The sequence below is a fragment of the Strongylocentrotus purpuratus genome, unplaced genomic scaffold (genome assembly GCF_000002235.5).
Source record: "Strongylocentrotus purpuratus isolate Spur 01 unplaced genomic scaffold, Spur_5.0 spur5_scaffold_11, whole genome shotgun sequence".
NCBI classification, from domain to species: domain Eukaryota; kingdom Metazoa; phylum Echinodermata; class Echinoidea; order Camarodonta; family Strongylocentrotidae; genus Strongylocentrotus; species Strongylocentrotus purpuratus.
The window spans coordinates 20,254,648-20,398,826 of NW_022145596.1; the positions used below are offsets into that span (position 1 = coordinate 20,254,648).

At 37.9% G+C, this 144,179-nt stretch overlaps 3 protein-coding genes and 1 non-coding gene across 5 annotated transcripts; 3 read left to right on the forward strand and 1 right to left on the reverse strand.

The window, feature by feature from the left end:
- Positions 1-1,006: 1,006 nt before the first annotated feature.
- Positions 1,007-10,707, forward strand: LOC115922106 (glutamate receptor 1-like). Its single transcript, XM_030980177.1, has 4 exons — positions 1,007-1,518; positions 4,585-4,752; positions 9,965-10,215; positions 10,660-10,707. Exons 1-4 carry the CDS (start codon positions 1,428-1,430, stop codon positions 10,705-10,707), a joined length of 558 nt encoding a protein of 185 aa, XP_030836037.1. The 5' UTR covers positions 1,007-1,427.
- Positions 10,708-10,871: 164 nt separating this feature from the next.
- LOC115918475 (glutamate receptor 1-like) lies at positions 10,872-28,561 on the forward strand. Its single transcript, XM_030980178.1, has 15 exons — positions 10,872-11,043; positions 12,037-12,090; positions 13,337-13,501; positions 15,480-15,668; positions 16,811-16,915; positions 19,627-19,743; positions 20,398-20,592; positions 21,141-21,356; positions 21,992-22,179; positions 23,223-23,433; positions 24,539-24,789; positions 25,803-25,914; positions 26,518-26,706; positions 27,418-27,549; positions 28,405-28,561. Exons 2-15 carry the CDS (start codon positions 12,052-12,054, stop codon positions 28,492-28,494), a joined length of 2,199 nt encoding a protein of 732 aa, XP_030836038.1. The 5' UTR covers positions 10,872-11,043; positions 12,037-12,051; the 3' UTR covers positions 28,495-28,561.
- A 6,597-nt stretch (positions 28,562-35,158) lies between these two features.
- LOC578555 (gamma-aminobutyric acid receptor subunit beta-2-like) lies at positions 35,159-100,283 on the reverse strand. 2 transcript variants are annotated; one of them, XM_030980873.1, is made up of 9 exons: positions 99,970-100,283; positions 99,579-99,688; positions 84,765-84,832; positions 64,059-64,279; positions 60,163-60,245; positions 54,438-54,575; positions 43,932-44,084; positions 36,305-36,549; positions 35,159-35,784 (listed from the first exon to the last, which is right to left on the reverse strand). In XM_030980873.1, exons 1-9 carry the CDS (start codon positions 100,047-100,049, stop codon positions 35,374-35,376), a joined length of 1,509 nt encoding a protein of 502 aa, XP_030836733.1. In that variant the 5' UTR covers positions 100,050-100,283; the 3' UTR covers positions 35,159-35,373. The 2 variants fall into 2 exon arrangements, with proteins under 2 accessions (XP_030836733.1, XP_011665722.1); XM_011667420.2 differs by having other exon boundaries at positions 36,290-36,549.
- Positions 50,555-50,626, forward strand: TRNAQ-CUG. Its single transcript has one exon. It is a non-coding gene; the product is annotated as a tRNA-Gln (tRNA).
- Positions 100,284-144,179: the final 43,896 nt, after the last annotated feature.

The window sequence follows — 144,179 nt, forward strand, 5'->3', positions numbered from 1 at the left end:
GAAGAGCGTGATTTGCCGGAGAATATTCCCCGGGTGAGACGCGGCGGGCGAGAGATATCGAGGCTCGGTAAAGCGCAGCTCATCATTCACGGTTCGTTTCACATCGCCTCTATCACCATCAACGTGAGAGAGCGAGAGAGAGAGAGGAATAGAGAGGGAGAGAGAAAGAGAGAGAGAGAGGAAGAGAAGATGAGGAGGTGATGAAGATCGAATATGAGAGTAAGTGACTGGAATAATTCACTTGCAAGGCATGAGGATCGAAGAAAGGGAAACGAAACATTTCCATCGCGCCTGCTTAGATCTGATTATCACCATACGATGTAACTCGTGGATCTGCTGATAACATATTTCAATCCTTTTTTGCCAGGTCTGAAAGAAATGCGTGCTTGATCGCATTTCATGAGGACATTTTCGAATTATTTTCGATCGGTGCTTGGATTCAATTTTTTACGCATTCGTATTCAATCTCTCCTCAATACTTCATTACGCGGTTAATGATCCAATCGTTAATTATTTGAAGCCATACAAGTCATCTGCTCGTAAGATAATGCTCGTTTATTTGTTTCATGACACCCATAGATTTTTGTTGTTGATTTTTGTTGTTGTTGTTGTTTCTAATAAAGCAATATTTTGAGGAGCTGCACTAATGTGACACAGTGTATCGTCTCGACAATTATGTATAGCACATCAGAGCGCTCGACCCAACGACGAGGTTTACCTCCTGCATTTGATCCCTTTTCTCACCTTTTACAAAATCAATGCATCATTTCTGAATTTCGCTTTGCGGTTTCCGAATAAGTGCGCTACATACCTCCCCCCTCTTTTAACAGTATACTAAACTTGGCGAGGAAGATTTTAACAGCTGTTTGTGGAGAGTATCTGTGGGAAATGTATAGTCATCCTCTCGCTGACGTTCTGAAAACAAGATAAAAGGTTTGAAGCGATCACAACGCAAATCATCTAATCCACCTGATAGATAATTACTTGGCGTGTTTTGATTTCTATCGATCCAATCAATGCTCTGTTGTTGCATATGATGATCCTTTGAACACTCGCCATTTATATGAAAGCAATAGGAGGTATCATCCGAAAGTGTCGTCTCTTCTTCCATAAGATTCAATCGTGGAACTAAACTGACATTTTCGAACTCTTTACACGAATACAGTATACATCTACAAAACCCGATAAACTTCTCATAACAAATGTTCGTCGGACTGGGGTGATCGGTGGCAGGAAACACTTGTCGTGAGGCCTCGTTCTGGTTTTGTATTTCATGAAACGCCATCATCTGCTGTGCAGTTCCGTGGAACGACAATCCACTGCATCTACTGGTTACGAAAACTCGGACAATTTCTTTTCTGCAACGGAAACACGACTTGAAATCGGTTAATTTTAAGACACATTTTTAAGTTACGACCTTGGAAAGTATGGCTATTCAACACGGAAAGCTTCACCTTACGATCTGTATCCTCTCGAGTGTTCTTTACGTTGCATCTGCCGGCTACCAAATCACGATATGTAAGTTTTGTTACAAATATTGTATTACCCTTTTAATTAAGTTTTTACTCCTCAAATGGAGTGCAAACTATGAATATATACAAAGTCCCATTCGTAGTTCTGATGATTGCAACGACCGCTTGAAAATAATCTACAAAACATGACAAAGTTTATCTAAAAATCCGTTAATGGTGCTTAAAAACATTCAGCCCGTTTCCAGAATAATAAACATACCTGACAAATAAAACTTTCGTCATCCCTTTTTGGGGTATTTTTCTTTATCAAAAAGGGTATTGCAAGTAACCTATAAATTGCTTGAATGTTATATTAACAAAAAATCATGTGAAAATGCTTCATTTTCAAGTCCTTTGGTCTTTGTCCTAATTGCATCTTACTAATCTTCTTTAGATATGAAGTTTGCATTTCTAGTCCTATCCGGCCAATGCAGTAATGTCGTTTTCATTATTATTTTAAATCTTGCATTGAATTAAATATATTGAACTAAAGGTCGTGAGGTGCCTTCGGAAATTCAGGTACTAGTAGACTCTTGCCGTAATATGTGTACGTTTATCACATTCAAGCACTTGAATATAATGTTTGGAGATGTGAAATTTTAGGATTAGGATTTATTATCGTAGAACAAAAATACATGTTTTAATTATTATTATAGGGAAGGGGTGGCTGAATGGCGTTAAATAACGGGAAATTGTATCCCTCCCTTGTACCACATTTGAACTTTCTATACTTGCTTTGATTTATCTGAAACAGGGTTGATAGAAAATCAACATACTGAAAAATAATGCTCAAAGTGACATACAGAGAGCTAGAGGAGGATGGGGGGGGGGGTAAGATATTGTAAGTCAGAGAGACAGAGAAAGAGAGAGAGGGAGACAGAGCGAGCGAGAAGGAGGGAGAGCGAGAGAGAGAGAGACAGCGAAAGAGGAGTAAGCGAGAACGAGGGGAGTGTAGACTAATATGATTTATAATCATGATAATACCCAACCAAGTAGATCAAATCTCCAGTTAAGTCACGTCCCGACAGTGGGAATAAACCCATGATTAGTTCATGAATAGTTGATGATCCATGGGGAAATCAATAAATCTTTGCCAATGCCTCCCGAATATCAATTTAGCCGATCGTATAATAACAGACAATAATGATACACCCGATGAAAGGATGAGCTCACAGCTACGGAATATTATTAGAATGATGGAAAATTGAACTCATTATAATCATGATAATGCGAGATTTCGAATAAAATACGAAGTGGAACGTATACTTGATAGCACTCGCTAGCTTCAACGATGTTACGATACGATAGAGTCGTGCTTTACTGCCAGAACGGACTTCTATCTTAAGTAGACTAGGCGGAACATTTTTTAATGGGTAGACTGACATCTGGAAAGTCAAATTTTGTGTCTGTATGTGTGTGTGTGGAAGGGGGGGGGGTCTTCTTATTTAAGAATCGGAACAAAAAAGCTTTATGTGGAGTAGCGTACATAAATTATATAACTCAAAGCAAGGTAGCCCTTTTAGTAGGATATATCGTTTTATGGCCTCGTAAATTTAATGTACCCTTAGCATTATTCTCAAGTAAATCTTAAACTTATTTAATGGATATTACCCCCTTTAATTCAGGCCCCTTGACCCCATATAACATTGTACAGTGCGTCCCAGAAAAAATGAAACCGATAATTGTCGATGTTTTATTATAACTTAATCACAATTATAAATGATAAATTGATAGTAGACGAAAGACTTCATGCATGGCTGGTTTTCAACGAAACGGAGTTAAGTTTTTTTTACAATTCTGATTGTTGCTACTGCAGGCAGCCAGTGAAAACGAATTAGTTTAATAAAGTTATGGAAATGCAAGCACTACTTTAAACAAACAGAACTTTGTTATTCCTTGCTCATTTTTCCTGATTGAGATGTCATATGAAAGGGCAGAAACTCAAATTTTTAAGAATGTAATTTTCACTTTGAAATTCAGATACCGTCCGCCAAATGAATTTTTTGGTTTCCTCTCTTCAAATTAATTTTAATCACTCATGCGTGAAATATGTATCATATGAGTTGCATCAAATGAAAGAGGAGGATATAAGCTTTACAAATATGAGTCATTTATTAATTATAATTGTGATTAAGTTATGATAAAACATCGATAATTCTCGGTTTCGTTGTTTCTGGGACGCACTGTATATGATTAAAACATTAAAAAAAAACGGTCATAGTGTTACGCTTTCAAAAAATTGCAGTTGACGAACAAAGATTATGTGATGAACCTTTCGATAAGAAGTATAGTTTGTTTTGGTTATCAGTCCAGAAAAATGTAATTGGACTACTTTAATGGGACTACCATCTCGACCAGTGCCCTAATGAACTATTCCCGCCATGCCTGTAGTGTAAACAACTAGGTTATCCCTTGGAATCGCTTTCCAATATTGAAAGTTGTTCAGGGATATATTCCGTTGATCAGGTGATCTTTTCCTCGATACGCTTATTAATTTTCAGTATGGCAGATCTTCATGTAGTCTATAAACTATGGAAATATATGTGTATGAATATGTATATTCATATATATATTTATACAAATAATTAAAACAATTGAAATGAAAATGCATGAGAGTTCTCTGCTTCACTATGACCTTTTGTTTGTTAGTAAAGAAGAAAACTCTCAAGGATTTTTATTACGAATGTTTATTTGTATATTGCCGTGACGGAGGATTGTCAAAATCAAATTATTTGGTCTATTATATATATATATAGGCCTTTATATCGGCCTCCTACATACATTTGCTCCGTAAATAAGTATCAAAAGTATGGGGTTAGGGTTACGGCTGCAATTAGGTTTGTGGTTTGTTTAAGAATTTTAATGCTATAGTTTTCGGTCCAGGGCTTAAGTTAGGAATTCGGTTATAACATGGGTCGCACAACCACAATGAACACAGTTGTGTTTAGAAGTTTGCTTTATTAAATATGTCTTCTGTGATATTCAGTGCATAAAACCGGTGCTTATTTGAGGAAGAAGAAAAAGGTTAAACTTTAATCAATTATTGATTTTTTAAATTTATTTATTCAAACAGTCGGTATCTTTGACCAGGATGTGACAACGGACGATCCGAAGAGTGTCGGCTTCCGTCGAGGCATGATCAAGTACAACGTCCAAAGCAACAGCACTGGAAGTCCTTTCCAATTGATGGGCTTTGAGGTTCGCGTGCAGGTGAACAACAGCTTCATCTTGACCAACCTAAGTAAGTAAGGAGAGTGGTCTTTGTACAGTCCTAACATAACTTCATCTTGACCAACCTAAGTAAGTATGGACAGTGGTCTTTGAACAGTTCTAACATAGCTTAATCTTGACCAACCTAAGTAAGTAAGGAGAGTGGTCTTTGTACAGTCCTAACATAGCTTCATCTTGACCAACCTAAGTAAATAAGGACAGTGGCCTTTGAACAGTTCTAACATAGCTAGTGTAGTATAATAACATTAGGCAGTTTTTGCAACCGGCGACGGGTACTTCTGAAACGATAATTTCGCGGGGGATCGCACTCAGAGCGAAAATGTTCGCGTAGCGTCTAAACCTACGACGGTATTCAGCTGTATTAACGTCGAAAGTCGAGCTTTTACGGAGTGGTGAGCTCGTAGTCAGCACTTGCGTCGCCGTGCGAATATTCGCTACTAAGGATGATATTGGGGGGGGGGGGAATTGCCGTTTGGTCTACAATACATGTAAGTTCGTCTACTAACAAAATTCCCAAACGTGGCCTACACCCAGCGCGCCTATACTACCCGCATGATCCAATAATAATTTCGTCTACTTACTATTTGGTCTAATGAAGGTTTAGGCTAATAGCCGTTCGGTTTAATTACAATTTGGTCTAATCTCACTAGTCTACACCCCATTAGGTCTATTATTCATTGAGTCTATTAACCAGTCAGTCCAATTTACATTTTTTCTAATACCCCTTTCGTCTATTATCCGTAAGGTCTAATAATCATTTGATGATTATTACTATTTATGATTAAGTAGGCCTAATTATTAGCCCATATGGATAGCAGAAGTAATGGGCATTGTACATACGGGGAATTAGACCGACTGGAAATTAGACTTTCAAAGTTATTCTTAGAACAATGCTCTGAATGTTTAATTAGATTTTCAATTTTCGACAAATCAAGGCCAATGATTTCTTGTTTGTGTATCAGTAATTTTTTCAGAATACATCAATGTCATGTGCATTCTGTTAACGTTTTGCTATCCATTGGCATTAATGATTCATGACTGTAGGTTAAAAGAGGAGCATTGGAATTTCAAATTCCATCCAACAGTATTTTTCGATATCTGAATTAATCATTGATACACACCGATATTGTGGCGTTGTTTCTTTCTAATTGAATATTCCCAGCATTTTTTGAGAAGAGCATTCGAGGAAATGTTCTATACTCTACTCGAAATTAATTTGACATCCGTCCTCTTTACGATGTAAAAACCTTAGTCTGCCACAAATTACAATTCTTAGTTATGAACGATCAAAAGGTGTCAATTGTTTAAATTTATAATTTATTGAAACGTCTATCTAGCTTGTATTTTACAGTACTTCTTAAATTCGTCATCGAAATGCGAGAAAACAATTCACTGCCGAATTCATGGTGTCGAATAATTATTAGTAGTTCCGAAACTTCAGGGGCTGCCTATTTACTGAAATCATAGAACTATGGAATTATATTAACTTCAGCCCTGCATCTTTGTTTCCTCTTTTCTGCTAGGATTTTCTTCTTCCTACTAATACATATCAATCCTTCACACATTTACTTGCATTTTCATCTCACGATCGCGTCGGAATAAGCCTCTTGATTACAACGCTCAACTGTATCCCAACTCAATGCAATACGCACGTTGATGGAAACAGGAATCTGTTCGGACCCAGGGATTCATTACATACCCCTGGCACCCCATGACACCCATTCATAGTACAGATCAAATTGGGGGTACTTGTGAAAATTCATGTTTCCGAACGGCAACCATCTTGATCGCATGTGTGAAGTCATGACATCGAGAGTTGGTCTGTTAACACTTCCATAAGTTAAAATTAAAAAACATAAAGTAATATTGTTAGGGAGAAACTTTCTTGTCGACACTTGCTTAATGCCACATCTGCAAGACCAAGGGTAAACATAGACACATCATCGTCTTTCTCACCGCTTTTGAAATTGGATTTTACAATTGATATATGCCATTCTGGGTATGCAGTTCGACATAATTATGTGGAATGAGTTATTTACTTTTATTGTTGTTGCTCTTTTCACTATTTTTGGGTGGTACATTAACAATCGGAGTATCCTCTGTGTTACATCCTACAAGCATGATAAGAGGACTTGGAAAATAGGATTTCATTAAGTTTAATCAAAGGGCAGTTGCACATCGCAGTTGTTTCGAACCCGTAAGCTTCTAGGCTACGAAACTATGGAACTTTCCATTAAGCCATCACATCTATAGACGAAAATAAACGATGTGAACGGTCCCGTTTAATAAGTTTCAATGTATCCAAATTTCTCTCCAGATCTGTTAGTTAGTTAATTAATTCACCTACTATGGGTAATGCTACCTCCATGGATGGAATATAATTTGCATACATTAGTTGTTGCTATGCCCGGTAAGCTTATGACAAGCTTTTGAGTCATCAAGATCAACTACTGTTCAAATAGTATAGATGAAACAGGTTCTTGGACGAAACTTAGCAATCTACTTTGCATACAGTAGTTGTTGCTATGCCTGGTAAGCTTATGACAAGCTTTTGAGTCATCAAGAGCAAGTATTGTTCAATAGTATTCATGAAACAGGTTCTTGGACGAAACCTAGCAATCTACAGTAGTTGTTGATTTGCCTGGAAAGCAGCAAGCTTTTTGAGTAATCAAGAGCAGCTATTGTTCAATAGTATTCATGAAACAGGTTCTCGGACGAAACCTAGCAATCTACTTTGCATACAGTAGTTGTTGCTATGCCTGGTAAGCTTCTGGCAAAGCTTTTTGAGTCATCAAGAGCAACTATTGTTCAAATAGTATTCATGAAACAGGTTCTTGGACGAAACCTAGCAATCTACAGTAGTTGTTGATTTGCCTGGAAAGCAGCAAGCTTTTTGAGTAATCAAGAGCAGCTATTGTTCAATAGTATTCATGAAACAGGTTCTCGGACGAAACCTAGCAATCTACTTTGCATACAGTAGTTGTTGCTATGCCTGGTAAGCTTGTGGCAAGCTTTTTGAGTCATCAAGATACAAATAGTATGCATGAAACAGGTTCATGGATGAAACCATGAGCACGGCAACGGGAACACAGCCCTGGTTTCATGCATGCAAGGGGATCATGAAGAGGGTGATTATTCGTAGAGACAGTCCGATACACCACAAGTCTCCAGCGGATTAACACCGCTCGAAATGTCACACGTTCGGTGCTGAGACACCATTAATTATTTAGACCCTGCCCTTTGTGCCATGAAAGCCTTGATGAGGCAGACGAGCGTGGATAAAAACAAAATAAAACAGGGAGAAGAATGTTAAGTAGTAGAAGAGGAAGACGAAATGGGAATGATCTAATACGGAAGAGAAATTGCAGAGAGCTCCTTGCGACACGAAGGACCATGCAGGCTACGAACACGACATCAAATTGAAGTATACCGATTTCTGTTGGCATGATATTGGTACAAAACAGCTAATATATCTGTAATAATGTTACAGGAATAATATCACAAATATTTAAGAAAGAACTAACTAACCTATTGTTATTTTCTATTTATTTTGTATGAAGGAAAGTAGTAGAAATCCTATGACATCAGTTTATGTCATCATTTTACAGCAATAATGGTCCTAATATTACAAAAGAACTTACCGAAAAGAGAAAGAGAGCCGTAGAGAGAGAGAGGGGCGAAAGTGAGAGAGAGAGAGAGAGAGAGAGAGAGGGGGGGGGGGGAGAGAGACCAAGAACAAAATAAAAGGCCATTTTCTTCCAAGAGTCACTCAACGGTTAAGTTTATGCACTGTGCACGAACAACTTGTGTGCCACGCCCATATCATATTATGTATAAACAAGCCTCCACAACTTCAAATCACGCACCCTCATACCCTCACTGCTTTTGCATTAACATCCTTATAATCGATAATATTATACCAATAACAATACCTCACTTCTTTCATTGTATATCATAATATTTTGTTTAATATTAAAAGTGAAACATAGCTTACAAATAGCAGGTGCTCACCTAGTATTCGGAATAAGAAACAGAATGAAGGTAATGGGGCAAAAAGCCTGCCATCAACGTTAACCAAACGTACATTCAAGTTTCGCTAACAACTAAATAATTCATAAATCCGTGCATCTTCATGATGATGATTATACATAATCCGGTAACGGTATCGGGGAATGGTGAACTTGTAAATTCGCTTTTAACTCTTATCATGCCACATGGCTAATCCCCATTGTGCCAAGCCCCAAATCCCCCCGTGCCAGGTTGTTTTGGAGATAACCTGATTAACGCGATGGTTCTATGAATAGCGAGTGCAAAATACACAGCACAGTCAAATGAGCATGAACAATAACTGCTATTACGAATGCTGCATTGCACGCACATGGCACTCAAGTGGTGGCTCTCTCGCATGTACAAAGCACTATAACAATAGTGTGCGTGCAGCCTTATGGCAGGCTATGAATTAACAAATGACCTGTTCTATACTACATGTACATGGATGTTACCCCCTCCACCCGCTCTCTGTAAACTAGTTCAGTACATTTTTGTCCCCATAAATTTACCACAGTATACCCACCTTCCTGTGCTCTGCGTGTTTATTATCGGTTCTACGACACATTCTCTATCTGCAGATGCTTCAGGGCCCTGTTTCATAAAACTTGATTTCAATAACAAGTTACAAGCTACTGTTATAAGCTACTTAAATCCTAGCATCTGATTGGCTGAGAACAAATTCGTCATAGAAATTTAGCAGTTGTTATAGATAACAAGTTTTATGAAACGGGCCCCAGTATCAATTTATTTTAACTAATCACTAACTTCAACTCTAGACCACGTAAAGTGCCTCGTCATAATCACTTACAGGAACCCTTCATCTGGCATGCAACCCAATTGTAATTACCCTAACCCTAAACATTTAACTCTGGCGAAATAAAGCTTGGAACTCATGTTGCAGGAGGAACATTTTAATAAAGCCCCACTGCACTACTGTTAGCAACTTGCGCCCTCTATACAGCCAACAATGCCTAAGTGGTGCCCGTTGAGCCCCCATGATGCCCTTTTTCTTATGTTAATTGAGAGCTGATTTGATGAGATAACCACAAGCCAGTGACCCTGCAGGGAGGTCTTCCACGAGACATACTAATCCCTCCATGCCAAACTAGTGCAGAGGAAGTTTAATGTCGGATCACCTCATTTTCTTTTTTGCCACATTCCTGTTCCTTTAGTCTGCGGAGCACTGAGTCAGAACCGCATGCTGATAGCTGGTGATGCTGACGTGACCACCATCTACAATGCCGCGTCCGCCAGCAGAGAGGTGAAGATACCATACTTCATCACCAGTTTCGCCCCTCGGGACGTCTACCCGGACTTCACGGCCGAGTATCTCCTGGCCATGCAGCCGCAAGTACTGCAGCCATTGGTGGACTACATCGAATATTTCCACTGGACCAGCTTGGCATATGTTTACGAAGGACAGGCAGGTGGGCCTATATTTGCTTATACCCTAGTCATACCGCAGTCGCTCTGCACTACCGATTTCAAACCGACCCCAAATGGACCATTTCTTTTGTTTCCGGTAGGGTTTCGTAATTTTTGTTTCGGTCTGTAGTCGGTCTATAGTCGGTGTAGTTACGGTCTCGTTCGGTATTAGACCCATAAATCGACTATAGACCAGACTCAAATACCTACCGATTATTGGTCGTTTGGGATACCTTGATTGTATGTCTCACTCTCGTGGGTTGTTGGTGAGGACGTGAGGTGTCGGTTTGGTTGATGGTGTTACTGAATTATTGTTGTTTTTATCTTGGACCATATGAATAAAGAAAGAAGAATAACAAACATTAGTAAGTGCGCTATTTGGGGTTTTCAAGCATCTATCAATCAGATATGACATTTCACCTCTGGGGTTGATCCTTTGAAGTCTATATACGAGACTCAGGGCCCAGGACCCAGGAACCAACATTGGTAATTGGGTACAGAAAGACTACTAATTAACATAATGTGTTTCAGTGATCAGTTTCGTTGTTAGCATTCAGACACTAGTGGTGCTTAATGTTGATACATATTCACCAAACTTAAAACCTTGACCATTGCCTCTTGATTTTACTATTCATAACTATCCATTCTAGGGTTTCTTCGATTGCATAACTTCTTGGAGCTGATTCGTCCCTTGGGAATCGAGGTGTCACATCGACGGATCAACGTCGATACGGTGAACGAGACCCTGGTCGAGCTAAAGGACACCGGGAAACATAGGATCATCTGTGATACTGGACTAGCATTGACGAATACTGTTCTTCGAACTGTAATTATTTATCTTAGCTTTTGCTAATTATATTCATTGCGTTTTGATACGTGGGCACCGGTACTCCGTCATTTTCTCTGGCGAAAATTGCTCTGGGCTTTATTTCGTCAGAAGTTTAGGATTATAGGGCCTAAAATAAAAACTTGTTGTATTGCCCTTTGCGACCGACCCCAATATCTGAAAATCTACGGTCGGCATTTTTGTTTTTAAACCGTTTTTTAGATTTGTTTATATTTGTATATACAACAAGTTTTTATTTTAGGCCTAGTTGGGGTGCAATTGTGTTTTAGGACAGTCTATGGGTTAGGGTTAAGGCTAGGTATAGTGTCGGGCCTACGGTTGAAGTTAGGAATTCTGCGAGTGTAAGAAATTGTCGTACAACCGGATCCAGCTCATTTTCCTAATGGGTACATCATTATATCCTTAATTAAATACCCCTGAATAAATACACTCTTAGGGGAAAAAATATACAATATTATATTCATTCTTAACTTAATCAATTTAATTAAAGCAATCATATTCAACACAAACAACTTTTTGTCATTATATTGTCTAAGTTATACACCTTTTACATATAAAATCGGTGATGTTTAATGAGTTTGCATAAATCCTGAGAAAAACAGTTTTATGATATTAAAATGCGCTACACACAGTGAACGAATTAAACGTTACCCGGTGTGTCTTTGCAAACAAATACATTTACAGGCCATTGTTAAAGTCCTGCTCTAATAATGAAAAATGTAACTTATGCTACGGTCACAAAGGATCATACGAACGATAATTTTGTACGAATCTCCCTGTTTTTCCATTGTCTTTCCGAATTTCCATTGTCTGAAAATCGTTCGTACGGCGTCCGTAGCAGTTCGTAATGGCATTTGTGACAGAGGCTTTAACAATGAACGTACAATGTACCAATAGGTTATAACATGGTCATCATAATGTAATGATATAAAGATTCGCTTTTTTTTTATGTCCTTTTCTTTAATTTTACAGTCCCTGGATTTGGAGATGGTTACTGCTTCCTTTCACATGGTTTATTTAAATTTGGTAAGTCTTCTCATGTTTGTTCATGGTCATTAGGAGTGGAACCGAAAGAGAAAAATTCAAAGACAAAGAAAGAGAGATAGAGAGAGAGACAAAAAGAAAGAGAGAGAACAAAATTTATCGAACCCATAAGTACTTTTTGGTTGTTGGTAAAAAAAAAATTTAAAAAATTGTCGAACATGGGAAAGATATCACATCTCTAACAGAGAGAAAGAGAGAGAGAATAGATCGTTGGTCATATTTTCTTCTTCAATCTCTGGAACCAAATGATAAACGAATAAACAAAAAGTTGACCCCAAATGCCATCAGAAAAAACAAAAACTCTCTTTAGTTATTCAGACAAAAGTTATTATCAACAAACTTTACTTATGGATCAAAACTTCCCGAGAAAGGAATCTGTTCAGCTGCTTTCTATGTACCTTATTTCTCAAAGTGGTGTTATATTCACTGAATCACTAAGCGCACTGTTTTCTCTACAACGAAAAAATTATTACAGAAATTCTAAATATTACTAATAAGTTTAAATATAATGGAAATGACATTGATCCCAGGATCCGAGGACACTGTGGTATACATGTAATAGGAAATGAAATAGCAGACTCCCACGCAAAAGTTGATTTATCAAATAAAATATGAATTAAAATTACATTATCAAAAATAGAACTATAACATCTGAAATAAAACTAATAATTCAACAGAGTCCCAAGGTACTTTGGCAAGAAAGATACTCGGCCCTGAAAGCGCTATTCAGCCATCGGCGACATCTCCATAATAATATACATGGAATTTAGGTGGGGGAAAGGAGCTATGCTCTTTTCGTCTTCGCTTAGGGTTTATCGGATAACCAGTGTCCTTCTCAACATTCTGGAAATTAGAAGACGACATAACCACTTTTGTTTAAATCCTATCTGCACTATATAGTTTGGCCAGGATGGATTGGACCTCCCTGTAAGGTCACTGACAGGTGGTTATTTCATCAACTCAGCTCTCAATTAACATACGAAAAAAGGGGACCATGGGGGAGGCCAATGGTAACCGATTAGGCATTGTTTGCTATAATAATAATATGTTAAAGTCCACTCAAAATTGTATTAAGTTAAACCGAAAATGGAAATTATTTTTGCCCAATTGATCATGAGACCGACAGCCACTGTGCAGCGCCAGATCGACGTTGCTCTATCTAGAGGGCGCAAGTAGCATAAGTGGTGCAGTGGGGCTTTAATGTACGTCTAACTTCTTTCTTTCACAGGACTTTGACACCATCGACACCAGTAACATGTCCTTTGGAGGAATGAACCTAACCGGCTTTTCTCTGATCACGAACAAGAGTAGTGAAGCGTATCAAGATCTCTTCGGTGATTGGTCAGATAAGTTCAGAGACTCTCATCCCACACTTGCGAATTCCAATGTAGGGGTAAGTAGAGTTTTTTGTTGGTAATAAATACATTTCTTAGACTCATGGACGTATCCAGGATTCTCCCTCTCTCTAACAAGAGGGTGGGGGCATAGTTCAGACAAAACTTCAGTCAAGCAAACCAGCCAATTCAAATTCAAATTCAAATGTTATTGATTTCAATCTAAACAAATAGGATCATTCTCAATTTGTTTATACATTGGATAACAAATTTCAAAATTATAGCGTACCATAGATAATTGATTGTAAGAGTAAAGATAACACGAGCAAGGGGGAACAGGGGTGTGTGGGGGTGAGGGGGGGGGGGGTAAAAAAATAGTTTTTAGAAAACTTATGTCACATTTTCTTGCGAAGCATTATAATGTGATAGCAGGAATTTGCGTCTGATCACTGGCACGACTACTGGATGCAACCTTTGACTTGGGGTTTATAAGAATCCAATGTTGAAGTTAAGAATTCGGTTAGTGTAAGGAATGGCCGCGGAGAAATTGTCGCAAGAACAAATGCCGTACAAATTGTACGGCATTTCACGAAGTGACGGTAGTGAGGAAAATCGTAACGCAAAGTGAATGCAATTTTTGCACTACCGTCACTTCGTGAAAACAGCGACACAATGACAATATTGTTATTCAGTGCCACAGCACTAATGCCTTTTGTCAAGGTATTAATCTACATTTGCCGCACTCAACCCAGGTGACGTAAATGGGCACTCGGTAGGAAGAACATTCCATGAATTCTTGAGCGCCTTTTCCTGGTAACTCGACTAAAGCTGGGGGTAATAATATGATTGTAGGGCTCTCAGGGAGAACAGTATTAAAGGTGAAATTCAAAGAAAATCCATTATGTCAACTAATATATCACTAGAAACTGGTAAGCTAACAGATGGCCATCGTACAAGTTTTAGGTCGAACTACATATCGAGTGATTTATAAAAATACAAATACAACCACCTCCATAGCAACTGGGATATACGAGAGATTCGCCGGAAAAATAACGATGTTTTAATGACGTCACTATATGGACCAATACTGCCCAAGCAGACGACATCCCATAAAGAATGAACATAATTGCAAAGCTATTATTTGTCAAATTATAATAAGTTTAGTGTATATTAATGTGATGGCATGTCAAACCATTCAAAAGGGGATATGACCCGATTCTAATAACTAAAATCTTTTGCTTGTAAATACACAGGATAGGGGTTAATTAACAATCAAAGAAACCAGACTTTCAAATTGAAAATCCCCCGGAATGATACTAAGGACGGCATTTGTTCCCTCTTGGAACGCCGAACATACCGCGGTGTGTGCAGCTGAATATACAATGGCGTCTTATTATGTTTACAAGCGACATATTCCTTTATTTTTGTATCGCTGCATTTGTCAACAAAATAAAACCATGCGCGGGGTTAAGAGTGAGGCAATAGATTATACATTTAGCCTGACGGTAGTGAAGTAAGAGAACGAACTCAAGAGAAGATGAAAACACAGGCACTAAACATGTGTGAGAAGTCATGGGACATCGTCTGCTTGTGCAAATCATGTCCATACTGTGATCTCACACATCTCAGCAGCGTTCGGAGAGCTCTTCAGGTGCTATGCCGGGGGCTGTATTTAAGCGTTTTGTAATTTATAATAATCATTACTTCGAATGTTTTCAAGCATTGAATTTTGATAACCTTGTCGAATCAAAGTTTCAACTTTGCAAAAATGAACATAAAATTAGTTATTAAATTCAATGAATATCTACTTTAACACCGATGAGGCTACCCTAGGTAAAGAAGACATATTACTGTTATCACTACAATTATTATAATTATTATTCAATAAACCAGGATTACTGCCACCCGTGTTGAATGGGAAAAAGCAGAAACACTTTATGTATCTAGATATTCACGTTCACGGGGCGTAGGTTATCAGTAATCATATTTTCTGTTTGTTCGTTATTTTAAATCTAATTGTTTGCTTTTGTATCAAAGTACGAGGCCATCCTCGCTCACGACCTCTGCAGAGTAGCCGTATCCGCGGCGCGTTCCATCCACGAAAGCGGCAGGGAGTTACCGCTACCGAGGGTCAATACCTACCACAGGTGTTTTAAACAAGTCAAGGAAGGCACCGAGACTGTTGCTTCAACGGTCGGACCGGAGCTCTTGGACGCCATCAAAAGGGTAAAACAGAAATCTTGATTTTGTATGAACTACAGAGTACATCATTTGGTTTCGGTGACTGGTCCGTTAAGCTAATCTGGGGGTGTTTCATTAAGCTATGCGTAAAGTTACGCATACGAATGACTTTACGAATGAATTGAATATGAAGAGCCAAATGGGATGCCCACAGTTTTTCTGACATTTTAACAAAGTGTGACTGTATTTCCCATAATCTCCATTAAATTGTAGCCCAAAATACACTTTGCATTAAAATGTTTTGTTAATAATGATAAGATTAATCTACATCTGCATATTTCAACTTCAGCTTATGCAATAGGCCACTTTCGTAATGTAACCAAATGTAATGCATAAGTCTTTGTGAAATGCCTTAATACGAATTATTTCATTCACCTGATAATAATAATAATATTTCAATAGAGAGGATCCGAACTGCATACATTAATTGTTGCCAGGTAGGACAAACATTATGGCTTGACCTACCTAGCAACACTTAATATATGCAGTTTGCTCTTTGTCTATTGAAATACTATTATTATTATTGGTGAATTGAATAATTTGTATTGAGGCACTTCACAAACATTATGGCTTGATCTAACTAGCAACACTTATTATGCAGCTTGAATACTATTATTCTTATCAGGTGAATGGAATAATTTGTATTGAGGCACTTCAAAAGACTTATGCATTAAATTTTGGTTCCATTACGAAAATGACCATTAAAAGGATTTGATAATCCCATTTAGGTCTTCATATTCAATTCTTTCGTAAAGTCATGCGTAACTTTACGCACAGCTTTATGGAACACCCCTTTTTGTAAAACAAGATGAATGTTTGTTAAAGGGTAATCAATGGCGGTAAAGAGTATAACTTTTAAAGAATTATGTATGTGTCTCAGTGAGAGTAATGTTAAAATCATGTATATCATAGGTTCATTTACAAGATCGATTTCAAAGAAAATCCATAATATCGCAACCCTTGTAAAACAAAAAGCTGCCTATAAATGTGATGACAACTTGGACTGATTTGGACTCACTTTTTAATATTTCATAGGACACGTTTGTATATGGCTTGGAAAGCAAAATGTAACCGAGGATAAGTGTGATTATGACAAGCTCCGTTTCTGCTTTATTTTGATTGTTCAGACGGCAACGAATCAATTAAGTGGACGAGTTCAATTCGATGGAAACGGATCACGAACCAACTATTCCCTTCAAATAGTCGGACTTCACAATGGAGTTGTGGAGCAGGTAAGATTTGATGAGGGCCCGTTCCATAAAAAAATAAAGAGAAAGTTTGGTTTGGGGGAGAGGTAAAAAACAATTTGTGAGCGTTGTCATTGTTATTTATGCAAGTGTGGAAGAACATCAGAGCCCAAAAATGTTCCCTGGAAAGCATGGCTCTTCAAATGCCTTCATATTCTAAATATGACATGTTACAGCTTTAAAATGTGGGTCTCATGTTTATGCCACATGTTTATGTGGTCCCATATACATCTTTCTGTGTACAAAGCTTGGTACTTTTTACCAAGACTGTGCCAAATTTATTATCAATTTGATGGCTCCACAACCTTGCAGTACACTGCAAGGATCGCTGCCACATCGTTTCTTTCACAATTGTATCGCATGAGCGGGACTCAACTTTATCGTTATAAGCTACTGAAATCGATGCTTTTGATTGGCTATGAACAAGTTTAATGTGGAAATTTGACACTTGCTATTGATAAAACAAATTTGTTAAACGTTTTAACGATATTTCCAGATGCAATTCGAGAAATCTTCCCTTTTACCACTTACTCTTTTTATAACTTTATGTCCATCTGTCCCTTTTCCTGTTCCTTGCGTCGCTCTATATTGCCTTTCCCTTTTCTTCTTCTATACAGTGCGTCCCAGAAAAAACGAAACCGAGAAGTATCGATGTTCTATCATAACTTAATCACAACTATAATTAATGAATGATACATATTTGGAAAGCTTAGAGTCTCCTCTTTCATGTGATGCTACTTAGATAATATTTCACGCATGAGTGATTAAAAGCAATTTGAAGGAAGGAAACCAAAAAGACATTTGGCGGGCGGTATCTGAATTTCGAAGAAAAATTCACATTTCTAGAAAGTTGAGTTTCTGCCCTTTCATATGACACCTCAATCAGGAAAAATGAGCGAGGAATGACAAAGTTCTGTTTGTTTAAAGTAGTGCTTGCATTTCCATAATTTTATTAAACGAATTCGTTTTCACTGGCTGCCTGCCGTATCAATAAACGAAATTAACAAAAGACTTAACTCCGTTTCGTTGACAATCAGCCGTAGACGAGAGTCTTCATGCATGGCTGATTGTCAACGAAACGGAAAGTCTTTTGTCAAATCTGCTTTTTGCTACGGCAGGCACCCAGTGAAAACGAATTCGTTTGTTAAAATTATGAAAATGTAAGGGCTTCTTTAAACAAACAGAACTTTGTTATTCCTGGCTCATTTTTCTTGATTGAGGTATCATATGAAAGAGCAGAAAATGAACTTTCTAGAAATATGAATTTTCATTTGAAATTCAGATACCGCCCGTCAAATTACTTTTTGGTTTCCTTCCTTCAAATTGCTTTTAATCACTCATGCGTGACATATCGTCGCCGTTTTCACGAACCGGCACAAGCCACCGAAATCCCTTCAAAATGTAGTTTTTATTTTTCTTGCATTTTTAGCATAAGTTATCAACAATCTTTCATCTCACCAAATTTCAGCATCCAAAACGCTTTAGTTTTTGAGATATCCATGGTTACACAAATGACAAAAACGAGACACGAGCCAAAAAGCACGATTCATATTTTCACGAACCGGCACGCGCCGTTATAAGTCAATGGGCTGTGCCGGTTCGTGAAAATATCTTTGCGCTTACAAGACCTAGACGACGCGACACAGGCGGTTGTGCCGGTTCGTGAAAATAAAATACGCGCTAAGACAGCGCGAGCGCTTTTGTCTTGCGCGTAAAGTTACATAGGAAAAACGACACAGTGGCTTGTGCCGGTTCGTGAAAATATTTTTGCTACGTAAACAGCAAAATAATATTTTCACGAACCGGCACGAGAGTCCAAAGCTTCGTAATATTAATAATAATTGTCATTATACTTAACAAATGGAATGTATAGAAAATACAGAATATTTTCCTTTCATTGATATGTATTTTGTGATATAAAATTTGACATAAGGCATGTTTCTGGCGAATTCAAAACGGGCTAAACGTAAAACGCGTTTTTCTCAGAATGTACTTATTTCGTTGCGCGTTGGGCTGTGCCGGTTCGTAAAAACGGCGACGATATGCATCACGTGAGTAGCATCAACTGAAAGAGGAGACTCTACGCTTTCCAAATATGTATCATTCGTTAATTATGGTTTCGATTAAGTTGTGATAAAACATCGATACTTCTCGGTTTCGTTTTTTCTGGGACGCACTGTATAGTAACTTATGTATACTTGAAGGAATTTCCTAAACAATAGATATATGAAGAGCTTGATTCCGAAAGGAGCTAAATCCATTTTAATCAAGATTGAGTTTTGTTGATTTCAAATACTTATTTCCTACATGGCAATAAAATGCACTAAATCACTTTCTGAATTTCATCTTGAAAGAAAAAAAATCAGCTACAAAATTATGTTTAATTCCAAATGAGCTAAATCAATGAATACAAATATCTAAAAATTCAGCAAAAATAAAATATACTTGGTAGATTTGTTTAAACCATATACTTTTGGTCAAGGGTATTACCTCTAACATGTATCCAAAGTTGAAGGTGGAAATACCCAACGTGGATTTAGCTCCTTATGGAATTAAACTCTTCATATAAACATGACTTACAGGATGATAACATGATGATATATCTTTCAACACCTTTACCTTTACCTTTTCTCTTTTCTTCCGTTGCTTCCCTCTCTAAATATCTCCCCCCCCCCCCCGACAATACTCCGCTCCAGGTTGGCACATGGAGTCAGAACAACGACCCTCCAATCTACTTCTTCGATAGCGAGACACACGGCCGAAAGGGAAGCCACGACTACGACAACAGAACGTTCATTATTTCATCAGTATTGGTAAGTAGAAAGGTTTGAATACACCGTTTGAAACGTTCCTCTTAGCCTCATCAACACATAAATATTATTTTACAGATTAACTTACATTTGTAATCGTGTTATTTTATTCTATTTTCATTAATGGTCTCATAAAATACGAAATTTGTGCATTCAGAGTATAAAAAAACGAACAAATTATAAATTTGTCGAATTCTCATATTCGTTAAAATTTCCGACTTTGTAAACATTTTTGTAAGGGGGAGGGGCGGGGGGCGTTACTCACAGGCCGCTTACATATGTAACTCCTAATTTATTTTGAATAACCAGCATCATCGTGGAAATGTACACTAAATAATTGTAACAATTTTGCTGTAATTATTTTGATACCATTCATGTGATTTCATCTATTCTTATGTCTCAGCATTTTCGTTGTTGAACCTTCTAATAAATTAAGTCATATTTTGAATATTTTTCGTGTATGTGTATGACCTCAATAAGGTCATTACATATGAAACAATGGGTCAAAACAATACTTGCATATTTGCATGGTAAATATTAACACACAGAATTCAAAATCAAAAATAGATTATGATATAGCTAAAAGAATACGTGTTACTAGAGGGGCCTTTTTTTAAATAATCTCCTTTCTTTTTTTTCTTTAAAACTTTTATGAAGGATGACCCCTTTCTGATGAATGTAACCCTCCCGGATGGAACGAGTCGCTTCGAAGGATTTTGCGTGGATCTACTCAAGAAAATCGTCGAAATCTACCCGTTCAAGTACCGCATACAGCTGGTCAAAGATGGCAACTATGGAACGCTACAGAGAAATGGAAAATGGGATGGGATGATCGGGGAAGTCATGTATGGGGTAAGCCAGTAGTACAAAATGTTTGATATAAGACCGTTCCTTTTTGTTGTGCGTATTTGTTTCTATTTACGTTTCTATTTTTGTAATATTAATTTGTATTCAGTTATTTATTTATTTATTTATTTATTCATTTATTTATTTATTTATTTATTTATTCATTTATTCATTTATTCATTTATTTATTCATTTTTTTATCTATTGATTTTTGTTAATCTGTTTAATATTTTTTTATGTTTTATTATCATTATTAGTAATTTGGGGGAGGGGGATGGGGTGACGGGGGCTATATGGTTATCTCTAAGTCTAAGTTTCCCCTTTGCTTTTCATTATTTCGTGGACGATACAGGGAGTGAGAATTGAATACAGCGAGTGGGGAGGAAAGGGGATTGAATAGGAGGGAATTTAAAGGGAACGAGAGGTCAGATTATTAGAATTATAAATTATAAAGAGAGAGAGAGGGGACAGACAGAGCGACACAGATTATGCGAGTGCCCATAAGTTCGAGCTTCAATTCAACACTTCACTTTTTCATCGTGCTTCCCATGCAGACTGCTGATATATCGGTTGCTCCTCTCACAATCAATACCGACCGGGAGCGCGTGGTCGCCTTCACCAAACCCTACATGAGCTTCGGCATCAGTATCATGGTCAAGAAAAGCAAGGCTCCTCGTCCATCTGGCTTCTCCTTCTTCCAACCCTTCACCAATGAGATATGGATTTGTCTTGCCCTCGCAACGTGTGGTGTGAGCATTATTATGTTTCAGGTGAGATTTGTATTCGTTTAATAATGATTTAGACTCATTTTGTATTTGTATTTATTAACATGTATTTCCTTCTCAACAGTACAACATGAAACACAATGTATATATAAATTATATATGTAACAATTATTTCAACATAGAGTATACAGTAAATAATTCAGATATGAAAGGAGGCGAAAACCCGGAAAGCATAGCTTGAGTTGGGAACGCCTATAATAAGTTAACACAGTTACCGAGAGAACATTATAGATATTATTATGAAAATTAGATATTATTATGAAAATTACATATTATATAACAGAACGTTTGGTCGCTGCATCCCCCCCCCCCAAAAAAAAGAAAAAAAAAAGAAAAAAGACAATGAACAAACAAACTATAAGAGAGGAATGATACCTGGCATCAAAATGCAGAGTCACCTGTTTGAGCAGCCAACTGTATATAAAGACAAAGACAAGATTCATTATTTTGAATTCCTCCCTGAACAGTACTCATCAATGAAACCATGTACTGGTGGAGCCTGCACACACAGACCACTTGACACTAACTGTATCCAGTGGTATTTCCGGGCATCCCTTGAGCGACTTTATATCAAGGTTGTACTAATTCAATCAACATTTATTGTAATCTTTCTGTCCTAGATATGTCGCTTCAGTACCGCGGAGTGGCGAATCGAAACGGATAACTCATCATCTGATGACGTATCCAATGGCAACAGAGCCACAGGGGCAGGCAAGGGTGTGAAATGGACCAACGATTTCTACGTCATGAACAGTTTCTGGTTTGCCTTGGGCGCCCTCATGCAGCAAGGAAGTGACATTTTACCACGGTAAATACATGTAGTCTAGACCCTGTTTCATAAAACCTGATATCAATAACAAGTTACAAGCTATTGTTATAAGCTACTGAAATCCTTGCTTCTGATTGGTTATCAGCAGATTTGTCACTGATTTTTGTCATTTGTCATTGAAAAAAAGCTTTGTGAAATGCCCCCCCCCCCTGATCTACATGATATAGATTGTGATTAAAATTCAACATGTTCAAAACTCAGAAGCATGACCCCTATCCCTACCCCCTCCCCCCAAAAGGAAGTCAAAAATAATAATAACAGCATGCATTTTCAACAACGGAAGGAACAGACAGATCAAAATCTGATCATCCATATTTATCCTAAAATATATTTCCATTAACATTTGAATTTTCATATTATATTGCTTACTACCATTTGCCACAAAAGGGCGGTGTTGTGTTTAAAAAGGAATAAGGGTTCTTGATTAGATACTTTCGTTTATACCTTTCCGAGAAAAAAAATTTTGTCTGTCAATTTTGTTTTATCGAAGTCATGCCTACATACCTTGACATCGGCCGTATTTGTTCAGAAACCATGTATAAAACAATGCCTTGGGTTTTATTAGCATTTCCTTACTGAATACATGCCATTTTTTCTGTACTTCTGTTTAAAAAAAAAAATCATATTTGTATGCGTGGCCCAATAAAACTTTTTCAAGGCAAGCACTCCCTAGACAATTACCACCTGGACAACTTATACCTAGAACAGTTACCCTCCTGATAGCAACCACTGACCATAACAAATGCATCCACAAGATCAAGCCAACTTGTTTGTATTACCCCACTGGTGCTAGCTGTCTGAAGGTAATAGCGCTATATAAGCGGAATATTTCTATTATCATTATTGTCCGATGATATATTTGACCGAAGGTAAGTTGTTCGGAGGTAAGTTGTCCGGGGATATATCTTGGGCATTTGTCCGGGGCAACTTGTCCACAGTGTTCTGTTGTCCTATATCGTTTGCATAACTGTGTACCAATGGTTTACATCTTTTTTTGTCTCTTGAACAACAACATCATAAAGGTCCATTTCTGGTCGCATCATGGGTGGGGTGTGGTGGTTCTTCACCCTCATCATCATCTCCTCTTACACGGCCAACCTTGCTGCGTTCCTCACCACCCAGAGCATGCAGTCTCCCATCAAGTCTGCAGAAGACCTGGCAGCGCAGACCAAGATTCAGTATGGTGTCCACAAGGGTGGTTCCACAGTCGAGTTCTTTAGGGTAAGCAGGCGTGTAAGGCGGGTTGGAGAAGGAGGGGGCGTTGGTGAGGGCTAGGGCTACTGCAGGCCACGCCACTATCCATAATTTTAAAGCTTGCCTTGTGTTGAACAACAGTTGCCTTATATCTAACCTGGAGGGTGTTTCACAAAGATTAAGATCGACTTTAAGTCGGATTTTTTAACTATGGCAGGCCATTTATGCCACTGGTTGCTGTCACCATTGCTCTCTCAATTGATTTCTTAGGATAATATGTTTTCCTTCAATAAAGAATTATCAACAAATGTAAATTCTGTAGATGTGTGACCATGATTTGTACGTCCCTTAAGAAACCAACGCCAGGAATGGTTAGAGGACCTGGTGGTATGAACGATCTTAATCTTTGTGAAACACACGCACCAGCGCGCTGGTGCGTCCTTACATTTTAGCAGAGAGGACGAGGTCTCTTATATCCTATTTGACATGTTGCTGTCGAAAGTGCAGTGAGTGTTTACGAATATTTCCACTTTTTGTTTGAGGCTCTTTCGCTTCGCTTCCTCGTATATGAATAGAAAGGAACGACAAGTTCATTATTTCGACAAAAGGCATCAGCATCGTTGGCAGCTTTATGTACGTACGCCTATTATGGCGAGCTCCCCCTTCCCCACCCACTATCATTCAAGCTTTCAACGTCTTAAAAGCATCGTTTAACAATGTTAAATCTGAGATGCACGGCCTTACATGTTACCATTGTCTGTGATATGGTGTTATATTGAAGCCCTAAACAAAATGCGCTTCAAAATGATCAAGAAGTGCATCAAAAGAGTAAAAATCTTTGAGTGACCGGTTTTATCATACTCGTTTTCCCCAATAGACTGTAGTGTTATGAAAGCCGTTAGGAAAACGCAAAACTTGGTTTTGATTTTCAATCATAAATATCTTGATAATCAGACAGGTGATCGGCTTGTAAAAGTCATGAGGTTTACAATTAAATCCAGAATTTTGTTTAAGAATCTGAGACAAAGTTACCAGATCCCTTTAAATGAAATGGTAGAAAAAGTCATCACAATACCATTGCCTTTAGGACACAAACATGTTTGAATAAAATGCAAATAATTTGTCTGCTTTCCGAAATCCTTAGAAATCCAGCAGCCCGCTATACCGCAAGATGTGGTCTTTCATGGCGAACACCGAGCCGTCTCCCCTGGCGGAGAGTACCGAAGACGGGGTGAGACGCGTCCGGGAGAGCGACGGCAAGTACGCCTACCTGCTCGAGTCCAAGATGAACGAGTATCGAGAGACCCAGAAACCATGTGACACCATGGCCGTAGGGGACCCCATCGGCACGAGTAGCTACGGCATAGCAGTTTCGAAGCACCTTGTTGAATTGCAGTAAGTCAGGCTGGAACGTCAACCAAGGGGTGTGGTATTAAAGTTAACTTAATGTATATCTTACACAAATAGAAATATTAATGATTACATTTCACCTCCGATTTATAAACAAATTCCCGTTTATACATTGCAATATGATATTAAAAATATGCAGTAGTAGTTTGTTTAATGCCCCACTGCACTACTTATAGCTAATTGCGCCCTCTATACAGCCAACAATGCCATAGCGGTGACCTTTGGTCCCCCATGATCCCCTTTTTCTTATGTTAATTGAGAGCTGATTTGATGAAATAACCACTTGTCAGTGACCTTGCAGGGAGGTCTAACCCCTCCTGGCCAAACTAGTACAGATGGACTTTAATTTTTATCTTACACAAATAAAAATATTAATGATTAAATATCACCTGCGATTTAAAAAAAACATATTCCCGTCTATACATTGCAATATGACATTACAAATATGCAGGAGTAGTTTGTTTAAAAAGTCCACATTTATTACGAGGATATCAAATAATTTGTATACATGTATAAAACTCTTTTATGCTAAATTTTTAATTATTAATGAGAATACAAACAGGGCCTAATGAAAAACTACCACCATCGGTGAAAAATGTGATGTACCCTGCCTAAATGTCATAATAAATAAACGTAATAGTGGACCCCTTTCGTAAAAACGGTTTGACGCACGCCTTCCCCCACCTCCCCCGGTGAACCTCAATAAATAAACATGACTTTGTGTCATGATTATCTTGATCAGTTCGTTTATTAAAAAACGACAATGTCCTTCCAATTGTAGCATGAGTAATTCATTCTTTAAACCATAATTACCTCCCTTTCGTTTTTCCATCTGGCTGTATGGGGGTACGTTGCATTGTGCATGTCATTGTACCTCCACCACTCCCGTCATAAAAAAAAGCGATTTAACGTACCGTATTTTGCTCTTGTCATAGAGACAAAGATTGTCCTTTTACTCAAACTTTGGTCTGATCCCCTCCCCCCTCGTCTCGAAACAGGAAGGAATTGACGGTGGCTATCTTGGAGTTGAGAGAAAGAGACACCCTGCGACGGCTGGAAGAGAAATACTGGGTGAATAGATCGCAGTGCGTCAAAGACACCACAGACGCAGTAAGTGTATGCTATATTGACGCAATTGGCGTACACTTTTTAGCTCCATCCGGGAAATCATTATAGGGAAGGGGAGAACAAAATAAATTAAAAGGCAGGTATTCATGTTTAAGGAAAACGTTTTGTTTCTTTCCATATGCCTTTCAAAACTCCTGATTGGTTATTTATTTATTTATTTTTTTGTTTTATATATGTATTTTTTTGATTGTTTTGATTTTTGATTTTTGATTTTTGATTTTTTTTTTTATTGCTTATTGCTATGAAAAAAATTGGCCGATAGACAAGTGGAAAAAGAAAAAAACTGTCCTTTTCCATAATAACCCCCCCCCCCCACATAATTCTACATAGGAGCTGACTGGGGCATAGCATAGGGGGGGGGGGTGGGTGTCTGTCCTGGTTCAAATAAACAATATCCCTTCCAAACAGCAAGGTTTGTATTCGCAAATGAATTTGCAATGAATTATGCAATCACGGATTTGCAGAAGAACAGCCATCGGCTGAAGCAAGTGATCCGTGTTGACATAAAATAAAATGAAATGAAATGAAATGAAATGAAATCTTACTCCAAAAGCGTAAGAGTAATACTTTTTGTCTTCATCACAGACTGAGACACGCGCTTTGAACCTGGACAAACTTGCTGGCGTGTTCTACATCCTCTTGGCAGGCACGGCTGTCGCTCTCCTGGTGTCCATCGTCGATCTCGTCTACCGGTCCAAAGAGCAGGTGCGCAATGAACTCAGCTCGTGTGGGTTCCGAAGGATGTGGCTCAACCTCCGTGCAAGAATTGCACATGTAAGCATGAAATAATGTTCAAAGAGACTTGATATCAATCGCAACTATGTACATAAAGGATAAGAGACTGCAAACTTGCGATTGATAGGAGGACTTACGATTGATTCGGATCAATCGTAACTCTTTGTAAGACGGGGTCCAGGAGTAGAAATTGAAGGTTCATGGTTTTAGAGAAGATAAAAGGGGGCTATCTGACTTCTCTGACTGTGATGAAACCACTCGTCTCATTCATGCAGACTTCTTGAACTTCAATATACATGCAACTGTATGATCAAACTGCTCAAAAGGGAGAACGTTTTAGGGGGAAAAGGGAGATAGTTTTGACGTATCTAAATCTAAAAACACTTAGATGCCCGTTTTGGATAGTTAACTTTTTCATTTTAGAAAGCGCCGATATCGTAGATTATAAACATTGTTAATATCCCTAGTGAGGATCAGGGCCCTCTTAAAAAACAAACTGATACTCAATAACAAGTTACAATATTAGTTATAAGCTACTGAAACTCGTGGCATTTGATTGGCTGATGGCAAATCTGCCATAGAAATTTAGCATTTGTTATTGATAATAAGATTTATGAAATAGGCACCAGGTTCTATACTAACCAAAATATTCTTCTTTCTTTCTCCCCCTCTAACACCTTCCCATACCATCCTACGACTCCTAACATCCTCCGATCATTTGGCTACACCCTCCAACGAATTCGGAAACAGGAGAGATTGGTAGCATCCCTCCGTCGTCGCAGCATGCCTGCTCCCACGAAATCGCCCTCTGACGGCATATCAGAGACAGGCACTGATGAGCTGTCTACCCCCGCCACTGCACAGAAGTCAATCGTGCCCTCAGTGAGTTAAAGGACAACCCCCTTCCCCCCATTCCAGAATTCCGAAACGACATTTCTTCAAGGATGGAAATTTATAGGAAAATATCCATCCAATGTATTTCAAATATTTGTAGGCTCATATACCCACTTAATAGGCCTGTATTTTGATGACTAAAATACTCTTAACAATACATTGTGCCCGTATGCGATAATACTAAAATCCCCCAATACACTCTAACATAAATCTCTGAACAAGATAATCAGAACGACTGTGTTTTGTTGTCCACAAGGAATTTAAGAATCCTTAACAAAGGAGTACAATCCACAAAGGCAATTTCTGTTTGTTTGTTTGTTTGTTTTTGTTGTTTTTTGAGATAGAGGGGGAACTTAAGATTTTATAATTTACTCTCATGAGTAGTAAAAAAATACAAATAAATCTCTTTTCATACGTTGAGGAACAATTGAAATTGCCAAACAAAATGATAATTCGTAGTATATATAGTTTCGACAATTGTTTATCTGCAGTCGTTTGTTTCCCCCTGGATGTCTACAAAAAGTTAACAGTCTGTTAAAGCGATGAATCAGTTGTGATTTAGAAATTAATAGAATACTAATTTAATTCAAGATTATAACTTCATGAAATGAATTCCGAAATTGGTTATGGTTTAAAATAACCAACATAAATAATTACTAGTGATTGTCGACATTACTGCTGTCCAATTTATAGAGATATGAGTTGCAATATGATTCCATTTATCCTCTCAATATTAAACATTCACATTTGATTGTTATATTGATGTAATTTTTGTTTGGATAATAAATTTCAAACTTCAAAACGTTTTTTTTTTTTTTTTTTCTTTCTTTCACTGGGCTCTAGATCGCCTCCGAGGAAGGAAATATGAATAGCGCCCTCAGTAAGAAGAAGTCAGGCAGTGCAGGAAGTGCAGTAACTCATACCGATGTTTGACAATCCAATAACAAAGAAACGACCAAGAAATAAATGGAGAACATGACTGAAGTTATCTCTGACATGCAGACCAACAAAATAATGGCCATGCATGTGTATCATACTTAAATGATTCTCATAGTTCTCACTATCACATTTCTATCAATAACTGCCTAAGCAAAAACTATATATCAATGAAATTAATTTTGTCAATCTTTTTCCCGTTTTTTATAACACAATTAATTAATTATAAAAGGATAAAAAAGTGGACTCTTGATGCTTCATAAAACATTTATTTCAATCACCTAGGTGTAGCTCAATCCGCTATTACAGATCTTTGTTAAGTATACGGGACTTTGCATCTATTTAATTTGACCGTTTGTAGATAATTGTATTGTTTTGCGACGATCTTTAAAGTTATTCAACATAAATATACGTGAACTAGAATAAGAATAAGTATGGTAATTATGAAAATAACGGTGAAGTAACGATAAAGATAATGAATGATGATGATGATGATGGTAATGATGGTAATGATGATGACGGAAATGATGATGATGGAACATTACCTATAATTACACTGTACAAAGTTAAAGTACAAATAACACAGTAGAGCATATGTTCGGTTTTATAAGAAAAACAGTTTATTTCTTATAGATAAAATCACAAGCATTGTATGTAAATTTTGTACATAGTTATATAATATTGACACGATATAGTGTTAGACATGATAATATATTTATTCTAGATATTTATGAATTAAGGCTTAAAAAACCTCATTCCATGCCAAAGTATAAAACGTAAAATGAAAGGGCTAAAATGCACTATCGATATCAAGATGATCCTTAAGAGATCAATAGATATGTCTATCAAACTCTTACACTGTTGTAAATATTCGCTACCGTCTCTCACTTCTTTAAAAAAAGAATGCGTACATTATCGATTATTTGAAGACATTGACTCATAAACGTGAAGTAATATGCCAAGTTGGAAAGTTTTCGGTAGTAAACATGGTAAATTTATGTATTTAACTGGTACTGATGTCATGTACTATTGTTCAAAAAGCAAATGGTGAATAAAGCGAAAAAGGATTATACTCGTAATATATATGTGTAAGTAGTGATGGGGAAATCATAGAAATCAATGTCACGAAGAAAAAAAAATGATGATGCCATAATGGCGATTGATCCGTTTAAAACACGTTTAGCTTTTCAGATTGTATTTTTCCCAAGCGAGCATTATACTTTTCAAGCGATAAGCATTGCAGAAACGTGATACATTTCTTGTTAAAACTATTTCCCCCATATATGCAGAGTTGCCAAGGGCGTTATAAATATAACCCATAAGGGGGGGGGGGGGGGCTTCACAGAATACATCATATTGGGGCAATCCCCTTCTTCTCCCTACTCCCTGCCCGGGTATATTTCCCATATGGGGTAGTAATACTGCATGTCCCTGGTGGTAGTTGTCTTAAATGGAAGTTGCCCTTAGGGTGTATTTTTTGGTGGTAGAATCGAACAGATGATGACCAATTATGCGTTATTTTCCTGTTAACGAAACACGAACATGATGTTGAAATTATACAGACTGCGTATAATTACAAACAAATATATAGACAAGAAACATCGCGTCAGGCATTCCAATTTCCAATAAAGGTATAAATTAGCGTTCCAAAAAGGGGTTTAAAGCTTTTTTAATAGGTGTTTTAGATTACTTTTGATTACAACTGTGATATGAAACGTTTGATTGTATATACCCATTACTTCGTTTGAACTATTTTGACGAGTAATATAATGATATTATTTTGCTTTGTCCTTTATCGGAATACTTCTACTTCTTTATCATGCTGTTTTGCGGATATCAGCGAAAGACAAGATTTTGTGTACATGACTGTCCATGTTTACAGCACATATAAATGCAATCCGAGAGTTTCAAGACTGATTATAATCATGATGATGATGGTGTGGTTACTTGAAATACATGTAGCAAGGTGGATTGTTAAACTGCAATATAAATCATAATTATCACAAATGCGATCATCTTATAAAATATGGATAATCGATACCACTTCAGTCACACCAAAGAATAATTGTCATTTGTAATCATCTTATTTGTCGAGTCCCCACTTTACGAAATTCCTTTGTTCACGTAAACACTACACATGTCGTTTAATTTAAAATATACTTCATCTAGTCATATATGTTATAACATCATAATATGTGTCATATAGTACATAACCCTGATGACGTATCTGATAAAACAAATTCAAAGTGCTGTCTCTCTCCCTCTCTCCCAACATAATATTCTACAAAGCCGTGTAACAAATTGTATGTAACTATTGGTAATACCAAGTAACCATCGTGACAACATTATCATTGAAGGGTTTACATTGATGGAGTGTACACATGGGGACATACAGGTAGTATTAATCACATCTATATGCCTACATTGTAATAGAAAATTTGATGATGAGTAAAAAGGCATTAAGTTTTGCATGAGAAATAAATTTACCTCGAATGAACTGGTTTTCATACAAAAAGCAAAGCGAAGTTGGTTTCAAGCTCAAGAGTTACACATACAAATTATGTTATTATGAGCTTATGAGTGGCGCTTGTAAATAATATATTTGGTATATCAAGATAATTTGTTAAAAATGCATAAACTGCTGTGATATCAAATAAACTTCAGTCTGCAGTAGCTGTTGATCTTACACTCATACATTTGTTCACGATTGGTTCATCCCTATCTGATATATACCTTCTCTTATCCCCATGCAATGTTTTTTTTTTTTTAATATATATCTCTCTCTCTCTCTCTCTTTGTGACTTTTCTCTCACTTTCTCTCTCTCTTATTCACCCCTCCACTTATCTCTCTCTCTTTCTATCTGACTCTTCTCTTTCTATCTGACTCTTCTCTCTCTATTTCTCTCTCCCAGGCTACAACATCCATCACCCCACCACTTATCTCTCTCTCTCTCTCTCTTTCTATCTGACTCTTCTCTTTCTATCTGACTCTTCTCTCTCTATTTCTCTCTCCCAGGCTACAACATCCATCACCCCACCACTTACCTCTCTCTCTCTTTCTCTCTCTCTCTCTCTCTCTTTCTATCTGACTCTTCTCTTTCTATCTGACTCTTCTCTCTCTATTTCTCTCTCCCAGGCTACAACATCCATCACCCCACCACTTATCTCTCCCTCTCTCTCTCTCTCTCTTTCTATCTGACTCTTCTCTTTCTATCTGACTCTTCTCTCTCTATTTCTCTCTCCCAGGCTACAACATCCATCACCCCACCACTTATCTCTCTCTCTCTCTCTCTCTCTTTCTATCTGACTCTTCTCTTTCTATCTTACTCTTCTCTCTCTATTTCTCTCTCTCAGGCTACAACATCCATCACCCCACCACTTATCTCTCTCTCTCTCTCTCTTTCTTTCTATCTGACTCTTCTCTTTCTATCTGACTCTTCTCTCTCTATTTCTCTCTCCCAGGCTACAACATCCATCACCCCACCACTTCTCTCTCTCTCTCTCTCTCTCTCTCTCTCTCTCTCTCTCTTTCTATCTGACTCTTCTCTTTCTATCTGACTCTTCTCTTTCTATCTGACTCTTCTCTCTCTATTTCTCTCTCCCAGGCTACAACATCCATCACCCCACTACTTATCTCTCTCTCTCTCTCTCTTTTGAAAACCCGTCTCCCCTCCACGCCTTTCTTATTTCATTCTCTTTGATTAATGATAATAAGTCGATCACTTACATGAAGTTAGATTTGTCATTGCAATATTGTGGAACAAAATAATTTCAAAAAATAGTAATAGAGATCTAGTGGAAATTATAGAAAAGGCGTGCAAATTATGAACTAAATATGGCAGACAGAGAAAGAGATAAACAGATGGAGCGAGCGAAAGAGAACTTTTAGTGGGATAGAAATAGAAGACTAACACAAAGAAATATTATAACAATGATACAAATGTGTTTTGAAAAGACTTGATAGAAAGTTATTTGGTAAAATTTCGAACGATTAAATTAATACATCTTAGATGAAAACAAAAAAAGCGGGTATTATGACTGCAATAGTATTGCGGTTTACAAAAGAATTCTATTAGCCTACGTTGACATTATTTTGCCTGCAACGTAAAGTTTTAACGAGGAACAGCGCCTCTTACGGGGTCAGAAAAGCTCATTTCGTCTATCGTCCCTGACGTCACGTGACAAATTTCCACCAATCAGATACCACGAGCAAAATATTTCCCGTCATATTTCCAACAGCGTTTGTCGACGTAAACAAATATTATTAAGTCAATGATTCGCCGAGATTAATTTAATCCTTTGAAAAAGAATCAGCTTTCGGTCCTAACTCAGGTCCACTGAAGCTTGTTTAAAAATAAGCAGGACACAAAATTGCAAGGCGCAAAACGCACTTACGTTTATCGATTGTGTCGTATAATTTCATAGTTGGATAAAGCATGTAATACGATGGCACTTCGTAATTGGCTTGGCCGGGTTGTAATTCAATTTACCGTGTTGGATTTGTAGTTTGAAGAGTACCGCCAAGCCAGGTAGCTTTGCCTAAACCCATTGGGACGTAAAATCCTGTTAGGTTGGGGGAAGATAGGATTTTTCGTTATTTTATTTGTCTCCCCCTGGTTTCCCCGGGAGCTGCTAGAGGGTGTAAGGCCATCGTTCGCGTGAAGTGGATGGCCTCACTCAACTTTGACCAACAAAAAATATGAAAAGGTAAATTATTGGTGACTTTGAAGACTTGAGATGAAAAAAGATTTGAAAACAATCCACCCTTGAAATTATTCAATTCGAGAAAAAGTGGACCAAGTTAATTTCTGGCCTGTATGAAAGAAAATTGGGTCAAAGACTTTTAATGTTAATTCCTTGGGACGAAAGAGGGTTAGCGGGAAACCAAATAAAAGTTACTAAAGCTATGAAAAGTGCACCCCTCTCTCTCTCTCTCTCTCTCTCTCTTATTTGCCACTTTCATCTCTCTCTATCTTTTTTTGCCTCTTATATCTCTCTCCCTTTCTCTCTCTATTTGCATCTTTCATTTCACTCTCTCTCTATCTCTCTCTCTGCTTCCAATTCTCTTTACTCTTCTATCTTTCCCTTTCTGTCTTTTTCTCTTTGACATTGTTCGTCTCTGCTCTCCTTCTCTGTCTTAAGCTACCTCTCTCTCCAACTCCCTAATCTACTTCATAACCTTCTACTTCCCTCCTCCTCTTTACACATTCTCCCTGTATATTCCAGCTATTAATATTATATCTCTCTTTTCTCCCTGCCCTCATGTTAATACTTTAACTTTGCACCCATTTTATCTTTTCTCCATTCCTCATTTACCTCTCTCTATTTCACCCAATCTCTCCCTCTCTCTGGTTTACCCCCATGTTTGTTTCTCTACTTCCCTCCGTCTCCCACTTTCCTTTCATTTTGTTCTCCTCTCTATCTTCTTTCACTTTCTTTAGTTCTCTTCCACTTTCCCTTTCCCACAATCGTTGTATCTGTGTTTCTCTCCCATCTTCACCCCTTCGTTGTTTCTCTCTCTCTCTCTCTCTCTCTCTTCCACTCTCTCTCTCTCTCTCTCTCTCTCTCTCTCTATCTCTCTCTCTCAATCTTTCTCTGCTTACCCAATTTTCGCTCTCTTTTACCTGCTCTCCTATATTTCTCTCTCCCTCTTTGTTTCTGCTTCTCCTTTCTTTGTTTCTCTTTCCCCTCACTCTCTTTTAATTTCTTCTGCTTCCCAAACTCTCTTTTTCCGCTCTCCTTCTCTGCCCTATATGTTCTCCTTTGGGATATACCCACCTGCTGACATAGCATTGGCATAGCATAGTCATCCGAATGGACATGAGATGCGAGGAATATAATCTAAATGTAATTGGGAATAAATAGCTGCAAACTACCCAGTTACAAGAGCATTGGTATATTTTTAGGTTGGCACATTTTGTATGCATACATATTACCTTAAAGGTAATACAAAGTTTTGGGAACTTTTGAATATTGGGTGGATAGTGATTCTTTAAATTGTTAATATATTTGGACGCTCCTGTGGATGTATTATAAGTACTAACAAATTTAGGCCCTAAAACACTTCTGCTTCCGAGAAAAAGAAAAATTGAATATACAAATTTACCGGTGCTCCCGGTAAATTTTGATGAATTTCAAATAGCGCCTACGGCCGTACAATGGTACCATGAAAATTTCAGAATATGTTGTTGTGATATATAACTCCCAAACGGGAATAGCTAATCGGTCGATTTTAGCCAAGAAACATTGTTTTATAGCTTAATTAATACCTTGAACTTGAGAGGGAGCTACACAAAATAAAGAGTTTGTTATTTACAATTTCATAACTTTAGACTCGATTTCAACCGCGACAACGATCACTGAATATTGTAGGATCGCATATGCTTCCAATATGTTCATTTGAAAGTTCATGACACTATACCAAAACTTTGTAATATCTTTAATATTGTTAACATGGTAACAGATATTCCACATATCCATATCTGAAACATACACTCATAGGAAGTTTATCATGGGGTCAAGTTCCGAAATACACTCAAGATTAATGCGTACACATCCCAGCGTTTTTTGTCCATCATTGAAATGAAAACAATGATACCGCAAATATTATATGATGTAGAATTTACAATACGGAGTATCCATTATGTTGTTTTTTCTTTAACATGCATTCACATGTTTATGATTTTTTTTCGTATGATAGTATAAAATATCTAACTTGCAATGTAATGTATACTTTAGGCTAAGTGTAATTCATAAGTAGAAAAAAAAAGAAAACCGAGTAATTGCTTCGTTGCTCCGACTATAAAATAACTACACTGTGAAGATATAATGTATCTAATACATGTTACTTATTTAATGCTGATATATGTATTACAACTATTCATTTTTTGACCTATTAGGCAACACGTAGAGATACCCGACCCAATATAATACATTAAATAATAAAAACAAAAACGGGAAGAGAATTCGCGACACTCGGTCGACTGTATTTACATTTCGGATCCTCGGCAACACTCGGATTCTCTTCGGCTTCTTTTTTCGGCGTCTAGTGATGCTCGGGTTGACGTTCGTATAACGCGGTCCGTATGCCGTGTTATTGCGCGCGTTGTTTTGGGCGTTGTTTCGGTGCTGCGGTCTATACGTCAGCGACGTTCGGCGATGACCGCGGTCATTACCGTTGAGAGCGTCCATACCCATGCTGTTCTTCATTTCATCGTCTTCGAGGATGTCGTCTTCGGAATCGACCTGCGAAAGCCGTAGTGCAACCTGAGGGTTGAACTGCTGTAACTGCAGACAATAATAGATTCAAGAGTAGAACATTAGGAAAGACAGCGTGATGTTGAATTATATTGCATTTAACAAGGAAATATCAATAGTCATTTTCGTGTGTGGGGGGAAGCGGGATACTTACGTATCTCATATCAGATCTTAAACCAATTGGTACTGATGAGAGCAAATGTTAAAATATGAATATGAAAGCCTTTAATTCCCCAGGAGACACTATAGCAAATATGAATAAGGTCAATATTACGTGAAGAAAGTGTGTAATTTATTTATATAATTATGTAGAATAGCAGGCGTTTATTTTTTTCTTAAGAAAGGAACTAGCCTATTCTATTTGCATTGCTATCTTAGAATTGAGAAGAAAAAAATCAAAACTAATTGTTTGATTCAGGGCTTTGAGACATAACTTGCTTTATAATTTAATCCACGTATTTCATTTATTTCATAAAACATATTATGTACTCTACAAAAAGCAAAAGTGCAATTTATAGCAATCACTTCTACAAACCTGGTCATATCTTACTTCAGGCGGTTTTTTATTATTGCTGTTCTGCGTGGGGTTGTTCTTGATGCCGTGCGCTTCCTTCACCTTCTTCTTCTGCTCAAGCCAGTAGTTGTAGTTGACGATGGCGTACTCGACCAGGGCCGCGAACACGAAAGAGTAGCAGGTGATGACGTAGATGTCGATTGACTTGACGTAGGAGATCCTGGGCAGCGACTGCCGAACCGCCGTGCTGATGGTGGTCATCGTCAGGACGGTCGTTATACCTGCGGAGTGGTTGGGGGAAGATAAGTTGAGTCGCATCACGAGTATAATTCTACAGTTAAAGATAAGTTGAATTCTGGTCATGCGATTGCATTGTGAAAAAAAAGGTATGGAATGGATCAGAAAAGGTTGATCAACTACATGTAGCATATAAGTATTGGTGTGACTGCAAAGTATAAAAATGATTAGAAATTTAACCCAATCTTGGTAAAGTAACAAGCACTGTTCACAGAAAGATGTATATGGGACTACACATGGTGTCGGGCCCCGACTGACCTTGATTTTCTTATCTTTCTTTGCTCATTACTCAGCCAGTATACATTTTCTACCAAAATTGTTTTGCAAATTACATTTATTTGTAATCTTGAACATTCAGTGTAATTTTCGTTTGATTCTGTGAGAATTCATTTTTTAATTATTTTTTTTACCAGAACTCAAGTTTATCGTTAACCTTTATGAGCCACAGTAGCCCAGTGAAACACTCGCTAATGAGTGACGATCTGCACAAGCAAAAAGAAAACATTAAATTGTAAATATCCAATTAAATATTTAATTTCCCGTACACTTAGGGCTTCAACCCCAGCCACGAATAAATGAGCATATTGTAAGATGTTTCAGAATAGGAGGGGAACAAATTGTAAAAAATCAATGTCACGCCATCCTATAATTAAAAATGCTAATTTTCAGACACATATAATTAACAACACGATTATGATCATAATAGTTAAAACAGTTATAAGTCTAATTTTCTCCGTTATCTTTGTTATCGTTACTGTGATCGCAGAAGTGGTATAAAGACCCAACCACACGGGCAAACAGGATATTCACCCCATGTCTGGACGACAGGACACGTAGACAGTCGCAACGCACTCGATAAAATGACAATAATTGACAAAAGTCGATACCCTTTATAATATCTTTCTATTAATAAAACAGATGATCATCGGATTGTGATGAATACGAAGTCAACGAACTGAAAACTGAAAGAGGAGAGAATGCCATGCCAGACAATCAGATGGAGGAAAAATGAAAGTTAGTCTAGATATGAAGAAGAGGGAGAGAGGATCGAGAGAGGGGTAGGTAGAGTATATCGGGGAGAGAGAGAGAGAGAGAGAGAGAGAGATAGAGAGAGAGAGAGGGGGAATGTAGCTTTAGAGAGAGAGAGAGAGAGAGAGAGAGAGCATTAGAGAGAGAATGAGAGAGAGAGAAAGAGGAGGTAGAATGTTAAAGAAAGATAGAAAGAGAGGGGTATAGCATTAGAGAGAGAGAGAGAGAGAGAGAGAGAGAGAGAGAGAGAAAGAGAGCGGTAGATCACTAGAGAGAGAATGGGAGAGAGGGGTAGGTAGATCATTAGAGAAAGAGAGAGGAGAGAGAGAGAGAGAGAGAGAGAATAAAATAAACAACATACACAAATAAAAGAGAGAGAGAGAGAGAGAGAGAACAAGACAAGGACTGAAATAATACATTGACAGATCATATTCATTACAGCTCATAAAATTGACACATAAATATTGCAATAACTGACTTTTGGCCGAAGCGGCTATCATTACACGCATGGCCAAATGAAATGATATTTCGACTGGATCCGGGCGAACATTAGGCAAGCCAAGCGCAAAAATATGGCCCGCCATTTTTTTTTGATAGAGGTTAGAGAACCTCCGACTAAAGACGTGACAGTAGCCCTATCCTATCAAGGAACTTCTTTCAGACATGACTGAACTGAAGGCCCTTAGGGTTACCTGATTTCCGTAGCTGCCGTTCTTTAATTTCCCGTTTTGCGCCGAGCAGGTGCCAATCGTAATTTTGTGCATATGGGTATTTTGTTTTGTCATACCCCCTATATCGCCTGCCTTCCTCCTCTGTATATCATTTCGATCATCATTACAAGTTTGATGAGGGTATCAACGCGAATGTTTTCTTTTGATTCCCCAGTTGTGTTGGGAAGAGGATTAACCCATATAGTCTCGGCAATACGGTCATTCACTCCTATAGGTTGGCCTTAATCAAAGGGAAATCGAATATAAACAAGGAAGGCAAAACAAGACTTTCAATCTAAACTGTCCTGATCACCGGATGTGCCACGGTGTTATTGACTCGCTGTTATATGGCTTCTAACAAAAAAAAAGAAAGAAAGAAATTTGCACCAAATGTGGTGGAATCATATAAATTAATGATAAGCCTTTTCTACCACATCTACCAAACATGCCAAAGGAATTTGAGAGCAAAATCGAACTAGGGGTTCAATATATATATTTTTTATCATTCAATATCTATCTTTTGATCATCTATATTACATTACGGCGTACTACCATTGGCACAAAATCGTGTTTCATACTGTTTTTAACCTTCATTAACTTGCCAGGGTTGATCCCCACCCCTTCCCTGCTACCTAATAATGTGCATTGTACATTTTACCGACACTCCTGATATTATATCTCAGAATATGAGTCCTCCATTCTTCCTACCTCTGTGGGCACTGTTGTCAAGCTGATCAGCAATTTCAGTGTAGATCTAAGAAGTGAATGACCGTTCAAAGATTCTCTTCGGAACCCTCTCAATGTCGATACAATTATCTTGCCAATTGACTGCAGACCATGCTCACATGAATACATATCTACCCAGTTCCATTTCAGTATTATTCTTCAATTTCCATCCACATTTTCACAATTACCTCTGCGTCCTCCTTTCAAATCATCGAGGCAATTTTGAATGAATCATGAATGAATCGAAATCGTGATAGCCAATCAAATATTATCTAGCACATGGATTCTTGGACTTTGTAGACCCCGTGATCTTTCTGGTGTAGTCACTGCCATTGCTGTTACCTCCCAGACGGAATTTCTGGTCAGCGACCTTAACCCCTGTGATGTAACTATACAAACGGTTTACCCATTACTTGCTTCCCGGAATATTACATTCATTTATGCATTGCTTAAATATTTTGTAGGTAGTGTTAAAGGTGCATGTAGAATGCATTTGTTTTCATGCCATTCTAGTTATAATCCGTCTGTCTGTCGCGCAATGTAAGATTTGGATGCTTAATTCTCTTCGTTGTTTTTTATTAAAAGAGAATTTCTTATTAAAGAAGAAACTAAAAATGTCTGTCGATACACACATACATCTAAGGTTACATTTTCTTTTAAAGTGACGTCAGGATTGCTTTGACCTTCAACTTGACCTTGAGGTGCACTTCAACCCTTCAAGGTTGTGAGATCATTAAATGGCTGAACACGCCTTTCAAGGGGAAAGGATTAAGCAAAGAAATTCATATTTTATGATTTTATAAAATTGGTGTCACGTATCACGTGGATGTACGCGGCCTTGTTTGTTCACTGGACGAACAGCTTAAGAGCAGACGTGAAGAGAATAATTTGTTGCCACCTTTTTCCTGCGCTTAATCTGTGAAGATGTTACGATCGGAAGGGCAATCGATTAGATCAAGGTGATCGGTGATAATGTTTCGCATTAGCCAAAATGAAGTGACTGAAAAGTACAGTAAAGAAGTAGCATTATTTATTTTAATACTGAAAGACTGAAGACTCAAATACTAAAATGATTTGTAGAGTCCAGTGGGTGAAGTTTTGTAGGTTATCACATAAGTCACATGAATTAAAAGATATCGTTTTTGGTATATAGGAAAAATGTTTATCATCGCACCAAGTGAAAATTAATCATGGCTGGTTCAAATTGATATCAATTTTTGAAATCTGTTTTTAAGGCTGTAAGAACAAGTAATGACAGATATAACACGCAATGTGCACATCTAAACAACCCTTGACTCCAAATATTCGCTATAAGTCACGTTAGCAGTATTTCGTTTTGACTAAGTAGTCCACACTCTAAAAACTGAAATGTTAAATCACCATTTAAAATGACCGAGGAGTGACCACTCTTTCAAAATGGTAGATTAACACTTTGAACATGCTGTATCCAACACTATAAAGGTTGAATCTAGCAGGTTAAAAGAAAGAATCTGACATTTTGAAAGAGTGGTCACTCCTCGGCCCTTTTAAATTGACATTTAACATATCAGTTTTTAGAGTGCATACTTTTAGTTTAGTATCGTAAAAGCTGTATATTCCTTATTTAAAGTAGCTTTAAATGTCTGCATATGGTTTATACTAGCCTCCATATGACCAAAGGGTATATCTACGTCTCCATTGTATAATTATTCCTTTAAAAAAGTAAACATTCGAAGAAATAAGAATAATGACAAATTGTGAACGGGCAGATTTAAACATGGAATACATGGAACTTAGCACATCTAATTCCCGTCTAATTTATCCGGTTGAATAATGCATGTAGATACAGTGGTAACGGGAAAAAAACAGTAAACATGAGGATCCCTAAGATCCGAGTAACTGATACCGTTCAACCAATTTTGTTTTAAATAGGGGTTCCCCCCGTTGGCCGTGAAACCACATACACAAATAATGGAAGTAGCGTCCCATAGGATGTGAACAATGTGATAACATGTTGTTATATGGCTACATATCGCATGAATACCGTCAAACACTACTTAAGTAAACTTTTTTTTTCTGTCAGGACAAAATTTTCTCTAAACAACTATAATTTCTTTTCAAAACTCAAATGACTACAATGATAATTGTTTTTCTCATGAATGTATATTGTTTTAAAAACATTTTGTTTGCATTGTAGTAGTTTTCTTTTTGTTTGTGGCAAAAGCTATCATGTCGACAATTGTGAATATTCTGTTTTGAGTGGAAAAAGGAAAGAAAAAAAAACAAATTATTGTCCTAAATCCTCTGTGTAAACACACTGTGAAACAAGCACACAACGAATCTCAACATGCTCGCTGTAGCCACCGTGTACTACAGTAAAGATGAAATGAAAACATTGCGAAATTTTCCTGAAATCAAGATTAAGTTTAAATATCTTTACATGTAGATGGTCATATCAAGAAGCTTAGAGAGAAAGAGGGAGAGAGAGAGTAAGATATCCTTGTTCAAACTCTGATAATCAATGTTCATAACGCCATTCTTGTTGCGGCCCAGTGTGGACAAAATGAGTCAACATCATTTTCACAGTATTAACATTTTGGAATCGTTCATTTAGAGAAATATACGTGCATATGTGCAAATCGGCATGATAGCTATGGCCAGAGTTGACAAGTGTGAACACTTTGTCAACAAGACTGTTTAGACGTCGTCAAACTGTGAATGGATCAAAGTCTTCTATAAAGTCATTTCAATGTGATCACATCGCAACATTTTTACTGTGGCCACAGTGGGGTAACATCATATCACATTGAGAGTATTGATGAGTATCATAAAGTTTGTTCAAAGTTGCCAACACTAAACTAATCATCAACATTAATAGGGAAGCGTACAAAATACCCCAATTTCGCTCAATTTGATGTTAACACATCACAATTCTTGCGATGACCACAGTCCATTACCATGTTTATAAAGCCAAAATTACTAATCAAAGACGGTGTATTCACACTGGCCACATTTGTAGAATGATCAAACCATTTTCTGCGGTCATGCTATGGTGTATGTGATGCTACGATCCTTCCGAGGGGACAGGCCGCGTTATCTCGAGTTGAAACACAGGACAATGGGATGGTTCTAGAATGACATCACTTGAGAGTCCTTGACAGTTCGAGTGGATGGCCTGCCCTCTTTAACAGATACATTTATGTCTGAATCCTATTCTGATTTTCAGGTCATCCTTATCATTGATACCCCTTTCACGGTAATGTCTGAACACTTGACCCGGTTGACATAAATTTATCATGTAACCTTGATCTCGTATGGAGAATTGAGAGGTTACAGCCTAAGACTGCTGTTTCCTTTTACAGATACAAGATTAAAGTGGTTGAATCGGAAAAAACATGATAACGGACTTTTCCCAAAAAGTTGAAAGCCACGGAATTACAGTCTTTATTATGCGCCACAATGTAAATACATAGCACATTTGAAAACATGTGAACACGCCATGCTAACACCTTATTCACACTGCATCCACACCGTTTCAAAACTGTGGAACACCTTTTTGCACTAGTTACATACTGTTTTCAAACTATTCCAAAGCCATTTCCACAGAACACAGTTTTCTTCCAAGCCCATGTCTCCACACGAAATTCACAATATCGTTTCTGCATTCTTTCAACAGTTTCCACACTATTTTACTGTGTGTCCGCATAATACAGTAAATGTCCACATAATGTTCACACTGTCTCCACCCTAGTTGTTTACTGTATCTTAAATGATTCCACCCGGTCCTACATGTTGTCACACAGGTTTTACACTGTGAAACAGTTTCCACACTGTGTTCTTCAAGAAAATTAGATGGATATTTCCTTTTAGCCTGCTGGTCCTCCTTAACCCAGTGAAACCCAGACTGATGTGGATTCATGGTTGATTAAGAAAATTACACAGGACAGCAAGTCGAGTAAGATGATGATCAAATACTCCATCCCCATACTGTATTACACTATATTTATACTCTGTATTTTATCTATTTGACATAGAACCCTTTTCATATTGTGGAACACCGTGTTGTTTCAGGAAAATGCAGTGGTCATAATGGTACCCCCCTTAAAACCTGCTGGACCGTTCTTACCAGGTAGAACCCTGGCTGATGTTGCTCCATGGTTGATTCAGAAATACACCCAAGACAACATGACGAGTAAGAAAGAAGGAAGGTATATCTTGAGGAATAACAAACCAACGCTCCGCTTGACTCCACAGTTAATATTAACTGTTTCCACACCACTTTAACATTGCTCCACAACATATCTACACTATTTCCACACTTCTTCCGAACAATTTCTCACTCTGTGTCCACACTATTTCACCCTATTTTAACACTCTCTTTTCACACGGCATGGACAATGTCCTTCCGCTGTGGGAACACAACGTTCTTTGCAACAGACGTTCCTTGATAACTTGTTGACTCTTCCTTACCCAGTGACACCCTAGCGGACGTTGCTTCATGGTTGATCCAGAAGGACATTTAGGACAACATGACGAATAAGATGGACGGACGGTGGATGAATAACAAGTCAACTGTTTCCACACCAGTTAACTTTGTTCCACAACATATCTACACGATTCCACACTATGACCACACTACTTCCACACAAGTTCTCTCTGTGTGTCCACACTATTTTTCACCCTATTTCAACACTCTCTATTCACACCTCATGGACAATGTCCTTCTCCTGTGGAACACATCGCTCTGTGCAATAGACGTTCCTTGATAACTGTAAACTGTTTCACAAAGCCTTTTTTCAATGACAAATTACAAAAACCAGTGACAAATCTGCTGATAACCAATCGGAAGCAAGGATTTCAGTAGCTTATAAAACAAGCTGTCATTTGTCACTGATGACAAGTTTTGGTTGACTCTTCCTTACCCAGTGAAACCCTGGCTGATGTTGCTTCATGGTTGATCCAGAAGGACACCCAGGACAACATGACGAGTAAGATGGATGGAAGGTAGGTCTGAAGGAAGAAGAAACCCACATTTCGCTTGATCCTAAACGTCAACGCCAGTCGAGGATATGAACCTGAAGAAGACAAGAATAATTGAGATGGTTATTTTACCTGACAGCTAAGAAAGCAATAAATGCTTGTTAGTAAGCAACCAGAAGACCGACGGCTTTAGGTCCTCTCCGAGAGACCTGGTAATAAGGATTAATGTCTTACCAAAGGGCACTAGCGCATCGCCTTGGTTTCGAACCCTGGTCACCGGATTACGAGACCACTGCTCTACCAACTGAGCTATCGCGCCTGAATGCAAGGTTCTGAGACAAGCATGCTATGAATAACATTTTTATTTCTTTTGTTGGTAAATAATAATGACAGATTCCACGCGCCGTTTCATCTTCAAAGGAAATGGTATAGCAACAGATATAAGTGTGGGTTAGACACTGGCATCACATACTTCATAGTTGTAAGCGCTTTGGGCCTTATGGGGAAAAGCGCGGTATAAGTAACAAGTAATAATGATAATAATAACAATAAGCATAAAGACAAATGTATAATGAAAATTGGTTCACTTGATCCTGTAGAAATCTGCCAACTTATGAGAAAACGTAAACGATTCACAATCAAATCAACTTAGAATTGTATTAGATTTGTTTGCATTGCAAGAACCCTATAACAGAACTAGCAAAACTAAGCAAAACAAGACAACACATGTCTGTGATATAATTGCCATATCAATTCGAAGTAATACAATAAATTGCCAATATCGAAGGAAATACCTTTCAATTACGAAACCTGAAACCCACGCTGAAAAGTCGATTTCACAAAATTGATGATGATATTTGGGAATGATTAGGACATGGGAATTTTCACGGGGATATTATAAAAGCAATGAGATGCCTTCAAGACCCTGGATAAAAAATAAATACGATATCAGAAATCCGGGTGCTCCCTACTCCAGGCCCCCTGCTTTTGGTCGTCTCGGTAATTCTTCTCCATCCACAAGTACGTGATCGCTGTAAATGGAAACTTTCGAGAGAGAGAGAGAGAGAGAGAGAGACTCGCGGAGAAAGATGTGCAAAGAGCGTTTGCACACACAATAAAGGTGCGAAAAGAATATGAAAAGAAAGACGCCGCCCTCCCATCTCTCCCTCTCAGGATTATTGATTGAGGAGTTTTCTTCTTGTTGTCTCCATGTGCGCAGGAATGTTTGAGGGGAATAGAGAAATTGTCACGGAGCGAGAGTCCCAAGAGGAGAAGGGGGAGTATTTGTCTAAGTTTTCTGCGAGGAGAGACCGCGTCAGCAGCAGCCGGCATACCGTCATGACAGTCGACTTCGAAAGTAGCTGCCAAACCAGAAACACCGCCACCGCAAGATGTGCGAGGGTCCCATGGGTGGAGGGTCCCATGGGGGTAAGGGAAGGTGGTGGTGGTGGTAGATGGAAGATGAGGGAAAGTTTGGTGGCTTTTTATTAATGAGAGCAGGGTCAAAAAATGATTGAAGTCATGAGGCACAATGGGGTACCTGGATGAAGAGTCATTACAGGTTGTTCTGGGGGAAAAATCGTTCGATTAATAACTTCTATTTGATTTCCCCCTTGGTAACACAAATTGCATGTGTTTAAATTACGATTATTTTAATTCAACTACTGCTAGACTCCTAGTGTTGTGTAGTACTCAGGCAGCTCTGTTTGCTTCTGCTACAAATCCTCCTGAAATCACTCTTGTTTCCTATATGTTACGACATCTACTCGATTTCTATTTTATTATTGTTGTTACTAATTGCACTTCTTGTCCTGATACCCATTTCAACTAATCTTAAGACACACGTACATCATCTGGACTATGATTATTGATATAACCATTAATATTCTTTCTGTTGTTGAAAGTATACTACTACTACCACTACTACTATTACTACTACTACTACTACTACTAACACTAACACTACTATTATGACTACTACTACTGCTACTACTACTACTACTACTACTACTACTACCACTACTACTATTACTACTACTACTACCACTACTACTACTACTACTACTACTACTACTACTACTACTACTACTTCTATTATTACTACTCCTATTACTAATACTGCTGCTACTACTATACTTCTACTACTATTACTACTACTACTACTACTACTACTACTACTACTACTACTACTACTACTAATACTAATACTAATACTGCTGTTACCACTACTACTAGTTATTATCCTTCTTCTGTCTACTACTACTACTACTTCTACTACTACTACTTCTACTACTTCTACCTTTGCTACTATAACTAGTTCTTCTTCTCCTTCTTCCTTCGTTGTCTACCGCTATAACTTCTACCACTTAAATACCACTACGACTACAGATACGACTACTTCCACAGCCGCTGCTGATACAACTAAAGCTACTTCTTCGATTTGTACTAACGTAACTTTTCTCACAACTACGCCCCCAAAAATGTCATTGGTACTCTTTCGGCATGTTTGGCTCACTGAGTTTCCTTGACTCGGTTTGATGTCAATTCATGTTGATGTACATAATGACTTTATCAGTCAGTCGCACTCGGTGTTACACCTAAACATTTCTTCTAAATGCCGGATGCCAGTGCCAATTCACAAATCTAGCCTGATGGTGCCGTTAACACGTAAGGGGTGGCTGCACATGATAGCGGAATGCCTCCACCATCACATACTGCATTCCATGTTAGCGTCATGTGGGTCCCTGTGTTTGGATGCCATTACGTAGAATGTAGTTGAAAAGAGTCAGGATCACTCGGCAAAAGCAGAACGCAGTAAGACGGGATTCCTTGGGTCATGATTTACACAACTGTTCCTCAACGAAATCTATTTTCACCTGTGTTGACACCTCTAGTGTGTCAACGCATACTGGAATCATTTACCTTTCTTCCCGCACGTACCGCCCCATGTATTTCAACGTACACCCTTTACACTGGTGCTATTAAACTGTTCATACTTTAGGTATGAAGGCCGTATATGGCAAAACTGGGTTACTTAAAAAGAAAATCTTAATGTGTCTGAATCGTAGGCAAAGAGCGTCGTTGTTTTTATTGGTATTGCCCTAATATTTATAAAGCAAACGTTTTAAGGACAGCTCGAGGAGCTTTACATGATATCTGTACTCGTAGATTTGAAAGGAAAGAAATCTATAGATCTCTTTAATGTTCACATATCACATTTTAATAAAATGCCACCATTCTGCTCCGACTCCTTCTTTTAATACAAACAATAACTTTTTTCAGATATGGATCATGGGCAAGGTTATGAAATAGAACACAACAAATAGACCATTATGACGTGATTGATACGGTTTAAATTGTTCTTCCACTTTGTATGCTTCATGCATTCCAATTTCACGCAATATGTCACGAACCATTAATGACATTGATGGGATCATTACAAAAGGATTATCATCTATGAAATGTGACGATGCGTGTCTCAAAAAACGTCACGGTTAGATATAGCCCGGAAATAGGATCAAGAAAGTACAGTCAACGGAATAATGAATAATTTCAATCATCGTAGTCTGACATAATTTCTTTTAAAGAAGAAAATAAAAAAAGGTACAACCCACTCATTTAAATGAGAGCGGCTTGTGGCAGTTCTTGCCCTACTTGAAAAATTGTATCATCCATTTAGAAAATGAAAGGATTTTAGCTTTGGGGTATTTGACTGGATTTGACTGGATGAAACGTTCTAGCAAGGTGACAGTACCGTTTATAGTTCCGTTCCGACGTTTTTCATATAATAACTATTAGACACTGTAATGCCGTAAGCTTGTTTATGCATGTCGATGTGTTAGTCCAAATTATTAGTCCAAAAGCATTTTGCCTTTTGATCGTCTTTGCAAAACACTGTTAAAAATGTATTTATGCGTTGACTCGTGGATACTTTTGTCAATATTTTATGTAGACAAATGCAAAGGCTTACATCCATTGTAGAGTGAGAAGACGAATATGGGATTTTAAGCCGGTGGCTGAGATTACACTTTTACTAAACGAAATTATTTTACCATGCATTAGGTCATAACATCTTAAGGGTATGTAGTTTATCTCTGGTGTCGGAAGCATCGACCACAAGAAATGACTTTAAACAATAAGTTGAACACGAAGTGTATCAGTATTCTCACATTAAGTAATATATAGGACAGCCCCCATGGTGTTAAATTTATCTTACCCTGTTTTTTTCTTCTTCTTTTCACCTCAAACTCAAGCTTCAATTTACCCTTCTACAGCAGCAGAAAACGTCCCATGCACTGGCGGACTGTGTGTGTGTGTGTGTGTGTGTGGGGAGGGGGGGGGGGTGGACGGGTACCAAGTCAATGCCCCTTTTAAGCTTTTATAGCCAACTTGGTATATATTGTTAATAAAGCAACATGAATTGTCCCCCTTCAAATTGTTGACCCCCCAAACGCACTTAAATAATATTAACCGTCTTTTAAAAAAATAAATCTGCTTGTCAGATCTTCTTTTTCCGGAACTACGCCCCCTTCCTTTTGTCAAATCCGGAATCTGCCCCTGACGCCCACTCTCTGTCTGATACCATATAATACAAATCGTGTCAGCAAAATCTTCTTGGTCACACACCTTCAGGGCTAGCTCTCTGAATGATGCCCTCTACTTTAGCTTGAGTGGTGGTCAAGATGGGGGTGATGGGATTAACTAGGTCGATGGCATTGGCTTACTTTTTTTGCGGCACTTGATCTTTTTGTTAGTTCATTCATTTTGTCTTTCTGCAGACGATGCCTACACACAGAGTCGTTTCACTTTCGTATTTTGTTATCCTCAAATGTCGTGTTTGCAAGTCTCCGAAAAATGTAGGCATGGTTTTAAAAAGATTATGCAGTATTCAGGGATTTTTCACTCTTTGGTTTACAATTAGTTGTCCTAAACATTACCATAATATATGATTATTTCATGCCAATAAAAATGATTTTAAAGACATTTTTATAGAAATGAGGCATTACAACAAGTACGCAAGATCGGCTCTAATCTGAACTTGCAGCAGTCCTTAAAGCGGGACTGCACTACTTGTAGATATTTGCGCCCTCTATAGAGCCAACAATGCCTATTAAAGTGGTACCTGATTTTTATGTTAATTGAGAGCATGTTTGATGAGATAGCCACCTGTCCAGTGACCATGCATGGAGGTATAATCCCTCCTGGCCAAACTAGTCCAGACGGGCTTTAATACCTTCCAAAATCTCTGCCCGATACCAAATGATACAAAGACTGTCAACCAAATCTTACCGGTCATCCAGATCAAGACACACACCTTCAGGCCGAGCTCTTGTGGTCGAATGACGCCCTCTAATTTAGCTAAGAGGCGGTCAAGTGGGTTGGCATTGAGGTCAGAGGCTTATCGGTCTTTAAGGTACAAGGATTTACTAGGTCAATGGCCTTAGCATAATTTCTTGCTACATTTCTGTATTTGTAGTTCAATCATTTCGCCGATGCTATCATACTGATGACGTAATTTCTTTCTTGTGTTAACATTCGACTGGACTAACTATTACACAACATTTAATTAATAATTAACGATTCTTTCAAAAACTCACTACGAGTGCTGGAATTTGTTTCGAACTTCACACGCAACACCCTCTGAAGGCGCCCATACCTCTCTGCTTGATACAAAATGACTCATCGTTTGTCAATAATGAAGTCATCCTCTTGGTCACCATGTTTGAGACACACACCTTAAATGCTAGCTCTGTGAATGACGCCCTCTAATTAAGCTAAGAGGTGGTCAAGAGGGGTTTGAGTTGGGTTTAGAGGCTTAGCAGTCTTTAAGGTAAAGGGATTGACCAGGTCATTGGCCTAAGCTTACTTTTTTGTGGCCTTTCTAAAAAATTATCCCTTTATAATTTTCGTTTTTTTTTTTCTTCTATCGGATATATATACACCACCAAAGATGGAGTCATTATGCTTTCTTGATTTCCCCCAAAATTCGTGTCTTAGAATGTTGCCATAAATATGCAAAAAATTATTTAGAGCTGGGCCCCCTAACACAAAGCTTTGCAATTGATCGTACGATTAGTTTTTGGATTGATTACACATAGTGATCAAAGTTCTCAATCGCAGAATTTAATCAAACGATTTATTGCTAAGTATGTGTTGCGCGGCCCTGATCATCTGATTGATTGATTGATTGATTGATTTATATTCGTCAAGCTTTCAACATACATCAACGAATAACCCCGCCCCCCCCCCCCCCTCACCAACCCCATGAACGGAGGGATACCATGCGTGTTCCCAAACTCTCCGGCTCGTAACAAAATAAAAAGGTCTACCCGTATTGTCTTTACACATCGGACTTTTGCTGGAAGGAAGGGGGGTCGCAGGGAACACGCATATGCGTACCTTAAATAACACTGAGTGGGGGGCCGGGAGAATAACAGATCAAAATCAAGCCAACTTGAACAGGATAACCCACGAAATATCGAGAGCATTTTTCCAGTCAATTAATCAATCAATCAATCAATCTATTCATGATATCAACACTAAGAACACTTTAGGCAACAAGCCAGGTTTTGTAGTGTAATGGTTAGCACCCAGGACTCTGAATCCTGTAATCCGAGTTCGAGTCTCGGCAAGACCTTACCTTTACTTTTGTCTAATGACCGCGTTTTTCTTTATCGTTAATACATTTCAATATTTTACTTCCATAATATTCTGAATAAATATCTTACATTATCATATGCAGAGATTGTTTTTAATTGTATAGGTTTATGGTTGAGGGTTAGGCGTTTGGTGTAAGGGTTAGGTGGTGACAGTGGCGTACGCAGGATTTTTTTTTAAGGGGGTGTTTTAAAATTTGATGGCATCATTAATGTGATTAAGCTTTTACAGAATTTGTGCATGTACGCACATCTGTATGATATTATTTTTATTAATACATCCTTTTCATTTTCATGAACACATTGATGATTTTACTTGTTCAAATATTTGTTACCTCTGATCATAATATGATAAGTACTTGTAGTGAGTACTTGTCAAGCAATTACATTGTCAAAGAACCTGTCCATAAATTCATGGGAACGTTTGGTTTTGTATTAATACTTAGTTGTATAATTTAAGGGTAGAGTTTCATCATATGACCATAAACTTACTCAATCTTTCAGTTTAAGACCATTTTGAAGCAAAAGCACTTCACAAGTATAGGCCTATGTGCACATGGGACTACACAATATGAAAACAAATTTGGTATACAAGTGTTAAAGCTATCTCAATATACATCTGAAGGGCTTCATAAGAGTTATACTTTCCTTTGATAATTATGGTGACAATCTTCTTCATAAGGAAACGAAAAGAGAGAAACCCACTATGTGTTCACCTCTATGTAAAAGCATATGGTTATCTCAGAACATTCTTTAAAATCGATGTTCAATACAAACTGAAAGTAATTTGATTTCGATTGTTTGCGAATAATAATACAAATATTGTGTCTATTCTGCCTCCTCTCACATAGATGGAACAAAATTGCCTTATAAATCCCAGATTTAAAAAAAAAGGCCTTATATTTTAAGATTAATACAATCAAACTTCAAAGAAACTCACTTCTTCTTGTATGTGGGCTTCTGTCTGACTCACTGTACTCCCCTGTTTCGGTCACGTGAGACGACGAGTTTGCCTCTTTAATATAAAATTTAAATATGACATTGAATTATTTAAGTGGTTTGTATTCACTTCTATTAATGTTACTATAAATAGCGAAGAAAAAACGAATTATAACCTGTAAAAATATTCCCCACTTTTGTGATACCATCTTCATGACATCTCCTTTGACAATAGATTAAAAAAAGTTTTCTATGTATTGAAATAATCAAGGTAATTTTTTTTTAAATACGTACATGTAATAACGTCTGCTCGCCCCCTTAAATAAATAAAGATATCTACCATTACTTTTACTCTTTCATATCTTTTAAAGTTTTGATATGAAATAGCACCGTACAAATATCGAATTGATGTCATGTTTCTTGTTTTATTTTTTTCTTCGTTAAATGTAATATCAATAACGTTCTTTTTCACGCAATATATATCACAAAGAATTTGCCTGCATCCAAAAGAAGAAAGATTTATTTTTAATACGATTAATGCGACTCTTTATCAAGTAGTGTGCATGATCTTTAACATATGTAAACAGCTCTTATTATATTTCTTATCGCATTAAGATTCTGCTTCCCATCAATCTCTACCAATTCGTCTCATGTTGATAAAACCATCCGCTTGTAATGCACTTTATATACCAGTGTCAAGATTCAGTGGTTATTTTGTTAACGAGGGAGCGCTTTCTATCCCAATACCTCAAGGCTTACCCGACTACTCTCCCCAAATCTTCCCAGAGTCTCCATATTTCCCCCATCTTCTCATCCCGACTTTGCATGTCTTGTCCTCTTATGTCTTGTCATGATGACCCATAATTCCCCTGACATCCCCCGTGTCACAGGGAATGACGTCACAATGACGTGATTGAAGGAGAGAGGGGGGAGAGTGACGAACCAGAACAGGTTCGTTGGGTGCTGTCCCGGCCCACCACTTAACGGAATTGAAGTATGACATGGCAGGTAAATAATCGTTCACAAGTCGTATCGATTGGGTCTTGAAGCCTGTGGCAGCGGCTTAGGGGTTAGTCGGCGCTCAGCGCCCCCGATCAGGGGCGGAGCCAGAATTTTGAACAGTGACAGGAGGGGGTTCAATTCATAAATTTGTTCTAAATGTGCATGTCGAAATTAAGAAAGGGGGCACAATATTTTGGGGTATAGAGGGGGAGAGGGGGCAACAGGACCGGACTGTTGTCCACCAACTCCCAATCTGCCAAGGGTCCGGATGTAGCTTTCGACGCACACATCCCTCGGCAACCGCGCAAATGACTGTGTGAACTAATCTATGTTGACTATTTCCATAAGCTATGAAATGTAGTATATACATTGTAATTATAATAATAGGTACATTTATATACAGCAGCTTTTAAATTAATTTACTCTACTGCGCTTGACACAAAGTATCAAATTGTTACCCCGGCTGTAGCTGAGCTGCCATAATAAGACGCTAATTCATTTAAGGAATTTCTTCCTACCGGATACCTATTTAACTTCACCTGGGTGGAGAGTGGTAAATGTAGATTTATTTCCTGTTACAGGACATCCGCGGCGAGACTCGAACCATGAACCATTGTGATCCACAGTCCGGGGACGTATCCATTAGACCACGACGCGTCTACATAATATATCACGACCATGTAGACCGAAAATGCATGCAGACTATCATCTATTTCGCTCGTTCATACAGGGTTGTTGCATGCATATATGCTATTCCAATATCACTTAAACTTGTTACAGAGATGTGATCTTAAAATGTATTCTTTCATGTAGTACTAGGAAAAGATATCAATATTTGATTTGAGAAGCTTCATTCCAAATTTTTTTTAAAGCTCTACATTTCGATTTTCCTGGAACCCGAAGCGGTGGCATGCCAATATTGATGTATTCAAGAATAAAAAAAAAGGTTAACGAATACCTTTTTTCCATAACCCATTCCTCTATCAACGAAGGAAGAGAAGAAAATAAATCATCCCTAAAAAATAAAGTCGCTTGACAAAAAGGATGGTCCCTTACAATACGGATGTACATTCATAATGTGTATGAGGTCCATAGATAGTGGCTTGATAAATGTACATGTTTACTAAATATAGCAAGGCAGAGATCTGGAACTAAAATATATAAGACACAAACCTGTATGATATTGAGGTTTCCGACAATATTGGGGGAAATAACACTTCATTCTTTTTTACAACATCAACATTGAGAGTTGTGTCGGTACCAATATCGACTTTTACTTTTGCCCCAAAATAGCGATTTATCGCTAATGTTTGTTCAGTGCCAACGGGGTGAACATTCACACAAGTTCAATGTGGCCCTAGGCATATATCAATTGACAAGGCGAGATTTAGTAATATTACCTTAATTGCATTTCTTCGATGACCTTTACATCGTTGCCCCCTATGGCTATGCGCCCCCTATAGACTGTGTTAAGACAATAGGGGAAAATTGCTATTCAGTTCTGATGATAACGGAGAGTCATTTACTGGTTCAGACGACCTATCAAACAGTTCCGAAAGACAATTTTTTCCTCGGGGTTTATAACTTACCTGTTGAAAAATTCTGAACTTTGACTATGAGTTTATAATTGCTTCATGTGAACTTTATAGTAACATTGCCTTAACATGCATTTGTCCTATGAAATGAAATCCGTACTCCTACAACATACGGTTGCACTTCGTGGCTATGCGCCCCTGTCGACTGTGCTAAAACACTAGTCACAAATCGCCAATTTTGGTGGTAGTGCAGAGTCGTTATTGGTTCTGACTACCTATAAACATTTTTCCAAAAGGTGATTTTGGGGTGACTTACCTGTTGAAAAATTCTGCATTTTGACTATGAGTTTGTAGTCGCTTAATGTGAACTGAGCCATTTCGATATTGTTTACGCCCTCTAATGAATCGTCTCCATACTGCCATACAAAGTTGACATCTGCTGTTGTGTAACCATCTGGAGAAGGAAAAATATCGATCAAGAGAATGAGAATGAAATTCGAGAAAATCCTCATAGCAACAGAACATAAACTCGTAATCTGGTCATGCTAAATGTGATATATATGAATATATAGGGGTCTTGAACCTGTCTTTGAACTGGTTTTTTTGAACGTATTTGCGATATTGTTGATATTTTATTAAGTCTAGTTATTGGATTCGATGTTAAAATTCATTTGTGGCACCCGCAGTTGCAAACGTCGTTTTAAACTGGTACCTGCTATAAACAATATAATGTAATAGTCGTGAATAAAAGAATCGTTGTATTCAATTAGGCATAGGTAAGTCCTTCAAACAGTAACAGTTAATAAGTTCAAAACAATCACTATATTTATAGAAGTCATCGTTTATCATAAATCATGCAAACGGCTTGTTACAGTGAATCGGATATTTGACATTTGTTACAGTGAATCGGATATTTGACATAACTTATTTATGAACCATCGCTTCAGGCTTGATTATTGCATGCTGCAAGTTCTTAAAATGGGTGAGGAAGCAGAGCGAGAGAAAGAGAGAGAGAAATAGAGGGAGAAAGAGAGACGGGGAGAATGCAAAGACAGAATATGAGTACAAACATGAGAACAAACATGACTGGCAATTGTGGGTCCGAAAACTTGCAAGCCGAGCTAGTAGCAATCCACTCGATGTCTAATACCTCGAGTCCACGCCATGTTTACCGAGCCAACACGGATCATACTCTATTCTGGCGACAGAGTCGTGATCGCAGAAGGCTTGATTAGTCCCTTGTTCACGTACGCAAAGCACCAAGTCCACTTGAGGCTTAGACCAGACTATATTGCTACCCCCGAGTCTGTCTTCGCCCGCCATTGCTGGTTTGAAGCACTGTAAACTTCGCCGTGTTTTCTTTTGGACGGCGCGTAATACTAATGATATTTTGGTTGCTATAGCTCGCAAGCCCCTGCCTGCGCTTGCCTGGGCAAATTTGCAGAGTGGGAGGCAAGGTGCTGAAAGTGAATTTGACCCGAGCCAAAGAGGAAAGGAACAAGCAGTGGCGGTAGCGAGCTGATCAATTTCGAAAGTATCCGTGACTCTGAGCTCGATGCTGATACTGGTTGAAATCCCTCCAATAACATTATATTTTTGCTCTGGATTTTCATTTCGCTTAACGCTGTGATTGGCAATTAAATGTACATCAACATTCAACCCTTGCATCGCTCACGTAGAAAATGAGACTATGAAAATATTAAACTTAAATAATTCACTGTTTGAAAGTACCGTCAACATGGTCATATCACTTTCACTAGGGCATGTACAAAGTGTGAACATCGTGTATATTGTGGAAATCTGACTTGAGAATGCACTTTAAAACTAGAGATTAGTGCCAAGACATAACGGCAGAACTACGCTGTAGCCATACTTGGAATTGGTATACAGACCCAAAGATCCAAAAGCAAAAAAAAATTTAAAAAAATGACATAAATTGATGCGTAAAAGACAGAAAACATATATATTCGGGCCCTTCGCCACTCATCATTAATCATGTTATAGGTAGAGTGATCAATAATTACAGTGTCCTGTATTTAGCAGATGTTATATCCCAATTGCTTTAGTTTAAACAGGGTATGTGAGTTAATGGTTTAAAGAGGTGTAGCGTGACGAGACTACGTGTCAGTACCACTACGGACGACGCGACCGCAGTATTTACGTGCGTGCAACATACGCGAAACCGAAGCGTGAGGAGAACTTCGGTCTGTTTCGAGAACGCTAGCGCTCGCCGACCGCTAATCAAGTCCTTTCGTTTACGCGCAGTTTTCCAAAAGAAGTCGTAGATGGCGTTAACCAGTATTTTCCATGCTACACCCCCTTTAACTCACGTAGATTGATCTTTGTGAATAATCATCTTATTTCTAATTTGCAATGAATGATTTTTCGGCACCAGCTGTTTCTGGAGGGAATAGGTGAACATGAAGCAAGAAATCACTATGAACCCGGGTCTCTCCTCCAAGTTTCACCGATTGGAATATGCAGGTGAACCACTACAGCAGGTTCACCCTACTCTCTACAAAAGGAAAACGTACAGTCAGTTCTTAACGTGCATAAATGGAAACTCCACTTCACATGGAACCGTTATTCAATATCCTATCTGAGGGACGGTTTATTTTCCACTGTGGCATATCATTCGTCAATGGATCAGGGGAGAGAGGCATTAGCAAAGAATGAATCCAGTCTAGCCTTGAGTCGAACGTAGGCTGATATGATCTTTGATACGACAGTCAGACCTTGCAAAAGCCAACTCGTCTCCTCAACATGTTCACATCTTACTAAGATCTTATCTACATCTGTAGTAGATCAAAACTGAACTTCTTTTAGCAAATCAATCATGGTGCGACGACATGTTAAAGGGGGTGTATCATGGCAATAATGGCTAACGCCATCTACGACTTTTTTTTGACAACTGTACATAAACGAATAGACTTGGCTAACGGTCAGCGCGCGCAAGGGATCGCGAGACAGGCCGAAGTTATCCCCACGCTACGGTTTCACATAATGTTACAACACCGGAATACTGTGGTCGCATCGTCCGTAGTCTTATTATACCCGATTAGCCCCGAGTCAGGCCACGGGAAAGACACGTAGTCTCGTCATGCTACACCCTCTTTAACAAAGAATGAATCCAGTCTAGCCTTGATTCGAACATAGTCTGATATGATCTTTGCTACGACAGGCAGACCTTGCAAAAATCAACTCGTCTCCTCAACGTGTTCACATCTTACTCAGATCTTATCTAGATCGAAACTGAACTTCTTTTAGCAAATGAATCATAGTGCGATGAAAGATTAAGTTAACACCTAAGCACAATGATACGAACATCCGAGACCCATATATGGCTATGCAAAGCCAATTATTTTTTAACCGCCCCCCCCCCGTACGGCTATATCTGAACACGCGGATAAATTAGCCCAGAGAAAAATACCACCATTCAACTCGCAAACCCATGATTTTATTTATTTATTTATTTATTTCTAATCTTTTGACAGGGTAGCCCATTCACCAACAGGTAGTGGTCTTACATGGGGCCCTGAATGAACATATTTACATTGTTTATAACATTTATACAGAACAGTTACAAAAATAATACTCGTTTGCAAAATAAACATATATCATTAACGTAGTAAACAGTAATGTCAATAGGAAAATATTGATTAAGTCGCAATTATGTGAATAAGCCATGTAAATATTACAGAACATGCACGTAGTGTATGTATGGCTGAGCCGTTCACAAATTACAACTTTGTTTAAACAATCTCTTAAATGAATTGACAGAGGAAGCCGTTCTCAATGAATTATCTAGCTTATTCCATTCAAATATGGAAGAAACAATTGGGCTACACTTATAACAATCAGTGTGAAATCTAGGCACACGTAAACATCCACTGTCTATTTGCCTTGTATGATGCCCATGTACATCATTAGGATTGATTAAGCCTACCTGAAGGTAAGAAGGTGCTAAGTTATGAACGCATTTTATATATCATCATAACGCGACTTAATGATTCCGGGTTATAGCGATGAACACATGCTTAATAACTATCTGGTGTGTAAATGTTCTAATGAATATTTGTCGTAAAAGTAAAGTGGTACGGGGATAGATATCTGGGTTAATCGCCCTAGCTATTCTTTTGCTCGAGTCGATAAGACATGTCTGCCAGAGGCACATCTCAGAGACTCTCACAACCGATGAAATTCGTCGTGATTAAGGGAGGGAAAGGGTGTCAACCTAACTCCTTCTGTAATTGACTCCCATTATTGCATTACATCCCGATTTATTCACTGACACCTTTTCGAGCATTATTAGATGCCTTACTTGCAGCTCATCACCATAATGAATGAGGTTAGCAATGAAGGTGTCGTGAATCGATGAGCGATGACTTCCGAAATATAAGCAGTACGGATTACTATTATCAAGGCGTCCATGAGAATCCAGAATGTCATATGTATCAAGTTTCTTCATGGTTAGGTTGAGTATCAAAATGGGCACCACAAACCATAAGCGCTGCTACCGTTGTAGCAGAAAGGCAACATATAATAATAATAATAATAATAATATTTAATTTTTATATAGCGCTTAATATAAATGTCTCTAAGCGCTTTACTGACACCTTTTCGAGCATCATTAGATGCCTTACTTGCAGCTCATCACCATAATGAATGAGGTTAGCAGTGAAGGTGTCGTGAATCGATGAGCGATGACTTCCGAAATATAAGTAGGACGGATTACTATTATCAAGGCGTCCATGAGAATCCAGAATGTCATATGTGTCAAGTTTCTTCATGGTTAGGTTGAGTATCAAAATGGGCACCACAAACCATAAGCGCTGCTACCGTTGTAGCAGAAAGGCAACATATAATAATAATAATAATAATAATAATAATATTTAATTTTTATATAGCGCTTAATATAAATGTCTCTAAGCGCTTTACAAATATATTCATAGTCCCATGGATTTGAAATTTATGGTAGGGACAAACAACAGGAGTAAAGGGGTAGGAGCTAGGAGCTCGGTAAGAAATTGGCAACGTATTAATGTTAGTTCGTTATACATAGATTTGTCGTATCTTTGCCTGCAGCGTTATACTTGCATCATGCTCTAAATGTCGAACCGATGAATCAGACAATTTCTAGGGCTATTAGAAACCGATGCTCAGATACCAGTTCAACACCATGGTGAGTGGCAAATGTAGATCAATGCCTTTGCCAAGGGACATCAGGTACGCGGGCGGGACTCGAACCGCGAATCATCTTATCCACAGTCTGGAGACGTTTCCACTATAGACCACAACACCACTACATGGTGGTTATCGAGCCTTGAGCGGATGGTGTAATAGGGAGTCAGGTGTTAAATCCGTGTAGTGTGAACATTCCCATTCAATAAATTTCTGCTATGTTTTGGCAGGAGCAGACTTGTTGACAACATGGTAGCTGTATTTGATTTGGAATGCTTGGAAGCTCGAGTACTATGTGCGGTATGTCTCGACGACCTATAGAGAGCTTCCCATACAGCACCGTTCATCACCCGTTAGCTTTGAGGTGGTTGGTCGGAATAATGCAATTCACTAATTACACAAAATCAGTTTCCAAATGGCGAAATCTAAATAGAACCTATATTTCCTTGATGACAGTTTTTGTTTGACATTTGAAAGCTTTCGCTGAGACCTTTTATGACTGAGAAGGATGCCTCGGTAGATATCACATCAAAAGAAACAGTATTGAAGGGACTTCTCGAAAACAAAGCGAACATTAAAAATGTTAAAGGAAAAGAACTGCGTCGATGATGGCAAGAAATTAAATGTTATCGCTGAGTCTTTTCTAAATATTTTCTTCCTTTACCATAGTAGTTTACTTATAATTTTTAAAGGATGACGAGAATTCGAGAATTGTCGTTTTACCATGACCGTTCCTTTTGGGTCATGTTGTATAAATGGCTAAACAAGTCTCGGGAAACTCAGACGAAAGTAACTATCAAGTTAATCTAGCGTGTCTAGGGTCTAACGAACTTGGATATGAGAAAAGTGCGTTCACTTACAACTTTCAATTTCGAGGGAACAGTTCTGTTCGTCCATAGGGTAATGCACTAAATCCATGTAGCACGAAGCAACGCTTGTAATCCTAAATTGAAATTGAAAGAAAACATTTTTTAATGGAACATTATAAAAGATTAATTGGAACATTGGAAAGAAATCAATACAATCAATAATATGAAGGGGGAAAAAAATCTTAAATGCGTCGTGTTTTATAACAAGGTGACCCAACTCCCCGCACCACTTCTCGTTCCGAAGGGCCGTACAAAAACAAATCAATACAACTTGTAGTTGCATGGTATTCGGTACGAGGGGAACGGCAGACTACACCCCCCCCCCCCCCGTCTCCCCTCTAATCTACCCACTGTCTTGGGATTATTCAACCCTCATTTTCATCAATTACTAAATGCACCACTTGGGAAACAAAATTCTGCTCTACGTTTTGGCGATGTAACATGATCACTCCGTTTCTCGATCTCCCATACGCCATATGCTTGTTTTATTGCACAGAATGATGAATGGAGGAATGAATATTTTATCGATCGTATTATTGGAAAAGCGCATAAGACATGACTTTTTCCGCTACCATAATGTTACTTGTACAAACATTGTTGAATGTGATATTGGTAGTTGTCAGAACCCCAGCATGATGCTCATAACCAGATAACAGAGTTAGAATTGCGTTGAAAGAAGGAAATCATACATCGTGACATTTGACATTAAGCTTGTCGCATATTTCTTGTGTAAATGTGTACAGTTTATGAAATAAAGGCATTTCTATTTATAAGGTATTTGTTTTATTATGAAAATATGCATACACAACATATATTAAAAGCATAATGGCATTTGGTGATTTAAAAATCTGCTTTTTATCATATTTGAAATAAATAACAAATCAAATGAATACCCCAGCAACAAAAAAAAAGTAATTTTTTCTTGTTTCTATCATATCTACCTATCATATTTTCATTGAAACTCATCATTTCAAGTTCCAATTATTATATCTTATATACATGATCAATAAGTTATCATGAATTCTCATAAAGTCTCATGAAAACGTGAGAAGTGCCTTAAATCAAACAAATTGCTACATGTTCGTTCGATTCAAGCAACAATGGGTGGTTATTGATATTTGTTTGCCTCTGTTCCCAGTTTCCACCTTCTTCAAAATTCCCAGCAATCACGCAAAAAAATATCGCAGTGTGAGTGAAATCGAGAACTGTGAACACATAAAACCGAATGAAATTTCGAATAGTTTCGTTTACTCAGCGTACTTTACGTAAGTAAGAGAAAACCTTCCCCCGATTTGTTTTACGGGCCGCGCAACACGATGCCATTCAGATGCGAACAAATGCAGACGATCGCCATAAACCGAATGAAATAAAATGTATTCCCGCCTTTTTCTTTCTCTCTCTCTCTCTCTCTCTCTCTTACTCATCCCGTCTTTTCTCTAGATCATTCCCTTCTCTCGCCCTTCGCGTTTGTTCACAAGGCCCCATGTATATCCCTATGGGAACGTCGGCACAATATTTGAAGAATCATTGAAAAAAGGGGGCGTTTATAGAGACTTAAGTTTCGACGAGTGATAAAGTACAGAGACACCCGTAAGGTGAGACCTTTGCCGTGAATCGCATTCGTAATTTAGACGAGGAAAAGGTCTTTCTTTCCAATCTATCTCGAAAGTCATCCTTTTCTTTAGTTTCATATCCGTTTTCTTGCTTGCAGGGGCATCGAATCGCTGAATGAACAAGCAGGGATGTTAATAGAGTCAAGATCGAAAAGATTAGGTTCAGCTAAATCGCAATGCCTGGGATTCTGGCCCTTCTTAAATTCTCAGGACAGACGGGTTAAATGACTTTTGAGGTACGGAGATTGTTTATTGCTCAGGTTTCATGCATCGTTTCCAAGTATTTATGGTGCTGACCTGTGATAAAAACGTGAATAAATATTGTTTTAAAGGCATCATTTAACATTGTTAAATCTGAGATATATTGCCTATACCTGTTATCAGTGTCTGTGATATCGTGTAATATAGAAGCCCTAAAGAAATTGCGCTTCAAAATGATCATAAAGTGCCTCAAAAAGGTTTTACCATACTCATTTTCCCCGAAAGACTGTTGTGCTATAAAAACAGTTAGGAAAACGGTTTTTGAAGTTTCGATTTCCAATTATAAATATCTTGATAATCAGACAGGCGAGCGGCTTGTAAAAATCATGGGGTTCCTAGCTGACCTAAAGGTTTATAATTATGATTGCAGCATGAGCTAAATCCAAGATTTTCTTTCAGAATCTGAGACAAAGATATTCAATCCCTTTAATATTTATGTGAAGTTAACGTGCAGCTACTTGTTCATTGGTTTTAAAATGTAAGATAAATGCACGTGGTATCAGCAAGGTTTTATTTGTTAACTTATTGGTCGTATACTTAAGCACAATTTTTCACTGAGAATGGATAGAATCGAGAACATGTTTAACTTTAACTAGTGTGTCATGCATGGATGAAGCATTAATATACCTATGTTATAGCGATCGGGGGGGGAGCGGTGTCCTCAATTCCAATGTCAACTTTCTCATTCAAGATACAAGTGTCATAGCATTAATGGGAGCCATTTGAATCCTCCAATACTCAGCATCACACGACTGTTTTCATAATTATGGATCCATTAACGAAGTAATATTTTGATACATTTATGCCCCGTCCATGAACTTACGAAACATTTCTTAATCGAGTTATGCGGGAATAGCTGTACAACCAGTATCTATGCATTCACGCTGTTCATGGTCGGAAGCTATGATTGATAGGAAATGTGAATCGTAGCGCGTTCTTCAAGGAGCGGAATACACGCACGAAGGTTGTAATGATAAGTATCAAGTAATGAGCGAATGACCTAATGACTTTCATAGGTAAGGACATCAAGATCTTTTTTTTTATAAAGACAACATGTCAGGGAAGTCAGTTCTTCATCTGCTTTTGGATTTCTTACCGGAATACAATGTTTTATAATCACATATTTTTGGGAGCTCCAAAATATAAATCTCTTGACTCTCTGGTTGTTTCACAAAGTAACAGATTGGCTTTAAGTTGGACTTAACTATGGCAGGCCACTGGTGGCTCTCATCATTATGATCTTTAGATAATATTTTTACCTTCAATAATGGATTATCAACAAATGTAAATTCTGTAGATTTGTGACCATGATGTGTACGTCCCTCGATATAATAGCCCAATGCCAGTAGATGGTGAGAACAGAGGCATAAACGGCCTGCCACAGTTAAGTCCAACTTAAAGTCGATCTTAGTCTTTGTGAAACACTCCAAAGGGTATTTATGTACAGCCTTGGACAAGGTGTTTTTTGCCCACGTTTTACCCCACTCGATCCAAGAGTATTTAATGTGTATTTGGCAACAGTGGCATACTGGGGGTAATAATGATAGGGCTCTTTAATAGGGAGAGAGAGAGAGAGAGAGAGAGAGAGAGAGCAATGTTCATTCTGATTAGGCTACACTGGGAAAGACCACATTCTTATTATTATTATACTTGTTTCAAAGGACACATGTTGTTTGTTTTGCTTTTATTTGTGTGATGTCTTTCCTTTTTTTAAGGTTCCTCGTAATAGACCATTTCGTAGTTAGCACATGGGTCAAATGCAAATAACCCCAAATATCCACAGATCTTTTACTCATGGAGAAGTCCCACTTTGTGTATTTTTAAATAATCAATGCCAAAGTCATGTATGTGCTTCATGAAAACTTTTGTTTGACCTCTTGTATCATAGAATGTACCGTAGGTTCACACATAAATAATGATTACATAACATGGGCACGTATTCTTCTCGGTGGGTTTTTACAATTTATCACAAAAGACCTTTATCTGCCCATGCGCAGATAGTATTTACGTTACCTCATGCCGTATGTGATTGTGCCGTCATGATGGAAACGAAGGAGTTTGTTCGTGACTGTGACGTCATGGACGAAAGAACGCTTGTCGTTGGGGAAGTAAGTGTCGGGTACCCAGATGCGTTCCGCTAGTATACCGCTGAGGGAGACGTTGCCAAGGCAAGGGTCATACGACAACCGTTCATCTTTCCAATGCTGCCGGAAGTACATGGTTAATGTGTAGTCCTGTAACGAGAAACAAACAGGGCAACATGAAAATGATTACATCAAACATGCATGTCATTTCAATGACGATTCACCAGCACAAAGAGGAAATATAAATAATAAAGAAACCTTTTGTCACTACAGACCCAAATACAATGAAAGCAATACCAAATTTGTGTCTTTGACCTGTAATGGACTTTTTGCCATGTGACTGCACAAACACAATTAGTGGTAAACAACAGGCTTCTTTTGGAGTATTAAATATGATGTACATATTTGAATCTAACATGTCTGAAGAAAGCATTACACTCACCTACACACCATGCACTGAAATATAGGTAATATTAAAAAGACCAGAGGTGGCGAAAGACAGGATAGCGTGTTGGGGGTGAACCATTACATTCGCTACAAAGAATTGATTTTCATGCACGGACATGATACGAGTCCTATACGCCATCAAGCACTCTGCTAGATAATGTATCCGCAAGTCCTACTATCTTTCACCGATTCCAACAAGTTATGACAATATTTATTTTAAAAAATGGAACAATCATTCGTCTTCTTTGTACAGTATATGAGGGAACATCACTAAAACACCCCAAAGTACAGCGTAATATCACGTTCAAATTACCCACAAAAGACATAAGAGAAGCCTGTAAGAAGGAACGTCACACATGACTATTTTCCAGCAACATCACTTCATCATCATCATTAGACTAAACAATCTCGACCTTTTCGTCGTCTAGATTGGTGTCTATTCATTTCTCGGAAGAAAAAACAGGACGGGGTCGTATTCATATTCAGAAGACGGGAGATCAAAATAGTGGCACCTGTCTGTGTGAGTGGAATAGATGAGACAAAGAAATGCTAAACAAAATGGACGTCTATAAATAAACGCCTACCAGACAGACATTCAGTCATTGATCATTTCCCTTGGCCAAAGATCGTGGACCAAACAATCAATGGATCAACAAATCGCCACGTCTTTACCAAGTCATTGGGGTTAATAATGTTATCATTCACGGATGACTTCTCCAAATATAGGTGTTAAACTTTCTGTATCGAATATTCGTTTTAAAATACTGAAAAGGTTAGAGACAAGTTTAAAGCAGTTGGAAGTGTTGTTTGAGACGGTGTCATCTTGTGTCGTACAGAAGCAAGTGATGAATTGATTTTGACATTGCTATCAAGGTCATCTAATTAGCCTATAATGCCTATCAAGATTTCCATAGCCAACTTGTTACTAAATATGACGGCAATATTTGTACATGACGAAAGACATCCTTCAAGCCTGTGGAAAGTCCAGTCATAGAAACCCTGATCGGATGCAAATACGGTGAGCACATTAAAAAGATCACCCTGTGTTGGACATGATGTGCATTTTCTCACCAATTTGACCTTTCACGCGACCTCCATCTTGGCGATTTTTACCTTTTAGCCCCTTGCTTAACAGGATTTTAATTCGTTTATATTTGCTTAACAACATCTGGCTATCCAGTCGACGTGTATTCCCCTTCTTTTACGATCGAATCACTAAATCGTCGTGCAACGAATTATCCATCTTTAACAAGGTTTTTGCGCTTCCTTATTAAAAAAGAGAGAGATGTTTCCAATTTAACCAGGGTCTAGGTCATCAAGGTGTGCATACCGTGGGCTTAACTCACCCTTATGCCCATTGAACCTTTAAAATCAAATCACTCTTGACGAATGTCCAATTACAACCTGGCCAAGCCTTAACGCCATGTTTCCACCCGAGATCACGGCCACTCCAATCGTTAATGAGTCCCCTGCAATTGATCATGTAAACACATCAAGGCCGTTACTGTCAAGGTGCGAAGCATCACTGATGATTCCCTAGAAGCTCATTAACGGTGTCACCTGTGTCATCCAGGTAAGAGTATCGAGGTTAATGAATTTGACGGTGTTGATCTCATCCCCTCTCCCGTATCATCGAGAAAAATTTATCATCGTGAGAACTAATTGGCTGAAACGATTCCAAGTCATAACTAGCACGCTTTCCAAAAAATCCTATTCTGTATTCTTGTATCAAATCTTGTTTACAACATTTTTAATGCGAAGTATTGTTGTTGATTATCAGGTTTAACCTTAATGTTCCGAAATCTCTTAAAATCGTAAGACCAAGTAACTTCTACTTCTACTATGTCCGGACCTCAGTGGAAACTAACAAAAGCACTATGTCTTTTGTTCAAAACGTAAATGAATTTAGCTATATAAATGTTTTCATTACCAATGTAAAGCAAAGTAAAACATGAGAGAAAGTGAAATAACATGAAAGACATAATAGACCTGAAGAGAGAAACAAATTAAAGGGGAGAGATAGACAGACAGACAGAGAGAGAGAGAGAGAGAGAGAGAGAGGGTGAATCGCAGAAAGAACGAGATGAGGGGGAAAAAGAGATTGAGTGGAAGGATTGGGAGAAAGGGGGAAGGGAGGACAAGTTCTATACAATATGGAAGCAGAATTATGAATGGGGATGTGGCAATGCCCTTACAGTCAATCTGTTTAGAATTGCAACATTGTTAGGGGGAACGGAGAAGAATGATGGAAGATGATTTCCTCTATATGACCAGAAGCCAAAGCAGCATTGATATTGTGCAATATCTGTTATTCTGGTTCCTCCGGCCTGATTAGTAATACTTTCACTGGCATCAACGTAGTTTCTTCCCAGCAACCACTTTCCTCCGTTTTACCGTTGGCTGCCGTTTAAAGGCATCGTTTAACAATGCTAAATCTGAGATGCATGGCGCTTTGTGTTATCAGTGTCTGTGATAATTATGGTGTAATATGGAAGCCCTAAAAGATTGCGCTTCGAAATGATTGTGAAGTGCCTCAAAAAAGTAAAAATATTTGTGTGACGGTTTTACCATACTCATTTTCCCCAATAAATGACTTCGATTTCCAATCATAAATATCTTGAAAATCAGACAGGCGATCTGCTTGTAAAACTCAAGGGAAAGTTTACAATGTTTATAATTATGTTTGCAGCATAAACTAAATCCAGGATTTTGTTTCAGAATCTGAAGCAATGTTACATCATTGTATTTGTTTTTCCCCATGTACATTTTATACTAACCTCTTTCCCTGGATTAAGATTTTATAGTGATACGGTAATGACTAAATAATAGTGTCATCGGCATAGTTCTGTCGGTTTAGCCACTGGGTTATTAATAGTTGGATTTCCAGTTAATGTGGTCTTGAAAACTGCTTAATTACTAGGTAGACCTTGAAGCTACCTTAGGTCATTTTTATATTTATTATTAACGATATTCGATAAAATCAGAGCGAGGGCGTAATCTTAGTGTATTAAGGTAATCCCAGAAGAGTCACCATTTCTTTTGACGGTATATCTGAACGCTTTTGGAGTTTTAAAGCGGTGCCGCTAGGTAATCTGTGTTATTACGCTGTAAATCCCAATAATGCAATCTCTATATGGAAAAGAAAGTGTAGCTTTTCAGATTGATGTGTCATTTTAAGAATATTGAGGATGGCGGTAATGACATCGCACTTTTCCGCCCCGTCACCGGAATCACCTTCATTTTATGAAGATTTCCTTGTATAATCAATTTAAAGAAAGTGATAAGAAAACTGACCTGAACAAAGGATATCATTTTGAACAAAGTGGTTCTGAAAACGACACACTCCATGAAACAACATAAATTGTCATGAAGCATGTACATGTATACGATTTCTAATAATTATTACCATAGTTAGAAAACATATTTTGTTTGTTTCGAATTTTGTTCTTTTGTTCTTTCTTTCTTTATGTTATCATTGTTATAATTATTATGTAGAGGGACTAGCTAAAGTGTAAGTTACAGCACTCTATAAAGTGTTGGCTTAACTGTTATCAATGTCGGTTAGAAAAAAAGGAGACAATTTGTGTTGGTTGGTTAAAACATTCACCAACATTGGGTAATTGTTGCCGAATTGTTGGTAAAAAGATATATCACAAGGATCACATATCACATATCACATATGACAAAGCAGAGAATGAAATATGAAAACGCGGTCTGAAGCCCACGTCTAGGCCGATTTACAACCATGCTTATGGAAAATGGTTGAAAATGATCAGATTTCCTGGGGCTATGGCTGCATGATTGGAGAGTAATCACGCAGTTAGAAGGTGAACAAACGATATTCTCGCCATGTTGCGTTGGCGAGGAATCATCCTATAGACCTGGACGAAACATAACGAGTTTTCCTTCCCGGAAAAGTAATTCCTCAAACATGCGCTTGACTCTCCAACGACCTACTTTAAATCTGGAGCACAACGCCTGAAAAAGAATCAACTCAATTTGATATATGGGCACGACGTATCGACAATTGTATCTGAGACAACTATGGCATCGTTAAAGATAAAGTTGAGTTCTGGTCATGCGATTGCATTGTGAAAGAAACGTTGTGGAATCGATCAGAAAAGGTTGATCATCTAGCATATCAGTATTGTTGTGTACTTAAAGGTTCTGGAACCATCAAAATGATATCAATTCGGCCCAGTCTTGTAAAGTTACAAGCACTGTACACAGAAAAATGTGTATGGGACTACACGAACATGTGGCATAAAAATCCGTCCCGATTGTTATGATGTTACATGCCACATTTAGAATATTAAGGCATTTGAAGTGCCATGCTTTTTAGGGAACATTTTTTTACCTGATGTTCTTCCACACTTGCATAATAACAATGATAACGCTCACAAACTATTTTCACCTCTTCACAAAACTCAACCTTCTCTTTAAGTGTATGGTTTTCATCGAGCTCAGGTGTAGTGTCGAGTATGGGTTGTACACATGTTATACCGGGAATATCGGAAGTGTTTTCCAGGTACACAGTTCTATTTGATGATAGCATCAAGATTATCTACAAATGAAGGATCGTTATTATCCAATTAAATATACTCACACATACACAAACAGAGAAGGAACTTTGAGTATTATACAGCACATGGGGTAGAAAATAATAATTGATCCTGAAATTCATGAGGATAACCAAAACTTTCGCAAACCTTCTTTTTCAAGATGGTTTGATTATGAATAAGAAGTCAGCAGTACGCGCATGATTGATGGTAACGATAATTGGTTTGACTACGACGGAAACACTTGTCCTGCTCCAATAGATAACTTGAAAAGAAAAGAAAGGGGGACATGACTGAGGAAGTGACAAAAGGAAACAAAGAGGAGAAATGCTACGTGACAAAGAAAGTGATTCCAACCCTTTCCACAAGCCTAACCATGTAGTTTTATTTATTCGCATTCACCCACCGATGACAGCTCCGATGACCCCCCCCCCCCCCCCCAACCCCCGTGTAGCCAGCGCCCTCAATATGGTCGAACCCAGGGTACGCCACTGGTATCATGCAAGACATTCAGTAATACCCAATCTTCCTCTGCCAGCCAATACACGTTGACTTATGAAAGCAAACAATCAGGCAGGGCAGAAAATTTATTTTGAATGGCGTTTTGTCTATTGACTGAACGATGGGACAACTAGCTCCTGTTCTCCGAGTGGCCGCGAGTCAATAAACTTGGAATTGAAATCAGGAAGTGGTGGAAGCCAGGATAATATTGTTGCCCAGACGCTAGTTGAGGAGAGTGTGGGAGGAGGGGTAAAGGGCGAAAGGGTGGGGCTATGATCTTCTTCAATTTTTTTGTTGAGCCCCAGTCCCAATGCCCCGATTTCTTTAGACAATATGGGTGAAACTCAGCGATACAGCGTGGGACTTTGACTCGTCTCATCCTCCCCGTGAAGTGGAAAGTCGAATCATACCTGCTACATCCATGCAAAGACGCAACGACAATGTACATGGGGCATCGTTTCCTTTGCGCTATTACCTGCGCTAATCTTTAAGTCTGTAAAGGAAATTGGGATATGACGCCAGCAATTCGGAGTAGTAGCTGCATTGGTCATTGTGGGTTCACTTTTTGTACGATATCATTCTCATAACAATGGTTGCGCTAGCCACTAGCGCAATCCTACGTTATCCAAATGACTAGCGCAATCCTACGTTATCCAAATGCCTAGCGCAATTCGGCCCTATTTTCACGAAGACAGTAAGGAGGAAAATCGTCACGCATATTATATGCGATTTTCCTCACTACCGTCACTTCGTGAAAATGTAGTCAAAATGACTAGCGTAATCCTACGTTATCAAAATGCCTAGCGCAATCCTACGCCTTCAAAATGACACCGCGTGTGCAACAGATACCGACATCTCAGCGTTATTGAGCTTCGTTCTTGTGCGTGTGCCAGGGTGTACTGAGTGTCCCGCGACCTTGGTTTAATGGATAGGCAATAAGATCCAATCATGTTGAGATCAATTACTGCAAACATTGGAAGCCGGGTATCTGTCGACATGTCATAAAGCCATCCGATGACCGAACAAACAACACAGTCCTTCCACATCTAACGAAGATTGCGTCGTTCGGTGATGAAATATCCAAACAGATTTTCCCATGATGAAACGCCTTTTCTTTTTCAGATATAACTTTACGGAGAGGCAGTTAAGCAATGGATTGAAACAAGAACATAAGCCGATGTTCATTTTGATTGTCAACGCATACCCGGTCTAACAAACAAGGGTTAGTCTCGATCATCCATATTATAAACAATGATTTGCCGTAGCTATTTGGGATGGTATATATATACATCCAATTGTCCTTTCGATAGCCTCCTCCAAATTTTGAAAGAACAGATTCATCAATCAATAAGTCGTTTTATATTTTTATTAGTACATTAGTGCCCATTTTAACAGATGATTGCTGTGTGCTCACACGATTTATGCATTCTGTCGTTTAACACTGGTTGTATAGGCCTACCACTAATGCAATTTTACACGGGCCCTACACACTTAGAACTGAACTTCATCTGACAAATAAAGAGCAACAAATCCAATCGAATTCTCTAGCTCCAACTCTATTTTCATCTACAACTTCATTTCAGTCTCCATCTTCGAAATTCGTGACTTTGATCTCCAGGGTGTTTCTGAGAATCACGAATGACGTAATACCTTGGCAAAGTTAAAAGCTGCAGAATTTGTAGACTCAGCTGCGGAGTCGACATCGGGTTATACGGTTGTACGTCCTAAATGCAACTTAACCCATACTGGTGAAAAGCACTCTGACAGAGAGTGATTTAATCCAATCTGATCTGACTTTGCCAGATTACAAAAGAATTAATTATAATCTATTTACGTAATTGGACACAACGAAATTGCATTATCACTGATTAATTATGCTGTTGATTTTGGATTTACCATCCTTTTCTTAATTTTCATTAGATTTTATAAATTTGTTTTACTCTTTAAACAGTCAAATAACATTCAAAGAAATTTGAGGTTTAGCTCATTCAAAACGTGTGCCCGTTATGCATTTCTCATTTTGTCAGATCGAAATACCACGCTTCCGATCTCAAGATTTAATGAGAATTGGCTAAAACATGCTTTAGTTTCGTTTCCTTAAATGGATTGTTTAAGCGCCATCAAAAGCCCCAATAATTATATTCTAAGTATGTGTGAGCTGTTCGTTTTTTACATTTTAACCTGAACACCATTCGATGTAGAAAACCCTAACAAGATCAATACACCTGCCTTTATTCGGTGAATTCAACACATGTCAAATATAAAGACAGTGTCAGAAAATCTATTATTTCCTTTTCTTTCCACATATCCTCACCTTACACCTAACCCTAGCAACACTGCGGTTGCCTTTAGCCGACAAGTGTCAATAGTACATGCCATCTTCTTTTTGTTGGGACAAAGAAATGTCTTGCCTTTCCTCTTGAAAAGTAAACGTGTTCATGAACTTAGAAGTGAGATATGATGACTAGTAATATTATAAGTAATAAGAATAATAACAAACGACATTATTTTGAACATCAAATTAATCTACCAAAAAGTGATATGTTGTAAGATCGTGTAAACTTGTTTGATTTGGTGACACAATAGAGATGATAACTCAAGGATCTTAGTCCATGTTCCCACTTTTCTTTAAAGCCTTTCTGCACTAGTTTGGCCAGGAGGGCTTCGACCTCCCAGTGTGGTCACTGACAGGTGGTTATCTCATCAAATCAGCTCTCAATTACCATAAGAAATAGGGGACCATGGCGGACCAGAGGGTACCGCTTAGGCATTGTATGCTATATAGAGGGCGCAAGTAGCTACACGTAGTGCAGTGGTGCTTTAATACCAAACGTTTCACTCCAAAATGAGCTTCCATCCAGAGAGTCCCATTCTCGAGCACGATTAGGGAAGGATGCGTGGCCCTTTTACACCTCCATGATATCTGGGACATGTCTTTCATAAACCCGAAGCCATGGGGACATGATCAATTACCCGTGAAAGCCTGTGCAAGGCACGTCCTAGTTTCTTCTTCTACGACTTCGTCTTCTTTCGTCTGTGCCTTCGTCTATGCCCTCGGTCCGCGATGCATGTGTGAACGTTTAAGGGTCTTTGTCGTTGCCCCCCTGAGATCGTCCATTTTCGGGGCGCTGTTTAATAATCATCGATTCGTTAGGAGTGATCCTTGGCTCGAAAAATTTCCTTCTCCCCCCCCCCCCCCCCCCACCCCCTATCAACTTTGTTACGATTTTTGTTTTTCCTTCCTGATTTTGAAGAATGTTTACTTCCTGTTTTTCTTTTATTTTTTGAGATAAAAGCCCTTCCTACAACAAGTTATCTTGAATGTCAGCATTCATCTTGGTGGGCATTCCATTTCGAAATAATTCTGCAATTCATTCCTCCACATCTACTTCCTATCTCGTTCTTAACATGAAGATCGTATGTGAATATTATTTCAAGTTTATTGGAGTGAGTATTCTTTGTTTAACATGTACTGTTTATCCAATAATCTCAATGTGGCACTGTACGTAGAGATTATACATGAACACTTCATATAGCCACGTATCATGACGTGTCCTATTTCCGGCCATCCCAGTTGACTGTGGGACGAGTTGTCGCTTCGATATATAAACAAGATTAGGCCTATGTCCTTTGTGGCTAACGTCCCATATTACTAAGGTTCCTCGATTTGATGGATGTAACCTATTCATGTCGTCTGTTACGTCTTCTTGATTCTTCCTATACGTTCAGGGTAGGGTGTGATTGTCTAGACAATCTTTTTAAGGAGATGTTAAAGACTCCGAATGCAACCATTCAATTTTATTGCCACAGTTAACATGGCTCACCCAGTCTGTTTCAGTTTAATAAAGACTTTATAGTTCTTCGAAGTTCCTTCTTAATCTAAATTTATTGTGATCAGTGGTTTATCGTTTCCTGTGTAATTTTACAATACATCTCTCTTCGCAGTTTTAATGTCTACCCTAAACACTTTCCCCTCCTTTCCTTCATTCTAACTCCATGGACCCCCCCCCCCCCCGTCACCCTCCCCCTTCCCCTTCCCCCTTCCCTCCTACTCCATTCTACTTTTGTGGATAGGGAATGCGTTCTGGAACAGGTTTCTTTACTATATCAAATGTAGGTAAATGTTGTTGACTTCGTTCCACCTTTACCTCGCTCTCCCTAAAACTTCCCAGTTTTCTCATTTTCTTAAATGCAGGGGAAATCTATTTCTCATCAACGTCAAATGTTTATGCCTGTCTCATCGATATAATAAGAACAACTAGATCTTGCAGGTATACCTATTTTGTATTTGGGCCAAAATTCTGGGAGAAGAAAACATCTAACCGTACAGCAAAAAGGCTTTGGCGTCAATTACATCAGGGCTTTCGCATAGAAGCATCCAAAGTCTTATAGGCTATGTAACCTAGCCTTTTTGAAGAAAATATATTTCGATTGATATCAAACTTGATATTCAAACGGGTAAGAATACCAAGAAAAAATTGCTTTGTATATGACCATCGATTGAGGATGACATTCCATGACGTCATTGCAATTATGGATAATCTGTTTGACATTGACGCGTCCCCCAGCTCAACAAATACAACACAAATATGATACATGTGGTTTTGTCACTGGTGATTTAACTACAGTTCTATATTGCAAGTGCTGCATGGTTATATATTCTTGTACAGCTATTTACCCTTTTGTTTGACATTTTGCGGATTTACTTGAAGGGCTGTATTCCCGGTGGCTATTTCATCTTCTGTCTCCTGCAATTTGATCGCAGTAATCCAAGGGATATTCAAATAATGAAAACAGATACAACAAACAGAAAATGGAGACAGAGGGCAAGCTTATTCTTCTCATTCCTGTTTTGTAAAACGATACAGCACTGGACGATGCGATGGTAGACTTCCGGAAAGATCTACATAGAGGAAAGGTTGTTTATAAAAGAGGGAATTTGTCCTTCTTCACATAAATTACCGAAAATGTATATGCTTATTTTAGTATGATTTTACAAACGAAATTCTGCTGTTCATCCTGATGTCTATAACATCATATTATTAATATAAAAAAAAGGAAATTGAATTTTGGATTGGTATGTTGTTAAGAGTAAATAGATTACAGTTGGCCTGTTATTAGCCTGTCACATGTCGCGTTTGAAGGAGCTTTATTAAATGTCAACCTGCAATTTAAGGTTGTTTTTTTTTTTTTTTTTTTTTAATAATCGAAATAGGGTTGTAGAAAGAGAACAGGTCTACAAATGTCATAAAAGAATAGGCGTATAGTTTCCTCACGCCCTCCCTAATTTAAAAAAGAAACCTGCGTTCTTTCGTGAATGGTCTCATCACAAGTGAACACGTCAAAATCATAACCGAAATAGTTTCTAAGAACGCCGTAGTAGTTTCGTTCAAGAAAGCCAAGCCTCTTAACCTTAGAATCTACGAATATATCCCGGATCCCCAAACATGATCCCTTCCACAATACATTTTTTCTTTCTTCAAGATACATAACACCCGGCTCCCGCGAATCAAGCACCTTCCAACCGCCCCCTCCCTCCCTCACTCTAGGCTGTGGAGTGGTGTAAGATAACCGTTCAGTACCCGTCTAGTCTGGGTGACCGTGACGAAAGCACCATGGCCACGGGAACTCGAGAGCCCTCTTCAACACGCCCTCAAGCATCTAGAGGTGTCTAGCATTACCCCCACTGGTTCCTTTAGCAGAGCTGGAGGCCTCTGATCATTTCATTGTGTAAACGGGCACTCCGTGTATAGATCAGAGGTGTATAGGTCAGGCAATATAACGACCGATGGCCATTTGAAGTCTTATTTCTGTCTTGACATGAGCGTATCAAGGAAATTCATGTTACGTGCATTGAAATATTATTTCACAATGTTCGCTTTAATAGCAATTAACATTATTTCGCATTATTAGTAGTATTACTTGTTTATGTTTATTTTTTATTTTTATTATTGATATCCACTCATGTACAGGTTTTAGGGTGACCTTCTCCCATCGACCCCCCCCCCCTCTCTCTTTCTTTCTTTCTCTTTCTCTCTCTCTCTCTCGCTCTATCTTTCTCTACACCACGCATCTATCTCCTCATTCATTTCTCTTTCCATATCTGACCTCGGAACACTCGCATTACTTCGATCATCGACTTCTTAAGCGGTTTGACCTAGAATGTTCATTTCACACTTTTCGAGGACCCTATCTATTTACCGACATGAATACATTTTGATTTGAATTGAATTTTTTCGATTCATCTCACGCATCATCATGTCAATAATGATTGATAACTCAACAAAATACTACACATTATTTTGGGTAGGAAGACAATTTGAAGAAAACAAATAAACAATAGATATATCATCCTCCAATAACAGTGTATGTATAGATAATACCGGTATAGGTTTATGTAGTGTGCTTTCCACAACTGACTGACCGAACACCACCCATATGAGCTCAGCTCTATTTCCAATGAAATAATATATTTTCACTTTCGTCAAAATGATTGAAATGTCATATATAGTTATTTTTTAATCATTATTATATTGATTTTAATTTATTTATGTATAGTGGATATGATTTAATTAGGCCTAAATGCAATTAAACAACACGACTCTAAGAATGATCAGAAGTACTGCATTCATCCCGATCACAATTATTGTGCAACGACGTTTTTATAAAAGAAAAATAAGAAATACAGGTAAGCAGACAATGGAATGGTTGCGGAGCTACAGTACACGCCGAAAATCTCCGCAACACGATTACACGATTTATTTTTAGGATTACACGGTTTACACGATTCACCTGAATCGTGTAACTGTGTAATCGTGTAAATTTACACGATTGAAGAATGTCGCTCTGAATCGTGTAATCGTGTAAATAGTTAAGTGCGTTGGTCGGATGATTCGACCAGATGCAACAATCGTGTAACTGTGTAATCGTGTAAATTTACACGATTGAAGAATGTCGCTCTGAATCGTGTAATCGTGTAAATAGTTATTAGGGTTATAAGGGCATTGGTAGAACGATGCGACAAGCTGCAACAATCGTTAAATCGTATCCTGCTGACACCAATTGCTTTATACACAACTTACCTTCAGTGTACATCAGTTAATTACTGTACTTTATATTCGTGTATATAAACCTCAGCACTTTCCACTAAGTTACATGTATCGTATACTAATCCGTGAGACAAGGTAGGAAAACGTCAGAAACAGGAAGACAGATGAAATAGTAAAGGAAAAAAAGATAGCTACGAGGAGAAGGGAACATATAAAAGGAAAATGAGGGTTGGGAGGCACGATAAAGATAAACAGAAAAAATTATGCAAGAGAGAAAAATGGGAAAACTAAAAAGTTGACCGGAAGAAAAGAAAGAGTGAAATAGAGTGATAAAAAAAAAAGAAGGGCGAAACATAGTAAAATTAACAGAAATGAGAAGGCTATGAAACGGAGAGGAAAAGAGACAAATTAATAAGGTAAGAGGGGAACATAATGAGGGAAAGAGAGGCGAGAAAGATATGGGGGAATGGAAAGATATTGAAAGAAAGGGAAAGAGTGAGAGAGAGAGAGAGAAAGAGCGATAAAAAGCTTTAGTTGAAAGAAAAGGGGCACCGATCAGATTTTAATAGGGGCATTTATCGGAGTTGATGGGGGCATTTATCAAAAGTGAAGAGGGGCACTTCTCGTACTTAAAGGGGGATACTTACTAGAGATTAAAAGGACACTAATGAGAATGGAAAATGGACACTTATTGCAAAGGAAAATAGGAACTCGTCGAAGGAAAAGGGGCGTGCGTCAAAAGAAAAGGAGCACTTATCAGAGTTGAAAGGGGAAGGGGCACTTTTACAAATTAATAGGGACACTTTTCAAAGTAAAATAGGTACTTTTCCTACACTTAAAGGGGCACTTTGGGGGAACTTGAAAAAGTGGGGGGACACTGTGCCGCTAGCTTAACGTAACTGGCCATTCACTTATTCTATTCATTCTCGGCTTGCAACTGTTCCCTACACTCTGTAGCCAGTGGCTTACATACTTACGTACATGTAATACCTATTGTTCAGGGGGATCCTATGTTCAAGGGGAACCCCCTGAACAATAGGTATTATGTAAGGATCTCTGCCTGTAGCTAGGGCAACGGCCTTTGTCCCCGGCGAGGGTCAATGGCAGGCCACATTCAGAGTAAGCTTCTTTTGTATGTGACAGGAAGTGTGCCCTTAAGCCTTGACCGTAGCTCTTTATACATATAGCTGAATAATGCAATGTTGTAAAAGGTAATTTACGAAAATGAGGAACGCTAAAAAAGCAATAAGTGATCAAAGTCTAAGGCCCGAATTCACAAAGGAGGTTTGTCGTCAAACCTTGGTTTTTGTGCGTCATATGACGCGTTTTGACGCGTTTTTACAAACCAGGTTTGTAAAATGGATAATGATTGAATAAAAAAAAAGTATAACGATATTCATAGTAACGAATGAGCTGGTGAACATAATTCTAATTGGTACAGCCTTGTAATGTAAGAGTATCACAACATACTTAATTATGTTAGCCCTCCTTTACATTTTGTAATCATTTTTACTTATTTACAACTTAGGAAAAACAGAATTCCCCCCTTCCTTCGTCGTTCATCGCTTTTTTTCTTTTTTTCTCACCGAGGATTAAATCCGAGAGTGCTTTTCGGGAAGTGGACTGATTTTTTTAACTTTCAAACAGTCTATAATAAAACTAGAGACAAGACACTGCAATTAAAAATATATACAAGAGAAAGAAAGCGTAATGTTCGCTATCCGCTCGTATCGTCCACTTGTCCTCGTTCAACCAAGAAGTAACTTCTTGCTTTTACTGAACTAGACATCCTTAACCTGCTCACCATCACCACTGAAAATAAATTGTAACACAATTCCAGCGAGCAATCGAATCGTGTAAATTTTGAATCGTGTAATCGTGTTGCGGAGATTTTCGGCGGGAAGATTACACGATTACACGATTCGACCTGAATTGAGGAATCGTGTAATTTTACACGATTACACGTTTACACGATTCAAATTTCGCTTCACTGGCAAAAAACGAATCGTGTAAAAATAAATGGTTACACGATTCCCGCGAGCAGTCGAATCGTGTAAATTTTGAATCGTGTAAATCGTGTTGCGGAGATTTTCGGCGTGTACTGTATCTGTCAGTGAGCACGTCAATCTCCCTAGATCTCCGGGAGCTATCCCTGATCCAACCCAAACGACTGAATAATACGACAATTCATTAACCGCATTTGTCAAATAAATTAATTCCGATCGTTTCATTACCTTGCTAATTTGTCCCCGATGCCCGCAACGCGGTAGCCGCAAATTCGGCTATTCTCGCTGTCAGGCCGATAGAAAGTCGTCTAGGATTTTTAACGAATTCTTGTAGTGTACGCACTATACGCAGTATACCACCGTGGCTAAATTTGAGGTTATGGTGATTTTACTTCCTATCCAGGGGACTTGCTAATTCTCAATATTTGATACACAGTCTTACTATAAACGCTTGATGCTTATCATATTTTTTCCTTGAATGAGAAATGGATAAAAAAACCTTAAGGTACCATTGAATTTCATGGACTATTTAAATCCCTACTGTACTACTTATTGTTAATTGTGCCCTCTTTATAGGAAACAATGCCCAATCGGTGACCGTTAATCTCCCGTGATGGCCTTTTTCTTATGCTAATCAAGAGCTGATTGGATGAGATAATCACCTGTAAGTGACCAGGCCGATAGAAAGTCGTCTAGGATTTTTAACGAATTCTTGTAGTGTACGCACTATACGCAGTATACCACCGTGGCTAAATTTGAGGTTATGGTGATTTTACTTCCTATCCAGGGGACTTGCTAATTCTCAATATTTGATACACAGTCTTACTATAAACGCTTGATGCTTATCATATTTTTTCCTTGAATGAGAAATGGATAAAAAACCGTAAGGTACCATTGAATTTCATGGACTATTTAAATCCCTACTGTACTACTTATAGTTAATTGTGCCCTCTATATGGGAAACAATGCCCAATCGGTGACCGTTAATCCCCCGTGATGGCCTTTTTCTTATGTTAATCAAGAGCTGATGGGATGAGATGATCACCTGTAAGTGACCATTCAGGGAGGTCTAATGTCTCCTTGGCAAACCAGTGCAGATAGTCTTACAGAAGCGCTCAATCAGCTGTTGCCTTATTTAGCTATTATGCCATATACAAATATGAAGTCGCGCTTTTCAAGTCAAATTAGGGACTTTTAGATTGAGTGGACGAGAACACGACGAACGCCGACTGATCATGCGTGTCAACATACTCAACTGCCCATGTTGACTACAATTAGATTTTTTTTAGATTGCACTCGACGATACACATGCATGTAGAAAGTAAAAATATGAACATCACGGACAAAGAAAGAGGACAAAATATACAGTTCCTCATTCTACCCTCAACAATTGCTGTGGTAGACAAAAGAACATCCCTTCACTGCTATTATGTAAAAATGTGTAGAACAGGTGAATATGCATGTGACACCTGTTCTACACATTTTTACATAAATAGCAGGGAAGGGATGTTCCTTTGTCTACCTGAGGAACTGTATAATTTATGCGCACGCGGCATATACTAGTACCGTACTAGATTTAGGAAAATCAAGGTTGACGCATTCTCGATCAGCGACTGAGACGACGTGACGCATGCGCAGTGCCTTAAAATGACGTCACATGTTGCAGTCAAAGCTGTCGACGTGCAAATCTAAAAGTCCCTAATGATCATGTTGTTACGTCAAGTAGGAGCAGCAATTTTCAAATAGCGACTTGAGCGTGTGTTGACATGGATCATGTTGAAATATGAGTATTAAATGGGAGCGTAATATTAGGGGCTCATGCCCCAACCCTCCCCCCCCCCCCCAAAAAAAAAAAAGGTGGTTAGGAAAAGAATGAGATGGATAGAGAAGGGAATAAGGAGGGTGAATATCATGACAAACACTATTAAAGACGATTGAAAGAAGGCAAGATAGAACCTGTTCAATTAATTAAATGAACGTCTGATTCGGTATCTGGGGGATCGATCCCCCACCCCCTCCCCCCCCCCCCCCGTGACAGACGCTACGCCATTAGAACCAGATATGCTCTTCATCCTGATTCGGTCCTTCTCTGATATCTTTCTAGATTTGTCAAGTTGGTCGAGAAGCTGAAATGCGAAACGACATTACCATGCTATATAGCACACTTATACGGGCTAATTGCGCGTCATTATCCACACGTCTCGTCTTGGGGGGAAAAAAAACCTAAACGTGACACGGGCAAAAATCTTTTTCCTCGTCATGTTACCTAGCAATTACTCAAAGTCTTTAGCATGTGATTCAGCGGCCTGGATATTCAATCCCAGCTCATTCTGTATTCTAAATCGGGTTAGTTTCATGTTCGACTTTGTCTTATGTTTCGACTTTACGAGAGTTATCGCTTTCCCATACTGACTAGAAGTCTGAGGCGCATCCAGACTATGACCCTTAGGAGGGGCTAACAACAAGAGCTTATCGCAATAAAGTAACGCATGTAGTTCATCATGGGGGGGGGGGGGTCGCCCAACCGATGTTAAACCTCATTGTTTGCGACCAAGCAGTAGATTTTTGAGTATATTTCGTGCATGTCTAATGTAGCAATTCTACCATAATTACCTTACAAATTAGAGGTTATGAAATCTGCTAATACTTTGACTTCATTTTCTTGATAAAAAACCTGTGAAGAAGGGCAACTGCCCCCTCCTCCATTACCCCTACTTCAAATACGGAAGCTCTAATGAATGTTCAATTATTGTACACGTGTTGCTTTCATGAATATTTATTCTGATTAGTTGTTCTACTTTAAAATTAGGGTGCAGTTAGATGTAATTATTCTGCAATATCCATTTATTTGAAATGTAGAACTATCACCTGTTAAAACAACTACCTGTCGTAATATACAATTATATTACACAGTGAGATGGGGAAACAAAAAGAATGTTTTCAATGTTTAAGAAAAACTCATAAAAAGAAGTCAACGAAACGCCATAAATAAAACCAAGCCAATGATAAATTAACCTAGGAGGCACGATGGCTCAGTGGTAGGGCAGTGGTCTCGAAACCGGGAGGTCCCGTGTTCAAAACCCTAGTCGATGCGCCAGTGTCCTTTGGTAAGGTATTAATCCTCATTACCAAGTCCCTCGAAGAGGACTTAAAGCTGCCAGTCCCCTGACTGCTTACTTACAAGCATACATATGCAGTCAGGTAAAATAAACCAAACAACAAACTGACCATCCTTATACATCCTTTAACAATACAAATGATATATACAATTTTCCAGTTCCTTGTATGTTTGCATTTCTTATTCAATCGTTTTTAACTAGTGATTTCACATTGAATTAATCAATTATTGATTCACTGATCGTTTTAGTGAAGATGAAGACACAAGTTAGTTCTCTGTATCAGTAATATTTTTTGGGAGGGTGTCAACCCTGCTGTCTCTTACCAAAATTGTCTTCAACCCAGTTCTATTTTCTCTCTTGATATATCGATCTCCAGCTGACAAAAATAAGCTGCCGTTTTGAGAAATATACATGTATATATTACTTATAACCATGAATTTCTTTTTTTGCTGCGTCGCACAGAAATGGCTTGTGAATTGATTACTTTAAAGCCATCCATTCCAGTTTGCCCAGCTGTGAATTGGTACCTGGGAATTAACCCCTTCTATCTATTTCTGTCCCCTCTCTGTCTCTCTGTCTGTCTCTCTCTCTCTCTCTCTCTCTCTCTCTCTCTCTCTCTCTCTCTCTCTCTCTCACTCTCTCAACCTACACAACGTTAAAATACCAAGGAGCACGAAGTGGTAACCGATTTTTCTGAAACGCGTTTTTCCTCTCGTAAAGATTATGACATTTTGCTTTTTGAAAACAACAACAAATATACATACATACATATAATAACAAGAGTTTGTAAAAAAAATAATAATAATAATCTAGCTGTTACAATTTGGTATCTTTTAATAGGAGGATAATTTATGACAGGCTCTCATGTCAAGAATATTATATTCCTTATCTGTTACAGGAAGAAGAGGACTTTGTTCTAAATAAAATGAATAGTAATGATAATAGCCTTCCAAAGCAACTTGTGTTATTCTGAAGGAGACAAATTGTTAAAGCTCCTTTTACCCCGAAAGATTAATCCCTGCCCTCTTTTTTCAACAAACGAATCAACCATAATCATTAAACTGACGACCATTTGTAAACTTCCAAACGACCTGCATTAATTTTACCTGTAGAATTAACATCGTATGTCATTACAAATACGCCGCGTTTAACTTACTGTAGACTTACGACCATTTGTCACTTTAATAAAACGAGACACATTTAAAGAACGACTAAACGGCTTTGGGCGTCCATCTGCATTTTCATGTAATGGATTAGGACTTTAATGAGGAGAATTATTCTTGCTTAAAGCATGGGTAAAACATGACTCTGGGGGATATGTATAAATAGCAGTCTATCATGTTGATGAATTGTTACCTGCTCGTGAAAGTCACCGGTTTTTCTAAAGGGGACCAAAGTGGGGGTGAAAAAGGAAGACCGCAGTAAATAGCTTGTATGCGCATTATTCATAAAGTCCACGAGATGAAATACCAGACGTTTGCACAATGGACTTGATAGAATGCAGGTGTGTAATAGATATCCTATGCATAATGCATCGTATAGCTGTCACAGTGCCTCGTAACATCGCAAGGACCACAATCAAATGAACTTAAATGTTTCCGCCATTGTAAATTTATTGTCATGAATATTGCCTATCTGTGATGACTTTATACTACATTAATTATTATTTATGAATAGCATCACAACGTCGGTAATAGGTGTTAGACATTGATGTATATATTAATAATTATACGTGTAGCAAAAAAAAGGTCAAACATGTTAAGAGAGAATTGTCATTTATCGAATTTTCCCATTTCCCCCCTCCACTTACAAGTGATTCTGAAAAGGGCGCGCTTTCACCAAAGCAACAACCTCAACTAGATAAATACATTAAGAATTGGAACTGCATCTTAAACATTTTCATGTATCATCCTTACCATGTTCAGAGCACTTAGGTACATTTTATCCAACCAATAAACTCAACCCACTTGCTTTTCAAAGCCTGTTAACGAAAAATAACACGTGCGTTCATTCATTTATTCATTCACCCGATCTCATGCATGCTCATCGACCGTTACACTTGGTAGACAAAAGGGCGTATCAGTTTTATATTCTGGCGTTGAGAGCATTTAATTAGTTTTTGCTACCCAATCCATATCGTCAGCAGTGGTGTATGCTTTTCTGTACTTCGTGCAAACTTATATCGCAAGAGCCCTGGCTTGGAAATGATCAATGAAGTACATTGTTTGTCATGTCAACATGAACGTGGAAAAAATGGAATTTAGTGGCATGAAGTACAAATTTATCGCACAAATTGAACACGGGTGTAATTCTCCGAAAGTATCCGTAGCAGGAATCCCGGGAAAATATCTACATCGTGTTACAAGATGCTATAATCATGCAAAGGACCTTGTCCAACAATGGCTTGAAAAGCTTTTCTAAGAAAAACATCACAAAACTCGCAAATTTCCCAAAAAACTATTCTTCTTGCTTCCTTTTTAGGAGGTAACCCATTACATTTCAAAGGAATAAAAAGAAGTAGAATGCTAAGAACAAGGAGGAAGAAGAGAGGAAATAATGGGAATTAAAAGACAGTTAAGATCACGAGTGCCAAATGTGAAATGTTTAAAGAGAAAAAAGATAAATATTAATACCCGTCTTAAAAGTACAAATGAATAACGACAAATTATTGCTGTGAATATGTCAAATGTATCTCGAATCGATTATGTCGAAACATGAATAATTCCTTTTCATATTTTCTATCTCTCCCTACCTTCCTGTAACTCTTTCCCTGCTCCCACTCCCCCTCTCTCTCCCTCTCTGTCTCTCTGTCTCTCTCCTCTCTTCCCTGCTCTCCTATTAAAGTGGTCGACAAATGCTTCCACGGAGAAACACAACTTAAATATTGTGCGTGTTTTGAATCAACCTGGTAAACAACATTATGAAAGATGTAAAACAAAATGCATTTTACTTACCATATTAACTTCTGAAATGCTGTTTATTGATACTATCTCGATGTCTATACCTATGTCAATGGCTGGACCTGTCGAAATGAAGAACGAAAAAAGAAGAAAATTTGAAAAGCTGTAGAGCCTATAAGCACATTGGTATTTTTTTTTTTTTATCTCCCCTCCTTGAGAAATTTGACAATGCATCATCAAAGACCAGTCAGTATGAACAAGATTCTCACAACATGTTGCTCGCTCGCTTCGCTCAACCGCTATCATACCATCATGGAATTTATTGTCATGATCGTATGCTACTAACTAAGATGGCATATGCATTAAGGATGACATCGAAATAAGAAATTGAATTGAATTCATGATTATTTAGTATGTACATGTATCAGGATAGGGAATGGACAGTCTGTATTAACTACAAAGCCTGTGTTTGGACCGCCTGTAAGTTCAATGAACCACAAGGATTATTTCTCCCCCTCTCTCTCTCTCTTTCTCCCTCTCTCTCTCTCTCTCTCTCTCTCTCTCTCTCTCTCTCTCTCTCTCTCAAACACACATACATATACACACACTCACATACTCACACTTTCCCCTCGCTTATTCGAATCAATTACAATTCGTAGATGCGTTCATATAACACATGTACTCATTAGTCGATGCGCTATCTATTTCTGTAACCCCGTTAATCTACCGATTCTTTTCCAGACGTCCCCGGCTTACTGGACAGGGATCTAAAGCTTTCAGACAAAACTAATTTAGAACTACATCGGGGCTCAAACAGGCATTATACACCCTACCGAATGGAAATCTGTCAAGCAATTGGCGATTTGACATTTTGTTCCATTATTCGACACGGGTATTGATGGAAATTCATACCGGGTTACGAAGAGCGATCGATGGGAAAGTGCTTTTTAGGGGTGATGCGTTGACCGGGGAAAAATGTAGTCCCTTATTATGATACACTGATAGTTAGGTTCGAATGTTTGCCACATACTTTTATTATATAGCCTATTTCCATATCTAGCACATTCGGACACGAAATTAAGCACGCTCTGTTACTTTACTTGCCTATTTCAAACGGAATAACGAAAGAGGTAATATAGAATTACCGACCTACAAAGCATGAGTTAACAAACTTTAGGAGAGGGTTTTGCACAGAAATGAAATGGGTTTTGAGATGCAGCATAACCATAAACATTGTACATGAAAATAAAAAGATGCACATAAAACATAAAATAGACTGGGAGACTACTTTGGGGATTAATTTTGAGGGATCGACTGTAAGACAGTACTGTTGTTGCATAGTGTGTAGAATTCTTTCTAGGCAAATCGTCTCGATCTATACTAGTAAAAAGGTGGCAAGAGGCCTATCCTTTCTCGCCGTAGGCTTTGGAGGCATTTCAAATAATTTATTAAAACCGTATATTTTTATTAAAGGAGAAGTCCACCATTAAGTTAGTTTTTGACAGAAGCAGACTACATGTAAATGAGAGAAAAGGGACAGTGAAGGTTAAAGCAAAATCCGATTTCTTTTTTTTTAAACAAAGTTATAATTTTGTTTGAAGTTGTCATCAGTGAAACGCGAATTAGCAACAATGTGGCGTACCTGGTGAGGTCCTCTCCAATTTTCTCCGTACAGAACATTTCACAAACTTTCATTTTCTTAGTTATTGATGACGGAGTAGACTTGTTCCGTACAGGGGGGTTTTATGAAACAATTGAATTTTTAAAAGGGTAAATTTAAAGTTATAAATGCTTTATAGTACATAGCAAATGGGAAGGGACTTCGCAAGATACGTCACAGAGTTGCCAACACGTGTTTGATTGATCGCAGCTTCAAATTGTCAGATTTTTCTCAACTTTTGCTGACCTGTTCCTCTCATTTTTCTGCTTCCATTAAAGCCAACTCAATATCAGGGTGGACTTCCCCTTTAAAGATGGCGATGTATAGGTATGCCCCCCCCCCTCCCCCACAGTCTACGAAATAGTGCATAACCATATACCTCGGTGAGTAAGGGAGTCTAGACACACGCTCTCATTCAGGTAGATTAAAGCTTAGGTGACGGTGACAAATATCTCTAGGCTTTCTGTACCAGTGTCTCATCTGGGTAACAGTTCAGTCACACCGGTAGACCGACTCAACACCGATCCCAAACGGTGCAATTCTTGGCGATTAGGTTTGGTACCATTTTTGTTCGGTATGTGATCGGTTCGGTGTTGGTCTCGTTGGTCTCGTTCGGTCTCGTTCGGTGTTGGTCAAGTCAACAAAATTGACTTGGGGCTCTCTTGACGCCTGTGTTATTTCCGTTCCATTAAGACGTGCTCAATGGAATTAAGAGGGAGAGAGAGAGAGGGGGAGAGAGAGGAAGAGAGAGAGAGGAAGAGAGAGAGAGAGGAAGAGAGAGAGAGAGAGAGAGAGAGAGAGAAAGGGGAAAGGGAGATTGAGGGGGAGAGAGAGAGAGAGAGAGGGAGAAAGAGAGAGAAAGAGAGGACGAGAGAGAGATAGATAGAGAGAGAAAGAGCAAGGGAGAGAGCAAGAGAGAGAGAGAGATAGATAGAGAGAGAGCACGAGAGAGAGAGAGAGAGAGAGAGAGAGAGAGAGGGCACAGGTCGAAAATGCAATCAATGTTATATAAATCTATGGCAAATTCTTTAATAAACCAAAGATGTCCATGCAGAAAGCGGGATTTTATGGCACATTATAAGTACTAAATGAGGTATGTGTCGATAGATCCCTCCTTAACATCATAAGGAAAAGACAACTTCAGTCAGTTGGGCATATTATGAAAAGAGAAGTGACAGAAAACATGATACTGACAGGAACAATTGAGGGGGGCAGCGCATTATAATACATGGATAAGTTCTTTTGGTTGACTGGTAAGAGAAGCAACATCACATTACAAAGAACCAGAAATAGAAGGAGATGGAAAGCCTTAATCGCCAATGTCTGGAACAGACAAGGCACCAATCAAGCAGGCAAGCTTTATTTTATTTATTTATTCATTTCCCTTTCATAGGGTGGATGGCCCTTTCAGCACAGCTGATTTTCAAAGGGGTGCACAAACATAAAAATAACAATAAATATACAGTGAATTATACAATAATATGTAAAACGTTGCAAATGCAAGAAGTAAGGCAATGAATATGTACATGTATAGTCAAACAAATAAATATCTAACAGATTAGAGTACAAAACAAACAAGCAATAAGACAGTTGATTGCAGATATTCAACTAGGACGACAACAAGCATACGAGTAAAACTGTAAAACCGATAGCATAACACAAAAAACATCAAGGTAAACATAAGAAGAAAAAAAAAACACAAGACAGGAATAAGAGGATGGGTATAATATTTATCGTGTTTAATCACCAAACAAGGGGAAAAAGAGCTTCAGGTGGTCGTTTAATTATCTTATTTAACTCACTGTCTTAATAACACCTTGAGATACTATTAGTATTACAACAATATTTGATACCCTCGTGTGTGCCCAGCATGAAATTGTCATGTACTTATTAAGAAATGACAGAATCTTTACATGTGGTCTCAGCACTTAGCACTGTCGTTGGATAGAAGGTTGACTCTAAGTGTGACCGTGACAATGAAAAACCCAGTTTTTAGAACCCATCGCAGCGTATAGGTGTGACTTTACATCAGCCTCGTATTCGAGAAATAACGCCAAAAATAAAATGTCTTTGAAGTGGGGAAATTATAAAGGAATGTTTTGATTTTACTTGATGAACAGTAAAAAGTTATGCACACCCAAAGGGCCTCCTACTGTATAGTATTTTGCATTCTCATCTGGTCAAACACAACACATACAATAAATGGAAATGAATTGAAATGATTTTGGACAACTAACGTGTAAGATGAAGGTGATAATTCTAAAACACGTTTGTAGTAACACTCCAGATACGTGTATTTTCAGGCATTCATCAAATACAAAATACACTTAGCCTTAATTGGAGTACTTCAGTTTCTGACAGGATAAAAGAATCCCACTTGTTATAAGTGAAGGAACATGAACATAGCGATGTCAACATTATCACTAGACATAGAACATTGACCCCCCCCCCCCCCACACACACACACATAGTCTCGAAGAGCCCCAAATGTAATAATGTAATTTCTTGAAAAGATCTATACATGTACTTTGATTGTCTGGTTTAGTGCGAGAGCGAGAGAGGAGCTCTTACGTGTTCGTTGCTCTATTGCGACATAAATGTCAATCACCTGTTCAAACTGATGGAACCCGCTATGTGCACGATATCACAGTGGTTGTCAAACAGTTATGCAGTAGTATACCGTGTCAACACGGAAACCTTGCCCCCCCCCCCGCCCTTATCCTTGATTGCAATGGAGCGAGGTATGAATCTACATGTAGTGGCGTATCCATTCAGTGAAGGGCGTACTCGGTGGATACCCCCTACACTTCCCCCTCCTAAAAGCTCTATTAGCATGGTAAGAGAGACGAGAGAGACGGGGGGGGGGCGGGAAAGAGAAAAGAAAATCATATACATGTAGGACCCCTTCCAGATCCCTCAGCTTTTCATTTTTCGTGAAAATTCGTATCTCCCCTCCTATCCTGATAACCCCCCACCCCCCGTAATGCCTGAACCATCGCTATGCCCCTGCTTCTTTTGAATACAATTCTAACCTCATGGGTATACTGTTTGCCAAGTCGAAACTTTAATTTGAAACAAAAAGTGACCTCCATCGATAGTGGACGTAAATGCTATGGAAAATCCATGAATGTAACTTTATTTTGCCATTAGTTGAATTTTTAACCACCAAAAGATAGAATACTCAAGCCTTGATCGACAGGAACGCTGTTCAGATGAAAGGGTTGATTAAACTATCTTTTCAAGGCGAATACGTCTGTATTCGTTACGCGGGACGGTGTCTAGCTTTTAACCCTATTTCAAAGATACATTAACGACAATGCGAGAGCTTTGTTGATGTCAATAAGATTCGCACGCTTTCAAAACTGTAACGTATTTGCTTTTAGGAAACAATTAAACATACTTAGTCAATTGTGAACTGGTGGATGTATAAACATCTACCTTTTATTTGTCAATGACGCATAATCTAGAGGGGGAAAAAAAATCAGTTCTCTTGATTCAATGGACATCATGATGTGTCTTTTTTCAATTTGTATTTTACATGTGTATTATGTGTTTTCTTTGCATTTGTAATTTCTTTGTTTTGAAAGGTCATGATTTTTTTTCAACATTTGTAGATTTTTGTTCAGGCAATTTATTATCGAAGGTCGAGTCCTTTACTCTTTTTCAAAGAAAGCAAATCATATTACATTCAGCATAATCTGCCTCCTTTTAAAGGTCACGGATTGTAAATATTTCATTAAAGGTAGGGGAAAAGTTTAATTCCCCTGTTATTAATGTTACAAATTATAACTAAAGTCTCCATGGCCGCTCGCGCTCAAGGACGTCTTTCGATCGAAATAATGAATAATATGCCTCCACGTGCAAACATTTACTGTGTCAAGGGCAAGTTGGTAGCTCACGCGCGATTACTTGTTTCATTGTTTTTATCGATGCAACTGTAGAAATCAATCATGGCCTAGCAGAATGATTGTTTTAGCAGTTCCAATTGGGTTTTTCTGGCAAGTCCTTTGGGGATATTACAATTTAGGATTTAATCCACGGAAGACTGCTTAATTTCGTGGCGCCTAAGTGGATGCAAATAAAAGGTAGGTTACATTAGAACTTAAATGTAGGGCGAAATGTCTGCAGTCGTCCCTCGGTAATACATCTCATTTCAAGTTGCTTTGGGGGTAAACATTACCCAGTGGTATGTATTGTTCATACCCCAGACAAAAAAAAATGAAAGTCTTTTGAAATATTATGAATTTGTAGAGGCGTATGTAGAGGCGTATTAAGCATGTCAAAAGCAGAAAGTGTGCATGTATATCCAAGTTGGGGAGCAGAGAACAAAAAGTAGAACTTTAAATATCAAGGCTGAACCGCGCCCTCATACACTACATATTAATGTTTGTGGCTTTCCGGCTAGTTTTTGAGAATGTATAGCCTCGAGAGAGATACATGTACGCCTGTTTATATTCAATTAAAATGTTTCAATGTTCGTTTTCTTTCCTCTTCAGATTTGCAACTGCATAGCCTAAAGTCACACGCATGTCTTTATACCACTTTTTCTCAGTATGATTGCAATTGTACTCTGTTATAATTGCCCCTACTTTAAAGAAAATAAAACGTATTTCGTAAAAGATATTGATATTTAATTTTGAGTGTTTCATAAGCTTTCATCCACCTATACGAAGATTCACAGGAGTGCGGCGGAATAAGCCCCCACAGTGCTTTCTCTAGCAGCAGCTAAGAGGTTGTCAAATTGACGCGGCCATTTCAGTGTGAAAACAGTAACGTGGAAAGTATTAGTGGAGACCTCGGATGCTCCAATAACTACTTATTGGGGGTTGGGTGGAGCATGCCAAAATCCGTTATGGCACTAACGTGTGTTCGGCAGCCCATAAACGTTTAGCCCCAGTCTTGTTTTATTTTTTGTTTGTTTGGCCGGTTGTTGTTGTTGTTTTTTTTAAATTTTATTCATGGATATGGCCTTACATTAAATGAATATGACGACAATGTTTGTAAAGAGATAAACTATTATGATAATTATTATGATGATTATCTATCATACAATGAGATTCGATAGTTATGGTATTCTCTTAATAAGTGAAGGTATGAAAATTCGTTTTCCCTTAAAGTCGTTAAGGTCAGATTATTTAATAATAACTCGTCATGTTTGGAGAAAAAGAAAAAATGGAAGAAATTTCAGAATAACATTTATTTTATCTTTAAAAAGTTTTTAGTTTTATGTTCTTACGCCAATTCTTAGTAATAGTAGCCTTTACTTTTAAAGCATATTTTGTTACGTGGATTGGCGAGATACAATGACGCAAATAATTTGATCCCCTCGAAATTTGATATGATCGAAAAAACATTCACAAGAATTAATGTGAATGTGTGATAATTGCAGAACAATTCCAAATCAATTTTGGAAAAAGACATAAAAGATACAAAATAATTGCACAGAAAATTGACGAAAATAAGCACGCGTTATTAATATCGCAGACGCTCTAACTCATCAAAATATAATCATGTTCGGTGAGGGAGACTTTTTTCTCCGTCTCGGGTTACCTCTGATACCACAGAAATAGAAGTAAAAGTGGTGCATGCATTGCAAGAGAGTAGCAATTGACAGACACGCCCCGATTTCCGGTCTACTTTTGGAGATCGAATTACAGAGGGATAGACGCACTGCTGAAAACAAGCGACGGGGCTTGGAATACATGTAGCATAGCGCCTGGATTTCGTATTATGCACTTTGAAAAGGAAGCCAAACTTTGAAGCCTATATGATTACATCAGTTAGTGCCACGGTGTTCACTGTTTGCTAAATTTGTGCTCATATTTTTTCCTGCATGTACATGTACCAGAACTATATACAACATAAACAAAACTACATGGCAATTAAGGTTATGGATGATTGTTTCCATTCACTCGATGTAATTCTAAACTCTTTGTATATTTTGTCTACTTTCTATCAGGCGTTCACCTTGTGTGGCTATTTATATAGTGTTACAATTCTAGAAAACATACCGATTGGAAAAGAATAATGAAGCTAATTGAAGATATTAAACTTGTTTTCCTTTTTCATATTCGGTACGATCTCGCAGTGGTCCAAATCATTCAGAAAATAAAAAAGGAGGCGGAAACCCGAAAAGCAAGGCTTGTTGGGAACTCCCCTTGTACATACATGAGACAAGTTACCATAAGAACATCGTTGTATGGATACGTTTCTTGCATCTTATATAAGGAATCGATTGGATCACAAAAAATAGGAAGACAAGAACTGTAAAGTAATGAAGGCATTTAATAGAGGATTAGTTAATTTGAATAACATGTTACGTACATGTAGCTTGTGTATATCGTTCTAAGCCTTCTATACTAAGAAGTGTCTACGATGTAGATTAGAATCGAAGTTTTTATAATTGAATCACCAAATGTAGGTTGGAGTCGAGCTAACGGTTTTCGATGTTGATATGCCCTTTTGTGTATAGAGTTTCAATTTCGTATCAATATATTCATCTTGATGACATACATTAGTTTGTACAAGAAAATAGTTTGCGGAAATGGAGATCAAATTGTATAAAAATAACATTTGACAAAAGCCAATGTAAAGCACATTGCAGCATTCCCAAATGATATCCCTTAGGCCTGCGTGAAATTTTCCAAAGGGTTTGGGATAATGTCCAGGTGCCTCGGTCACATATATTATATGTTGTTGGTCGATATGTATGTCTGTTTGTTAAATTTGTTATAAATTTTGTTTTAAAGGTCTTAGAAAGATGTATATATAATATATATATATATATATATATATATATATATGCTGGATAACGTTGATACGTAAATGTATGAACTGGGAATCTAAAGTCTCTTTTAGTAATGTTCAAAATATTTTGAGAAAAATTGCTCCTTGTGTCTGCAAATGGCGAACACTATCTCAAACCATAGTGAACCCTATCTGGTAAGACAAATTTTTAGATATTCAAGAAAATGTTATAAAGTTGATATTAAACAAATGAATATGTTTTCATTGTGCAATTTAACTGTAAAGACCCAAACCCAACTGTTTTGTATGAAGCTGTTCTTAAAAATTACCATCATTGAATTCGGATCTATTCATTTATATACAGTGTAAACATAAAATGGACGAGTATAGTAATTGCTAAAGTATGAGTGACCTGAACATTCCCAGTTACAATATATAATTTAAGAAATAGAAGGTAAGTAGACCACTATGTTCTATTCGCATTGTTGTAAACTAGTTTCTATTTGAGAGACCCAATTCTAAATTGCAAAGTTTAATATTTGATGTGAAGCTAACGCTCTCACCCGCAATGGAGTGCATAATTGAAATAAGTCGAATTGTATACGCTCTGGGTATGTATTGACTCTATATTCAATTTGATCAAACACCAATCGTTCGAGCAATTCATGAGAATGAAACGTTACTGCAATTAAATAATAAAAGAACAAATTAACAGCAATGCAATGTATTTCATTGATGAATAGAACCACTTAACTCAGCTACTTTTCAATGATAGGAATAGCTAATTGAAATAAGAAATGTAAGTGCCACAAAGTATTTTTCTTAAAATATCAAGACAAATTTACACGTTGATGGAAAACAAACACAAACGGGAAATATTCATAAGTTGATGGGGTTTAATTCATTTTACCTGACTACCAAGAATGCAATTGTATGTTTGCATTAAAGTAAGCGACCAAGGGACGCGCGACCACTGCTCTGCCACTGAGCCATCGCACCTCCCCCACCGTAGCCTTTAACAGTCTTAATGTTAATTATGTTTTAAAAAGTATCATTAATTCTGTGCTATAAGTATAATTCATGTGTTTTTCTTTGTAAGCAATACAATCATGTGTTTTTTATGTAAGTATTGTTCAACTAATAAATGATGGGGGAGGGGGAGGTGTAAATATACATGTATATACAATGACGTGGTGGTATTAGAAACTTCTCAATACTAGACTCAAGAATAGTAACAAGACTTGTGATAACACAATATATCGTATCGTATAGCCAATGAAATTAAGAATCGAAATGGAGGAAAAAACTGGGCGGGAGGGGGGGGGGGGGGGGGTATGATGATAATAAGGAGTGAACAAAAACAGAAACATTGGAGAGGTATCTATAGCCTGATTCCATACGACCTACTTTCAAAGAACCTATTATCTTTACAAAAAGTTTCAGGTGTCTGCATACTATTACACACTTGACATGAAATGGAACGTATTTTCTTCTTCTAAAAGGGCAATTACAAGTAGTGCGACCTGTCTTCGATGACCCCACCATGATGCACACTTCACGATCAACGATACATATACATAGACACAACCTTGGGAGACCCATTAAGCGCTTATGATCCAAATCGATTGGCCTCTTAGATCATTAAATAAAATAATAAGGATCCCACATTATATTGGATAATAATTAGTCATAACAGTCACGTGTCAAAGTCCCGCCCATCATTGATTAGTAATTTTCTTGCAAGACTGAACGGTGGCGTGTCGTCTGTCCTATGTAATGTCTTAAAGATAAAGTTGAGTCAGTCTGGTCATGCGATTGCATTGTGAAAGAAACGTTGTGGAATCGATCAGAAAAGTTGATCATGAAGCATATAAGTATATATTGGTGTGTACTGCAAGGTTCTGGGATCATCAAAATGATAAGATATGTGGCCTAATCTTTGTAAAGTAACTGTACACAGAAATATGTATATGGGACTACACAAGCATGTGGCATAACAATCGGGCTTCATTTTTAAGCTGTTATTTGTCATATTTATAATATGAAGGCATTTGAAGAGCCATGCTTTTCAGGAAACGTTATCTGATGTTCTTCCACCCTTGCATAATAACAATGATAACGCTCACAATTTATTTTTCACTCTCCCCAGAACTCAACCTTCTCTTTAAACAGAACGGTGAGTTCTATTAAAGCCGACAAATAATTTATGAGATTTCTTATTCTTTGTATAGTGGTTTGGAAGAAAGACATAACAGAAATGTCCCCTGAAAAGAATTGCTCTTAAGATGTCCTTCAAGATATGATAAGAAGCAGCTGAAGTGTTTGTACCACATAATCATTTAAAATATGGGTGTAGTCCCATATACACATTTGTGTGTGGTATGCAAGTACTCTTCATCAGGACGGGGTCAACTACTATTGATTAGATGATTACAAAACCTTACAGTTTACTATCAGCCTTTCTAAATTGCTTTCAGACAGTTTTCTTTTACAATCTCATTCCATGACTAAATTTAATGCAGACGAGTGGAAATCTACCTTTTAAGACACATACTATTTAGTGGTCACGTAACTTCTTATTTTAGTAGAATGCACTTCGGTTAAAAGCGGAATCCACTCCACATTAATTGGAATAACCTTCTACCAACCTTAGAATTTTAGAACATAGTAGGCAAGCTATTCTTGCATGCCTAACATTTGTGTAACATGCATGTTCTTATTTGTTCTTTTCTGCTGTTCTTGTGGTCGCTTTTCCTTTCGTTTTCCTCTTCCCATTCTCTCATATTTCATGCAAATGTTTATTTTACATGCTCATTATACATGTGTGTGTGTTTATGTGCTGTGCAAATGTGTTTTTATATCGCTTCACGGCCTCGGGATCGAACAGTTATTTCATCTTAAAGTCATATCAATGCCAAATCCGTCATGAATTACACATTTATCAACGATGTGTATACTTGGGACACGCCGTAGCAAAATTTCGAAGGAAAGTATTGCTCCATGTAATAAATTCAGAAATAAAAAGCAGCGCCCTCTTCACTCGCATTTTATCTTTTGAATGCCTTGAATATATACCAAATAAAAAATTGTATCTGCACAAAATCTGCAATATCATGTTAGGTTGGTACTAAAATGATGTTTCACATGCTTTAAGGGTAAATGCATTGTCAAATCGTATACCAAATCGAAGAGGATAATTAAAGTATCAAGACAAAATAGTATATACTGTATACATGTAGGAAAAGAAGTCATGGTATAGTAAATAGAAGTATAGTATTAGTAGTATTAGTAGTGCATATTTAACAGTAGTAGTATTAGTAGGAGTAGTAGTGGTAGTAGTAGTAGTAGTAGTAGTAGCAGTAGTAGTAGTAACAATCATAGTAATAATAGTAGTAGTAGTAGTAGTAGTAGTAGTAGTAGTAGTAGTAAAAGCCTCGGGCAATAGCTCGATTTTAACCTTCCCTTGAGCGTATAAAAACAACTATGTCTCTCAAAGCAGTCATTAATACTATAATAGTAGTACACGTAATAGAAATAGTAATAGTAGTAGTAGTAGTGGTAGTAGTAGTAGTAGTAGTAGTAGTAGTAGTAGTAGGCCTAGTAGTAGTAGCAGTCGCCGTTATTATAAATCCAAGTACTTGTATGATCGATATATGTTAAAGCAGCAGTTTCCAAAGCTGCATGGTCGAAATGATTTCATTCCATTCGATACCATGATTATTACCATGTGTATAATCACCATCCATTCTAAAATGCATCACACCGTTTTGTATTATCCCATAAACAAAATTATATTCCATTTTAAATAGAAATGAACATAGATTGATGTCCCTTGATTCATATCATTTACATAAATCACCACATTTGAGGAAATGTCTGGCTCAACCATTTAGAGTGTCATGGGAATGATAACGATCCATGAGAGGTTGTAGTCACGTCGTTTTCGCTGTTTTAGGAACGAAAATTGCTGTTAAATCAATTAACTTGCAAACAACCAGCATCAGCAAGTATATTCTAAATTAAATATCTGTTATTTTTTATGTTGTTAGTTTTACTTGTTTTACCCTGGTGATTTGATCATGTCAATGCGCACAGTATGTACCCTCACGTGTTTCGTTATGAGTCTAGCAGATAGTGTATTCTAAATAGCTGAGAAACAACATAGTTAAAATAAAAAGACAATTAGATTAGAGAACAGAGAACCGTTAAATGTGAAAATCCATAATTTGAGCATTACCGTGTTTACAAAACTCACATTGGACTCCAGGCACGCGAAGTCTCGCGTTACAAAATGTATGATTGTTTGTTCAAGAGATATTAACTTGGGATATTCCATTACGTTGGTATTTTTAGCGAAACATAAGCCTCTATAAAATATGAACCCTCTTATCCTATCAAGGACGTGATTTCGCAAGGAATAATCTTAATCACCAACCATTCTTCAAATTGGCAACATTGTATTATGTAATATGTATGTATTGTACTGCTGGTATTGCTGTATTCATTAATCCAAGTTAAAGATATTTATCTGAACTGAAAACGCATGAAAGGACATGAATATCAAGCTAACCATAAAATGCTATAAAATAATACAGTTTTGCGAGTGCATTAGTAAATATGCACTGCACGCAGGTTAAGTCACAGTAGGATAATTAACAAGACTTGTCGAGTTCATTTTCCATGTCATTGTGACTTAACCAAGTGCAGTGCATATCACAAATGCTTGAGCTAAAATAATATATTATTTGTTTTATAAGATGGGTAATTGTTGACCCATCTTATAAAACAAATAATATATACGAATATAAAGTCGAGAAACTGACAGTTGCTATCACCAAAATGCACTCGCCGTGCACATGGTGAACATTAATGCACGCACACGTGATCTATTTCGTCGCTTCTTATTGGCTACATTCTTGAACCCATTTTATAATAGATGGTATGGCATAACAAGAAAATAACACAAAATAAATAAATAACATTCGAGACATCTAATTCAATTCAGTAATAGTATTGGACATCTACAGTAGATGTTTACACATTAAGGGAAATATTACCTAATTGCTTTTCTGTTCATATATCTAGTGTTGTTTGATTGTTGATGTTTGTTGATGTTTGTTTGTTTATTTGTTGTTGTTGTTGTTGTTGAGCTATGAACAAAATCACAAAATAATGTAACCTTATTCTTATTGCAAATGAGAAAGCAGTTAAACACAATAGCAACAATAGTAACTATAGTAATTATAGTAATAACAACAATATTAATCGTAGTAATATTAATGATATTGAAAATAATTTTACAATAATAATAACAGTAATGATAATAATTACGATAATTATGATAATAATGATACTACTAATAAAGATACAATGACAATGATACAAAAACAACAAAACTGACGATAAAAATAGTGAAACTATGGACAAAGATTGAGCTACAAATTTATTATGTAAGCATCGTGGAAACATTATCTAGAATATCTTGATGGCAATGCCATACTCGTTATAGGTCGATTTATTACCATACATGTTGATGTTTTTACTGCCACAATGTTTTATGTATGTACCATAGTGGTGTATCACAGTAACTATCCTTTTAATGGGTGTGTTTCTTTTTTATCATACTGTATTTGTATTACTAGGAATGTAATGATAATGATGATTCCATTGCTTTGTGACGTAATAGTAATCATATATAATTGAAATGTTTAGTAAAATGCATGGGATTTTCATTCGTTGTACCATTAAATGTGTAATACATGCCCTCTACAGATGCATAATATGCTATTTTGTTATAATTGGAAATGTTTTCATATTATGCATGGAAAACGTGATTCAGTTTAGGACCCATTGAATTACGATAGATATTTAACAACAAACACCAGCAATAAAATCTAAGAGTAATCTCCTGTGGAAAAAACATCAACTCTGTTTTAAACTTGATAAAAAGAATGAAGATCACATAATATTAAACGAATAGACGGGGCCCCTACTTCCCACTCAACGCATTTCTTCAAACGTATCTTCGCATAGACCCACACAGTATCCGTATTGTAATTACATGTTTGTGTAGCAACATTACAATACAGAGGTACATGTATACAGGTAAATGTATACGACATACAGAGGGTAACAGTCATGTGGGTTATTTCGGGGTTATTTTGGGGTTACCGGTAAATGATGGTTGGGGTGGCTTGCGTGGAAGTTAACAAAACAGACAAACAGAAAGAAAACAAACGTTAGCATAGCTAGACATTGTGCTTTAAGGAAAAGCAAAGCACCTGCACGACACGACTTGCATTATTTATGCCTCAAGACTCAGACAGAGGGCCGGAGAGCTTTCATTAGAAATTCTTCAGGAGACAAAACGCCTCGCTAACACCATCCCTCTACCCCTACTTGTCTTACATGGTAAACATTGGTTAGATCAATACTGGCAGATCCTGCCATGTTAGTCCTACCTCCAAATCTGGGCCGCAATCTGATATCATAGTCTTCCAGCATGTCCTTAATGGCGGCTGTTATGTTCGCTATTCGCCGACTATTGTCCATTTTCCGCGCCTCGAGTTCTCTGTGCAATAGGAGGTTGAAAACAAACAAGCATGGGTTATATTTTTCCCTATACAGACAGTTTGCAAGGCACATGTGACTACTTATGCACCCGAACGTGCAGAATATGATATCTTCTCAATCCATCTTTACAATTATAAACATTATTTTTGTGCGTTCACTCTTTAAGTCGACCTTATATACCATGTATATCAACGGGGGAGTAGCCCGTCGCTCATGAGATCTTACCCCGATGTAAACATACTGCAGCAAAAAGTAGAAATCATTCAATCATATCCTTACCTACATTGCACTAATCCCGAGCCCATTCGAAGCGTAAGAAACAAAAGCAACGGCGATATCAGAACCAAAAGCAGGGTCATATTTATCCGGATGATAATCACAAGCAAATATCCAATGTCGGCCTCTTTATGTTGCGAAGATTTGTATCCACACTGCACCTGTACGTTCCCAATCTCCGAGCGCCATCAAGAAAAAAAAAATGATAAAAGACGTTGAGTACGTATATGTCGCGGGGAAGGGACGGCGATGAGTTGATGGGCCACCGGCGTATTCGCGATGCGGCATTCATAACACAGTGCTAAACTTACGTTACTTACGACACTACTCGATAAAACCTATTGCTGCCAGGCGACATCGGACTGTCTCTAATACGCATGCGCTCATCGTAGCCTGCACAAATTCGCATTCCCGCTCTTGACAGCCGGCGAAGAGCCCACAAGCTGCATATCCTTTCCTTCTCTCTCTCTCTCTCTCTCTTTCTCTCTTTCTCTCCCGTTCTCTCTCCTCTTTATCCTTTTCCCCTAACACCGACTCAAAATAAAGGATATAATTTTGTAACAGGGGAGCTGCAATGGCCTTGCAGTGATGCTTGATGTAACATTATTCTTGTTCATTATAGCTGTATTTTTTGCTGTTGGAGGCATGTCTTAATTTCCGTTATAGAATTGCGACGCAGATGCTTCGTCAAATGATGGTAAATTAAAGAAAAACAAGTCATGTACCGTCTTTTGGGGATACACCCACGTGGTGTGATGGTACGGATCGGCAGGGCAGAAATAAACCAATGGATTCTGACCGACTTGAGAGAGGGGGTAATAGAGTATTTGCAAGAATGTTGGAAGTTATTTGGCGCTTGACTTGACATGAAGTTTTTGTTTGCGTTTAAAAAGAGGATGGGAAGCGTGAAGATTAAAAAGATATATTCATGTGATTGCATAATCCACTCTTGTACATGAAGACCTAGAGAGAAACTTAAGGCACTTGCCTACAAACAACCTTCGAATTAAAACAAAATCAAAATAAGAGAGGAAATAAGAAAGATTCGAGGAATAAAATGGGAAGTAGCCCCCCCCCCCTCCTCTCTCGACTATTATTTTTCAATAGGAGGGAGGGAGGGGGATAAATATATATGTTTCGATGCCCCGCTCCTTCACATTTCGTCAACCTACCAAGGCCGTCTCGACCTCCTATGATTGGATCATTGGGACCATGCTTTGTCACCAAAATATCAGCACCCATCCCCCCCCCCCCCCCTCCTCCTCCTATTAAAGCAACATTCTTTAATATGAGATATACTTGCTACGGAAAAATAATACAGAGATCACGATCGAAATGGGATTGATAAAAAAAATTCAATTGATGTAGAACGTCTTCATCATGGGCCAAGTAAAAGATGCAAGCATGTCTACAAAAAGTGAAAATGCGGTCAGAAACAATGTCAACAGCACTCAACGCTTGTAGACCCTATTTAGCTTGGAGGAGTATTATTCTTCTTTTCGATGCAAGATTAAATCCATGTGAGTTGTATTCTTAAGGAGCTGATACAATTAAGAACGATTTGTTTTAAGTAACACAATATTATATATTTTGTTTCCATTCAAATATCGAAACGTAGCTTCCCTTTAACTACGAGCAATTGTTGTTATCTTCAAAGTATATATTTTTCCACAAATGAGTAGCATTACAACAAAAGGAGGGGAAGGGTTGTGTTACCATGGCACTGCATTCATTATTTGCCAACAAAACACATCCTAGTAGTTCAGAAATCGTCAATTATTATTATAGAGTTCCAATATAATTATAATCGGGGTGAAAGATGATTAAATAACTGTCAATTCCGCACAATGCATCATACATTATGGATGTCGTTTTTTATAGCGATAATCACGTGCTTATGAACTATAACGATGAAAATACTTAACATGACAAAAGGGGTGGCAAGTAATTGAAGAATGGATGATCTCAATAGCCAGACACATGTAATAAATTGTCACACCTTTATAACCATTTAATCATGACAGACATTTAATCATGATAATCATACCTTATACGTGGAACTAAAGTGAATTGTATATTATATCACATTGTATTCGATGATAATAGTAACAACGATTGATCACTAGTTACTGTCAAACATACATATTATACAGCGACAATTCCATTAGTTGATATCATAAATTATGAGTGACTGAAAAGGGAACAGGGGAATACATATTGAGATGGATGTATGCGATATTTAAAAGTACTTATTTGAAAACAAAATTAAATTCACGTTAAATAGGGCAGGGGAAAAGGGACTAATCTCACAAGTTTATCCGGAAACAAAACTCTAATTTATTGTCAAAGATTTAATGTCAGAAGAATTGGCACATACCCGCAGCCGACTCTTATTCATTTTCCCTTAAACAAACAAACAAACAAACAAACAGACAAACAAACAAACAAGCAAATATAACCATGCAGTTTGTTGGTATCGCCCGATATCTATTTCGTTGAAAGAAGAACAAAAACAAAGCTACACCGATGCCCCTTCAAATGAAACAACCTTCAAAGTTACATCGGCTTCGCGCTAACAAACCCTAAAATTAATCGCAATTTTCGATGTCGGCGCACTACACACGTCGCACTACTACTAAGTGATGACGTAGAGCAATACCTCAGACAATAAAAGAAAGAAGATTATCTGATGGAATTTAAGCCGCCCCATCCCGCTTCACTGACTCCTCATCAATTTCTAGTGGGGGTTCAAGTTTGAGGGGGGGGGGGGGTAATGCCAAGCCTCTCCTTATAAGAGGGATGACGGTCATTTTGGCTTAAACATGGCATCCTTAATTTAGTTTTGCCTTTGGAACGGGATGCGATTTTGTTGTTCCCCTTGCTAGTAAAATTTGTTTATAGTTCATAATCGGTGAAATTAGAATAGGGGTTCAAATATTATTTTTATTCATTCAAAAGCCTGCTTGCGAAAAGTTAGAACGAGATACTTCGATTTTTTTACAGTTGAAATTCGGGAATACCATTTTGTGATTTCGAATTGCTATCAACAATATTCAGAAGTGGGATTTGTTTGTTTTTTACTTTCAAAGGTTTAAATTTTCAAGAATCATAATCAAACAAAAGACATTGACGGATACAAGACAAAAACAGAAAGAAAGAAAATACACGTAACTAAAGAAATGGACACAGACACAGCAGTTACAAACTGATTACAAACTGATGAAAATGATAGATTTGATAATCAATACAAAATATGCATAGACTTATATGTTTTATATGAAACGTTGCTTATTGTTTATGCAAGTATGATATAAATTTAATATTTTTATTTACTTAAAATATACAAGGTGCCCATGCTCAATCAAAGTCTCCCAAATACTTTTAGCAAGAAACGGGGATGGAGTGTTCACAACATGGACCAGTACCTACACGGTGATCAATTTAAGAATATCCTCAGTCATCATCAATATTTTAATTCAACGCCAACACTAATTGATGAGGGGGGAGGGGTAACCTTGTTCTACCGCTAAAAACTTGCTACCGCTCTTACCGAATCCGCCATGCGTGAAAGCGTGGAAAAGAGGAGTGGAGAGTTCGACGAAGAGGAGAAAGAATAAAAGATGCGGCGAAGAGGATTTGTATCAGCAGATTCAGTTTGGAAGGCGCCTTTCCATTTCGTGATTGAATACTAAATCAGTTTTGTGTAACTACTCATCCATCTTCAGCAAGGAGACTTTATATCCACTCTGGATAGAAAAAAAAAGATTGAGTGGGCCGCTAAAGGTCGACATGATTATAGCGGTTGTCTTTATAATCTCTAATGCCCCCCCCCCCCCCCTCCGACCCCCCTTTTCCGGATCTTAAGCCGCCGTCAACGAGATCTCGGCTTAAGGGAAAATATTTGCATGTGATATGAGATTTTTTGGTATAAGAGGATTTATGGGTTATGACCTGTCATCTCGAGTACCCCATTACCTCGTTTTCCGTTGACATTTTCCATGTTCTGATTCCGGGAAGAAAAAAAACAGATGGGGAGTAAGCATTATGAATAAGAGGTACAAATATGTCTTGAGTGAAATGGATGGGCGAGAGAAGGTTTCCATAATTACTTTCTAAGGTAAATAGAGATTGACCCCTGCATAAACCAGAGCTCCTCATGATGAAGATAAGAGAAAAGTAAAATAACGTAACGAAGAAAATCACTCTTGTTGAATTCTTATGATATATTTGCAATGTAAATTTGAGTACTTATATCCGTATAACGAGGGCTGTCTCTGAAATTTATTTGCATAGGTTCGCGAAGTTATTTCCAAACTTTTGGGGCAATGAGCAATCGAAGTACACCAAAGAAAATTAAGGTAACGTAATGGCACAGAAATATATGATATCTTAAGTTGCCGTTTTCTTTTAAGGCACAGTTCACAGGTCTAACCTCAAGTTGAATAGATTATGGTGAAACATTTTATACAAAAACGAAAGAGCTCAAAACTGAACAATAGATTAATATGATTATTGTCTTCTGGCTTATTTGAACAATTCACTGACGTAACCCTACGTCAGGCAATCGACGCCTCGTGTGCAACGCGCATACCGCAATGACAGAGTGACGTCATACAACATTTGATGGTAAAAGGAACAGTGCAAACATTTTTGAACTACTTGGAGCATGCAATAAATTCCCTTTGAGATTTTATCAGCGCATACAATAACGCAATAAAAATTACGAACTATGTGCAATGCTCGTTGTATCATTTTGATTGCGTTATTCAATGCGCCAGTCAAGTTTTTGATGGCAATTAGCGCATACGTCAGCTATTAAAAAGATTTTTAAAAGATTGGTTTTTCATTCACTTGTCGGACTGTTTAATATCACTGCCAAAATGCGCGTCAAGACTGCACCAATCTTTGACGCAGGCCTCCGTCAGGAAAATAACGCCTTGTGTCCAACAGGCATGAGTCGACTATCACCCAGAGCTCACGTTTATCATTGGCCAAGCAATATGAAGGCAAGTATGGTATATTGTTTAAACAAACATAAAAATATGAAACTAACGTTTGTCATGGTCATGTTTCCTTTATACCCAAGTCTCACCGTCGAACAAATTGCACACCGATTTCAAATCATCGTTATTTGGCCATTTGATTATGATTTTTTTTTTTGCTCGGTCTGTTCTCGGTCTGGAGTCGGTCTTGCTGGTGTGACTGAGGTCTTGACTGTATGTAGGTGAAAGGTGATGCACCTATCTATTTTCGATTCGATATTGTTGCACTGATCGAGAACGATTAGATTTTTTTTTTCTTCTGGAGGAGGGCCGGGGATGGAAGAATGAATGCGTGATGGATAGGATTGTTAAAGACGCGAAAGCTCTGAGGAATGTGCATCGGAAATGACCACTGTCAGTATGAGGGGTCGTTTCCCCGCTTCGTCAACACCATATTGTCTCTGACAGAAAGCGTACATGGGGGTTGATGATGGGGGAAATAATGTGAAACGAATTGAAACAGCTCCAGGGAGTGATAGGAAGAAGGTTAACGAGAGAGAAAGAGAGAGAGAGAGAGAGAGAGGGAGAAAGAGAGAGAGAGAGAGAGCGAGCAGAAATTCCAGTTGCTCATGAAATGTTATTTACATGACTGCGTCAGCAAGTAACGCGGTTTTGATGAGAAAAGAGTGGTGGTACAAAAAACATCGCGTTCAATAACGCATTCCTAATACAAGCTTGATTAACGCAAGAAATAACGCAGTCGAAGCGATACCGCGTGATCAACGAGCATTTCGGCGTTATTCAGCGTTGCATTCCTGTTACGTTGAGTCCAGTCGAAACTTCATAGGACCCACGAATTGTGTCGTCGTCATTAAAACAGACTCAGGTGCGAAAACATTAACATGCACAATCACGTCAGAAACCATGGTAACTGGACCCTCATCCCTAAAGACACTTTCTCTTGTAATTCAAAGCATGTCTGATTCAATACAAGTACGATATTTAGACTTGATGAAATTAGTGTTTCGAATAAAGCTAGACGTTTACTAGTTGCACGATACATGCTCCGACGTCACTTGCTGCGTTGTCAGTTTTCAAAATTAAGCGAATCTCAAATCACGTAACCATATACCCTAACTCAAACCCTAATCTTAAACTATAATCTTATTTTGTGACAAACATGGCGAAAGCAAGTAATCTTTTTTTCAATATACACAAAAACGAAACAAATAAAAACGAACAAAAATAAGGCCGTGAAGTCAAGAGTGATACTAGAAATTTTGTAAAAACTGACCAGCGAATTTTGCTAGTGCCCCCTCTCCCTTACCCTCGCCCAACTCCCGAAAATGCTGGCTACGCTAATGGTTAGCATATAGCTGTCCATGCGCTGCCAATGCGATTTTCAGTGTCACGTCATGTTTCCAAAGACACTGGAACCTTTACAACCTTATGGACAGCAATTCTCCTTTCTATCTTAAAAAGGCGTTTATGAACATCACATACATGTAGAAAGATATCTAAAGAAACGGTGAAAGTCGACAAATACACTGCGTTTGTCAATAGTCACGCAGCTAATTTTAGTTTCGCGCCCCGAAAGAGCCGCGGTGGCTATTCTTAAAAAGTAAGCCGGGCATGTCAATTTGATGTGAAATGAATCCTCTGTTATCATGTTGCGTTTCTCTTTCAGAGAAAGATCTAAAAATATATATTGTCAGTTGGTGTAAAAATAGTAATTTGTGTTTTTCCCTTGACAGTCTTTTCTTCGAAGTTTGAGCCTATCATAAAAAGATTTTTTTTATCCAGCTTAAATATACGAAGTGTATAATTTGTTGGTGGTAGCGGTTTTGTTTTGTTATATTTTTTCTTGTTATATTTGGTTCCGCTTTGTTTATTTTATATTTTTAATATAATTTATCTTTATATAGACGATCTGTATGCCTATTAGTATTAAAAGGATTCAAGCATTACAATTTCCTTTTGAATAAATAATGTCATTGTAATCATACATACCAAAAGATTGTTCAAACATGTTTGTTGACATGCATCTCACGAAAAACTATATTATGACTATTCACGTATCAGTACAATTAGGTGACTTGTAAAAATCCCTTGTTGCGTGTCAGACAAAAACTATTGTAAAGGGAAACATATGAGGGTTACGAAAAAGAAATTATACAGATATGAACAAGGTTATACGAGATAACAATACAATGCATTGCATTGTAAACAAAGTAACATCTTTTCTTTCTAGAGGTCATGTGCTGGAAATTGGTCTTTGTTTAAAGAGTCTGTTGGGAGGTAGAGGTTCTCGTATTCGAACGATTAATCTAACCATTTTTCTGTCAATACTGCAAATATACCCGTTTGGTAAATAATCATGCCACATTTATTTTACCTTTGAGAGAAGAAATGAACCAAATCACAAATTTAAAAACTACTTAATTATATTATTGTAATTCTTTGGGGGATATCTTTCAGCTTTGTCGATCCGACAATTACTTTGTCATTCCCATTTTCCAAGGTTCTATGATATCCGCAACATCCTTCGGGAAATCTTAATGTTTTTATTTTACCTTACCCCGTTTTCAATCGAACCATTCATTTTTTATATTTCTCACCTTCAGATTTTCGGGGACACGAGATGGATTTGCCCCACAAACACCTAGTGCTCATATTTCGCATGACTTTTCTTTAACCTCGGGAAAAATAGTCAGTTTGCATTCATCTCCCATAAGGATATATTCTTCTACACAAGGTTTAAAATGCAAATTGACTGTAACTTATACAAGGGAGAAATCGTGCTTCGTTTGCGATGGATATTATAATTAGAGGTCTAAGTATAGTCGCTTTCTTTCTTCTCTGCCTCTCTGTCATACTCCCACCCCGTGACAATGCGCCCTTCTATCAAAATATGTCTTTACCTCTCCCCTCTCCCTTCCCCCCTCTCTCTCTCTCTCTCTCTCTCTCTCTCTCTTTTCTCTATCTCTCTCTATCTATCTCTATATCTGTTTCTCAATCTGTCTCTTTCTCTCTTGTTTCCATAAACATACACAGAGCTTCAGCATGCTCCTACATGTATATTGACAATGATAGAGGAATTAAGCTGATAAAGTGGGCATCCCTCGCTATTAATGGGCATATCTCGAGGAGTCCCTAATGAAATCAACTGAAATGTCGTGATTGTGTTAATACCACTTTCTTTGTTATTCATTTTGCGTGCGTAATCGTCCCCGATGGTGACAATTTTCATTCTAAATTTAGTTGGAGTATTAATTAGTTGAGGTAAGTTGACAGACTCTCTCTCTCTCTCCCTCTCTCTCTCTATCTCTCTCTTTCTCTTTCTCTGTCTGTCTGTCTCTCTACCTCCCTCTATCTATTCCTAATTTTGGTATATTATTATTACATTATTTTGTTTAAGTTTTATCCCTTTTCCACAACATTTCTGAAATAAGATATATTATTCATGTTATTCGATATCAATATTGCATTCCCGAGGCCGGGGGAGGGGGGGGGGGGGCTTTTGGAAACATCTTGGGTCCCTCCCCCCCCCCCCCCCTACTCAATTCCTTCTTACCAAGAAATCGAATAAGCTTGATGGAATTTATAACCGCTCGTTAAACTATGGTAAAACGATGCAATTTACCATGGTTACAATTTCCATTTTAGAACAAGGTCATATCAAATATGAATACCTCCAATCTCAAAATGATTGTATAACCGTCGAAACCGAATGACAAAACATATTTGCGTTGTTTAACATGTTTATCTTCTGGGCACTTAATGCTTTGGAAAGATCAGTTTAGATGTCATGTAACGTTTTTTTTTTTTTTTAAGTTTGTTTTACCAAAGTATAATTGCGTTGGACTCAGCAAGTTTAACGAATGAACCAGACCCGACAAAAAAAAAACCTAATGCTCTCCTCCGAATTTCGATTCATTTTCACACACTTTCGGTGACCGCCTTAGCCTTTGAGAGTACCCTGCTCATCACCCAAATTAGCCCAGATGCGGCAAGCTTTGAAATCTGATTTTGAGGGACATTATTCAGCAGTGCAGCAAAGCACCAGAGTTAAAACTAAATTAGGAAGGAGAAATCGGAAGATGAAATTATGGAGCATGCATCTGCGAAGTCCGACACTATACCGTGGTCATTGCCAACTCACACATAAGCTGTTTAATGCCACCGAGATACAGCTATTTACGATGAAAGAAATGAAATGTAATTTGTATTGATCATTTCTTAAATACCTTTTCTCGGTTTAAAGGAAAGGTAACTTAAGTGGTGAAGACTAATGAGTGGTAGTTACCGATGTGAAAAGTGTGAGAGGATTTGAGTGGGATCACTAATGGATCATACCATGGTTAAGGGGAGAATGTGAAGAAGAATGTGGGGAGGAGAAGGGGGGGGGGGTAGCCAAACCAAAACATAATGTTCATCCTAACTCCGAACTTAAAATGAGGACCCCACCAACGATAAAAAGAAAACATTCACGCACACGGTTTTGGGGGTAGTTTTGTGCGAGTGGGTATTTGTGTGTGTGTGGGGGGGGGGGAGGGTGATTGTACATGGATAATTTCCCTAGTAGATTGGTGATCTTAGGGGAACATTTCCTAGAGGCAGTTTAGGCCTACCGCGAGACAAACATATTAAACATATTAAAATCATTATTTACGTCAGCTCTTTCTTCTGCTGTTTAGTAAATATCCTTGATATGCCTTCTCGAAAAATTAAAATATAAAAATCTGAAGACATGCTTTTATCCTTGAAATCAAGGTCGAAATTCGCAACGGAAAAGTATTCCCCATTGGAATTTTTTAATTCCTCCTCCCCCTCGTGCGTAAGCAACCGGCCGACCTTGACAAAATTGTAGCGCCCCAAACCATGTAAATTGATAATCAGATCTCGCACATACTGTTTAATCATTCAAAATACAAAACATAGCAAAAAATAAAAATGAATCTCATCCAAGGAGTACCATATCTTATTAAGATTGATGAATTATTCATGGGAATATTGCCGGGCTTATTCACTTAAGCCGACGTCCTTCCTTGACTGTAAACCAAGGCAAACTAACCAACCGATAACCGACAACAAATTGCCTTTAAAGCATTGTAATTTTATCCGGTTTTTCACTCTTTGTTCGTTTATAGAAGTCGGTCTAATTGCTTGGCCCATCATTTACGCCCGCAAATCCGATTCCCAATCAACCGATCACCGACAAAAAATTGCCATTTAATTAGGATAATGTTATTTCATTCGGCATTTAACTATTTGTGAGATGAATGTCGGTCTCGTTGATGTGACAACTTGGTCACACCGCTAAACCGCCTTCCAACTTACGGATAACCGACAAGGACCATTCAGGGGAAGGTTATGTAATTTCTAATCAGTCTGTCAATGGTCGGTCTGGTACCGGTCCCGTCGTTGTGACTGCGGTTTATAATCTGTTTATTGGATTTCTGTATTAATGCTCGAGCACACAAAAGAGGATAAATGATGTTGCTAACTTATGATTTTATTCTAATTGGAAATGTTGACACATGCGATGAAATAAGAAAGTTAAGCAGTTAACTAGATATAGAATTGGTAGCCCGTTGAATGTCTTTTTTGTCACGGCAATGTGCAGAACGGAAAACTGAACAAGTAGCCCTCAAGCTATTTATTGGATCATGTGCCTCCTTATAGGAGTCACGTGACCATATGAGTGACGTAAGTCTATGATAGTAGGGATACAGTGTTCAAAGTAGCCACTCAGAAAGTCTAGTTCTGATCCATTATGGATATATATATGTCATACTGTTTAGTGTTATATCATGTATGTAGTTAATTGTGTTAGATTTTGCGTTGAACTAATCCGCAATCTTTCTTCTTCTTCCTTTTTAAATGTAAAATATGTTGGAGGAAGATAGGGTCTCTGGCAATAAGCATGCACTTTCCTTACCCTAGTCAAATTTCTTAATTCCTCGAAATCAGGGGGAACCAATATCCTCCAAAAGATGTATGAGATGTTTTAAATATTTCACATACAACTAATAACATAATGTTCAACCCCGTCCTAAACCCTAACACCCTAAAGCTAACTTAAAATCCCAAGTGCAATCCTAAACCCGACTCTTCGGATTTGTGTATAAACCCCAGATGTACATATATAATTATTATGTGTGTACCCACTCCCTGCCCCCCCCCCCCCGAAAAAAGCAGCTCAGACTTACTTTTGACATCATAAACTCCAGAATAAATGTCGTTGGAATAAAAGTCGGAGCATCTCAAAGTAGGAGGTCCTATTCAGCTTAAAAATGGTCATTTCACCATCACAAGCAATCCATACCTTTAAATATATTTAGAGCATCTCCCGAGAAGCTGGGAGGATGTATCATTGGGCCTCCTTGGTTACGCCTTAGTTACAACCAACATCATCCCTAATGCGTCCAAGAGGTGCTTTTAGGAGCAGTGGAACAGTGAAGTGGATGACGGATACGAAAGAGTCGCCTAGATTGAAATACATACCGGGAGGTACGCCAATGAGGTAAATCGCAAATCGGTGCACAACGAGTTTAGGCTTTCCTTTTTGAGGCCACCGCTCAACATGAGCACAAGGATAATCATACGACGAGCTTGTGATCTGGTTTTTGGAGAAATCGCATACATTAGATATAGAATTTTATAGAAACACTGTCTTCTTGATCAAGGTTCTGAATAATGATATGAATACTAATGTCGAAAGTTTTGGCACTGTGAATCTTTTCCGCCAGAGTAAAAGCTGGTCTTAAACCGTACGACTATTTTGACATCAGTACGATTCGGTTCTGATCTGCCATTTTCTCCTACAAGGAGTCTTGCAACAGAGCACATTTCCATTTTTATACTGTTCTAAACTTATAATTTAAAGATCTTTCTCGATTGATCGTTAATACCCAAGGCTATCGCAGATTCTTCTTAGATCGGACCGCAGTGAAATCGTAGAGTGTTCTGTGAGTTTTACGACCTGCCTACGACTGGATTTTCAAGAAAATACTTCGGCGTTCAACAATAAGGGATAGACCAACGTCGATCTGGCGCTGCTCAGTGGCTGCCGGGCTCACGATCAATTGGGCAAAAAGAATTTCCGTTTCGGTTTAATAAAATTTGGAGTGGACTATTAGATTATTATTATTATTATTATTATTATTATTATTATTATTATTGATTTAGGTACGGAAAATAATGTAAATATTAATCATGATAGTTATCGAAATGTAGGGGTTGTGAGCTCTTTAAACAGCAAAAAGGTCGAAGCGGCCGCGAATCGTAGTGACGTCACTCTAGTCGCGCAACTGTCAACGAACGTGTACATGTAGCTGATATCGTCTCCTCTCTAACAGGAAGGTTCAAGATATCCCGTTAATTCGAGAATAATATTTTAAAGACGATAATGCCACTTAATCAAGACATAAAAGACGCCTTTGAAATTTCAAACCTAGTCCTACTCTCAATTAACTTTGAAAATCTAGTCGTAGTCAGGTCGTTAGGTGCCCGTCCTTTTAAAATTTGCCTTTGACCGATTACTCCACCACTACCCTCTCCACTGTCGTTATTGCGTTTCATATTAGGAATCTTTCGCAATTTCGAAGATAATTGTTATAGTGAGAAAAAAAGGCTGTAGCCTTGATATACTATCATGGCTTAGCCGCAATAGATGGTATTAGTACAAGTACTTTGTGATTTGACGCTTTTAGTGCCATTCATATGGGTTTGCATGCCTCTTTATTACGACGTAAAGGCATAAGTATTTGAGTCCCGCTTATACTTCATTGGCCTTGTAAAAGAGTACATGTATGCAAACATTGTAAGTGCATTACATGTTTGCATACTAGATACATAATGTCACTAATTCATAGATGTGTTCAATTAGATATGAACATGATATACATGACAAACTGGCATTAATGGGCATCTCGAGCGCGTTTTAGTTGTATTCGTCTTCCACTGCCTCCTATCTCTCGATATACGTTTCTCCATTTATATCGCTTTCTCTCCTCTCTCCCTCCCCTCATTCTCATCCCCAGTTAACTAGAGGGGGGAAAGAGAAAGAGAGAGAGATAGAGATATATATAGAGAGAAGGATAGAGAGAGGTGCTGGAGAAAGGGAGGGAGTAGAGAAAGAAGAAGAAAGAAAAAAGAACTGGAGAAAGAGAGAGGCAGGAACAGCGAGGAGGACAGAGCTATAGATAGATGGTATATAGATAGATAAATAGAGAGAGAAAGAGTGTGAGAAAGAGAGAGAGAGAGAGAGAGAGAGAAGAGAGAGAGAGAGAGAGGGAGAGAGAGAGAGAGAGTGGGGGAGGGGAAGGAAAAGGGGAGAGTGAGTCGAGTGGTTGTTTCAAGAGTTATTATGTCCTTCCTTGTATCATCGTACTTCATTTATCTAGCACTGTCCTACATAAATCCCCCCTTCTCCCCCCCCCTCCCCTCCCTCCTCTCCATGTACACCCCTCTCCCCTCTCTCAGACTGTATTGTCTTCATTTCGTTCACTTTCATTGAGAGAGAGCAAATCTCTCTCTCTCTCTCTCTCTCTCTCTCTCTCTCTCTCTCTCTCTCTCTCTCTCTATTTCTCCCCGTCTCTGATTCATTCTTTCCAAGGCGCACCGGCGTTCTTTTATATTTCCCATCACTCTTTTGTGATGACGCCCCGTATATACAACCCCCTGCCTGCCCCGATGGGAATCTGTGACCGCGTGAAAGATCTTGTTAGGGACAGGAAATTAAAAAAATGAGAAGGAGAAAAGAGCAGGAAGCCGATTGACACTAAGGCAAAGATTTGGCATACTTTCAGATCTCTGAAGGTAAAAGGAAAAGAAGGAAGAAAGAAAAAGAAAATGAGAATCGCGATCTCTTTGTTCCTCTCATTCTGAAAAAAACATGACTGTTGTTTCTCTCGACTATCGCTACTCCGTAACCAATGGTTTGTTTGATGTATGACGGAGAGGGTGGGGATAAGCAGAAGAAAGGAAATTAATGTTTTTTAATGTTTTGTTTATGTTGCTTTGTTTTTGTTTTCATGTTGTTTATTTTGTTAGTGTTTTTAATACGTGTTTCTATAACACCCCCCCCCCCCATTTTTTTTGGTCCGCTGTTCCAAGGGAAAAGTATTGTCGTTGAATATATCTTCAAATGGAAATACAAGGATTTGTAAATAAGGAAAATTCTACCTGTCTTGAATATTGCTTGTGTGTCCTTTATGTCAGGGGTTTTTGTCATTAATTTTGTCACCAATTTATATATCGTACTCATACTCATTATTTAGTTTTACCATCAATTCCGTGTGCTGTCTGCCACTTATATATTATTCAAAATGTCTAAAACGTTTTGAACATGTCTCTATCATTGTGTGTGAGTATCATCACAACTTCTGGTCAAAACATAATGAGTTCATAAAAGGTCACGGACGTCATGTATGTATAAAAGTACAGTAAACCAATATACATTTTCATTGAATAGAATTCCATGATTATCATTTTTGTATATCAAATAATTTAAGACCTTCATTAGCAAATAGAAATTTGCGTTATCATTTTGTATAGCAGGCTCTGTCGGCTCGCAATATCCTTTATATAGCAGGCTTTATCCATCGGCTCGCGATATTTAAAATATCAATTTAGCAAGTAAACCTCTTATACATTTAATTGAATAGATTTCCACGATTATCAATCTCTGATATCAAATAATTTAAGACCTCCATTAGCAAATAAAAATTTGCGTTATCATTTCTATAGCAGGCTCTGTCTGGCGGCTCGCGATTTTCAAATACCAATTTAGCAAGTCCATCAGCTATACCAGGAGATTCAACCCTTCAAATTGATTTTAATATCGCTAAAAACTTAATCCGATTTTCCCACGTTTTAATTTCCTTCCTGAAACCATGCAAAAAATGTAATTGGGCGTAAGGGTCAGTTAGATACTACGCAGTGTACACATAACAGTGTTTTGTATCGTGACCTATCAACAATATTTCTAGTACAAAAGCCCATTTAAGTCCATTTTCCACGTGATTAATTTTTCTGGATAAAGGGTAATTTGTAACTCAAAATTAATTTTGCTTTATTAAAAAAGTATATATATAATGTAAGAATAATTATTTATGATGAAGTTAGGTGTTAATTATATGGTGTACGGTTCAGTGAGTAATATTTTAAAAAGATATTTCGTTAAGTGGGTAATTGTAGGTCCCGCGTTTAATATATGAAGTATATTTTTAAAATATTAATTTTAATAATCTGGGAGGGGGAGTATTTTGCTTATTCCTGCAAATGACAATGATAAAATTACCATTCCAAGATTTCTTTATCTCCTGGTTTACATTTAGCCTTTACGTTATCCGATCACAGTTTCATTAAAGTGACTCGATAACATTATTGAAGGTTGATGGGGGAAAAAATGCAAAGTTTGTGTATGAAATGCTACTAATTATATTCCTTCTACTTTACTAACCCTCATTTATAATGGTCCCTTTTTACTCAAACTTTTAGATTCTCGTTAATTGTACATCTAGCATTGAAGTCACTACCTTAGCACCATTTTCTCTCATCCGAACAATGTAACCAAGTCTCTTTAAAAGAAAACGTCTTAATATTTTCATATTTGGTATTTTAAGCTCTTTTCCATGTCATACACACAGTGTATTCGTACTCCCATATACCCGTTCCCGTTTGAAGTGCATGTCATTTTAATCAGTTTTAGACGATTCCTTATGATGATGATGATGATGATGATGAACAGCATTTGTATAGCGCCATTTATCTGCAAAAGCATTCAAAGGCGCCTGGCTCCCTCAATATGTCACATATTATTCGCAATGTTGCCGGAAAAGATAGGTTTTGAGTTCAGATTTAAAGGTATCAATGTTGTTACAATTTCGAAGTTGGACAGGTAGAGAGTTCCAAAGATGCGGAGCAGATGAAGAGAAGGCTCTATCCCCGTATGTTTTTAGACGGGTACTGGGCACTTGAAGAACGAGTCCCGCACAGCGTAGTCCTGGTCGTAGCTGACGTACACTGATGAGAGCAGATACATAGCCAGGGGACAAGTTATGTAGAGCCTTAAATGCAAGCAGCAAGATCTTATACTGCACTCTGCAGTGCACTGGCAGCCAATGAAGCTCATGGAGTGTAGGCGAGATGTGGTCAAACTTCCTGATTCCCATCAGAAGGCGAGCAGCAGCATTCTGGACCGCCTGGAGACGTTTGATGGCTGATGATGGTAAGCCGACAAGGAGAGAGTTGCAGAAATCCAGCCTTGAGGTTATTAGAGCATGAATGAGGTTTTCATCATTCCAAAACCTCAGAGTACACAAAACTTCTTATTAGTACTACATAATCAGCCAGTCCCAATGCTTTTCTAAACTGTTTGACTTGTACTCAACTTTTATTTCAGACATGTTAAGCTTCAACTTTCCTGAAAAAATATCACGGAGCTATATTGTCACTAATGGATGGAAGTCTATCACATTATGTCTTCCAGTTTTTTACACAATTCGACTTATTTTAATATGGAGTGATAAATTGACATTACGTTTACACATATTCCGCTGCATGTTAATGACCTTGATGACATACACTGAGTGACGATTTCAAAACCAACATTGTCGTTGCTCCAATTTCTGATACCTTCATGTTTGAACGTGATGAAGATATTTACGACTAAAGAGGCAGATTAGAAAATGTTGAGTTTATGTTTGGAGTATGCTCCTATTCTGCATAGCATTACTGAAGATACTAACGAAAATCAAATCTCCATCCTCTCTGCGATAACGCTACCGAATATAAAAGGTTAACATCTTAGTATTTTCCATGAACAGAAACAAAGAGCACGATGAGCAACCTAAATGTAGACCTATCACGTGTTCCTGGAAGAAAAAGCTGAGAGAGAAAGAGAGAGGGGAGAGATGGGGGTAGAACGACAGAGAGAGAGAGAGAGAGAGAGAAAAAAAGAGAGATGAAGAGGAACGAAGAAGCTTACGTGCCCTACTTTTTGAAAAGTAAGCAAAAAGGAAGAGGAAAAAAATGAGAAATAAACAAATGGAAAGATGGAAAGATGAAATACCATATTTAAAGTATTGAACGAGGATGACCCAAGGCAAGGTTTAGGTCAATCCGGTAGGAGCAATCTTAGCCTCATCTTCGTCCAGGTTGTTTCTCAGGTTTTCCTTCGTGTTTACAAAGTAGTCATCACCAACTATGTATCACATTTCCTCGGCTTTTCACCCCATAGCAGAAAATTGACTCCGAGAGCAACGAAATGGATGAAATATGAGGACAGGAAACGTTCATGATACAGTACCGCCAATATTCTGAATATGAAGAAAGTGTACAACACGATGTTAAGGATTCGAGATGGACTCTTGTTATTCAAGGCAAAGATATGAGAATAAAAGAGATGTAGAGAGAGAGAGAGAGAGTGTGTGAGAGAAAGACAGAGAAAGACAGTAAAGGGGAAAAGAAAGAGAGGGAGAGAGAGAGAAGGAGGTGGAAACTAGGGAGGGGGAGGGATGGGGAAGAAAGTTATCCCTTAGAATCCCCAGTAGTCGCACTGGCGATAAGCTTCTCGACTCGTATGACTGGTACTCTCATTTATAGCAAGACATTATACTTTCTTCCACTAAACTTTAGTTTCTTTTATAAAACATTAATGTGTAAGATATATCGCTTTAAAAATGTTACATTTGAATGTAAATCGACGACGGCATCAAGTGTTCATGTCGAGATTGTAATTGTAACGGACGAGCCTAATAAACGATACAATACAAATGTTAAACGCTGGCTTCTTTCGTATCTTGGATGTCGCTATTCTATCCGGTAACTGGAGTTCAGCAGGTAATTTACTCGGATAATTCTACAGTATTGAGTTCAACCCCCTGGATGCATAACAAGTGATAACGCTTGCAAATCACAGCGATTTCAAACCAGTGTGGTATAATTTGATCACCCGTGTTTGTTACAAATCTATTCAGTATCATGTCGAATTTAAGAAGAGAATGGATGAATGATTGGAAAGGACAAATTAGATGCCAAAATGATTAAAAAAAGAAAATAATTAGGTATAAAAGGAGACAATTAGGAAAAGCAAAACAAAACAAAAAAGCAGGAAAGATAACGAATAAAGATCAACGAGATAACATGGTAAAGCAACAAGAAGGCAACATATTTAGTTGCGATGGATTTCCTTTTCCAAAGAAGCTTTTCTTTTGATTTGAAACTTCAAATTCACATAATATTTTGAAAAAGATAAATACAATAAATATTATGTATAATTTGCTAGAGCAACAGAAAACATTTAGAATCATCAAGAGAGTAACTGAATACGGAAATATCAAACCATTTTTGTCATGTTTCTGTTATTCATGTAAGTAATTGCTACAATAATAACGATATACATCTAAACCACTTTGTAAATTATGAACCTTGTCTTTAGCGAAACATGATTCCATCTTATCAAGGACACGACGCCAAACAAGAAGATAAAAGTCGAATCGGGCGAACACTGCATCGGAGAGACACACGGTTCTCTTCCAAAAAAAGTACCTTTGACTTCCAAATTTGACGACTTCTGTTTTCCAGGGGCTCTCATATTACCACCCTCCAAGGGCAGCCTCTGATCCGGCATGATTAGCATAATTGACGGTATGCTGCCCTTCTGGAGGCGACGAAAGCAATCTATTTTCAGAAATCAAGAATCAATACCCAATTATCCATTTCAATTCAACAGGACAGTTTTAAGGGCACGCAACATCATGCAAACACTTTTTTTTTCTTCATCATATTCCATTCTCTCCCCTCTTGCTTAGGTTTTCGTCAACGAGTTGTGTTTTTTTTTCTTCTCAAGAGGTGAGCTCGCATGACGATAAGACGAAAATTGTATTTTAGGGATTTTAAAGATGACCATGAGTTCTAGCGATGATGGCAAATAATCAGAATCGGAAAGAAAAAAAAAATCATTAACTCACCAAGACTATAACATATTTGCCAAACTATTTTGATTGGCTCATTATGAAAAACAATAAATAAAGGGCTAATATAATAATCGAGCTTGGAGACCTATCCCCAGATTCATAGAGTGTGGAGGCATGTATCAAACTTGAGTTGTACTTTTTAACAGTTTATATGATTGACAGCACCTTTTTCTTTCTTTCCTTTTTCACTTTTTATTTTTGTAATTATTTTTATTGGGAGGGGGTGTTTAAAATTTGCTGTTGTAGAGAGTCTATTTACCGCATGATAAACCGTGCAAACATACTGAAGCCAGTTTTTCTCTCAAAATGCATATTAAACCAGGAGGGTGTTTCACAAAACTTGTCATCAGTGACAAATTACAGTTTTTGTCATAATAAGCTACTGAAATCCTTGCTTCAGATTGGTTATCAGTAGATTTTCTTTTACTCTTTTACTGTTTGTCATTTGTCATTGAACAGAGGTTTTGTGAACCCCCCCCCCCCCCCCATGCAGAACTAGGCTGTTATGGACGTAACCGGTGGTACCATTGTGCCCTGTAAAAACCGTCTAGATGTTATTATGAATAATTGATTTGAGCGTAAATAACAGGCATTTGGTATACTAGAGTTTAAAGGTACTATGTCCCATTTGCACGCCAAAAAAATGAAAAAGTTAAATTCCAACTGCATTTGAAAGATAATACTTATTTAGAACTTCCCTAAAAAAGCTGGGGCTTGAAAATTTCTTCAAGTGGGAAAATAATGACTATAAGTTGTCAAATCGACTTTAGGGCTATAGAGCCCAAAAGTAATAGTCTTGATTTTCCGACAATTGTATCGAATGGTCATACGTTTTACGCTGCGCAAAGATTCAATCAGTTTAATCTTGGCCATCACAAGAAGTGGGTTATTGATGTAGACAAATGCTCATGTACCCTTTACAACTCTTTTCATGTATGTTATGACCAAAGAAGAAAAAAGCCAGTCAGTCACTCAATAGTGTCTGACAGTGAAGTCTAGTAAGTAAACGGGTTTCCTTGCATAATTTGAATATCAGGACACTGCTAACGTTTAAATTTCACAGATAGGACATACATGACATATTCATAATTCCTGCAAAGTTCTTCAGAATTTGAGGTTAGCTGCAAAAGGGACATAGTACCTTTAAGAACAACCAATTTTACGAATAATCAAAAGTCTCGTTGAAAATCACACGTACATTGTACTGACAATCAACGAAGTGTTTTTCATGCAGCAAATGGGGTGTTAGAGCACAATTTAAAGGAATCGATTATTCTCGCTTAAAATCACTGCTATAACACCTAGGTCAACGTTATTACTGGACTGCGTGATGAAAAAAATATTGGGATTGTCGATTTTGATTTCCCCCGTCTAGTCTCTTATCATTCATTGTCCACTTTTTCGATCGTGTCTGTTAAAGAGGAAGTCCATAATAAAAATAGATAAATGGTATATAGAAAATTAGAAACAAATTAAGAAGACAATTCGTCTGTACATGTTATTTTGTTAGTACCAGCACTTCATGTTAGGCTCTGCTTTTAATATTTAGAAAATGCATTGTTGTTTCTTATATTCGTCTATAAATGCTAAAGTTCGGTAATGGTAAATAGCATTACTTTGTGAAAGAAACTCTTCTGGAAGCAATTAGAAAGAATGATATGTTATGCATAAGAGATGATATAGTGTGAAGTTTTCAGGTGATCAAAGTAAAAAGAAATTAGCTTCAACTTCCACAAGATCAAATGCACTGCACACAGAAATGGAGATATGGGACTACACGCAATTTTCTTCCAATTTTCAACTCTTTCGTGACATGTTTCGGATGGAGGGCATATTAAAGCATTAATTTCCGGGAGATATTTCTACTAGGTCATTCCACCCCAGTAATATATACCAAGAATGGCAAAACCCATGGATCTTTTCGTCATGTTTACTCGAACGCTACCTTCTTCTTCAAGGTTCCCTAAGGTGCGACGTCATCATCGTGCCCCACTCCATTCGTATGTTTTTAGGAAAGTCACCAGTACGCCACCAATAAGCATTTATAATAGGATTACCATTGGGAAGAGATATAAAGACATCTTTAAGTTGGTGTCGGGCCTACGGATGACCGGTTTTCTCGCCACTGGGCACGGATTTGCCAGGCCAACCGTAAACTATATGATTTCAGGCCATCTTCGCGACGATGTTTTAGACTTCGCAACTTCGAGTCGGTGTACGTCCAATACAAGTCAAATATCAAAATGGTGGTATTAAAAAAAGACTTTTGTTTTTTATCTTTCCAAGTCTTACTCTCCCTTTTCTGCCTCTACTTACATATTCGTACATCTTATGTGATTCTCTATTCAAGATACTTTCCCCCCTTTTTGTTATCCCACTATTTGTATCGGTATACGAAAGTCACAGACTAGATTAAAGATAAACTTGAGTTCTGGTTAAAAAAAGAAAATCAATTCTCACAGAATTTAACGAAACTTACACTGAATGTCCAAGATTACAAATAAATGTCATGTGCCAAACAATTTTGGAAGAAAATGTATACTGGCTGAGTAATTAGCATAGAAAGATAAGGAAATCAAGTAGTACTAGCCCCGACACCATTTGTGCTGTCCCATATACATCTTTCTGTGTAGTTTACCAAGACTGAGCCAAATTTGTTATGAGTTTGATGACTCCAGAACCTTGCAGTACACACCAATACTAACATGCTACATGATCAATTTTTTCCTGATGCATTCCACACCTTTTCTTTCACAATGCAATCGCGTTACCAGAACTCACCTTTATCTTTAATGTTACAGCCACATTCCTCTCTTCCTCTCTACTTAGCTCCGATCCTCTTCCTTCCTCTCTTTCTCCCTCCCTCTGTCTATATGTCTGTCTGTCTCTATCTATGTCTCTATCTTTGTGTTCCCCTCTCTCTCTCTCTGTCTCTCTGTCCACCACCTCTCCCCTTGACTCTCCTTCAATAGTATAATGTAATGGAACGTGTGAAAAAGCCTTTTGGAAAAACAAAACGTCGATGTTTTTGTATCTTGTAGAAAACACTCTGTGGATGATCAAGTCAAATTGAAAATATACCATTGTTTTTTGTAAAAAATATATTGTAATAATTCTTCTATAAGGATAGGGAAGTAAAGCTTTTTTATGACGTGTATTCTTAATGAAAGCACCGACGGCCAGTACCGTCAAAGTTTCACTTAACAACGATTTAGGATTTAAAGAATTAGGATGCGAATAATAATAATACATAAGATATAAAAGAATAGTAATCCAAGTGTTATTTTGAACAACGTAACAAATTCTGAGAAAGGTGCATTTCGATTTGTATGTATATTCTTCTCATGTGATTGAGTATTTAGATTATCTTTATAGTTGGATATCATGCAAAATCATGCAAAATAGTAATAATGGTTTATTATAAAGCTCTTTACAACGGCCCAAAGTGTTTACAATATCGTTATTAATATCTCGATCACTTGATTTAATTACTATTCCTCACACGACAGTGAACATTCTCCACTCCTAGGGTAGCATTCTAGCTAGTCACCTTTTTATATGGACGCGCACATGCTAATCTAATTGCATTGACCTATATACCTTAGTTTACCACGTACCCATTTAACACCTGGGTGGAGAAGAGCAATGTAGATAAAATGCCTTACTCAAGGACCTAATATACCGTTCCGGGGCTCGAACCCATGACCTTTTAGATTCCCAGGCAAGTGATCAAACCACTCGACCTACGACACCTCTACGGATATCTGGGATTGCCCTCCGTCATTTGCCCCCGTGACTACGCCAGCACCCCTCAGCTCATCCGTTCGAAATCCAATATAGCTTGTGCATTCTCCCCTAATGGTCTTCTCTGCGGATCACTCATGCGTGTTATATCCCACACCATGTTTACCCGCCGCCATCCCGCCTTTTGATGACGGGACCTGAGGAGGGAGAGAGATAGAGAGAGAGAAAGGGAAAGAAGGGGGAGAGTCGGGGAGATTGTGAGAGAGAGGAGGGGGAGATGGAGGGGAAAAGACTGACAGAGAGGAGAGAGGAGAGAGGAGTGGGGAGGGAGCGGCCAGGATATAGACTAGAAAACGGTGAGAGATAGAGAAAAAGAGAGAGGGAGAGGGAAAGAGATATTGAGAGACAGTGGGCTTGTATGTGTGTGAGTGTGTGTGTGTGCGCGCGCAAGTGAGGGAGAAAGTTAGAAAGAGGGAGATAGAGAGAGGGAGAGAGAGAGAGAGAGAGAGAGAAGGGGGGATAGGCGGGTGGAGAAAAGGAAAGGAAAATGTACGAATAGTTATCAATAAACGAAAAGAGTTATATATTATTTTTTTTTAATCATTTATGATCAAATATTAATTTCAAGGAGCACTGTCAAGTCATTTAACATGGATACGATACTGGTGCATTATGATAGATACATGAGCTTGATGAGTATAAATACCAAGTAAAAATAGAGAAATTGAAATAGAGAGGAGAGAGAGAGAGAGAGAGAGAAAGAGAGAAAGAGAGAGAGAGAGAGGTGGAAATAGAGAGAAAGAGAGAGCGAGAGAGAAAGAGAAAGAGAGAGAGAGAGAGAGAGAGAAAGAGATGTGGCTTTTAGACAAGACACACCTGCCTCGACGGTCTATCTTTTCTCGATTCATTTGTTCAATTATTTGCAAATGCAGGTTTCTGTGTCACGTCTGAGACAAAACAAGGAGGAGAAAGGGATTCTTTAAATCCCTCGCATTTCCTTTAGTAAAATGATGCAGCCGTTTCCTACAACTATTGAAATATCTTTGTTTAAAGGAGAAACAGCGTTATATACCCTCTATTTTTTTATTTTAAATATACTTGTTAAAAAATGTCTTAAAATTACAATTAATTATGCCTGAAAAATAAACATAAACATTTTATAGATTTTTAGATTGATAAATGGCATAATTATGATTAAAAAACTATCCAATGTAACTGACGCAAAATGCGTTTAATGAAGACTAACCCTACGATTTACTTTACTTCTCTTAATTCATTAGTGAGAAAATATAGGCTAGCGTAATATATTTACTGTTCAATTTAATCAGAAAGGGGAGAGACAGAGAGAGAAAGAATAAGAGATAGAGGTAGGGAGAAATAAAAAGAGATAGAGGGAAAGAGAGAGAGAGAGAGATGGAAGGGGGAGGAAAGGAGAGAGAGAGAGAGAGAAAGGGAGAGAGAAAGAGAGAGAGAGAGAGAGAGAGAGAGAGTAGAGGGGGGGGGGTTCAAATAACACATCTTGATGCGTTGACAAAAGCCCTCGCTGCTACCTCCTCTTGTCCAGCCAGAACCTTCGCGAAGAGATGCCCGCCTCCATCCGCTTGCAATGTTGACAATCAGCTATAGCTCTTTTGCTGGAGTGTCTCGGAGAAGTCATTTTGAAGACTGTCCGTTTGATTAAATCAATCGCCAGCGATTCACGCGTTTGCCATTATTGGCGTTCGACCCCGTCATTATTGCCTGCCCAAACTTAGTCTTCTTTCAGAGGTAGTCATAATTGCATTTAAATACAACATTCCTTTGGTCGTTTTAAGTATACGGTCAGGTTAAATAAAACCCTTTAATTTTTTGTTTCACAATTACTATAACATTTCTGTGCTTATCATGTTCCATGTCTTCTTCTTCTTAAGTATAGTGGGCCAAGCTAACAAAATGGATAGCCTTTTTTCAGATCTCATTGCATTCATATTATTCCCACGAACGTTTCTTGCGGTAAAGGGTATATATCTGACATAAAAGCAGTATGGCACCAAAATGCTCGATTTTCCCCGAAAAGTTACAATTCTCTTTCTGATTTAGCCACAAATGCATTTTTATATTACATTCTATCGTGTCCGTCACGTCTTCTGTGAAGTTTGTTGCTAAAGACTAAGAAATTGAATGAGAAGTAAAAATTGACCGTATTTTCATGAGTTTTCCATTGTGAGGACACACTGCTTCTCCACCTTCGGCCTTTCTACAACTGCATACTCTCCTCTTTACCAAGTTTATATTTATAAATAATGATTTGTCCCAATACTTTGCCTTTTTTTTTCAGGTAACGGGCTTCTAACGAAATCCGGAGGGGAAATGTTAATACGAAAATTAGCGTTCACATTTGACTTTAAGGTGCGTTTTCAGTAAAGCAAATGTTTTAATGCGGAATTATGCAAAGTAAATAAAGACTCTTAAATACGATTCATCGATTTAATATTTAAAAAATTAGCACTGAATACTTGTTGAAATTCGTGCGATACTCGTACCACATCGTAATATATCGTTTTATGTATTAGGTCTATGTAATTATCGGGTCAGTCAAAGTCACTTTTAAACAACTTTGAAATAAGCATCTGGCAGAACAAGGCACGCACCTGATCTTATTGAAACGTGACGATAGTCATGTGACATAACGAGACACGTAATATATCGTATATAAAGCCTTTAACATGAGCATCTGGTAAATTAAGACAACCGGGAGAAGGCATTTTCCATCACGAAAAATAAGCATGTGTTTTTCTATCAAGACAGGCATAAGATCGTACTAAACGTCTTTGAGGTAAGCATCTTCCATAACAAAGCACGTACCATATCGTTTTTAACATCATGGAAAGAAACATTTGGACAAAACACGCAGCAGATAGTATTCAAAATTATTAAATTTAGTATTCATTTACCTGGTAACGTAACATATCGCACTGAACATCGTAATAAGCATTTTGCAAAACGTTGTTGATATAATCTTCTGGCGTAATAAGTTGTTTATTAAAGCGTCTTGGACATCGTTACAATTTAGCGCCTATCATATCAGGCTCATATAGAGACACGTAGTTGTTCGTATTGAACATCGTAAAGCCTTTGCATTTTACATAACTTATCACGTAGCATATCGTATTCAACATCGTGAAAAAAGGCATGTGGTTTATAGCAAGACTGAATGGAGGCTACATGGATGAGGCAGGCGAGTCATACATGCCGACGGCCCTATCTATTTCCAGACGTCGGATAGCATTGTTTGATGAGCTGGAATCTTGAGATTACTATGCAGGAGAGAGGGAGAGACTCTAATCCGGCAAGGATATGGGCAACATGAAATGGATACCCTTATCTCCAGGCAAACAACGCCAGGTTTAGAAGAGAAAGTGGTTATATACAGAGTGATTACATAGAGGAGAAAACAAACGAGGACACCCAGCCAACTTTTGTATCATATGTTACAAGTCATATCATGGTATACTTGAAGGTCCTCGATTAGCTGGTACAAAATTGAAAACAGACATTTTTAATCTTAGCGTACCCACTCTTTTAACAACGTATTCAATAGCGCTGGTGTGACTTTAATGAATATTTTATCTCACAAAAGGTCATATTAAAAAAAATGTAGATAGAATATTACATTTAAGTTTGAGTTATATCCTCAAATACTATATTTTCAGACGCATCCAGTAAGATTAAAAAATAACACAGAATCATAAATAACAGGGCAGTGCGATTGGACATCTGTTGATGAAAGTAGGAAAATAATTATGAAAGGGTTTCTTTGTGGCAATGCAGGGAAAAGAAATCGATTTTGTTTCGGTCATGTTTGCTGATTATGATTGAGAACAAAACGAAACACGTTCCCATCATGCCGCGCGTTTCCCGCGTTTGTATTTTTCCTCCCCCTCTCTCCGTCACCTGGTCACGAACAAGCATCGTCTGCTAGGCACACGAAATAGACAGCGCTCATTTCGCCTTTTCTGCCCGGGCGGCGGGCAAAAATAACAAAGCCGGCTTTCTCGACGTCCCCGGCAAGTTCATTCGCATATACTACTCTAGCATATTATTTCCTACAAAACCATGCTCTGTCATTCCAAAGGTGACGTGTCAAAGGTCGAATGTCGCAGCCTGATTTAAAGAGAAGTTTACGATCTCGTTTGAATTCGCCATAGCTAGCTGTATATGCAGCGTCAACTAACACCCGTGATATTGCATTACATCTGAACTACAGACTATACTTTCAACACGCCAAGAAGAGGGAGAAAGTGATTTATCGCTACCATCAAGTTTATGTCCTAAGCGTCTCCAAGTTGATCGGTCCCATCTTTGTTTTCTATCTTCCGTTATCCTCTTCGAATCCCGAAGAAGCGCAATAAACAAGTCGTCGTCGTCGGGCGCTCGGCCCCTTTGCATTGAAGTCAGAGCCTTAACGGGGCGAGGGTAATCAGCTCGGAACTCCTATCCAACGTACCGCCACGAGCAGGTGTTTCATCCGACCGAAAGGCAAGACAGAGGAAAACAGTCAAAATGGCAACAGAAATAAGGCTGGCTACGTTAATAGTTGCTGTCTGTATGCATCTGGCAAGGTAAGAGTCGTCATTATATTATAATCATCTTTCATCGGTTGCCATGGTTTTTATAATCCTCATTACAAACTGAATACCGTAGCTGTCTTTTTATATTGATATATACATGATTGATACAAATCATACAACCTATCACTTATCGTGACCTTTTCGGCACATGTTATCGCAATAATTGCGTATGAGGTGATATGAATAGCACGATGAAATGAATTCATTTTAACAGCGTTCAAATAGCGATACTGAATTAATGAATACGTCACATTCGGTTAACAGAAATGTAAAAGCGCATTGCATTGGAGGGTTATACGTTAGTGGATAGCGATGCATAGTTAAAAGTCTGTGAAATCCCAAGATCGGTAGTCAGGGCGGTGTTGGTTGGCATCACGAAGACGGGAGATGCACTATTGTGCCTCGTGCCTCTCTAAAGATTATTGTAAAGATATTAAAATCAGACGATGAAGTAGAAATTAAAAACAAGGAGCAGATTATAAAATGACGCGGCTTGCGAGTGGCAGAGAGAGAGAGAAACCGAATGAGATAGCTGTGCTGAAGATGAGGAATAAAAGAGAAAGGGGGAAGGAAAATGGGAGCAAAACAATAAGTGTCATAGAACAGAGACTGAATAAAAATACCCACATAGGACAAGAAAAAGAGAGAGTGAGTGAATGTGTGAGAGAGAGAGAGAAAGAGAGAGAGAGAGAGAGAGAGAGGAAAAGTGAAAGATTTTGCAAGGTTACCATCTAAAGGCATCCAATAGAAGTGGGTCGGCATAACTGATTATGGTCGCTTTGCATTGTATTTTCCTTGGAATAATCCCGACCAGCACAGCACATGGATCAAATTGTGATTATACAGGTTAAGGTCATATTAACCTGATTCAATTACTCTAAAAGGTTCCTGTGTTAACTATCTGGAGACACCTGCAAAATATCATGACTGATTTGTTGACAAAATTCAATGAATTCTGTTACCAAGAGAGGATGAAAAATGAATTTTTCATCACTAAATTTGCATATTAATACGGTGTTTATGGTGATAAGGTAATTCAACCGAATGTAATGTAGTGCTTGTTGCATTCCAATGGGATAAACACGACCACCACAATAATGCGGAAAACAAAACTTCCACCATGATTGTTTGTTTTGTTTTGTTTCCCCTAAGCTTCTGGTTTCACCTACATTTGTCATGCCTGTGTAAAAGAGGGAGATGTAGGCAAAAAGAGAACAGCGATGTCTAGGCTTTTAAAGATCATTAGCCCCCCCCCCCCCACGCCCCCTCTTTGATCAACACGCACATTCCATTTATTATGCCAGTTAATGTAATACCTACCACTGTGGTATATTGGTGAAGGCTCTCCTATGAGAGGTCCTGGGGTCGATACCCCCTTGTTGATTGCCTTTTTTGACAAGGTATTTTTCGACCCAGGTGTAAAATTGGTACCTGGCAATGCTGGGGTATTATGCAGAGAGAGCAATACAACAACTTATATGGCTATCCTGCATGTGTAAATAAGACCAAATTAAAAGAGATATTTGATTTGTTGTTCAATATACAATGATATATCTTACAGTTTTGAAATGCCATAGCAGTTTAGGCTCGTATTCACAATAGTAATTCACTATACCCTGTTACATATTTGACATGTTTTAAGTTCTGGTGGCTGAGAACGTGCGCATCTAGTCATCAGCTTTAAGAACAACGGCACTAAGGATCTAGAAATAATTCGATGCCAGTAAATGTATAGTGAGATCTTAATGATGAGTGGCCTTAATACATTTTCGACATGTGCAGCGTAACGTGACCTAGTACATTGGATAATGTGCACGACATAAATAGATTTGCAGACATGTGTTTCATTCTGATAAAAAAAATATATCTGGGATGTGTCTTATTACTACATCATATTCTTGTGAGATTTTTAATGATATTTAATTGTTTTTTCATAGAAAAATGTATCTTTCCAGTTACAAGAGATTGATAGATAGAGAAAGATAATTAAATTGGATCAAATTAGTTTTCTGCATATGAAAGTGCACACCCTCCCTTCAAACGTGGTGGCGTTCAAATCAATCCCCTATTTTACAGGCGCGCAGAAGCTAATTCAACCACAACTACGTTTCCATCCTTACCGGGTTGTCATTCTTCACCTGGGTAGCAAGAAGCAGTGTAGATACAATTCCTTGATAATGCAAGACACCAATGCCGTGCCTTGGCTCAATCCAAAGAGCTATGAATCCGAGTCAAATGATTAAATCACTCTACAACGAGGTTATACAGGCGCCCGTTGGCACAGATATGACCTTTTCAGGTTCATGCATTTTAGAATAAGTATTTGACCTTTGTAGCACCATCAGACCACCTGTCGTTTTCTTGTTTTGTATTGCCGATTTACCGAAATCAAATTCTTAGTTTGGCCCTTAAACTTAAATATAAATATACAAGCCTTTGAATCTTATTTTCTTTTCACAATTAACTCGTTCATTACTCCCCTATAATTCCCCAGACAGTAACAAATTGATTGAATTGTTTGATTGATTTTATTTCTGCATTTGTCAACATAATACAAAGTACCATACAAGCTGGGTTCATATATATTTTTAACAAAAATCAAATAAATGTATAACCATATCATAATATAATTCAATTAAATAATTATACCATTCCTAGAACATATATTTTCAATTTAAACGCAGGAGACCGCCATTTTAAGCTAGAGCTTGAACGTGATGGCGGCCTCAGCCCCAGATGACAACCATTATTAGCATGGATAATAAATGTGCTTTGAATAATATTTGTAAGCAAGTAAATATGCAGATACACAAATAATAGAAATTGTAAACAAAATGTGGGACGGGCCTTTTATTTTGTCATGTAATAAGTTGGGATATTTCATATTCAGCCTAAAAAGAAAGTGAAGAAATATCGTGTACACACCATATATTGTTCTCGATCACCAAAAACGGACGCATATTTGACACGCATCTTTGCTTCTCCCTAGGAATTGCATTTACGGGTGAATCATAAATTTTGCCGCCAGCATTTTATTCTCCACGACCACCACGTGTGTCCAATAACCTTGACGTCTGGCGGCGTGTTTGCCCAAAGCAGGAAGCATATGTTTGTAAGACAAGATGTTTGCAGAAAGCACTGACCTTTTCAAATTTATTGCTAGAAAGCGTTGATCATTTTTTCCAAATGGAAAGACATGAAATAAATCTACTTTTGATCCCGATGATATTTGTTTTTGACTTTGTGACCGGTCATCGTATCGATGTGGAAAAAGATGTACTTACAGACATCGTGTCGTTATTAGCAGCCCCCCAAAAAGGAAGTTATTGTGATATTGAGAGAGTCTTTTCATAGGTCATGATATGTCAACAATCCAACCCGAATGGTAAACTAAAAGGTCAGGTTCTGGTAAAGGTGACACGTAATTCGCGAACTTTCTCATTGTTTTCATGTTAATGTTAGAGAGTATTATTATAGAAGTAAAGGAAAATGTTCATTAAGAAAGGAATGGTAAAAAAATGCCCTCACATTTGAAAGTTAGACCCAACCTTCTTGCGAATTGTGGGTGAAGTATATAATGCCCACGTGTTTGTTTGTGTGTGTAGTGGTGTGTGTGTGTGTGTATGTGCTGTTCATGAAACTTCCAGCTATATTGAATCGATTTCTAATCATTCTGGTGATTCCAAACACTTTGCAATATACGGTAATATAATATGAATATTCTATTAAATATGTTTAACTGCGATTCGTAACAACATCAAATATTATACACAACATATTATATTCAACTTGTCCCGAATGCTTTCTGACAGTTTCTTTAACAATGTAATTGCATGACCATGACTCAATTCCATTCTAAAGCATTTCATGTACGTGTTTTGTATGAACGGCTTAGTATGCATATTACTATTAATCACATGACTTTGAAAGAAGGTCAACCGTCGTCTGCATGCCGCGAGAAAATAGATACAGTTTGCTTAATTTGATGAATCAAACAGGGGCGGATCCACGTAGCGATTTTTCCGGCCCGGCCCCCCGGCCCCAACCCCCAAAACGATAAAAAAAATATAGGATAATAACGTAAAGTTAACCTTTTTTAAAACAAAAACAAAAGCGCCCCCCCCCCGCTTATTCGCCGACCGGCTGAGTCGGCGCTAAATTTTGTATTGAGATTTGACCCCCCCCCCCCCTTGTCGCCGACTTGATCCTCTTTAGGCGCGGATTCACGGGGAGGGGGGCTGACGGGTCAACAACATCCAAAAATAATTATTAAAAAAAAAAAAAATTCTCAGGAATTAGGCCAAACACACACAAATAGTGATCTCACCCACCTCCCTCCCTCCGCTTATTCACCGGCTAGCCGAGTCGGCGTAAAATATTTCCTGAAAAATTGGACCAAAATAAAAGTGCCTCCTCCCCCCCCCCCCCGCTTATTCACCGGTGGATGAGTCGCAACTAATATTTTCTCACGGAATGGGCCAGCCCCCCCCCCCCCCCCCTCTTCCCGTCGGCTGGATCCGCCACTGGAATCAAACATTGGCAAAATGACATTGTGGGTGCATTAATCTTGATTAAACAAATCGTATTTTTATCCGGTCCTCTTTGTAGCAAAACATTACGCCGTTATCTGGCTCTGTGACATGGGCATGAGCAATGCTAACACAAAGTAAGCAACACTTTAATGGTTAACTTTTTGCGTATAGCTGCTATGCAACTTGTTCGAGATGTTTGCACGATAACGTAAAAATGGCTACGGAAAACTTTCTCACTATCAACAGTTCTCAACCTTATCAAACACATCCTACACAGATTTTGAATGTAATAATCCCCGTCTGGCTGAAAAATCAGCTTATTGCAATAAAAAAAATCTGATATTAAGGTCAAAACGAGATAAAGGAAATCACAGTTTTTATTCCTAAAACATGGAGCGTGTAATTACTCTCTTTTCCCGCCACGGTAATGTGATCACGCAGACGTGTGCTGTACAATCAGGCGTTTTTATTTTGGCGCGAAATGAAATCGAATGAACGTGAGCTTGGAAATCAAAACCTTACGACTTGAAATCGCTTCAATGCTTTTACCAAAGTAATTGATCTTCATGGTCTAGCTGCTCCAAAGAGAAGGCGTGAAATGTTTTTTCTTTAAAACACGACCTGTGAAATGAAGTGAGAAATCACAAGGGTTTTCAATGGATTAATATTTGATTTTGAAATTATGAATTTTGAGAAAGGGTATGTCGGAAAATGGCCAAGGTTAAAAGAATCGGATCATGCCACCATGAGAAGGTTGCCCATAGTCTGGCTGCTTAATAACTGCAATATTTTTAATGTGTTTTTAAAATTTAAAGAAGTAGGAAACATTTCCTTTATAACAGAGTTCTTCTGCTTAGGTTTCGAAAAATATCCCTGAGTTTCTGCAATGGTATTAGTAGTACAACATTGTAGAATGACTGGATACGAAGAAAACATGATTATTTTTCTGTTTATCATGAGCTCATGCCGAAAAGCTGCAGTTTTCTTTACTTCAAAACTTGTCTGACCACACTAACCTGTTAGCTGATATTTCCTTCAAACCTGACTTTTTTTTAGTATAAGAAAATTAACCAGTTGCAACATCAATAACAGTAGCATTATATTGAGTATTATAAGATTAGTTGTTTTATCCTTGGTAACCTGCCACAGATTTTCTACCGAACTGTGTACAAATTATATTTTATTTAAAATGTATCATATCATTTTCATAAAAGCGTAAGTGATTCATATTCGCTACAGAGTGAGCAATTAAGATTTTATAACCCCAACAAACAATGCTCATCGCAATCAAAGTCTCGAATTATCTTAAATGAATTCACTCCTTCATTTACTATACCATCTTTTATTTCAATTCTCAAGTTGGTCGGTGGAATACTTTGTCACTTTCTTGGAATTTGCTCTTGTTTCAGGCCAATTTTCTGAGCTCATATTTGAATACCAAAGGCGTGTGGTAAAGTTACGCGCGCGAGGCGTTTCCATGGTGACAGTCATGTCTAGATTCAAGAGCAAACGTATCAGTATCACTTCTCCACGAAAGTCACCCTTTGAAAGAAAATGTGATATACAAACCTGACATAAGACATCTAAGTTCCGATGGCAGTGCCTTAAAAAATATTTTTACATTCAACGTAGATTAACGCATGGTGTTGTTGTTGTTGTTGTTGTTGTTGTTGTTGTTGTTGTTGTTGTTGACGACCGGTTCTTAACCTGTCGGTTCATTTAAATTTTGAAGAAAAAAAAATTTTGGGAAAAAAATATTTCTGCTTTGGAGATTTTGGGCTAACTTGTCGACACAGTTGTTTTGGCAACCCTAGGAAATATTTTCTTATAACTGGAAAAACGCATTTTTCTAAACAAAACACTACTTCATTTCCCATTCCTGTTCCACGACTTTTCAAATTAAATAACCGAAGAACGAGATCTTAGAAAGTGTCAACGCTGACAAGGGCTTGTTTAAAGATAAAATGATCATTTTGTTGGTTGTTGTTTTGATTGGGGGTTGGGGGAGGTTGTTCTTTTCGCTAGAAAATTACGAGCAATCAAAATTAGTTGCTAAATATCTACCTTAGATTACTAAATAAAGTTATGTCAGGCAATTTGTTTTGGGGGGATGGAGCAGTACATTAAACACGCTCTCGTAATAATGTTAGTTTCTGACCTCAAGACGTGATCGATGTCGAAAACTAACACTGAGTACTAAAGAAACGAGAATTGAACGTAGCTTGATTTCGAAATATACCTCCCTCTTTTCAAAGTGTCCCTTGTCCAATTTTGTGTTCACGTAGACGACGTAGTTGTGACGAAATATTGTGCATACACACAATACACGAACATGATAAATACTTAATTTCCTTGTAATAACAACCCTCTGCGCCATTTGTATCACGATTTGGTCTGAAACGTCACAATGACTTCCTTCACATCTAACTGAGATAGCAAAGACGTGGTGTATCATACCTTAAAGGACCGATAAAATATGAAGATAGAGAAATATGTATTTTGGAGGAGATGGAAGTATTGGGTTGAATTACCTGCGTGGAACGTGAATTAACTGGAAGGGGTTTGTTTCGGCTTTTGTACTCTTAAACAAATGATATTCAAGGGGTTTAAAGTTGTTCCAGCTTCCTTCCTCTCTATTTCTTTTTTTTTTAAAGTGGTATACAACTTCACACGGTGGATTTGGTAAAAGCTCCACTATGTCCTATTCACATTTGATATTGTTTGATGTCTACTTTGAAAATTACCATCAATTTATTTATAACACGTCCACATCTAACGTAGATAACAATATTATTGAGATTAACCCGGATAAGATTTCTGATTATAAACAAGGGTTATTTTTTTCTCCAACAAAGTCCCAAACATGTTCTGTTCAGTCTGAGATATCAGCCCTGTCTAGACTTTGTAAATTAATTGTTCGACATCACGAAGACCACAGCTGTTGAATTTGCCACACAGGCAATTACGAGCGTTATTACGAGAAGCGGAAACTAATGTGATGTCATATGTCAGGGAGATTCATCTAAGTGGCTTTCATTAAATAAATTCAATGCATAAACAGAATTCTATCTCAGTGGATCCAACCCATGCCCTAATATAGGATTTCCCGGCCAAATTCGCGAGTTTGTCATTCAAATTAATTTGTCTTGCGTTCTAATTCGACGGTTTTAGTGCAATCAGGTATATCTCGGGTTTATATTCCCTTTTCTAGTTTTCAAATCTATGTAATTTTCGTTACAATCTACGTTTCATTCAAAATAATGAACAATGTGCTTCTTTCGCTATTTGGTCAATCGATTTGGCGCAACACGATTTTCTGAAAACGCGATGGTGTACTTCTAGCATTCTAATTCATATGTACCATTCAAATTAGCACTTTTTGCACTTAAATTGATGGTCAATATACATTTCTCGTTTATTACACGCTTTTTATAGCTCATTCTTTTTTTTTCAAGATCGTTTTTTTCATGTGTATTTCATCATATTTTATTTTCTTGCTTTTATACACTTCTACTTATTAGATTTTATCTGATATTCATCAGCATTTAAGTTTGATTGTTAAGAAGAAAAAAACGACTTGCATCTACGGAACTGATGGTGTAAGATATTTATGGTGGCACGATATTTATAAATGTTCATGTAAGGAAGTTGTTTGTCTTTAAATGTTTCATCATAAATTTATCATAATTTCATCATAATTTCATTATGGAAGAAGGGTACAATATTGTGACTGGGGTAGGGACTAGAGTCAACAATTTGAACATGATTCATTATTTAGCCATGTCTTTAGCCATCGATCTGCTGGCGGGCAAGTAAATTATGAAACCCATTTAAGAAAAACAGAGGGGTGTGCTGGGTACGAGAGACGATGTGAATTACTTTTGTAAAATTCCAAGTCTGTAGTAAAAAGGGGCGATTGAGGGTACCCCCACCTTTCCCGGGTATATGAACATGTCCGTGCAGAAATGCCATATCCCTTAATTTCGCCCCTTCTTTACTTTATGTCTGACTACACCCATCTGCAATGTCCTGAAAATAAATAAATGGAATAACAGCTTAGACCCAAATGGCAAATCATGCATTTTAACTGCATTATTTATAAACTGTAAAAGTTTGTTGCAATTCTTCCCCCTAACATTCCTAACTTGAATAAAAAATGTTACGAATACGAATGACAGGTGTTAATTTGAATGATAAAAATTACGCTTCGACAAGTGAATATTAATTTGAATGCTAGTTGAGCAGTTTTTAAATTGAATGACAGATCTATGAAACCCTTCGATCAAAATTCTAAATCAAATACAAAAACTGGAAAATTGAATGATAATTGGCATGGCAAAGCCGATCTGCGCTAACTGCAATGCAAAGTAAATGAATTCAAATGACAAACACGCGAATTTGGCTGGGAAATCCTATACATCCACTCTATTTTTTTTTATCAAACAAGGTGTACTCCGGAAAAGGATGACATTGTATAAAATGTCGTATGAATGCGTAAATTAGGTTGTCAACATGACCACAATGAAACACATTCATCATAATGACAAAAACGAACCAAGCTCTTTGATGTATGTGTGTGTGTGCGTGCGTGTGCGTGTGTGTGTTGGTGTGGATGTGCGTGAGTTGGTGTGTTGGTTGGTCATTCGTTGGAAACGAAAAGTGAACTCTACGGTCGGGGTTAGTGCACTTTTTTTTAATGTACACTGGTCGGATGGAGTATACTATACACGGGTTAGATATTTTCGTGAGTGAAGATGTTGTGTGTGTGTGTGTGTGTGTGTGTGATGGGGTGAAAAGAGCGGGAGAGTCCACGCGCTGGTCCCAAAATGAGACTTTAATTCGCTGAGTTTCAATGAGTTCCCCCATGAATTACATGACATTACACGTATTCAACAAATCGAAGCGTTATCGGGTTACAGGACACGCACCAGCGGTGGCATAAATTATATAACCAGTGGCGGTTTTTTAGCCGTGCAGGTATGGTGCGGAGACAAGAAGTTATAATCAGGCAATTTTAAAATATGCATACGACAAAGGATTCCAATTTCATTAGAAATGAGCTATCAACATAGCCATTGTATTTAACATATGTTGAAAGACATTAAAAAAGGAAATTTAGATTAGCCAACTATGAAATTACAAGTATTTCAAGGGATTTCAATTTCATCTGAAAATTGCTCTTTACTTTTTGAATTGTTTATAATACATTCATGAGACTGACTTTTATTTGTTAAATGAAGGCTATACCACGCCTGTAATTAAATGAGAACAAAAAAAAAAGATGAGATGTATGTCTCGACTATATGTCATTATCTCCCATTGAAACGACACTGTAGGTGCTATTAAATTTATCTCTTAATCCTTCCGAATCGATTGCTCATGGTGGAAAAAATGAATATCAGAATCGAATACCTTTGTTTGCAACATTACATGAGACTGGCATATGAATTGAGGATTTCGTTTTCGACGAAACGACGTTTGAGAGAAGGGAAGGAAAAAAGATTACTATCTCGATATGAATAGATAGAATACGATAAATTCATAATGAATATTCTGAGTTATGTAGATGATTTATAATTGAGGCGAGACGAAGCGTGTAATTGGAACGAATTATTTTTGACGCCTTCTCTCCTTCGATTACGTCGTGTTCAATTTTGTTACGCGCCTAAAAATATGATGATTAAAATGGCAGCTAAAACCTCCTTGTTAGCAACCTATTAAACTATTTCGATGGAGTTTTAAAGCAGATGTATGAAATGGATTTTCGCGCTTTAATTTATTAGATTGGAATTCAGTGAGCAGTTTTAAAATTGCTTATCAGCTTCAACCGTTATTTTGAAAGCAACTTTACAGCAGTGCTAATAATTGAAATGCTATTCACCCCTGTTTTTTTTTTTGGGGGGGGGGCGGGACTGAGGAATGTGAATGGGAGGGGGGGGGAGCAGGGATGAGAACGTCAAATAAATGAAGGGAGGGTTTCATTCCAAAACGAACTGCCCCCTAATATCACTCTTACACGAGTGAATTTCCCTTTCTGCATACTATCTTGTAGGAATAAGAGAAGAGAAGTTTAAATGCGATTTTAACCATTTCAGTTGGGAAGGATTATTCAAAGGTCTCCAATTTCGATTCAAATGCGCACATTTTACAATAGTGACAATTGCAAACAATCTTTTAGATAACAAATTTCAGGCATTCTAATAGCCTGACAATAAATCAATAATCATGATATGTATTTAATATATTACAGCCCTTTTATTTTAACTGTATACAATATCGAAATCTTCAATTTATATTCTTTACTTGACTGTAATCATTTCTTTTAGTGCATTATGATGTCATGTACTGTATTTTTTAAGACACCTTCAATTTTGTAAAAGACTAAATATCGTTTTCGTATATTAGGCACAATTTACTTGCAGAGTAGCAGAGTGAATTTAATTTTCCTGCCAGGGGAAAGATATATAGACTCAATGGTAAAATATTTGCATTCTTATTCGATCTGTTATAGATTGAGTTGTTAATATCCATCAATGCGAACCCAGCATACTTCCAAGCTACGAATATAAATATTTTACATCACATGAAAAACTTTCTCTTTCGGCGAAATTCATGTTTTCTTTATTACTTTCTGAAAGCATAATTCACTAGGCATACTGAATTTCCATTTGTCGTTCAAGGGTGCGCGCATGAATTTGAAGCAAGTGCATTTGATGAATTGCTTTTTTGGAGGGGTGTGACAACTCCGCATGTACATGAGCGGGTTCCATTCCATTTAGATTCAATTTGGTCGTAAATTGCCGGCGATTTACGAACGTCAACATCTATCAAGGTGTCGTCTCGAGCATGCCTATCAATTCGTTTCAAATTCCATTTCTATTTCTCATATATTTTGCTTTCTCATCGTGACAGACGGCGTCTACTCTGTGTGTGTGTGACAATTTTCTTTATTTCAATTTAACCTCACGGATTCCCCTTAATATTTTGATTTGGGGAGGTGATAAACGGATTTGTAGCGAGAGGATAAGTGATGAATTCACAAATGACAAGAAAAAAATCTATCATGAAGTCTACTTTTCAACAGTTCCTTGACAAGGTGTTACAAAAAATACAACAAAATATTAATACAAAAGCAGATTCATAACAAATGTCTGATATATAATAAGAGTAACTAATGTCACCTTAGACACACGATACCAAGGAATATGGCTTCATCCCAACATCGCCTTTTTTAGCAATTAAAAATCTACCAATATTCGGCCAATTTTCTAGTCTGATAATTCTTTCACATGGCAATAAGAAAAAGGCAATGAAAAAAAGGCATTGAAAAACCAAAAATAATATATTTTAACTTCTAGAGAACTCAACCCTACTCTTTACGAGGTTAACGCTAGTATTTTTGTATTTCCTGTAGGCCCTCTGAACATCCACGATAAAATGCATCCCTCCCTTTTCTTTCCTTGGCTAAACCGTGCTATGCCCTCGCCTTATGTTTTATTTGCAAACAGACAACAGTTCTGGCCCCGGGGTCGTATGAGCGAGTATCCACAAACACTGATCACACGTATGGCGTTTTTGTTTTTCTATCAGTGAATTATTAATGCACACTTTCCTCCTTCGGCGACCAAGCGTATTTCAGTTGAGCTTAGGGACTTCAACAGCATAAAGTTTGAAGTTATCTAATTCGGTATCTTAATTAATTCTCATATCTTTTGATCTTCATAAATCAATGCAACCTTCGTTGGCTTGATTAACGTGGGCGATATTATATGCTCTATTAACATTGGAACAGACAGTTCTGACAACTCTCTTGTCATATAATTAACCTTAATTTAAGCGTTAAAGGTACTATGTCCCTTTTGCAGCCAACCTCAAATTCTGTAGAACTTTGCAGGAATTATGAATATATCATGTATGTCCTATCTGTGAAATTTAAACGTTAGCAGTAACCTCATATTCAAATTATGCAAGGAAACCCGTTTACTTGCTAGACTTCACTGTCAGACACTATTGAGTGACTGACTGGCTTTTTTTCTTCTTTGGTAATAACATACATAACATGAGCTGTAAAGTTTATATGAGCATTTGTCTACATCAATAACCCACTTCTTGTGATGGCCAAGATTAAACTGATTGAATCTTTGCGCAGCATAAAACGTATGACTATTTGGTACAATTGTCTGAAAATCAAGACTATTACTTTTGGGCTCTATAGCCCTAAAGTCGATTTGACAACTAATAGTCGTTATTTTCCCACTTGAAGACATTTTCAAGCCCCACCTTTTTTAGGGAAGTTCTAAATTAGTATTATCTTTCACATGCAGTTTGAATTTAACTTTTTCATTTTTCTGGCCTGCAAATGGGACATAGTACCTTTAAGAGGTTCAAAGTACGTCACTTTTTCAAACTTTTTTTTTTAAAGGATGTACATTAACACAGATCTTTTGAAGAATAGCTTTTTAATGAAGAAACAAAAAGATACATGCAAAAATTGGACAAATTGTAAAGAAAAGCATTTTCTTTCAAAATCAATTTGATTCTTACGGGAAAAAAACCGGGACTACATCTTTGTTTAAAAGCAGTTTTTCATAATTATGTTTTATTATATTTATAAAAACTATGATTAAGAAAGGTGATTGTGTTCACATAGCTGCAGCAGACGTCAAGGTTAGTGAAAGGACCGAACAATATATATGTATATATATATATATATATATATATATATATTAACCCGCTTCTAAATAATTCAAGCTCATTTGGGGCCTTCATGTTGTTTTTAACAAATCGCCCCAGTCTCATCAACAAGATCAAAACCACATCGCAAACAGATCACACAAACATTTGTTCATCTCCTAAATGGTTAAGTTTTTGTCGATGATTGGTCGGTGTCTAGTCGGTTTGGAAGTGGGGCTGGGGTAGATGCGCCCTGAAGACGACCGGTGAATTGGATTGCCACGGAGGGGTGGAGGCGGCGCGGAAAAGCTAGACGAGGCACTCTAGTTTTTACGGTCTAGCGGTCGAGTACCCTTCGCATGCTCTCTGGAGTAGCGTTCTTCAAAACCCCTCTAGGGCCGCCGTCGGCCTTCACGCTCGCCCGTAAAAGATACAAGATAGACAGCCGGATAGCAGGGGCTCGGTAGAGTCAACCTGCCTCAATGCCAGAGGCGTATCCAAGAATGTATAAAGGTGGGGGAGAGGGAAACGTACCCCTGACTTCAAGGTGTTCTGCAAACATTTCCTTCAGACAAATATATAATTATATAAATACATCTTCTTCTTCTTCTTTAAGATAATCTGTCTCCTTCAATACTGAAGATTCTTGCAGATACCGTATACTTGGCCTGGTTGGGATATGGGGGAGGGGTCCGGATAAGATAGGGTAGGGTGGGTGTACCCTTATGCCAAGATGCTTAATGCGCCACTGGATGGGTTCATACCTGTATGCGAAGTAGCAGACATGGTAAAAAATATAACCTGAACATCACCCAATAAAACTACATGGATTTGGGATACGCCAGTGGTTGTAAAAAGAGATTCATAGTTTGTTAGGCATAGAGGGGAGATGTGTCATTGTATTAAATCAGACGATCACAACTATTCTCGATAAATCAACTCAAGGGATACCAAAATAAATCATGTGAAAGGGGGGAGGGGCTCATGGAAACGTGCCAACAAAATGTTGAACACAAGTAATAGATTGCCTCACATTTTGATGACAGAATTTAATATGTACTTAATCTCAAAATAATTAATGATAATAACATTTAATATATTTTCTGTATCTGTTCTATGACTATTTTTGTTCATATAGCTTACATATCCACCCCACATGTATATCTTGCCATTGTCTCCTCCCATTTCCAATGAACACAATTTGATACGGTACTGTATTTCCTCTAGCGATTGAATCAGTATAACTATATTACTCGCCCGAAAATAAATGTTTATGCTGCTATGGCATTAACAACTCTGGATATCTACACTCACTGTGCATTTGTAATGGTGATGGCTCATTATGAACAACTCAAATTACTAATTCATAAATCCCTAGTTACACAGAGCTCCATTGAGACGACAAGAGGAAAAGGGAAGCCATTATGTGTTTCCGTGTTCGTCTGCATGTACGCTCTACCTCATATCATATTTCTAGACCATCAATCTTCATGTCGCTTCTGATTTGATTTCGGGTGCAACATGAGGAATATGGAAACCTAGAAATGCCATTAATGGCAAACAGCGGCACTTTGTCCACGGCCAGGAAGTGTAAAAGACCCTGCGCCGATCTGGTGGTTTCCAAGCAATGGCGGGTGGTTGTTTAGCGACGCGCCAGAAGTGTTCTAAAAGAAGAGAAAGGCCGAAGAAAGTGTTGAAAGGGGGAGAATCATTGAGAATCTATTAAAGGCAGAGAAATATAAAAAGACAGAGAGGGAAGGAGAGAGATGGGGAGTGAGAGATAAAAAGGGAGAAAGAAAGTAAGAGAAAGAGTGCGTGTTTGTGTGTGTGGGTGTGTGGGTGTGTGGGTGTGTGCGCGTGTGTGCGTGTCTGAGACATTAAGATAGAGAAGGGAGAGCAGAGAAAGATAGAGGGAGGAAGGGAGAGGTCAGCTACGCAATATACACTGGCGGTCGAGCAGGGTCAAATTATTGTACACCTACACACGGTCAACTTATATATAATAACACCATTCATGTCAATACACAAAGACAAATTGTGAATTTAGCTAGAGAAGATAAAAACATAATCATTATAATTGTCTCATAAGATAATACAAATACTAAAACCACTAAAGCCTGGCACGTCAATTAACATGAATTTAGTCAAATCTAATGGGCTGACCAATCTCGGAGCCCATCGCACTGGAATACAACTGATAAATAACGTTGGCAGGCAATGAAAGGAGTACATTAACTTCGTTTACTTAGCACTCTCGCTTTAGTTTATGTACACTTCACATGAAACACTTCCAACTAACTACCTCCGCCATTAACATCACATTACTAAAGCCTTGTCTAACAGCAGGTTCTTGAGATATGGAATGTTGTGAAAGGTTGTTGGGTATACACGTGTTCAGGGGACCTCGCTGGACGATTTCTAGGTGGGCGACCTTAGTAATATGCTGCTGGAAAAATGGCCGCCATGTATATTACTGTTGGACAATTCTGGGGATTACTTTTTAACAGTAACTCATTTGACCTTGTGTGAGGTGTCATATGCAAGATAATACCTCATTTAATAGGTTTTCGGATGATTTGCATAACAATTTTTGAGCCAAAATGTTTATTTGTTACGATTTTTTTCAAAAATTTATATGAATTGTGCCAAAATACATATTTATCCATATGTAATCGATTATAAAACTTGCTAACAAACTGTTTGGAAACATGGTGGATATCATATCCAAATTTTAAGTTTATGGCTGTTTTAGCTAAAAAGTTATAACGCTCTAAACGTGACACTTTTGCAAAAGCCAAAATGGCAAATTTGATTGCTAAGGGCTGTTTTCTCCTTATTAGCAATGGTAACTAAGAGACGTAAAAAATAGAAAATATCGCAAGAAATTGCTATCACAAAGCAGATGACTACTTTGTTGGAAGTATGATGTCAGATGATGCATTTTCATCGAATTTCAATGATCTATGTATATGTATGTACATATATCGCTTAGTTCCCGTTGCTATGGTAATGATATGCCTAGCAACCGATATAATGTGTTCTCAGAGTCAAATTAGGATATAGGCCAAATAATACATAAATATGACCTGTTCCAATTAGTGACAGACATAATTTGCCGTCTTTAAAATGTTCATAGTGCATATAACTTTCACCCTACCTCCCTCCCTCCATTGAAATGCTCCCCCCCCCCCCAATCAAAAGTGATATTTGGATGGGTGCATTATGTTCTGCAGGACATGATGTGTGTTCAAAAATGATGCAGGCTATCTGTCAAGTGGCACATAAAATGAGTTCTGGTTCCAGGTGACAGTCATGATGGTCAGTCTAAATTATGAAGACAATGAATGGAGGGGTTCAGAATGTGCACCCTTCTCCTTTCTGTGACCCTCCCCCTCTTCTAGAACAAAATTAGAGCAAAGGTATTATGCAAATCACCCCAAGCCTACTGAATGAAGTATAATCCTGGAGAAAATTTAATTGTATTGCATATGACATCTTACACATGGTAAAATAAGGTACTGTTAAAAAGTAATCCACAGAATTGTACAACGGTAGTTATACATGGCGGCCATTTTTTTCCAGCAACATATTGGAAAGGTCGTCCACCTAAAAATTTACATGGAGGTTCCCCAAACACGTTGAGACCAAACGACATTTACAACACGCCATGCCTCAAAACCCTTTAAA

Bases quoted from the DNA above. Each gene is read 5' to 3' on its own strand.
- LOC115922106 (XM_030980177.1), top strand. From the start codon at position 1,428: ATGGCTATTCAACACGGAAAGCTTCACCTTACGATCTGTATCCTCTCG. The intron at 1,519-4,584 runs GTAAGTTTTGTT...TTATTCAAACAG, and splicing joins CGGCTACCAAATCACGATAT to TCGGTATCTTTGACCAGGAT. The intron at 4,753-9,964 runs GTAAGTAAGGAG...CTGTTCCTTTAG, and splicing joins CTTCATCTTGACCAACCTAA to TCTGCGGAGCACTGAGTCAG.
- LOC115918475 (XM_030980178.1), top strand. From the start codon at position 12,052: ATGGTTACTGCTTCCTTTCACATGGTTTATTTAAATTTG. The intron at 26,707-27,417 runs GTAAGCATGAAA...ATTCGGAAACAG, and splicing joins TCCGTGCAAGAATTGCACAT to GAGAGATTGGTAGCATCCCT. The intron at 27,550-28,404 runs GTGAGTTAAAGG...ACTGGGCTCTAG, and splicing joins AGAAGTCAATCGTGCCCTCA to ATCGCCTCCGAGGAAGGAAA.
- LOC578555 (XM_011667420.2), bottom strand. From the start codon at position 100,049: ATGACCCTGCTTTTGGTTCTGATATCGCCGTTGCTTTTGTTTCTTACG. The intron at 64,280-84,764 runs GTAAGTAAAATG...TTCTCGTTACAG, and splicing joins GCATTTCAGAAGTTAATATG to GACTACACATTAACCATGTA. The intron at 36,550-43,931 runs GTAAGGAAGAGT...ACCACTCCGCAG, and splicing joins ATCAGCCAGGGTTTCACTGG to GTATAACGACCGTCCTGACG.